Genomic DNA, 144,179 nt, shown 5'->3' with positions numbered 1-144,179 from the left:
TCTTTCGTAGCTTTTGCGACCCCTGGTCCCTATGTGATAACTGATCGTTATTTTATGCCCGACGTGCATTGTCAGTTTGTAAATATCTTACTGAATCACCCTGCATGCAGAACGTGACAGAAGTACAGACCCCTGGGGTCTTGTTGTGGACTGTTAAATCGTCAATAACTATTTCCAGAAGACGTGTTCCAAATTTCTGCAACATACGACAGCAGTATAGGCCTATAGGTTCATGCATCTGTTCGACGACTGTTACCGATATCGGCGAAGACCTGCGCTTTTTTTTTCAATTTTCTAGGGCTGCTTTGCTCTTCCAGCGACCAACAGTATGCGGCTACTAGAACAGAAACAAGTTTTTTCGCAAATGCTACTTGCCGGTTAATGAGGCCTTACTCTAATTTTTTTGTATCACGCTATAATATATTCTTGGGCCACGGTCTTGCCGCATTGGATTCACCGGTTCCCATCAGATCACCGAAGTTAAGCTCTGTCGGGTGTGGCCGGCACTTTGAGGGGTGACCATCCAGGCCGCCATGCGCTGTTGCCATTTTTCGGGGTGTACTCAACCTCGTGATGCCAACTGAGGAGCTACTCGACCGAACAGTAGCGGCTCCGGTAGCAGAAAACGATCTAACGACCTGGAGAGGGGTGTGCTGACCACACGTCCCTCCTATCCGCATGCTCAGCTGAGGATGACACGGCGGTCGGATGGTCCCGATGGGCCACTTGTGGCCTCAAGACGGAGTGCTTGCTTGCTTATAATACAGGGTGATACAAAAAGAATACCACAACTTTAGGAATTTAAAACTCTGCAACGACAAAAGGCAGAGCTAAGCACTATCTGTCGGCGAATTAAGGGAGCTATAAAGTTTCATTTAGTTGTACATTTGTTCGCTTGAGGCGCTGTTGACTAGGCGTCAGCGTCAGTTTATGCTAAGATGGCGACCGCTCAACAGAAAGCTTTTTGTGTTATTGAGTACGGCAGAAGTGAATCGACGACAGTTGTTCAGCGTGCATTTCGAACGAAGTATGGTGTTAAACCTCCTGATAGGTGGTGTATTAAACGTTGGTATAAACAGTTTACAGAGGATGGGTGTTTGTGCAAAGGGAAAAGTTCTGGACGGCCGAGAACGAGTGATGAAAATGTAGCACGCATCCAGCAAGCATTTGTTGGCTGTTCCCTCAGCTCGAACAAGAAGCACAACAATTCATATTTCAGCAGGATGGAGCGCCACCACATTGGCACTTACCTGTCCGTAACTACCTGAACGTCAACTATCCGAGGCGATGGATCGGCCGCCAGGCAGCCCATGACAGAGTACTTCATCACTGGCCTCCAAGAAGCCCTGATCTTACCCCCTGCGATTTTTTCTTATGGGGGTATGTTAAGGATATGGTGTTTCGGCCACCTCTCCCAGCCACCATTGATGATTTGAAACGAGAAATAACAGCAGCTATCCAAACTGTTACGCCTGATATGCTACAGAGAGTGTGGAACGAGTTGGAGTATCGGGTTGATATTGCTCGAGTGTCTGGAGGGGGCCATATTGAACATCTCTGAACTTGTTTTTGAGTGAAAAAAAACCTTTTTAAATACTCTTTATAATGATGTATAACAGAAGGTTATATTATGTTTCTTTCATTAAATACACATTTTTAAAGTTGTGGTATTCTTTTTGAATCACCCTGTATATTCTTGCCGGGTAAACGGAATTGATCTGTCTGAAGGGTCACAAATGGTTAATATGTGCGTCCTACCTGGGTAGATTGGACACTCGATCACCAGGTAGGACATTCAGACACGATTTGATGAAGCGTCCCTACAATGACGATAGCCACGTTCACCGTTCCGCCCTTTTCTTATCGGACAGAGCCCACGCACAACGACCTAACGCTTCAATCTCCGAGTGGGAACTAAGTGGTGTCTTCTAGCACTTTCTTCACCAGTTGGTAAAAATCAAACCAATCCTGGCTGCGGATATTTCTCAATTTATCAGCGAGATCTTGACTGTTCCGCTTTTAAGGGTTGTGTTTTTTGACACGAGAGGAAATTGGTGCGTGCGCCACGAGACTACTACATGCGCTGTTCCGGACACATTATGGCCACTGCTGAATGTGACGTCACGAACTACGGGGCTGCAATAAATCTCGTTGCTCTCTGCGTCACTGCGGCGAGAAACCGCTGCGTCGATGTGTTTGACTCTCTGTGGTCGTGAGTTTCGCAGGAAATGGAAAACGTGCACTGCGCAACGCTGGGATAGCGGGCAACGTGTGCTGCGGAAAGTATCTCAGCTACTGGCGGATGTAAAATACAAAGTAATTTAAAACAGCAGCATACATGCGTATAGCAATGAAGCGCAAGTTTCCTTGTTAATGAAATACGCGCACCTGCAGTCATGCACGTGGCCATCGTAGACAAACTAGTGAAGCAGGCTGTTGTACTCTATATCCCGTCTTTTCGAATTTTTTTTTCCGTCCACGTAATTTGTAACACAATTCTGAAGCACAACATTACAAAATTTATCAGTTTCGCTTCTTTTTTCGTGTCCATATTTCGCTTCGTAACAAGGGGGAGCGCCTCATCGTAGTCGGTATACATTGTGTAAATTTTAAGTTGACAAACCAGAATAAATCGAAAATTAAACTTCACACGATTAATGTGTAGAATCTAAAGTTGATTATTTTCGAGGGGGACATCTGCTGGTGCTAAAATTAGCCCGCCACACCAGGCCCATTGAGGTGGGGCGGGAGGCAACTTTAAAATTTCAAATGGGAACCCCCATTTTTTATTGCAGAATCTAATTCTACATAAAAAAACTACGTACTTCTGTCTTAAACATTTGTTTGGATTCTTGGTTGTTGGCGCTGTAATTCAAGAAAATCCATGTTCTCAATTTTGCGTGGAAAATTGTTACGGATGAATAAAAAATGCTTATTTAGTTCGTAAATTTTGATTCGCTAAAACTAAAACTCTCCCTCTCTCCCCATAGGGTGGGGTTTGAGAGAGAGGAATTACAGTTTTATAAATATTGACGCAAATATTAATTTTTTCCGCAGATTCGGATAAGTTTTGTTTCTTTCGTAGTCATGAGGCCACACAACTTTCAATTATCAATCAAATCATCTGATTAGCTAAGTAACTAACCAAACATCCCACTTACTAACGAGTGAACTCATTTTTTATTTATCTGTAACAATTTTCCACGCAAAAATGAGAACATGGATTTTCTTGAATTACAGCGCCAACTACGAAGAATCCAAAAAAAAAAAAAAATGTTTAAGACAAAATGTACGTAGTGTTTTATGAAGAACCTGATTCTGCGATAAAAAATGGGGGTTCCCACTCGAAATTTTAAAGTTGCATCCCGTACCAACCCCCCAGGGGCTGGGGTGGCGGGCTATTTTAGCACCAGCAGATGTCTCCCCTCAAAAATAATCAACTTTGCATTCTACACATTTTTTCGTGTGAAGCTTATTTTTCGAGTTATTCTTGTTTGTCATCTTAAAATTTACACCATGTATAACTGTGATGTAGCTATTTCGTCTAATATTCCTTACTAGCATAGTCTTCTTCCTCTGTTGTAACAATATTTCAAAAAATGGTTCAAATGGCTCTGAGCACTGTGGGACTTAACAGCTGAGGTCATCAGTCCCCTAGAACTTAGAACTACTTAAACCTAACTAACCTAGGGACATCACACACATCCATACCCGAGGCAGGATTCGAACCTGCGACCGTATCGCTCGCGCGGTTTCAGACTGTAGCGCCTAGAACCGCTCGGCCACTTCGACCGGCCTACCAATTTTTCCCAACATTTAAATTCAGTCTCGATATTCACAATATATCTGCTCTTTCTGTCTCTTTCACCTTCGCGTTGCGTATCCTCAGTACGAAATTTATGCTACGACGATGTTCGTTTCATTCTACAGTTCTTACGATTTGTTTTCAGATAAAACACTGAAGGTGACCTACAATATACTGTTACTTAACTTCATTTAATAGTACTATGAAGTCAGTGAACCTAGGTATGGGTATCCATTCAGCTTATATTTGTACTAAGATTCTGAAATTACGGAACAAGAAGGCGGTATGGTTACGACGCTTTTACTTTGGTCGACAGCGACGTTCAGATTCGCACCGCCACAACTTTATTTTAGTTTTGAACAGTGTTCCTAAGTTACTTTAAGTGAGCGTCCGTTTCCCACTGAGATTCTACTGAACCAAACTTCCTGATGAATGAATTACCAAGACGGAGTAAAATTGCCGGCCGCGGTGGTCTAGCGGTTCTGGCGCTGCAGTCCGGAACCGCGGGACTGCTACGGTCGCAGGTTCGAATCCTGCCTCGGGCATGGGTGTGTGTGATGTCCTTAGGTTAGTTAGGTTTAAGTAGTTCTAAGTTCTAGGGGACTTATGACCTAAGATGTTGAGTCCCATAGTGCTCAGAGCCATTTTTTTTGGAGTAAAATTATTTTCATGTTCTACGTTAAGGACCAAGTTCAATTAAATGCGATGGGGAAGTAGATGTTTGGATGAAAAATGCAGTCTACTTCGGATTGCTGAAATACGACAAACTACCGCGTTATGTCCCTATATGATCTAAAAGGGCCCAAATTAGGCATTTTTGGATGGTATGCGTGTCAAACGAAAGTAACAGAAGTTATGCAGCAGTAGTCTCCACACATCATTGGTGCGATAACCACAACTGCAACAGCACCTATGTCGAGTCAGTATAGTCGCGGCTGTTTATTGAGTATGTGACTCCGAAAAGGCCATCAAGCTCATTTTCTTCGGCTGCCTCTGGAGACACGATTACTCCAAAAATTACTGCAGGAAGTTGTGTGGCTGGGAAATGAATTTTCAACGAACGTGAAATCTTTATTAGCGGAAAACGATATAACAAAATATACAGACGCCTATACAACTTCACACTAGGCCGTCGCACAAAAATATAGACTCAGTTTCAGTTCCGTTAAACAGCAATTGTCATATAACAAAATCATCACACTAAATTATGACGCTTATACACAGTATAATAATTGCTTTGTGTGTAAGTATGTCGTGTTAGCTGCTCTGTATTCTACGCCTCCGGAGCCACATTACATGTGTTCTTGAATAAAGTACTGGTAACTGACTGTACAGGTTATGTTCAAAGAGCAATATTGTTTTAATAAATATTTCTGTTTCTCAACTTCCCATCAAATGTTAAAGTTGAACCACGCACAAATTATGATCGTAGTGGAATGAGATATATTCACTCTATTTCAGCACTACGCGATAGAACAGTTCTTCGCTTCAAAACGTAGTAACGGGAGGAAAAATTGCATATGAATAACAATAGCATCTTGAAGTAGTTAACAATATTTACGAAAAGTTATGTGTCTATCTCTGTGTCTAGAAATGGAAGCGTTCAGATCGGGTACGCCCTGCACATATTGTGTAAGCGTACCCAGAGATTTAAAGTGGGAGGCCACATAAAACGGATTGCGGGTGATGTACTGTTCCTCTGGAAACTAGAAACTGAAACGCGTATGTATTCAGCACCAGCGATGGCGAGGCATGACAGAATCTCTGACCAGAGAGTTGTTTATCGTTGCTAGTCTGCGCTTGACCGCGCGACAGTCCAGTTGCTTGTTGCACTCAGTCAGTGCTAGTAGCGAGTTGCGAGTTACGAGTCGGAGTTGTGTGTGAGGAGTCGGCGGGCGTCGACATGGGTCTCTGGTCAAGGTTCGGGACGAGGTATATTGTTAAATAAGGTAATGAAGCAGCAATGCGCACATCTGATAATGTAACATATCTCTCTATTTGCATTTTCATTCAATCCATATCATTTAAAAATTATTACGGGGAGGTTACGCTTAGCACGATGCCAATTACATTTAATTAAATATTATTTTAAAATTTTTGTGGGGAGGTTACACTTGGCGACATCCGGTCCAGGATCGTATTTCTTTGAGAATCTTCTGATAAGTAGCCAGATATCTGCTCTTATTTACTTAATATAATTAGCATTTTTGGCGCAACGCGTTTACTAATTTTGTCAATTCCTTTCAGAGGTCATCGGCAATTCGTTGCTCTTCGTTGTACTTGTATTTGTTGAATTTTGCATTGTCTTTGTTTCAATTGTGAATAAGTGTGATTTGTGTAAAAATGCCGCGAAAAACTATTAATAGTGCATCGCGAGGTATAATGAGTGAAATAACCGATTTAAATAACTTCACTGATAATAATTGTGACACGCAATGTAATGATGACAATCCTGCGTTCACTGACAATCAATGCGTTCCAACCAGTAATGATGATTTTTATCTTAATGATGAACAAACGAACTCAATTGTCTCCTCTGTTAATTTGACGACAACTGACGACGCGGGGCGTTCTGTTGCAATGAGCGCTGCCCAGCTTAACACACCCGGTTTGGAAAATTCAAGTAACGTACAGACAAATTGTTCTAATGAAAATGGACAGGGTACTGAAAGTACGACGGATCCATTTAATTCCGAAATAGTGACCGATAGTGTACATCCGATTAGCAAACATCTTCAAGAATCACAGAATGTCCAAATGGATACACAAAATGTGACAATTGCAGACACACCATCACACAGTACAGAGAATAGAGATGTTCATTTTAGATTTGATCAAATTATGGCAATATTGCTACAACAGGGTAAAAAACAAAACGAACTTAAAGAAGATCTCAAACAAGAGCTTAATGAAAAATTAGATAACAATTCCAAACAACAGAGGGAAGATAACAAACAACTTAGGGAAGATTTCAAACAACAGAATGAAAGACAAGACGACAATCTGAAACAACTTAGTGAAAAGTTAGACAACAATTCCAGACAGTTTAGTGAACAGATCAAACAGCTTAATGAAAAACATGACAGCCTTAATGAAAAATTAGACAACAATTCCAGACAGCTTAGCGAGCAGATTACAGCCGTTGCCGCGCAGTGTCATGATACTAAGGAACGATTACGTGAAGAAATTGAGACATGCGATAGGAAAAGTAGTGAAGAAATTAGATCTGTTGCTCAAGAATTAAGGGATATGCAAACAGCTACAACATAAACACTTAGAGAGGAAATTAGCGCAGTCGGTAAACAATGCTCTGAAAAAGCTACACAATTACGTGACGAGTTTAAACTAATGACAGCAGAACTTTCGCGCACAATGGATGCAAAGATAGACGCGAAATTCGACCAACAGAACACTCAAATTGACGAACGTTTTAATCACCACATACAAAACAGTGATACGCGTTTCCGTAAATTTATACAGGATCAAAATAAAGTAAAACGTCAAGTCATGGAAACAATCACTGCACAGAGACAGGAAGACAAACGTAAATTGTTTGCGAAAGCAAAAACGTACGTAGACAACAATATTGCTACAGTGTCCGAGGAAATTAATACCATTAAAAAGTCGAACACAGAATTACGTGACGAAATTTCTGATCTTAAATCGAAAACAGACACATACACAACAGATTTTCAAACAGTGACCGACAGAATCGAACAATTAGAACTAACACAGGATTCCGATGTCGTCAAAGCTGACGTTAAAAAACTGAATGAAACCACACGTAAAATACAAAAACAGATTAATGCTTCCGACAGTAAAAACGATGATCAGGCAAAAATACTCACTGAAAAATATGATGAATTGGCCAGTCGTATTGACGTTATTGAAAGTAATAATGACAGAAAATCAGACGATACTTCACCGGTTTCATTTAATCAGACACCGGAATTTCAAAATCTACAACAGACAATCAATGAGATCGATTCATCTAATAATACATTACGTAGAAAGTTGTCAAGTTTACAGCAAGAAGTAACACAGATGAAAAATATTTCAGTCACCAATACGTCACAGAATCCGCCACGTTGCGAGCATTTGTCACACTCACACAGCCAGTGTAATTTAAGCAATTTACAAAGACTACGCGACTTAAAATCCGAAAAGCTGCGCGACTTAAAATCCGAAAAGCTACGCAACTTGAAATCCGAAATGACACAGACGAACAGATTCTCACACAAACCTGAACGTGTTCTCAAATTCAGAGACGAGAACGTAGATTACGAGCAATTTTTATCTGTAAGAAATTCTAAGGAATTGAATACTGACAGAACACAGGTACACGTTTTGAACTGGGTACGTCGATTGATTTTTGTACTTTCACCAGCATTGCCTGTAATGCAGAAATTACAATTAGCATGGATACAGCAATTTATTTCTGAATTTTTACCGCCATTGCCTGTAACACAAAAGCTGAAATGTATTTGCAGCGCGTAATAGACCTCAGGGGATTCATTACGCTTTAATGAATATGTGCCGTAGCGTGCATAGGGCCCCGAGCTGTAGTAGTGCTGTTTCATCTTTAGTTTTCTGCACTGCTGCCTTTTCTTCTACTATCCTTTATATCTATCAAAACAGCTCTTTAACTATTGCTCTACCTAGAATTAAGAAAAATGAGTAAAGAAAACCCGATATGACAAGTTTTTACCGAAAGTGACAATTTTTCATTAGACGCTCCAGAAATGACAACTACGAGAACTTTAATGTCAGAAAAAATTGTAATCATCAGTATGTATAAAATTTTCAGCAGTCGCAACCACATTTTGGTAACAATGGATGTTTTTCACCGCAACAGCATGAAAGTCAGCCGCTTAGCATACCTAACCAACAATGCAGTCTACAAGGTCAACCAAACTTTAATGTTTCGCCGCGTGCACGTATAGTCTCAGCTCCAACAAATAGTAACGCACGGCAGCAAGGTAATAACTACGTGCAGAAAACACAGTATTTCAATTCCTATCGCAATGCATCGTATAGGAATGACTATCACGACAGACATAAAAACAATGAGCACAATTTTCAGCGTACGTATCATAACAGTCGATCTTATCAGCAGCAAGAACATCAGCAACAACATATTTTCATGAATGAACCAGACAATAGGTGTCATCCATAGCGTAATACGTCAGGAAGAAATAACAGAACCGTTCAAATAGTCGAAATGCCACAACATCCTCCAGATAATTATAACACGTCAGATAGGATTTGACTAGTTACAGTACAGGTTGCATATTCCAGTAACGCAAACAATACTTTTGACACGCAGAATTTTGTTCACGAGAATGTTATTTGAAACATGCTTTGTTAAATGCACCACTTTTATCGCACCCAGATCTTACAAAAAGATTTTCCATTGCCACCGATAGTTCCAACACTGCTTTAGGAGTACATATTTTCCAGGAAATTGAAGAAGATGGCTCTACAGTAATTAAAAACATCGCATTTGCAAGTCGCATTCTGTCACCTGCTGAACGAAATTATTCCGTTACAGAACTAGAAACATTATGTGTTGTATGGGCTTTTACGAGATTTCGGCACTTTCTTTATGGCAGACATACCACCGTTTACACAGACCGTAGAGCGATACAATTTTTACTTTCAGCTAAATTTACACACGACAGGTTAAGCAGGTGGAAACTTTATTTACAGGAATTTAATTTCACAATTGTTCACATTCCCGGCACACAAAATGTTGTAGCAGACGCACTATCTCGTTCTCTCAGCAACAATCAACAAGACGTCGCAACCAACTTCTGCAAAGCAAATTTCAGCGTGATCTACATTCAACAAGTTGCATTTGAAAATTTTATTTCATCGTCATTACAGGACATAGCACGAGAGCAAAGTAAAGACAACGTGTGGAAAGAAATGAAACACCTCTGACAAGATAGGAATAATGTTACGATTAGAAACCATTACACTGTACGCAATGACATTCTGTTTCGCCGCTCTCATCCTGACAGCAACAATTGGTTATTATGCATTCCTGATGAACTGGTTAAAAAATTAATCTGGTATACTCATTTAATTTACGCACATTACGGAGCCAGAAAATGTTTTCTTATAATGAGACAGAACTGTTATTTTACCAACATGGAAAAACGTATACGACGAGTTTTAGCGTCATGTAAAATCTGCCAGAAAGCTAAGTCAGACACAACTTCACATATTCCTCCATTACATCCAATTGTACCTGTTAAATTGAGACATATGGCCGCTGTAGACATTTTTGGTCCGATTCTCAGAACTAATAGACGTTTTTGCAACATCTTTGTCGCTGTTGAACTCACTTGAAAATTTGTTACCTTCACTCCGTTACGCAAAGCTACTGCTAAAACCGTTTCGAAAGCATTTGTAAAGCATTTTCTATTTCATGTAGGGCATGTGTTGAAAGTAATTTCTGACAATGGATCACAATTTCGTTCTGCTATATGGACACGTATGTTACGAATTAGAAACATTTCTCCGATCTATATATCCAGGTACCATGCTTCTTCGAACCCTTGTGAACGATTAATGAAAGAAATTGGTAAACTGTGCAGAATATACTGCCACAAGACATATTGATTGGGACACACGTATTCTCATTCCAAGATGTAATTAATTCTATACCAAATGAATCTACTATGCTATCTCCGTCTGTTATACTGAAAAATGTTGAACCGCCTAACAAAATTACAGAATTAGTAAACTTTCCTACATCTCGTCGACTACGACACCATGAAATAATTAACATTGCGCTGAACAACATCAAACGTGCAGCAGAGCGCCGGATAAGACAGCAAAAACAAGTTTGTATACGCCGTGACTTTCACATTGGACAGAAGATATTAGTACGTACACACTATTTATCCAGCAGAATAAAAGGTAAGTGCAGTAAATTTGAACTTCTATACGCAGGTCCATATCGGATTCGCAGCATTCCTCACCCCAATGTTGTACACGTCGAAACTCTGAGAACCAGAAAAAGTAAAGGCAACCACCATGTCTCCAATATTAAACCCTTTATTGAATGAAGACACTTTATGATTTAACATACTATGATGCCATTTACTAATTTTTATGATCACTTATGCAATTATATTCACATGACTAATTATTGATGATTATCGTATTTTTTCTTGGCAAGTGCCCGGCAAGGTAAGGTTAGCAGGTCGCTCTTCTTGTCGTTACACATCAGACCGTGCATATTTTTCCAGATGAATTTACACATTTATGACTATTTCTGCAATTATATTTATGTGACTACTTATTGATGATTATCGTATTTTTTCTTGGCAAGTGCCCGGCAAGGTAAGGTTAGCAGCTCGCTCTTCTTGTCGTTACATATCAGACTGTGCACATTTTTTTTCAGAGAAACTTACGTATCTTATGAATAATTATGCAATTTTATCTAGTGACATATTAATTTTATTAAATTCTCTCTCCATTAAAGTCTTTAATTCTCGCCTCTACTAACTACACAACATACAATGTGAACTCAAAGAAGGTCACATTTCTTGTCATCATTTTTTTATGTATGTACGATTGTTTTCATATTTTGTTTATATGCACTGTGAAAGAATTAAGATATAACACACACCAGTTGACTTTGACATTTTTGCCCTATGATATCTCAACATCGTGACTGTTTTACATTTTTTTGATGCTGCATTGTGATATTCTGTGTACATTTTTGCATTTGAACACTGTCTATTTATTTTCATATTATGTTTTCTGTCATGGTATGCTGTATGCTTAATCATGTTACCATAAACCAATCATTATTTAGTGAGTATATGATGTAAATGCAAGACATTAATCTTTATTCATCCATCTCAGAAAGAAATGATGCGTAAAAGAAATAAATTAAACAGAAATGGGAATTTCACCTTCGCAATAAACGAAAGAAGATGCAAACCTCGTGCCGGCCGCGGTGGTCTCGCGGTTCTAGGCGCGCAGTCCGGAACCGCGCGACTGCTACGGTCGCAGGTTCGAATCCTGCCTCGGGCATGGATGTGTGTGATGTCCTTAGGTTAGTTAGGTTTCAGTAGTTCTAAGTTCTAGGGGACTGATGACCTAAGATGTTAAGTCCCGTAGTGCTCAGAGCCATTTTGCAAGCCTCGTGATGAAGAGTAAATGGATCAGGATTAACAAGCATTAACAAGAATATACTATACACATCGTAGAATAGCAGTCTTAACTAATTTTTTCTTTCAGAATACAAGGCGATTGATGCAGGCTGTCAGACAGAACTACACATCTTAGTTTTAGTGATGGAATATGCTAGAGATAAGGAATAGTTATGTAATGAGTAATGAAATGATTTTTTGCAGATGATAATGAATGCTGATGAATAATGATGAAGAATATGCTACTATGGATAATGAAGTTTTTCTTTACAGGTGATGATAATAATGGAGTTATGATAATGAAGTGATGGATAATGAAGTTTTTTCTTTACAAAATGGCTCTGAGCACTATGGGACTTAACATCTAGGGTCATCAGTCCCGTTTTTCTTTACAGATGAGGATATTGTTGAAGTTATGTATTTATGCTATGTAGTTATTTAAGTATTTGTTGCAGTTTGCTTTGACAGCAGGTGTTATATTGCATAGTATAATGACGGAAGGTTTTGGAAAGGACAGCTATGGAACACATTTATATACACATTTCACTACCTGTTAATTCGAAATTCACTACCTTTCAGCATAAAATGCATTTCTTCTTTCAGCTTAATAATCCATTTTTTGTATATTTTTGCAGGAGAAATTATTTATGAAATTAATGTGCTATAAGCAATTGTTCATTAAATCTATGTCATTTATGAATGTGATTACATATACTCTACTTGTTTCATAATCTTGCCACAGCTGACTCATGACGAATGACGTTACACATTTTCATTTACACCAACAACCCAGAAGCAAAGTTTTTTCTTGCTTTCCCCTATAATTACCCAAAGCAATGCATTGCTAACAAAAAATGTATTACAAGTCCCAAATAATGATACCAGTTTAAGAGAGTTCTGAGTAATGCTGATCAGCTATGAATAATATTTCACTTGAATAATGAATGCTACTGATTATGCTTTGTAACTGGGAAAAGAATGCTACTGATTACTGTATTGAGATGATTACTGTATTTAAATGACCAATGATTAATTAGTAATGCTTTGTAACAAGGAAATGAATGCTACTGATTATGCTTTGTAACTGGGAAATGAATGCTACTGATTACGGTATTGAAATGACCAATGATTAATAATGCTTTGTAACTAGGAAATGATTGCTACTAATTATGCTTTGTAACAAGGAAATGAGTGCTACTGATTATGCTTTGTAACTGGGAAATGAACGCTACTGATTACGGTATTGAAATGACCAATGACAATGTTGTCTGTAAATCAATTAATGAACATTTTTCTGTAATACTACATACATGGTACAGAAATGTTCAATAACTGGGCTATGAATGCCGCAAACTACTAATGTAATTCCCAATGAAGACTAGTATGTGACTTAATGTCCTTCACTTTCTGACCTAACTACCCTGAATTACTGTAATATCCATTTGTCCTGTATATCCTCTTGATCATGGAGCACTATATTTGGTTTTTGCACTACGTTGGTGTGCCTTGTAAGAGCGTGGTGTTGACACGACATGCTGTCCACCACCGTGAGCGATGGAGATGTTATTATGGTCCCACTGTTTGGTTTCCACTGTTTGGTGTACCTGATGTACTGCCAAAATGATAACATGGAATATTACTACGACATTTCAGTGTCTTGGGTACGCTGATAAATACTTCTGGGAAAAGAACTTCAGATTGTCTGACTTGGTGTTCTACTTCTGTGGAAAGATATGGACTTTCAGTGCCGCTGCGTGCAACCTAAAGTGCTACAACCATGATTATTTGAAGAAACCAGAGTAATAGCCTACGCATCGAATTACTGGGACTCTGTGATCCGGGAAGCAGTCGAAATTAGACTCAGCGATAATAACTTTAGTAGAGACAACGGCTATGCACTTAGCAACACTTGGAAGAGTGCACTGGATAAAGAATAATCGCAGAGAAAAACTTCTCGCACTTTACCTCCTGATTCAAGGGATGGCGCTGCAAGCAACGCGGGATAGCAACTACATCTATGGAAGTAGAGGGCACCACTTCACTACACGCCATATCGCTGACGTATTCCAGCCAATCAGAAGCCGTCCTTTGCATATAAAAGTGGGAACCTCGCTAGTTCACGACAGTCAGTTTTAGCCCTGACGACGACCATGGAGGTAGTGGTCGAAAGCTTGGAGTTTTATCCTGAATTGACGCGGCATGTACACCGAGAGATTTTTACTCAATGAGGGTACAAATTGATCAGCAACACAATAAGCAGCGAGAAGTTGTTGATACAGTGGAATGCAAGCCCAGGCTTCAAGAATAAAGGTAATAAGTGTCTTTGGGGGCATGCAATAAGTGATTTTTTTGCAATTTCAATATTGCTTCTTGTTTATACTCAATTGGAAGTGCTGTTCAAATTCAAATGACTCGTAGCACTATGGGACTTAACATCTGAAGTCATCAGTCCCCTAGACTAAGAACTACTTAAGCCTAACTAACCTAAGGACATCACACACATCCATGCCAGAGGCAGGATTCTAACCTGCGACCATAGCAGCCGCGTGGTTCCGGGCTGAAGCGCCTAGGACTGTTTGGCCACCACGCCGGCGGCAGTGCCGTGTGGGAAAGTTACTTTTGTAGTCTATTATCATGGAGTAGGAAGTAATAGTGAGAGTGAGGTTTTTATTTAGATTTTCTGTTGTTTTCAGTGTGTAAATATTTCTTGTGTTTTGTATTTTTGCTTGTATGTAGTGCTTAGTGTACCTAGGTATTCAATATGGGTAGCCCTAAGAGGAAAGAAATATTAAAGGGAGATACTGCGGCAGAGCTAGAGAAAACTGATAACATTCGTGAGTTGGCTTGTACCGAAACAAAGGATAATTGCTCGGAATTCCAGGTTGTGGAAACCGAGGAACTCAAGGTAGGAAATCAAATGTCTGGTTCTAGTGTGGAAACACTGGAACAACAGACAAGCGTCATACCAGTTGACGCTACTACCAGTTCTGCACAAGCCGTAGCGAGAGAAGATGTGATGTTGCTCACGGCGACAGAAACAATTTGCTTTCTCTGCTGCTACATAACCTAGGCTTGAGAGGGAGGATGAAGAAAGGGGAAGAAAGAGTAAAAGAAATGGAACGGGAAGGAAGAGAAAGGGAAAGGGAAAAAGAGAGGAAATGACAAAGGAAATGGAACGAGAAGAAACAGAAAGACTTAAGGAGATGAATGAGGGGAAAGGCTAAGAATTTGCGAACTCGTAAGAGATAATAGGCTGACCTAACAACTAAACAAGATTATCGATGCTCGGGAAGAACTAGTTACTCAAAATAAGAATTTGTCTAGTAAAGTGAGTGAACTGGACTCTCAAGTAAACAGACTAGGAGAAGCTAACCAAACGCTTGAAGGCCAGGTAAAAAAGATTACTAGCAATTTGGACGATGTGTTCAGTAACAGAAACCGAAGTTACCACGACACTGCAATGTTTGAATATTGCAATAAGTCGCAAGAAAGATGACCGTGCTTGAAACACAGCAGTGCATGGTTACGGCAGGCCGTGAAGCTATCGAGAACAGGTTTAGGGAAACTAACGAAACACAAAGTACCAGTTATCGATGTGGTGTCAGCCCCATTAGCGCTGTATGTTGCGAGATTTTAAACCGCAATTAGGCTGGCAGATACTGTCCGGGCAGCGAAGAGCAGATTCTTGGCGCGACAGCCGCTAACGTTGCAGAAACAGAAACCTTGGCGAATATAAAGTACGAGGAGTCGCTTATAAAACACAGACCCAGACGTTCTTGGAAGAGAAAAAGACGGTACATTCCCTAATTTTCAAAAAAAAAAAAATGGTTCAAATGGCTCTGAGCACTATGGGACTCAACTGCTGTGGTCATAAGTCCCCTATAACTTAGAACTACTTAAACCTAACTAACCTAAGGACAGCACACAACACCCAGCCATCACGAGGCAGAGAAAATCCCTGACCCCGCCGGGAATCGAACCCGGGAACCCGGGCGTGGGAAGCGAGAACGCTACCGCACGACCACGAGATGCGGGCCCCTAATTTTCATTAAGAGTTTCAGGAATGTAGTGCCTGCTTCTTGGTTAGAGAGACAAAAGCTGTAGTTAGTGATTTCTTTCATATCTGGCGATGCAGCACTGTGGCCGATGGAAATCGCCGATACCTGTCAGAACTTTTCAGAAATCGAAAAGTTATTTCCATGACGCTTCTGGTCGAAGTGTATTCAAGAACGCTTAAGAAAGCAGGTTTACAATTCTGAACCATATAACCCTATACAGGGAAACCTGCGCAAATACTTTGAAAAGTACTGAAATAAGACTCGGTACTGGTATGAGCCAATGTCTCCAAGAGATGTACTGAGAATACGGAAAGGGAAACTACCAACTGCCATTAGGGAAAAACTTTTCCATGCCCCTGATTCGGACCTGGAACAATTTATCGTCACTATTGGCATACTTGGCCTCTAACAGGAGACTTCAAAGCAAAGTGAGACAGGGAGCAGTGGCATGGACTATAAAAATTTTAACAAAAATAGAAAGCAGAATGGAAACAGTCGAAGGTAAAACGGACACCAAACAGGTAATGATTTCTGTGCCTGGGCCAACTGCAGCCTCAAAAACTGGCACTGAACTCAAGGTAATTATGGACATAATAAAACAACAGTTCCAATGGGAATCCGTTTAAGAACGGGAGCAACATTTTTAATAGAAAGAGGAGAAATGAAGGGTGTTACAACGCCTGATTTCAACCTAACTGGGCGGAATAGCCGCACAATTTTGGTATATTGTCATTTCTGCCTTGTTTAATATTTTATTCGTGTTAACGAATTTCCAACTTCTATACACTGGAATGTATTCACAATTAAATTGCCATATTGTATCACATTGACAGATTTTATAAAAGATTTGATGTTATATTACATACCTCTTACAGCTTAAATCACTGGAATAGCCCCACTGTACCCTACTTGAAATGCATCAGCCAAATATTGGCCTAATAGTTTCATATTTCTCTTATATTCCACTGATTTAAAGATATTTGTATGATGATTTGTGGGTAATGATAATAACTGTGAGGATGAACCAGTAACACGCATTTCATATTTTCACATAAGTATTTAGTTTACGGATTTACAACATCCTGGGATGTTGAAGGGTCGGCTACTTGTGATATTATTTCAACATGACAAACAGATAAAGTTGCTAAATACCTCTTTTTAGTACTTGGTGATGGCTTAGAGAGGGGTAACATCCGCCGATACCCTTGGTTCGTTCTGGTTTATCTGCGAGAGTGTAGAAGTTTGCTGGCAACCGCTGCGGTATATTCACGGTGTTTAAAGAGAAGTGACAGCCGTGCGGGGTAGCCGCGTGGTCTCGGGCGCCTTGTCACGGTTCGCCCGGCTCTCCCCCCCCTCCCCCCCCCCCCCCCCCGTCGGAAGTTCGAGTCCCCCCTCGGGCACGGGAGTGTGGACACCGTGGCGTGGCGTGGCGTCTTCCTGATTGGGGACCTGGTGTTTGGCTGGGTCCGTGAAGCAGACGTGGTAGGTGGCGAGGGCTGTCCATGGTTTTAGCACCAGCCGCAGCCGGTCCGGTGTAGAGGCGGAGTTGCTGCGTTGCTGCGCTGTTCGAATTGATATAGGCTGGCCGCAAGATGAGACGCAGGTCCGTGAGGTGACGCAGGGTGACTCAAGGTGAGTTTTTGCGAACCACACAACTGAATGGTCCTGCGCACGTTAGAACGCAGCGTGACGTGACGCAGTTCCTGCGCCGGGTGACCCTGCGGACCGCAATCTCCTGTACACAGTTTAATGCGAGGCTCACGGTGGTTCCGGCTGTCGTTAGTTCGAAATGGAGGAAAAGCTAATTGAAGCCGTACGTGTTCGCAAAGTTCTGTATGATACAAGCCATGAAGATTACTTGAAAATGAAGCTGAAAGCTGAGAAGTGGAAGGAAGTGGCCAAGGAAACGGACATACGAAATGGTTAGTTGCATTGTAATTCGTTGTTAACATTCTAAATTGACATTGTTAAAACTCTGTAGCAAATTTTCGTGATGTGCTCTGTCCTGATTAAATGTTTATCAAAAAAGATGCCTAAGTTCCTTACAATATCATTCCTTACTAGCGTATAGCCCTCCATATCTACCAGTGAAAACGGAATAGATGGATTTAACCACGTCTTTGATATCAATATAGAATCGAAACTGTAAGAGAATGACACAAAGTTCTATGAGCACTGTTTAAATTGATTTGTTGTTGGATAGTCCTGAAGACTAATAGGACTCTGTTTCTGCTAATGGCTAAAAATGTCTCTGAGCACTATGCGACTTAACTTCTGAGGTCATTAGTTGCCTAGAACTTAGAACTAATTAAACCTAACTAACCTAAGAACAACACACACATCCATGCCCGAGAAAGGATTCGAACCTGCGACCGTAGCAGCTGTGTGGTTCCGGACTGAAGCGCCTAGAACCGCTCGACCACAACAGCCGGCGCCGTTGTATCCAGCATTAATAGTTATACCAACCCAGTGCTTCTCCCAAGCTCGTTGTTTGGTTCTGACTGTGCTCTGGCTGTTTTGAACGTAGTGTTAAGAACATTCAAAGGAAATGCTGAAGGCATTTATTTATTTCTGTGGGATTCCTACTGAGAGCTGCATTTTTTTTTTTTTTTTTTGCTAGTTGTTACTATTGTGAGACTGCCCTAGTTGACATGTTAAACAAATGCTGTGCAAGCAGACTTCAAAACTGTTTGGTGATTTATATTTCCAGTGGTTGTTTAAACCATGAACAAAAGGCGCTGTTATGACAATACTGTACTTCAAATTTACAGGTGTAAAATTTGTATTCGTTGGCACATTTAAGGTTATGCTTATCTGTTTCTTTTGCAAAATAATTTGCAGTACGAGCGCTAGGTATAATTGTGCTGTTAATTTTAGCCACTAATGTCACTTTTCACGACAGTGCTCAAGCTTTTAAACTGCCTGCTTACTGGCTGGATGTAGCAAGCTTTAGTTGCTGAAGCAACTCCTGTGTGTTCATAGTGTTTCCTTATTTTTTTAGATCTATTTGTCTGTAATCTGAATGTCCTGCCTAGGGTGCAGTGAAGTAGGCTAAGCGGCTTGTGCTGTCGTAACCCGCCACACGCGATAAGCCTGTGATCTCTTAATTATTTTTAGGACGTTTTTAGGAAGCTTCTTTGCTGCTGCTAGTAGTATTAGTAATTATAGTTTGTCGATAAGTCGAAAAGGGGGAAAGGCGTTTCTTGTTTTTAATTAACGCTAAGTGGTGGGAGTCATGTTTGGCTGTTCAGGTGTAACTTGCTTATGCCAATTTTTTTAATGTATGGTAATCAGAAAGTTTTTAAAAGTTAGTTTGTGCCTAGTTGTAAAATGATTGCTTTCCAGCTTCTTGATTCGAACTGGTTGAGATTGAGACCAGAGCAAGGCAATGTTTGTGTGAGGATTTTACTTTATTATTAGTGGTCATGCACGAATATCTCAGAACGAATGGCTCTTTAAATTGAGTGACCAACAGTAATCTTTGTTGTTCTTACCTAATAATTGGGTGCTAACAGAAGTCTGAAATTATTTTTACATAACTGAGCAACAATTGTATCTAGCTAAAGGATAGTGGAGCAGAGAAAAGGGAGAAAGAATAATATTGTTTTAGCTACTGTTTCTTTTATATTATTATAATTTTTGTAACGGAGAGGAAAAAATTTTAACAGTCCGGCCTCTTACACGGATGTCACCTTGACGCTTTGTTTTAATCTGATTTAGCTGTAATAAGTTCACCATGATGGATGTTTGTCAGTGTTTATGCTAGGAGCCGGCCGGGGTGGCTGAGCTACGGTCGCAGGTTCGTATCCTGCCTCGGGCATGGATGTGTGTGATGTCCGTAGGTTAGTTAGGTTTAAGTAATTCTAAGTTCTAGGGGATTGATGACCTCAGAAGTTAAGTTGCATAGTGCTCAGAGGCATTTGAACCATTTTATGCTAGTATCAGTGAAGCTAATTTTATGTCTTTTTGGAGTAAATTTGAAAATTAAAACATGTATCGTCTTAATGACTCAGTGTTTCCACTCCAACAGTCCCTGCGACCTGCTTTCCTATCTACCAACAACTTTCCGGTTTTTATTCATAACCCATTCCAAAATCATCAACCCATTCAGAGTAAATTCACTCCAGATAGAAAAAAAGGTCGCGATAATCGTTATCCAAAGTGTGCAGTCCTAAAGAATCGACTGCACAATGACCAGCGTAGCGCTGCGAAACGGCACCAAGGAGGCTCTGAGCCTCACGCCAATGGAAAAATTCAGCAGCGCCACACCGCCAGAAAGACAGATTTCAGCGCCCCCTGCCAACAATGAGTTGAGTTAATCAGCAGTCTATAGCTGGTTCGCCCAATTCGGTAGCTGACTTCGACAGTATCAGTACTGAGTAATAGGAAGCTACTTAGCCTGATTTCTGGAAGCAATAATAGATAGTAAGTGTAGCTGCATGTAGGGGGCAGCACAGGAAGCCACTTCATAATGAGAAGTTAAGTAACGTTCCTTTTACTTTTAGAAATAAATTGTTCTGTTAATCTGCAAGTGTTACGCACAGATCATTTGGGATTCCAGTCACTGGCCATTGCAACTTCTCTCCGTCCTTGTTTGTGTTTGCGCCGACTCCCACAGCAGTCAACACGACAGAAAGTACAATGCATGTCATCATGAAAATGCTTCTATCTGGTTTCATGATCACTTACAATGTACTCCACTGGTTGCCGACTACCACAATTTTTTTGATACATGGAGTAATATTTACTAATTTTAATAATTAACAGCCTCAGTTGCACTGTTTGCCTAGAATTTACCTAGGTGTCAGTCGGGATAACTCAGCCTTCTTCAGAATAACAGTTACTACCGTTTTCTTTAGTGGACATCTTCAAGCTAAAACTACAAATCCATAAATTATCAAAAAATGGTTCAAATGGCTCTGAGCAGTGTGGGAGTTAACATCTGAAGTCATCAGTCCCCTAGAACTTAGAACTACTTAAACCTAACTAACCTAAGGACATCACACACATCCATACCCGAGGCAGGATTCGAACCTGCGACCGTAGCGGTCGCGCGGTTCCAGACTGAAGCGCCTAAAACCGCTAGACCACCGCGGCCGGCACTTAAGTTTTGTTCGAACCTCCCGGTAACAAATCTAGCAGCCCTCCTGTGATTTGCTTCGATGTCTTTCTTCAATCCGGCATGCTACCGATTCGAGACACTCGAGAAGTACTCAAGAGTAGGTCGCACCAGCGTCCTATATGAGGTCTCCCTTATACGTGAACCACTCTTTCCTAAAATTCTTCCAAAAAACCGAAGTGGAACATTTGCCTTCCATACCACAGCATTCACATGCTCCTTCCATCTCATATCGCTTTGCAACGTTATGCCCAGATATTTAAACGACTAGACTGTGTCAAGTTGGTGACTAGTAATACTGTATCCGAACATTACAGGTTTGTTATTCCTACTCATTGGTGTAACTTACATTTTTCAACATTTAAGACTAGCTGCCACTCATCACATTAACTGGACGTTTTGTCTAAGTCGTCTTGTATCTTCCTATAGCCACTCAAATTCGACGCCTTACAATGCACCACATCACCAGCGAACAACCGCAGATTCCTGCCCACCGCGTCCGCCAAATCGTTTAAGTATGCAGAGAACCACAGCGCTCCTGTCACACTTCCCTGGGACACTCCTGACGATACCCTTGTCTCTGATGAACACTCGCCGTCGAGGACAACATACACTCCTGGAAATGGAAAAAAGAACACATTGACACCGGTGTGTCAGACCCACCATACTTGCTCCGGACACTGCGAGAGGGCTGTACAAGCAATGATCACACGCACGGCACAGCGGACACACCAGGAACCGCGGTGTTGGCCGTCGAATGGCGCTAGCTGCGCAGTATTTGTGCACCGTCGCCGTCAGTGTCAGCTAGTTTGCCGTGGCATACGGAGCTCCATCGCAGTCTTTAACACTGGTAGCATGCCGCGACAGCGTGGACGTGAACCGTATGTGCAGTTGACGGACTTTGAGCGAGGGCGTATAGTGGGCATGCGGGAGGCCGGGTGGACGTACCGCCGAATTGCTCAACACGTGGGGCGTGAGGTCTCCACAGTACATCGATGTTGTCGCCAGTGGTCGGCGGAAGGTGCACGTGCCCGTCGACCTGGGACCGGACCGCAGCGACGCACGGATGCACGCCAAGACCGTAGGATCCTACGCAGTGCCGTAGGGGACCGCACCGCCACTTCCCAGCAAATTAGGGACACTGTTGCTCCTGGGGTATCGGCGAGGACCATTCGCAACTGTCTCCATGAAGCTGGGCTACGGTCCCGCACACCGTTAGGCCGTCTTCCGCTCACGCCCCAACATCGTGCAGCCCGCCTCCAGTGGTGTCGCGACAGGCGTGAATGGAGGGACGAATGGAGACGTGTCGTCTTCAGCGATGAGAGTCGCTTCTGCCTTGGTGCCAATGATGGTCGTATGCGTGTTTGGCGCCGTGCAGGTGAGCGCCACAATCAGGACTGCATACGACCGAGGCACACAGGGCCAACACCCGGCCTCATGGTGTGGGGAGCGATCTCCTACACTGGCCGTACACCACTGGTGATCGTCGAGGGGACACTGAATAGTGCACGGTACATCCAAACCGTCATCGAACCCATCGTTCTACCATTCCTAGACCGGCAAGGGAACTTGCTGTTCCATCAGGACAATGCACGTCCGCACGTATCCCGTGCCACGCAACGTGCTCTAGAAGGTGAAAGTCAACTACCCTGGCCAGCAAGATCTCCGGATCTGTCCCCCATTGAGCATGTTTGGGACTGGATGAAGCGTCGTCTCACGCGGACTGCACGTCCAGCACGAACGCTGGTCCAACTGAGGCGCCAGGTGGAAATGGCATGGCAAGCCGTTCCACAGGACTACATCCAGCATCTCTACGATCGTCTCCATGGGAGAATAGCAGCCTGCATTGCTGCGAAAGGTGGATATACACTGTACTAGTGCCGACATTGCGCATGCTCTGTTGCCTGTGTCTATGTGCCTGTGGTTCTGTCAGTGTGATCATGTGATGTATCTGACCCCAGGAATGTGTCAATAAAGTTTCCCCTTCCTGGGACAATGAATTCACGGTGTTCTTATTTCAATTTCCAGGATTGTATTTTGTTGTATTATTTAAGAATTCTTCGAGACACTTACAAATCTGTGAACTTATTGCATATCCTCGTACCTTCGTTAACAGCTTGCAATGGGGCACCGTGTCAAATGCTTTCCAGAAATTTGGAAATATGGAATCTGCCTGTTGCCCTTCATCCATAGTTCTCAGTATATCACGTGGGAAAAGAGCAAGCTGAGTTTCGCACGAGCGCTGCTTTCTAAAACCATGCTGCTCAGCCTCAAGAAAGTTTATTATATTGGAACTGATAATATGTTCAAGGATTATGAAGCAAACGCAAGTTAGGAGTATTGGTCTGTACTTTTGCGGGTCCGTTCGTTTACTTTTCTTATATATTGGCGTCACCTGCGCTTTTTCCCAGTCGCTTGGGACTTTGTGCTGGGTGAGAGATTCACGAGAAATGCAAGCTAGGTAAGGGGCCAAAGCCGTCGAGTAGACTTTGTAAAACCGAACTGGGATTCCATCCGGACCTAGTAGCTTATTTATTTTCAAATCTTTAAGTTGCTTCTCTACGCCAGCTATAGTTATTTATATGTCGTCCATACGGGGGTCTGTACTATAGTCAAATGATGGTAAGTCTGTACGGTTCTCCTGCATGAACGATTTCTTGAACGTGAAATTTAAAACTTCGCCTTCCGTTTTGTTATCTTCAACTGCCAGACCAGACTGGTCAACGAGGGGACTGAATGGAAGCCTTAGACCCGCTTAACGATTTTGTATACGACCAGAATTTTTCTCCGTTTTCTGCCAGATCTTTGGCTAAGGTGTGACGGTGGTAGCTGTTGTATGATTCACACATAGATCTTTTCACTGACGTACGAATCTCTACTAACCTTCACTTGTCGTCGTTTGTGCGTCATCTTTTGAACCTAGAGTGCAATAGCCTTTGCCTCCACTGTATCTTACAAACTTGTTATTAAACCATCTTGGGTATTTTCCATCGTTTATCCACTTATTAGGCACATAAATCTCCAGACAACGATTTACAATCTGCTTAAACTTTGCCCATAATTCCTCTACATCCATGTTACTGGTACAAAATGATGCCAGTTCACTGTCTAGGTGAGTCTGGTGAGATAGTCCGCGCATTTGCGATTGTGTCCAGGTCATGGAGTGATTATCGTAACTGCCTAGTAAGTGCAAAGTATGTAACCTCCCCACAAAATTTCGAAAGACAATATTTAATACAAATGGAGCCAAGTGTAAGCTCCCCAGAGAAATTTGAAAGACAAAAATTTAAATGTTAACGAGAATAGTACCTAGTGTAACCTCCCAGCAATTATTTTTAAAGACAATGACAATTAAATGAAAAATAATAGCAATCTGACCCAAGTATAAGCTGCCCACAAAAAATGTAACACAATTCAATGACAATGAAAACGCAAATAGACCGAAATGTCGATCTTTAGGCCCTGTTCAATAATTAAACTCAAACTCTTACCTCAGTAAAACTGCATCTGCTCTTATTTTTAGCCATAGCTCGAAGGAAATAGATTGCAACAATTTTGAATTTAAGGGAAACTTTTCTTTAAGGAATACCAAGGGAAATATTTCTTTCAATAAAATTTTTCTTTTGTTAAAATGCTTAGTTTGAAAACAAATTGTTATTGGGGCGATTCTTGAATAAATTAGTTACAGTTAATTTACATTACATTATCAAATGTGCGCAATGCTGTTTCATTACCTTATTTAAAATATATACCTTGTCCCGAATCTTGACCAGAGTGCCATGTCGACGCCCGCCGCCTCCTCACACAACACCTAGCTCCCTACATGCAACTGAACTCTACTGCGACTCGACCGCAGCTGCCTCATCTCACACGCGCTACTTCTCTCCAACAGCTAACTCGCGACTGAACTGCACTCTCGCGCAGTCAAGCTCAGATTCGGCTCTTTGGTCAAAGATTTTATTATGCCTCGCCATCGCTGCTACCGAGTACATACGCGTTTCAAGTAGGAGATCTTGTGTTCGAGTCGCGATCCGCCACACAATTTCACTCGTCGCCGCTGATTCCACATAAAATCCTGATACAGCTGATCTTATCAGTTCCCTCCCTTTCCCTTGCTTTCTGCCCCCTCCTCCTTCAACTTACATAACCAAAGAAATTGTTTCACAAGCCATCATTTCTGTTGAAAGAAAATCTCAGTGGCGTGCTTTTCGCTGAAAGGCCTTCCATGAAAACTGGACCGAGTCTTGCACCATCAAAGATAGCCCGCTTGCGGTTTTGATTGTGAAGACCTGCGTGGCACTCACTGCTTACGTTTCTCTCCTTTTTGTGGTGGAGGAATAGTAACAACTGTGCATAAAACTGCATACAACATAACGCTCTCATCTAAGACATGGGAAAGCATCTCACTGAATGGCTTAAAAACATTGACTACAAGGAATGTTGACATTTCATTTCTTAGAAATTCATTGAGAGTACTCATTGTCATTGGCTTGTCTTTCCCGTTACGAAGGAATGTTTGCGAGGAGTTTTTGTAGGGAACTCAGCATTACAGTGCTGCCACAGTAGCTCGTGAGAGTTTGAGGAGAGACCAGTGCACAAACACTGAGAAGAGAAGCGCGGACCTACATCGGAGAGTCAGTCAGCCGCTTTTTGAACCCGCACATCCTGCTGTGCAGTCCAACATCGTGTCCACTCAACCACGACGCCGTGGTTCTTGGAATTAACTCGATGTTGCATATCTTGAGGTTGCAGCGTTTACTGTTTCTATTTTTCTTCTTTTTTCACAATTCACTACACCTTCTTCCTCTTTTCATGGTTGACAAACTATCCACTGCGCCATTATACTACTGAATCTGAGGGGCATCCGATGGGGAATTTCCCTTGTTAGAGGATGCAACAAATCTACTAAGGGTAATGACTACATTTTACTTACCCGTCCTCTTCTGCGCTGTTATTTCATTTCATCGGATCCGTACCTTGCAGGCTGCTCCTGTGGTCTAGAGGTAGCGTTGTTGATTGTTAGTCAAAATGACTTCGGTCCCGCGTTTGAAAGCCGCCATTGCTTAATTTTTGAAAAATGATAAGCGTTGGACGCCGAAGACTTCCGGCATGAAAAGTCACATTCATTCTCCCATCGGCCCTGTCTAAGAGGGAGGAGGAGTGAACAGACGTTCAGGGCACTCTCTTGTCCTTGGGGTGGGAAACTGCTCCTAAATTCGGAAGAAGAAGCAATGATCAAATGATCAACGGCATGGGGATGCAAAAGGCAATGGAAACCACTGCATTAAAGACAACGTGTATCCACAGGACATGTGGCCTGTAATTGAAGAAGTGTCATTATGATCTCTCCATTGTCAAAAGATTCCGGAATAGTCCCCCATTCGCATCTCCGGGAGGGGACTGCCAAAGTGGAGGTGATCATGAGGGAAAGATTGAATAACAAATGAAAGGATAGCATTACATACGAGTCGAGGCGTGGGATGTTACAAGCTGGAACGTGGTAGGGACGCTAGATAATCTGAAAACGGAAATGCAAAGGCGCAGTTTTGGTACAGTGGAGATCAGTGAAGTGAAACACAAAGGAGAGAAGGATTTCTGGTCAGATGAGTGTAGGGTAATACCAAACGCAGCAGAAAATGATATAACGGGAGTAGGATTCGTTATGAACGGGAAGTTAGGGCAGAGAGTATTACTGTGAACAGTTCAGTGACAGCAACCCAACACTGACAACGATAGTTCAAGTATACATGCCGACGTCGCAAGCTGAAGATCATGAGAGAGAGAGAGAGTATAAGAAGATATTGAAAGGATAACACAATAAGTAAAGGGAGATGAAAACCTAATACTCATGGGGTACTGGAATGCACTTGTAGGGGAAGGGGTAGAAGAAAGGGTTACAGGAGGATATGGGCTTGGGAAATAGAATGAAAGAGCAGAAAGATTAAATGACTTCTGTAATAAAATACAGCTACTAATAGTGAATATTTTGTTCAAGAATCACAAGAGGAGGAGTTACACTGGGAAAAGGCCAGGTAATACGAGAAGATTTTAGATTTAATGGCCAGATAGAGATGCCGAAATAAGATACTCTATAGTAAGACGTATTCAGGGGCAGATATAGACTCAGATCACAATGTAGTAATGATGAAGAGTAGTCAGAAGTTTAAGACATTAGTCAGGAAAAATGAATGCGCAAAGAAATGTGATACTGAAGTACAAAGGAATGTCAAGATAACCCTTAAAGCTCTCTAAGGCTAAAGATACAGCAATGAAGTCTAATTCCGTTGGCAGTACAGTTGAAGAGCAATGGCTATCTGTAAAAAGTGCAATCACAGAAGTTGGAAAGAAAAACATGGATACAAAGAAGGTAACTGCGAAGAAACCATGAGTAACAGAAGAAATACTTCAGTTGATCGATGAAAGAAGGAAGTACAAAATTTTCAGGGAAACTCAGAAGTAAATGAAATAGGGGAAGTGTGTAGAAGCTAAGACGAAATGGCCGCATAAAAATATGAAGATACGGAAAAACAAATGATTCTCAAAACGACTGACTCAGTATTTAGGAAAGTCAAAAAAACCTTCAGAGAAATTAAAAGCAAAGGTGGTAACATTAAGAGTGCAACGGCAATTCCACAGTTAAATAAAGAGGAAAGAGCGGATATGGGGAAAGAGTTCATTAAAGGCCTCTATGAGATATGTCTGATATGATAGAAGAAGAAACAGGAGTACGTTTAGAAGAGATATGGGTCCAGTATTAGAACCAGAATCTAAGAGATCGTTGGAGAACTTAAGATCAGATAGGGCAGAAAGGATAGGTAACATTCCATCAGAATATCTAAATACATTGGGGGAAATGGAAACATAACGACTATTCACGTTGGTGTGAAAAATGTATGAGTGTGGTGACATACCATCTAACTTTCGGAAAAATATCATCTACACTATTCCGAAGACTGCAAGAGCTGACAAGTTCGAGAATTATCGCTCAATCAGTTCAACAGCTGATGCATCCAAGTTACTGACAAGAATAATATACAGAAGAATGGAAAATAAAATTGAGAATGTGTTAGATGACGATCAGTAGGGCTTTAGGAAAGATAAAGGCACCAGACAAGCAATCCTGATTTTGTGTTTGATAATGAAAGCAAGACTAAAGAAAAATCAAGACACATTCATAGCGTTCGTCGACTAGGATGAAGCGTGAATGGTGCAAGATGTTCGAAATTCTGAGAAAAACAAGGGTAAGCTATAGGGAGAGTCGGGTATTATACAGTATATACAAGAGGCAAAAGTGATAATATGAGTGGACGACCACGAACGCAATGCTCGGATTAAAAAAGATGTAAGACAGGGGTGTAGTCGTTCCTGAGAATGTAAGTTTGGAGCACAGCGTTGTGTGGTAGTGAAACATGAACTGTGGGAAACCGAAAAAGAAGAGAATCGAAGCAGTTGAGATATGGTGCTACAGACAAATGTTGAATATTAGGCGGACTGATAAGATAAGGAATGTGGAGTTTCTGCGCAGAATCGGAGAGATAGGAATGTGTGGAAAAACTGACAAGGAGAAAGATGAGGATGACAGGTAAGGGAATGAATTCAATGGTACTAGAGGCAGCTGTAGAGTTCAAAAACTGTAGAGGAAGGCAGAGACTGGAATACATCCAACAAATAATAGAATACGTAGGTTGCAAGTGCTACTCTGAGGTGAAGCAGTTGGCACGGAAGAGGGATCAAAAATGTCGGAAGACCAATAACTCAAAAAAAAAAAAAAAATAATAAAATAAAATTAAAAAAAATCTTATATAGAATTGGAGGAAAACATCGTAGAAGTTCAAAGAAGGACAGCCCGTTCAAATGGTTCAAATGGCTCTGAGCACTATGGGACTTAACATCTGTGATCATCAGTCCCCTAGAACTTAGAACTGCTTAAACCTAACTAACCTAAGGACATCACACACATCCATGCCCGAGGCAGGATTCGAACCTGCGACCGTAGCAGTCGCGCGGTTCCGGACTGAGCACCTAGATCCGCTCGGCCGCCTCGGCCGGCGGGCAGCACGTTTTCTATAATCGTGAAACAGGGGAGAGTGTGCCCCGTACATTATGCGCAAGTTGGGATGGCAATCTGTACAACAAAGGCGTTTCTCGTTCCGCTGAGATCTTTTCCCTACATTTCAAGCACGAGCTTTCCCTCCCATCACGAAAATATTTTGTTGTCTGTGAGCTATGTAGGGAGAAATGACCATCGTAGTAAAATAAGGGAAATCAGAGCTCGCAAAGCAATATTTAAGTGCTTGCATTACGCAGGTGCTACTCGAGTGTGGAAAGGTAGAGAAATACTCTAAAGGTGGTTTCATCATCCATCTGCCAAGCACTGAAATGCGAGTCGTGGAGTAGTAGTGTAGAGATATAGATGTAGATGAAAGACATAACTCTCAAACAAGTCCCATTGTGGAAGGGGGGGGGGGGGGGGGGACGAATATAGCCTCCTCTGAGGTCTATCTCTAGGTGTACCAGTCAACAGTGCCAAACCACACGTTCAGTGTTTTCTGTAGTAATGAAAAAAAAAATATAAAATGTTCACGTGATGTATAAGAAAGCCTGACGTCATAACTGTACGAGTAGTTTATCTCAACTGTCTTGTGGCCAGCATGAAACGTGTTTTTGTATAAACTCAGTCTCCTTGTTATTCCTCGAATAACCTCGTACTATTGGCCATTACACATCTCTCACTTTGAAGTCATTCTGTTCGAACAATGATTCCTTTCTCGCTTAATGTTTCAGAGTTCAAATCATGTCTCAGTTACGAGTGTTAACGAAATGGTTATTGCCATCCAAAAAAATTAAAATTTTATATTTAGGTAGTTGGTTAGAGGTTCTGTTTACAAAGGAAATGCATCTTCTTTTTGTCTTCCCGTTTGCTTCTTAATTCTATCAGTGGAAGAAGTAGAGGGCACTAAAGCTTAACAGTGGATTTTGTCATGATTGTGGGTTGGTTTTACTTATTCTCTGAAAGATGAAACGCATACGTGCATGATCCACTATTAGATACGTGTGATCCTAATAACAGTGCTGTGGAGCACCTATGACCCCGTACTGTTATCATCATCTATGGTTCGACATTACCTGCGAGACTGATTCAGAGCTCTCCCTAAAGTACTGCCGGCCGCTGGTGGCCGAGCGGTTCTGGCGCTACAGTCTGGAACCGCGCGACCGCTACGGTCGCAGGTTCGAATCCTGCCTCGGGCATGGATGTGTGTGTTGTCCTTAGGTTAGTTAGGTTTAAGTAGTTCTAAGTTCTAGGGGACTTATGACCTCAGCAGTTGAGTCCCATAGTGCTCAGAGCCATTTTTGAACCTAAAGTACTCATATTGTGCAGATACACTCCTGGAAATTGAAATAAGAACACCGTGAATTCATTGTCCCAGGAAGGGGAAACTTTATTGACACATTCCTGGGGTCAGATACATCACATGATCACACTGACAGAACCACAGGCACATAGACACAGGCCACAGAGCATGCACAATGTCGGCACTAGTGCAGTGTATATCCACCTTTCGCAGCAATGCAGGCTGCTATTCTCCCATGGAGACGATCGTAGAGATGCTGGATGTAGTCCTGTGGAACGGCTTGCCATGCCATTTCGACCTGGCGCCTCAGTTGGACCAGCGTTCGTGCTGGACGTGCAGACCGCGTGAGACGACGCTTCATTCAGTCCCAAACATGCTCAATGGGGGACAGATCCGGAGATCTTGCTGGCCAGGGTAGTTGACTTACACATTCTAGAGCACGTTGGGTGGCACGGGATACATGCGGACGTGCATTGTCCTGTTGGAACAGCAAGTTCCCTTGCCGGTCTAGGAATGGTAGAACGATGGGTTCGATGACGGTTTGGATGTACCGTGCACTATTCAGTGTCCCCTCGACGATCACCAGTGGTGTACGGCCAGTGTAGGAGATCGCTCCCCACACCATGATGCCGGGTGTTGGCCCTGTGTGCCTCGGTCGTATGCAGTCCTGATTGTGGCGCTCACCTGCACGGCGCCAAACACGCATACGACCATCATTGGCACCAAGGCAGAAGCGACTCTCATCGCTGAAGACGACACGTCTCCATTCGTCCCTCCATTCACGCCTGTCGCGACACCACTGGAGGCGGGCTGCACGATGTTGGGGCGTGAGCGGAAGACGGCCTAACGGTGTGCGGGACCGTAGCCCAGCTTCATGGAGACGGTTGCGAATGGTCATCGCCGATACCCCAGGAGCAACAGTGTCCCTAATTTGCTGGGAAGTGGCGGTGCGGTCCCCTACGGCACTGCGTAGGATCCTACGGTCTTGGCGTGCATCCGTGCGTCGCTGCGGTCCGGTCCCAGGTCGACGGGCACGTGCACCTTCCGCCGACCACTGGCGACAACATCGATGTACTGTGGAGACCTCACGCCCCACGTGTTGAGCAATTCGGCGGTACGTCCACCCGGCCTCCCGCATGCCCACTATACGCCCTCGCTCAAAGTCCGTCAACTGCACATACGGTTCACGTCCACGCTGTCGCGGCATGCTACCAGTGTTAAAGACTGCGATGGAGCTCCGTATGCCACGGCAAACTGGCTGACACTGACGGCGGCGGTGCACAAATGCTGCGCAGCTAGCGCCATTCGACGGCCAACACCGCGGTTCCTGGTGTGTCCGCTGTGCCGTGCGTGTGATCATTGCTTGTACAGCCCTCTCCCAGTGTCCGGAGCAAGTATGGTGGGTCTGACACACCGGTGTCAATGTGTTCTTTTTTCCATTTCCAGGAGTGTACATTTGATTAGCTTGAAAGAGAATAAAGATATATAAACATTCATCACAATGCAGATAAAAGAAATTTCATCTTCTTTATCTTATCCAAAATGTTCTACGTACAACAGCGAGATTTCGGAACTAAAGCAGCTTTGTTAGAGGGTTTAACGTTGGGGCTCTAACCCGTGCTCTGACGTGGAAGCAATATCTGCGTAAAGTGTGCTGTTGTTTCTGGGCCACTGGTGCGGAATATGAACATCCTCGGCACTTGCTCCCGTTCTTCATGCGACACACCTCATGAAATTAGTGCACAGCCATGTGCATCCCCGCGCCGCTAGGATTCGGGTTGCGGGCCCTCGGTGTAGCACCAACTACAGCAGCTATGTATAATAGCTCATTTCTTAGATCCCAGAAGTAATTACATGCGTCGCACACCGCACAAAGAATGGGTGCTTACAGTATTCCATACTATATATAGACAGCACATTACTCAAGAACAAACAGAAAGCAAGCTTCTTCTCACATAACATTTTCGCATTAAAACAAATAATAAAAACAAACGACAGTAAAATTCTTAAAACCTACATAGTGGTTATAGACCATGGCGAAGCTCCTGATAATATTCACAGAGGAAAACTGTGGAGTATAGTCGCTAAAAGGGGGAATAACGCCACGTCTGATGGAAGTTACCCGAAGTATAAACACGGATAAATGTAACATTAAAATCTGGAATATCGTCCAAGAAAATATTCATATAATGGTCAGAGAAGGGCCTTGTTTTTACCGATACTTTTTAATTCATATGTAGATGATGCTGTAAGAGAGTGGAAACAACAGTTTATAAAATTTAAAACAGAAGACGCCTTCAAAAGAAGAAATTTTATTAAAGCCTATATTTGCTGGAGACCAGATTGTGGTTCCCCTTAAGGAAGGTAACAGAAAGTGCGCTGTATGAACTGTATAAAATAGCGAAGTAACAATTTACGCATATCTAAATGGAAGCCTTTCAAATGCAAACTCGTATTAGAAAACGGAAACAACGAATACGTTAACAAACTTTCAAACTCGTTGACTGTGACATATCATATCTCGGCGAAGTTGATACTGAAAAAAAATTGAGAAAATGAATATGTTGTGTGGAAGCATTAAAAGAAAACTCATGGCAAAAGTGCGAAAGGACATGACGCTAATATTTTGTCAAGATATGACAGTTTTCTGTGGAGTTATAGAAGCGAAAACTGAACTGTGAACTCTAGAATACATAACAGACCCCAAGAAGCAGATGAGATTTTCGAAAAAAGCGTAGGGAGTTACAGAAGTAGAGAGATTAAAGAAAAAAGAGAGAGACCTTCATCCCTAAGAATGTAGGTATTCACGGCTTACATGAAAGATTAAGGACTACTCGAGAATGGGAACAACATATAGAAAGAAAGGACGATAAACGCACATCCCATAAGAGAGAAGAAACACTGGAAGTCTAACGAGAAGATGAATGGACAAGAAGCCGCAACGGACAAACTGGTGTAATGCTTGAGGCATAATAATAATAACAATAATAATAATAATAGTTGTAATCGCAGGTACCATATATCAGACGGGACAACGTCATGATGATGTGCCATTTTATTAATCTGCTATTTTTTCGTTTGGGATTCTTCCGATTTTTTTTTTAATCCGTGCACGAATCCAAGGAGCAGGGGAGGGGAGCGGCGGGATTTATGGGAGACATGATCCCAGACATTTTTCTACCGGACGTGTTTATATTTTCACGCATGTCGATATCCAGATTTCACAGCTAACTTCACGAGACTTGACTCGAACGAAAACATGGAGTCTCAAAAATGGCGAGGAATTCTGGAACTCACAAGCTACAGCTTCAGTCGCTTGCGCTACCGCCTGCTCACTTGGTACTGCTCGCTGTGTGTCAGGTGACACTCCAGCCAAGAAGAGGCGTCCATTCAGGATATGACAGTGCCTCTTGTCAGCAAAAAATCTGACCCAAATTGGTGATTCAGTAGGTAGAACAGGAAAAGCACAAGAAGCTGACTACGGAAAGGCAGAAAGGGAAAAATCCTCCGCGAAGAAAATAATTTACTAGAAAAAAATGTGACTCCCCGAAAGCAGGTGGAAACGCTTAGGAAAAAGACAATTCTTTCATTGGCTCGCAGGTACATTTATACCTCGTAGACCAGTGTTCACAATTCTTGTGCTTAGTGGAGTACCGATAATTACGTGGTGTACACTTCGATTTTACACTGTGTAAATGACGATGGTATCAAAGTTGTGAGAGTTTATAGTTGTTAAATTACTGTGTTAAACATACACTTCTCAAATTTTCGGACTGATGCTTTTTAAAAGTTTATTCTTTCTGAACTGTAATTCATTGGACATCATGCCAAGGAAATGTTCTCTACATTTATGTATAGAGATTTTTGCTTCATTGAAATATTTAATATATTCTATGGAACTTACTGAATTATTATTGTACTAATACATTTCGGACATTTTATCTTTCTTATTACTAAAATAGTACATTCTGTGGCGTATTAAATGGGACTGATGGCAAGCTGTAGTGATCGGTATTGATTGGTGGAGGGAAACGGGGGAGGGGGGTGGGGGGGGGGGGTAAGAGGACAGAAGAACAGAGAGATGATGAAAGTCAAAGTCTTCTGCTGTTAGACACGTTTGCTGCTGAGGGAGGTGGGGGGGGGGGATGTGGAAGAGAGAGAGAGGATTAAAGCCTTGTGCTGTCAGACACGTTTCTTGCTGAAGCAGGGGGAGAGGGTGAGGGAAGAGAGAGGGAGAGAGAGAGAGGGGGAGAGAGAGAGACTAAGAAAGTCTTCAGATATTAGAAAAATTTCATGTCGAGGGGTGGAGAGAGGGAAGAGAGAAAGAGAGAGGGAGATGATGAAAGTCTTCTGCTTTCTGCTGGGGGAGGGGGGACGGGGTGGGAGGGAAGTCAATACACAGATAGATAGAGAGAAGGAGAGAGTGACTATGAAAGTCTTCTGCCGTTCGTTCAACACATTTCATGCTGAGGGTGGAGGGGGGGGTCGGAAGTGAGTACATAGATAGAGAGAGGAAGAAAATCTTTTGATGTCAGACACTACTGTTTGGCTGTTTGTTAATGGGTACTTAGGTAGGTACCTATCCCTGTCAAAGAATCTGTGGTCATCTACCTATCTGCTGGGGTGGTGTATTGCTTGGTGGAGACCGTCAGGCATGCCTTAGTAAGCTGTCTACAGTTTGCTGTGACCCATCCAAAAGCATAGCTTGGCGGGCCGAATCGTATAGCAAGGGTTGGACCGTCGGCAGGCAAAGGATCACTCTCGTCTGGTCAGTCTCTTCTTCCATCTTGTAACGACACAGGCCACAGTACGTGCCTCGTGTCGTATCTAGGACACAGGTAGAACCCGACTGCCACCTGTCAGTGCAACACACTCCGCTGCTAGGCCACTGCCGCGGCGTTTTCCATCAGCCGCCCGCCCTTTTGGGAAACGTAAATGCCAGCCAAAGGGATCAACAATATTGAGGAACATGTCTTCTACGTGGTCAGCTCCAGGCAATTGTATTTAAACCTTCAGGGATAGACCATCATGGATCTGCGTCTCAGAGTTATGCTACGATGTCCACGAAGCTAGAGTCGCCGCCTGCAGATCGACAACATACTAACGATGCGTTCATCGTCGATGCAGCTGGACTATTCTGTGAGGCTCTGCATGTACAACTCGCCGCCGTAGTTAAGATGGAGCCGCCCATGGCATCACTGGGATTCAAACCTCCAACTGCTGCCTGATCGCTGCGACATTACTGTTCTTTACTTAGACGGTGTACGTACTGTGCCACCTCCCTACTTGGTCACCTAATTAATTCCCCTGCAGCTATATTTATTCAATGCCTGCTATTGAGGAAGAACAACTTCTCTGACAAATGTATTCATCCGTATTATCTGTATGGGACCCTCATGGATAATTGTTCACCACCTTTCCACAGTAAGGACAGCTACGTGGATTAATCTTAACTCGGTATTCTCGGCAGATTGTTTACGAAGTAGACTTACGGACGAGATGTTAGTCGCCCATCCAAAATAATTTTCACATGTGCAGGTCCTCTCTTTTGTGTATTAGGGACACAAACTCTACGATTAATGTTGATAGGCGTAATTTAGATCAGGTCTCAGCAATTTGCCGGAATTGAGTCCTAATGTACCTCAGTTGCTACAATATTCACAGATACTGCTAATACACAAGCCTGTTAAAGACGTCCTAAAGAGCTCAACTCTCATTCTTGTTAAAATTGGCGTCTTCCGTCATCTATTTAACTTCAGTGACAGATCAAACTATCTTTTACTGTCCTTTAGCAATTAGTCCACCTCAAGCTAATTTCACGTCAGAATAAAGTATTCTCCCTTATCACAATTCAGTTATCTAACTAATCTAACTAGTCAATTTCAACGATACAATCTTCTGACTGTACGTCGTAATGAAACCCGCCATTAGTTATTGAGGCGTAATAATCTTCTCGTCGTTTAAATAAAGTCACCTTCCTTCTAATAGGTGAAGTTCTCTGTTGTACAACGTTCTTACGTTGATAACTGGTTTAAAATATTTGGAATAACAGTAACAGTTAACTTAGAAAACCAACAGGAGTTAGTAAGAAGCATAAAATTTTCCAATTCGTTCGTTGTGCATATTGATGGTAATGTGAAATGGAAGAAACATATTAATGAGCTTCTGACACAACCGCCCGCATCTCGTGGTCGTGCGGTAGCGTTCTCGCTTCCCACGCCCGGGTTCCCGGGTTCGATTCCCGGCTGGGTCAGGGATTTTCTCTGCCTCGTGATGGCTGGGTGTTGTGTGCTGTCCTTAGGTTAGTTAGGTTTAAGTAGTTCTAAGTTCTAGGGGACTGATGACCATAGCTGTTAAGTCCCATAGTGCTCAGAGCCATTTGAACCATTTTGACACAACTAAGTCCATTAATGTTTTCCCATCATATAATTACCAGTTTCAGAGACAAAGAAATCTTGACTTATTTTGTACATTTCTCCACATTAACGTCTTAGGGCATATTTTTCTGATGTCGCTTATGACTTAGAAAAGCACTGAGAATAATACTAGTACGTGGTGTTCATCCACAGTCTTGCTGCAGACGGCTCCTCGAAGAGGTAGGCATTTTAATCGGTTATTGCCGGTATATACGAATACATTCAGTATTGAAATGTTCATAAATTTCTATCGCAATTTGAGGAGACTGGTGATGACTACAGCTACAAGAGTTGAGTATTTTATACATTACTAAGTGGCTCAGAAAGAAATTGAACACAAAACCACAAAAATAATTGTACATTTGAGCAACAGCACAAGATCAGTGATTTTGTAAAGAATCCAGTTCGCATATAGGAAATTGGTTCAATAGTCTGGTAATTTACTAATTAGCTACTGTGTTCAGTATTTCACTTTAACTGTGTAAGACCTTTAAGGTTAAGGAGATGAAACACTAATTATGTCGGTCTCTTTAGGGTCGGATTATTTATGCAGAGTCTGATAGAAAAAGTCGAAGATAAATCTGGTAAACGAAACACGTAATAACCCATGCACTCCGTAATAAATAAAGGTAGTTCAGCTTGACTATGAGTCGCACAATGATATAATTTTGCAGGTAAATTCAATTTCATGTGTGCCTACAGTCAGAAAAATTTATTTATAGTAAAACAGTAATAAATTACGATACTGAAGTTCTACTGTATGAACAGTGAAAGCCTAGTAAGTGGCAAACTTTCTTCCTTTCACTATTTTGTGTTGAGTGTAAGCGAGAAAATGTTTCGAAAACTTTCCGAATTGTGTGCAAGTTTGATTGAATTCGCCAAGTGCTCGCATTCTCAAATACTGGATGAATAGATTCAAATGGTTCAAATGGTTCTGAGCACTATGGGACTCAACTGCTGTGGTCATAAGTCCCCTAGAACTTAGAACTACTTAAACCTAACTAACCTAAGGACAGCACACAACACCCAGCCATCACGAGGCAGAGAAAATCCCTGACCCCGCCGGGAATCGAACCCGGGAACCCGGGCGTGGGAAGCGAGAACGCTACCGCACGACCACGAGATGCGGGCTGGATGAATAGAGTCAGAGTAATTCCACAGAAGAAAATTTATTGTTAACGGTTAATGTGTTCACTTATGAAAAAATAAGTACATCACAAGTCATACTGCTGCAGAGTAAAACTCTCCAGTGAGACAGTGACACTACGGAGTAATTCAGGCTACTGCTCTTCATGTGTTGTAACTGTGGGCATCACTCTTCTGAATTCATTAGCGATTAAACGTTCTGTGAAGAACTGGTTAAAGTGAGTAACTCCTTGGTGGGATGTCTGCGAGATGACTGCGATTGCCGACCACACTGTAGGCTCTCAAACTCCGCTCCTGAAGTAACGCTACCCGGTAACCTGGTCTGCATACACAGCGAACAGAATGACGTCCCTATTCGGAATATAAATGAACATGACGTACGGAACTTCGCTACGCATTAAGGCAATGCTGCTGACTGAGTTGGTTGTGGTGATATTCAGACCAAAAGCTAACTTGATGCCACTGTCCCCGTTAGTCTGTCGTGTGCGAGACTCTCCATCTTTGCCTCTGTTGTAACCTACGTCCATCTGCTTACTGTAGAAAACCCTTGATTCCCTCACTTCTCACACTTACCTCCAATACAGGATTAGTTATTCCTTGATGCCTCTGTAGGCATCCTATCAACAGATCCGCCTCTTTAGACACATTTTCTCATAAATTTCTTTTCCCCCTATTTCCATTTTGTTCTTCACCGTTTCTTTATACGTATGATACGTTCATAAAGCTTTGAGCATTACCATGAAACATGGTACCAAGTTTCAGAACTTTCTGTCTCTTCTCGTCTGTAAAATTTATCGTCCATGCTTCACTTCTGCACAAAGGTTGCACTCCACAATAATACACTGAGAGAACTCGTAACACTTAAGTTTACATTGGTTGTTGAAACAGCCCTCTTTTCTTTCTGTTAACAGTCAGCGTTTTATAACCTACTTCCCCCATCTCAATTATTTTGCTGTCCAAACAACACCTGCAACGTTTATTGTCTCATTTCATAAACTTTTTGGTTCATTTGACAAAGTCCATTACTGCTATTAAACTATATTGATGTTCATGTGATAACCTGTTTCGTAGACACTATCCATTCCGTTCAACTGTCCTTACAACTCTTTTGCCATCTCTCACAGAGTTACAATGCCGTCGGGAAACGTCAAAGTTTATATTAGCTGTACCTGAACTTCAACTCCCTCTGCAGATCTCTCCTTTCTTTCCCTTTCTACTTATTTGACGTACACACTGAACAACATGGAGGACAGGAAGGAACTCCGTATCTGTTGCTTTTCAACTATCACCTCCCTCTCTGGCTCTTACACCCTTATAACTGCAGTCTGGTTTTTCTGTGAGTTGTATTTAACATAACACACTCTGTACTGTCACCTGATACCTTAAGAATTTCAAGAAATGCTTTGTGAAAGGCTTTCTCTGAAGCTATAAATGACATAAATATTCGTGTCCATTTTTGGACTTGTTTGCCTGAACGAATGTGAAGAGTGTCAATAATAAAAGCCTGTCTTAATAATTACGATGAAGCAGAGGCTGCAACAGTGCCGATGAGAATGGGAATAAATACAGCCCACTGTAAAGATAAATCCGTCTGCAACGGCCACAGGAGTCGCCACAGACAGAGCGTAACGGAATAAACATCTCTCATGCAGACCCAGACCACAGGCAGCACGCGGGTCATCCGTTTTCTCAACCGCGAACCTCCTGTGGTCTGCCACTGTGCGGTCACTGGGATGACACTTCCGCCGCTTAAGCGGCTTGAGTGCAAAATACCACACTGAGCTAACGTGACAGTTCGCGGTTAGGGCATCAGTATGTAATATATTTATCTCTAATTGAATAAGATGTAGAGTAACACTTCAAATTTTAGAATTGTTACTGTGTATACCGTGTAATTTCTCTGCATCTGAAACCGATAGATGTATTTAACGCCTGTTCAAAAAGAATAATAATATCAAGAAAGGTTATATCGCTATTTGAAGAACAACGTAGAACTAATTGTAAAATTATACAGGAATTAGGTTACTAGACCTAACATCCAAAACTTGTTACACTACGATCCTGAACAACAGATTAAAAGTAATATCAGACCGTATATTAAGTGAAGAGGAAATGAGTTTCCGTCGAGGAATATCGATAAGGAACACAGTATTTGTGATGAGACAGGTCACAGAAAAACATGAAGAATTAAGTCGGTAAACCCATCTGGCGATTGATAATTTGGAAAAAGCCACCATAAAGTTGACAGAGAAAATCAGTGGACTATAATGAAGAACATAGAGTACCCACTCCATCTGATAAACGTCTTAAGATGCCTATACGAAAACATAACACTCGCGCTAGATTGATATGGAGGGCTTGTAGTACAGCTTATTATTAAGAGGGGGCATAACTAGAAAGGACAAAATCAAGCATTAGGTGAACAGAAAAGTAGCTGATATTAAGGTAACTGTCATAAAGAAACGCAGGCTTCAGTGGTATGGGCACATAAAGAGAATAAACAGCGAGAGCCCTTCCAAAAGGTATTTCAACCTGAGCCTCGTAGGAAAAAGACCACGGGGAAGACCAACAAAACGCTGGATAGAGACTGTAAGATTATATGCTGAGGGCAAAGGACACAAATGGGAAGTTGTCCTGAAACAGAAGCTGTACGAAGATAGAAGCAGATAGCGAGAGCTTGTACAACACACCCGGGAAATTGGAACTGGAGTATTATGATGATAATGACGATGATGATGAGGGGGGGAAAATTGCGTATCATTACGCTCACGATTGTGTACGTATGACTTTCCATTCCAACAGTGAGTTGTGTGTGTATGTACGATTTAATGTGTGAATGGAAAGGCAGAAAGTCAAATTACAAGCACGTATTAGAACAGACAGACATCCTATCGTGAATTGTGCTTTATGTGCAAATGATGTCACGTTTTTATCAGAGAAAGAGCATGACCTGTGGAAACAAAATAGCCGAGGACTATGGTATTACTTTACCCACATAGAAAACTAAAATAAAGATTCAATCATTTTTATTGTATTTGTTGTGACAGTACATACGAGTATGACGGAGACATAGACAAGAAAGCAGCAAAGTGTGGAAATGATTGTATAAACAGTAAACAAATCCTTGTGAAACAAGACACGAATTGTAAAACGAATGACGTTTTATCAAATAATGCCCACCCCCAGCGGAAGTACGTCGTGGGTCATTTACAAGTAGCAAGAGAGTAAGATCCAGACACCTGAAAAGAGATTTCTTACGGCTGTAAAATGCTGTACCAGAATGGACAGAATAAGAAACGCCGACTTTGTCAGTGAATAAAATATGTTTAACGTAATTAAAGATAATAGAACAAATTGTTGAAACTTCCTGGCAGATTAAAACTGTGTGCCGGACCGAGCTCGAACTCGGGACCTCTCCCTTTCGCGAGCAAGTGCTCTACCACCTGAGCTATCCAAGCACGACCCACGCCCCGTCGTCATACCTTTACTTCTGCCAGTACTCGTCTCCTAACTTCCAAACTTTACAGAAGCTCTCCTGCGAAACTTGCAGAACTAGCACTCCTGAAAGAAAGTATATTGCGGAGACATGGCTTAGCCACAGCCTGGGGTATGTTTCCAGAATGAGATTTTCACTCTGCAGCGGAGTGTGTGCTGATATGAAACTTCCTGGCAGGTTAAAAGTGTGTGCCGGACCGAGACTCGAACTCGAGACCTTTGCCTTTCGCGGGCAAGTGCTCTAGCATCTACCATTCATATCAGCGCACACTCCGCTGCAGAGTGAAAATCTCATTCTGGAAACATACCCCAGGCTGTGGCTAAGCCTCGTATCCGCAATATCCTTTCTTTCAGGAGTGCTAGTTCTGCAAGTTTCTCAGGAGAGATTCTGTAGAGTTTGGAAGGTAGGAGACGAGGTACTGGCAGAAGTAAAGCTCTGAGGACGGGGCGTGAGTCGTGCTTGGGTAGTGCAGTTGGTAGAGCACTTCCCCGCGAAAGGCAAAGGTCCCGAGTTCGAGCCTCGGTCCGGGACACAGTTTTAATCTGCCAGGAAGTTTCATATCAGCGCACACTCCGCTGCAGAGTGAAAATCTCATTCTGAGAACAAATTGTTGTCAATACCTCGACAGATTTTACTGCACCAGACTAATTTTGAAAGCCAGAAATTGTAAGCTGGTAGGCGGAGGAAGTCTGGGACGGCCAAGCAATAGGTTGGCGCCGCAACAGGCAACGGCATGATACTAAATGTGCAGAATAAAAGTAACAAGAATAAGAAGAAGAAGGTAATTTTCTGTAGGGATAGTTTACCCTTAAAGATTGAATGGATTTTCTGAGATGAACACCAGGCCACCTATTACAAGTTAGACGAACATTACGCAAATTGTCAGCCCTAAAAGAATGACACTGGGCATGTTATACAGAAATGTGGGGTATCACATTGTGCAACACACTGACTGAAAAAATCCCAACACAAAAAAAAAAAAATAGCTAAATCAAAGGAAATTTTGTAAAGTCTTTGTCTATGCAACATATTTAAGTGCATAACACTGCAAGATCATAGGTTAACTATGCGCAAGATAAGCCATTGCAAATGTGAAATACTGGTATATTAATAACCGATGTAAACGGCAGGATGTTGAATATAAGCATGTAAACGTGCATGCATTGTGCTGTACACTTGCCATATGTCGCTTCGTGGGCGGAATTCTATGCCCTTTGTACTTGATCGAGCAATACAGGGGCGGTTAACGCTGATGGTGGATGATGCTGGGATTATCGCCCGATGATGTCCCATATGGGCTCGACTGGAGGTAGGTCTGGTGATCGAGCAGGCCAAGGCAACATGTCGACGTTCTGCAGAGCATTTCGGTTACAACAGCGATATGTGGGCTAGCGTTATCCTGTTGGAAACATCCACAGGAACGCTGTTCATGAATGGCGGCATAACAGGTCGAATCACTAGACTGACATGTAGATTTGAAGTCAGAGAGCGTGGGATAGCCACGAAAGTGCTCCTGCTCTCAGCCTAAATCGCATCCCAGACCAGGTGTAGGTCCAGTGTGTCTAACACGCAGACAGGTTGGTTTCAGGCTCTCGACTGGCCTCCTTCTAACCAACACACAGCCATCACCGGCACCGAGGCAGAACCAGCTTTATCAGAAAACACAACAGACCTCCGCCCTGCCCTCCAATGAGCTCTCACTTCACACAGATGAATTCGCAAATGGCGGTGGTTTGTGGTCAGTGGAACGCACGCTACAGGACGTCTGTTAAGAGCTATTCTGTAAGTAACAGTTCGTTGTGTCACTGTGGTGCAAACTGCGCTCGAATTGCTGCTGCAGACGTTTTGCGATGTGCCAGAGGCGTACGCCGAACACGATTGTCGTCGCTCTTGGTAGGCCACGTGACCGCCCGGTGTCCGGTCCTCTTGCAGTTGCACGTTCTCTTGACTACCCCTGCCACCAGTCACGTAGAGTGGCTGCATTGCTGCAAAGTCTTCCTGCAATTCGCAGAAGAAATATTGAGCTTCTCGAAGCCCTATCACACGATCGCGTTCAAACACAGAGAGATGTTGACAACGGCATCTTGTCGCCTCAAAGGCATTCCTGACTAACACCAACTCACCACGTCAAGCTTCAAACGTAACTCACCCTCACGATGGTTGCACCGTGTATTTAACGCATACCTGATCTGTATCGTCTTAGTGGCGTTCCTAGCGCCACTCTTATGTGACTGGCGCGAAATTTGAATGGACATCATCTTCCAGATGTAGAAACACGACTACCAAGTTTCGTCTACGTTGGACAGTTCCTTCCTAGTCCAACGATTTTTTTTTCAACAGTGTATTAACGATTGTGCGAGAATGTAACGATTTTCATCCTCGGAAAAAATAATTATCATTTTAATAAACGAATGAAAATCAGCAGTTTGCTTTTGTTCTACAATATTACAACAAAACAAAACAAGTTAATGAATACATTAAGTTGTTTTGTTTTGTTGAAGTTGCCTTTGTATTCCATATAGACTGTAGTTTCAATAGTTACGGCTTTCTTTCAGCTGGTACTTGTATTACTGTCCATGTTTAACACCCCTTGTAGTTGTCTCATCAAATACTGTTCATATTTTACTTTGCTCATTTATTTAATGGAAACTGTTACACAGCCACTGCTTTGATTGCAATGTTAATGTTAAAATGCAGTACCACCACACTCTCAAACTGTAGGTTTCCTCAAACACCTCCATTCTCCTGCATTTATTTATTTCTGTTTATCTTATTGATATTGCTTAAGTTCCTTATGTAGTCTGTAGTTACACTGATAATTGTCTCTTCTTTTAATTGGTTTGTGTACCCCTCTCCACGTTTCACACCTCCTGATACAGCCTTGTCTAGTACTAGTTTTATTTTATTTTATTAGTTTTGTTTATTAATAGAAACTGTTATGTAGGCATGCTATTCCTATTTTGTGCTAAAGGTTTTCCTGTCTACTCCATTATTATTTATGTACTGTTCAATTTTTACTTTTTCATTGCAAAGATGTTACTTACTGTATGTTTCTACTTCAGTCTAGGCGTGTTACTTCTCTTCCGATGTTGTTTGCAAACATTTTAACTTCTTTGGTCGTAATACTCAGTAAATGTCTAAGGATGGCCTTGTAAGCCGAAAACCGGTTAACAATAAAAGTAATATTGTAGAACAAAAGCAAACTGGTGCTTTTCATTCATTTACTATAATGTCGTTCTACCAAGAACCGACGGAATATTTTGTTAACATAATTATCATTTTGTTTACGACATATTTAAATACTCCCGCGTCATCTCATATATTTCCGGTGACTCCCGGTAGATGGCAGCGCTATAATCAGTTTTTAAAACTGCCTCTGGAACTGAGGTTCGTTGCAAGCAAAGACCGATTATTGAGGTTCATTTGCTTTTTTGCGGAGGATTAGAAAATCAAAAATACTCGCAAGCGTTTGCAATATGGGTACCGATACCCTGCATGGACAAACTCGCGGTAAGCCAGTTTCCTACGCGGAGCCCAGCCCCACACAGTTGTGAAGCCTGCAATGTGGCAACGTGTGGACCTCTGATTCGAGGTGATCTAAGAAAAACACTTACGCAACTCAGTACTCCATCCAACATATGTGTCGATAGCGCTGACACACTTGCCCACGAGTCACGGTATTCAAAGGTCTTTACCAGCTTAGTTCCTCGAAGCGTAAATTAAAAACATAAATAGGACAGAAGGAACATCTGTACTGAACTGTTCGCTCATTATGTGGCTTACGGCGACGATTTCCTCTCGAACATTGTCACAAGTGATGAAATATGAATTGACCACTTCGAGCCTGAAACAAATTGGCGAGCCAAGGAGTGGCACAACACATCTACTACCCAGAGGAAGTTCAGAACCCTTAGCTGATAAAGTCATGGCTGCAGTCTTCTGGGACTCTGAAGAGGGTATTCTGTACTCTGTCCCCCTCCCCCCTTATGGCCAAACGTTCAGGTTCTAAGTTTACTGTGAAACTCTTTGGAAACAGAAGAAATGATTTCAACGTCTTCGTGACCACAAAAATGCGAATGCACTTGTCGTTTTCGAGGTCACACACAAGAGGAGCTCACAAAACGTATGTAAAGGATAGTGTAGTGTGGATCTCAGAAGCTGAGAATAACGGTCTATTACAGCACTAGAGCTATCACACTATAACTAAACTTTCAGTTATAGAAACATTCCGTCAAACGAAACACTTCCTGTATGTTCAAATTGTAATGTAGTTGTATCTGAGATATTTTCTATCAAAATGGTTCAAATGGCTCTGAGCACTATGGCACTTAACATCTGAGGTCATCAGCCCTCTAGAATTTAGAACTACTTAAACATAACTAAGGACATCACACACATCCATGGCCGAGGCAGGATTCGAACCTGCGACCATAGCGGTCGCGCGGTTCCAGGCTGAAGCGTCTAGAACCGCTCGGCCACACCGGCCGGCTATTTACTATAAAAACTTACTGTCGCAGCATAACACACACATTTTAGAATCAAATTCAACTTCGAGGAGAGGTGATGGTAAAACTTTCATTTACTTTCATGTATTGTGTCAGATCTTGGTGTACTCTGACACTTGGACCGGCGCCAGCCAAGAAGAAGGAAGGCCACGAAAAAAAGGCACTTTTTCCGGCCTGCTCTGAACAAAGAGCTCAGACCACTATTACTGACGCGTCCTGTTCGGTGTTATCGTGGTGATGTTTCGACGTTTCAGCACGTTTTTTGGGTAAAACAGTTACTTGGTACAGTGCATATTCCTCATGTTTCAAGCATGCACTGTGCGTGGACCAAGGTATGCGAACATCACAAATACGTTACCCTGACTAATACGATGCAGGAAAACCTTGGCATCCACAACAGCTTCCTGTGGTCTCAGAATGGATAAACACAGGTTCTGTGTGGTTCTCAGGGGAAATAGATATCATTATTACTACAAAACTGTGGGTACTTATGGTAACGATGATGGAGCGTTTAGCGATCACTCATCTATGTCTCCAACTTAGATCACAATAGCTCAATGATATTGGCATCTGGTGACTCTGGTGGCTGTGGTGAATGCGACACTTCATCCTCGTGCTGACACAACCAGTTCAGGACGACGCGAGCTGTGGGAGCTGTCGTCTTGAACACAGTATCACCACTGGCGAACAAACAATGGGCTTCATCGGCAAAAATGTTCACCTTGCGTAGTAACCATAGTGACCATGGAATAGCACAATACAGTTACCGAAATCATCATCAAACCCCTGCCAGGTTTCACTCGGCCATCCCTTGCTGCATAGTCCAGGTTTTATGGCTTCTGCATCACGTTTTCCTTTTATGGTCATTTGCACCACTGACAAGTGATTTTGAAATTCTAGCTTGTCTTGCCACTCCGAGCCTACGGAGCTCCGTTCGAGTAGTTTTGGTGCTGAGAAGGCTCGCAACTGCAACATCCTCAGTGATTTTTGAACCTGTCGATCTCTTATTTTCCGTCACAATCGTCTTCAATGTCTGTCCGTCACGAACACATCGAGAAACCATTTTTATCCTTGCGACTTAGTGGATCCAGTTTTTCCGCTCTCCCTGTATGAGGTATAAATCTTCGGCACAGTGCCTCTTGAATCACCAAACGCTTCGGCTACCTCGGTTACAGGAGGAGGCACCATACTGGCATCGTCAATTTTCTCATTTTCGAATTCACTTAGCTCCGGAATAATTCACTCACATGTATACGGAAGGCTCTTCTAGCCACGACTGACACAACGTACTGAGGACGTACCACAGGCGTCGCTCGTGGTCAAATACAACAGCGCAACATGCAGGCTTCCCATTCAGCTTCATACTAACATAGAGATGACGTGGTAGAAGATAAATGTTTACTCGTTAATATCATTCAAGCACAGAATGAGCAGCCGGCCGGGGTGGCCGAGCGATTCTAGGCGCTACAGTCTGGAACCGCGCGACCGCTACGGTCGCAGGTTCGAATCCTGCCTCGGGCATGGATGTGTGTGATGTCCTTAGGTTAGTTACACCTCAGAAGACGTCAGAAGTTAAGTCCCATAGTCCTCAGAGCCATTTTTTGACCAGAAACAAAAAGTTAATCTGAAGTAATGACAATGGAAAGAAGTGTCAACGGAAAAGCTCTTCATCAGATGTACATTATTTGCACTGACAGTAATAAAGGTTTGTTCAAGTAATCTGATTCCATCGTCGACTGCACGTTGAAGCAAAAGATCCCTTTTCTCTTTTTTATACTGTAATTACGAGTTCACCTCACTATGATATGTGCTAATAATGAAGCAGGACGGATTACTAACGATGTAGACGGATTTGCAACTCTATGGACTCTCCTGTGACGCCGCTTTTTAATTAACAGAATTTCGCGGAAGCTCTCGTAAATTAACGTCACTGATAAGCTGACAGCCACGCTGAAGGACATCTCACGCGCCCCGCACGCCAGGAACTTACCGCCCTTCATTGTACCGACGTACACTGTAACCTGCCCTTTGTTCTACACTTTTCCAATACATCAAAAAGCCTTCGACAGGCCGAAGCAGCAGCCCCGACAGTGTTATTAATAAATGCTGATTACAGTTGCGAGCCGTTCAGTGGACTGGAGACACAAGCTACATAACCGAAATTCAAATGGACACAATCTTTACTTACCTTTTCTTGCATTTTCGGTTTTTGACATTGGCTTGTAGAACAAGTCATTGTCTATGCCGATAATCTCACGCTTTGTCTTTATTTCTGTAATTATATGCGACATTACTCCAGGAATGTCAGGTGTTAAATGGCTACACAGGATAATTGAAATGGCCTGGGAGTCGGGACATGTTCCATCAGACTGGACAAAAGCAGTAATCACACCATTCTTTAAACATGGAAACAGAAAAGATTGTAACAACTACAGAGATATCTCTTTAATCAGCGTTGTGGGTAAAATCTTCTCAGGTATTGTTGAAAGAAAAGTGCGAGTATTAGTTGAGGAGCAATTGGATGAAAATCAGTGTGGGTTTAGGCCTCTTAGAGGTTGTCAGGACCAGATCTTTAGCTTATGGCAAATAATGGAGACGTGTTATGAGTGGAACAGGGAATTGTATCTATGCTTTATAGATCTAGAAAAGGCATATGACCGGGTTCCTAGGAGGAAGTTATTGTCTGTTCTACGAGATTATGGAATAGGAGGCAAACTATTGCAAGCAATTAAAGGACTTTACATGGATAGTCAGGCAGCAGTTAGAGTTGACGGTAAATTGAGTTCATGGTTCAGAGTAGTTTCAGGGGTAAGACAAGGCTGCAACCTGTCTCCACTGTTGGTCATATTATTTGTGGATCATATGTTGAAAACAATAGACTGGCTGGGTGAGATTAAGATATGTGAACACAAAATAAGCAGTCTTGCATATGCGGATGACTTAGTTGTGATGGCAGATTCGATTGAAAGTTTGCAGAGTAATATTTCAGAGCTAGATCAGAAATGTAAGGACTATGGTATGAAGATTAGCATCTCCAAACCGAAAGTAATGTCAGTGGGAATGAAATATAAACTGGCTGAGTGCCAAATAGGAAGAACAAAGTTAGAACAGGTGGACGGTTTCAAGTACTTAGGATGCATATTCTCACAGGATGGCAACATAGTGAAAGAACTGGAAGCGAGGTGTAGCAAAGCTAATGCAGTGAGCGCTCAGCTACGATCTATTCACTTCTGCAAGAAGGAAGTCAGTACCAAGACTAAGTTATCTGTGCACCGTTCAATCTTTCGACCAACTTTGTTGTATGGGAGCGAAAGCTGGGTGGATTCAGGTTACCTTATCAACAAGGTTGAGGTTACAGATATGAAAGTAGCTAGGATGATTGCAGGTACTAGTAAATGGGAACAATGGCAGGAGGGTGTCCACAATGAGGAAATCAAAGAAAAACTGGGAATGAACTCTATAGATGTAGCAGTCGGGGCGAACAGGCTTAGATGGTGGGGTCATGTTACACGCATGGGAGAAGCAAGGTTACCCAAGAGACTCATGCGTTCAGCAGTAGAGGGTAGGAGGAGTCGGGGCAGACCAAGGAGGAGGTACCTGGATTCGGTTAAGAATGATTTTGAAGTAATAGGTGTAACATCAGAAGAGGCACCAATGTTAGCACTGAATAGGGGATCATGGAGGAATTTTATAAGGGGAGCTATGCTCCAGACTGAACGCTGAAAGGCATAATCAGTCTTAAATGATGATGATGATGATGATTACTTCAGGAGGGAAGGGGGAAGTAGCGTAGTGGATATGGATGAACAGCGAGCGGTACAGCTGCTATATGATGGTAGAGCGGAAGGCTTGGGAGTTGTAGATGTGTAAGTATCTTTTGCTAAGTAACACAGTTTTATGATGGAAACAAAATTGAAATAAGGCCACAATTTTTTTATACACACGAAGTGTGACTGGTGTTAAGACACGGCCGGCCGGGGTGGCCGAGCGGTTCTAGGCGCTACAGTCTGGAACCGCGCGACCGCTACGGTCGCAGGTTCGAATCCTGCCTCGGGCACTGATGTGTGTGCTGTCCTTAGGTTAGTTAGGTTTAAGTAGATCTAAGTTCTAGGGGACTGATGACGTCAGATGTTAAGTCCCATAGTGCTCAGAGCCTTTTGAACCATTTGTTAAGACACGACACTAAGGAAAACAGAATGAGATCCAAAGCAAAAATTGAGTCAACGACAAAATTTAAATAAAAGTAAATGCAGGCAAAAACATTTACTTCAAAAGGAAAACAGATCCACAATTAATATAAGAAGTAGTAGTATACTAACAAGGGCAGGCCATGACGTTCGGATTTTCGATTTAGTTCAAACATTGTATACTTCTAATATCCATCATGAGAACATGAAGTGCAAGTAATAATGCGCACTGCTCGAGCGATTTAAACAAAATCGCAAGAGAAGTTTCAAGCGCCGCTAATGTACTTGTACGTTGTGACCTCGACCACAAGATGGCAGCGATCATGTGCTTAGCTTTTAAGCTATATATATATATATATATATATATATATATATATATATATAGTTTTTCAACACTAAGCGTATATTACTTACACATTACATTTGAAAGCTAATATGATGAGAACACACCTGCATGTGCATGAACTTTTACTGAGTTTCCAATGTTATTTGCTTGTCAACAAATTTTTACTATCGCAACAAATATTATGCGACTTTTATTTGTATAGGCTAGCTAAAAACTTTATCAAGGCAATCCCTCTTGCCTTGTCTTCCCTCTTCATCTCCTGCCCCACCAGACTCCTGCCTCTTAGTTTACCTGCTGACGCCCCTACTCTTTTCATCCCACCCCCTTCCCTGCTGCCCCTTGCTCTCCCCTCCTTTTCCATGCTTTCCGGCCTCTCCCTCGGCAGGTCCCACCTGGCAGTTTTATTCTTCATCGTATGTGCTCCAAGTGGGTTTAAGGTGTGTTGTTCTGGGGTGTTTTTAATACTGTGGCCAACTTTTAAGCTGTGTGTGTGACTTCAGTGTGTTTTTTGTGTTCTATGAATCGCCAACTGTGTTTTTTTAACTTTATGTCGACTTTTTTACTTGTCCCCCCCATGAAAGTCTCCATGTCTGTGTATTTTTACCTCCATTATCTCCCCTCACTATGTCCTCCTTTTTTTCGCCTTATATGTAACGTTTTATTCTTGTATTAGTTGTCATGTCACTCGGCTGAAGAGCGGCGGATAATGTCGCTGACAGCCCTCCCCTGCCCATATGGGGCAGGGGGATGAAATCACAATAAAAAAAGGAAAAAAACTTTATCAAACGCCTTCAAGTCCGTTCATATTTGGTTGACAACAAACGAGAAATTGCTTCTCGTGAAGATGTTATTAAAATACAGTCAATCGGATATCTCCAGTTTTCGTAACTGACATTTAAGAAAATGTTGCTTTTCAAAATCTCAACAGGCTTTGTTTTTCATTAGAAACTCTGAAGATACCTTGTCCATGCGGATAAACTCCAGTCATTGACTGTAGTAGATCTACATCTACATCTACATGATTACTCCGCAATTCACATTTAAGTGCCTGGCAGAGGGTTCATCGAACCACAATCATACTATCTCCCTACCATTCCACTCCCGAACAGCGCGCGGGAAAAACAAACACCTAAACCTTTCTGTTCGAGCTCTGATTTTTCTTATTTTATTTTGATGATCATTCCTATCTATGTAGGTTGAGCTCAACAAAATATTTTCGCATTCGGAAGAGAAAGTTGCTGACTGAAATTTCGTAAATAGATCTCGCCGCGACGAAATACGTCTTTGCTTTAATGACTTCCATCCCAACTCGCGTATCATATCTGCCACACTATCTCCCCTGTTACGGGATAATACAAAACGAGCTGCCCTTTTTTGCACCCTATCGATGTCCTCCGTCAATCCCACCTGGTAAGGATCCCACACCGCGCAGCAACATTCTAACAGAGGACGAACGAGTGTAGTGTAAGCTGTCTCTTTAGTGGTCTTGTTGCATCTTCTAAGTGTCCTGCCAATGAAACGCAACCTTTGGCTCGCCTTCCCCACAATATTATCTATGTGGTCTTTCCAACTGAAGTTGTTCGTAATTTTTACACCCAGGTACTTAGTTGAACTGACAGCCTTGAGAATTGTACTATTTATCGAGTAATCGAATTCCAACGGATTTCTTTTGGAACTCATGTGGATCACCTCACACTTTTCGTTATTTAGCGTCAACTGCCACCTGCCACACCATACAGCAATCTTTTCTAAATCGCTTTGCAACTGATACTGGTCTTCGGTAAAGTACAGCATCATCTGCAAACAACCTAAGAGAACTGCTCAGATTGTCACCCAGGTCATTTATATAGATCAGTAACAGCAGAGGTCCCAGGACGCTTCCCTGGGGAACACCTGATATCACTTCAGTTTTACTCGAATGCTGTTTTAATTTATGTTTTTTGTGTCTGTATGAAAAATTTCGTCCTGCAACTTTTTATCTCGAAAGCACATCCCACGACAAATCGTACGTTACCCTCCCAGTGCAGGTTCTAGGCGCTTCAGTCTGGAACCGCGCGACCGCTACGGTCGCAGGTTCTAATCCTGCCTCGGGCATGGATGTGTGTGATGTCCTTAGGTTAGTTAGGTTTAAGTAGTTCTAAGTTCTAGGGGAGTGATGACCTCACATGTTAAGTCCCATAATGCTCAGAGCCATTTGAACCCTCCCATTTCAACTCCTTCCGTTGTTGAATAAACTTATCTACACCTTTATTTATCGATGTCTGACTTGGTATTTCCAAGCCGGTATCTCTTCCTCGACCTCGTTTGTTGTCTAGAGATCTGAGCGTCCAGATGCAAAGCAATGCTCGCTACCTTACCCGATTGCAGGTATAAGGGATTTCGGAAATCACGATAGGCCACATTTTCAGGATAACTGCACGTGTCTGGTCGTTCATTTGTCGATAGTTATAAATATAATATTTGCTGCGAAAGTAACAATTGGGAATCAAACAAATAACGATTGGAAATTCAATTAAAGTTCACAAAAAGCATGAGTCTTTACATCAAATTACCTTCCAAATGAAAAGACGTCTGAAATCGTATGAATAGTATTGAAAAATATAAATAGAAATAGAAACCACAGCGGGACTCGATCCAGCGGAACACTGACTACGGAGTGTGAACGCTAGCAACATGACCGCCGCCAGCTCAAACTGATTGCGTAATGCAACGTTACATCATTGACGCCTTGGGCGTATCTTACTACATGCGCATTACAAACCTGTGATACGAACGTCATGGCCTCTCCTTGTAAGATACTGAGAGTTGGCAATACTCTATTAGGATGTAAAGGTTGGCTACAGCGCGCATGCACAAGCTCTGGAATCTAAGATATTGTTGTCGCGCCTCGCAGCGCACGGATTAACTAGTGGCAGTTTGGAAGCCAGTGTAGGAGCCCGCCTGCTGTGGTGCGCACGTGTGTTGCGCGAGGGGTCGTCGCCGAGCTGCCGTACTGCTGTGTCCGCCAGCAGCGACACAGGATTTGGTATTGAGTTGATATTTTTTATAATTTGCAGCGCGCTTATTAATTTAAAGAAAAGGGTTTGTGTATGTGCGTGGCGGCAGACGGTAATTTTGATAATGATAGGAGTTGAATTCTTAAGGGGAAACCATTGTTAGATTAGGTGTTAATTTTTGTCATTGACTTCTGTTGTAATTGTCAGGGAATTGTTTCACTATGTATTCAATTGAGAAGTATTTCAGTCTGTCTCAAGAGTTTGATTAATTTGTAATATTGCTTAAATGCCACTGGAGGCAGATTTACAAGCGATGCGATTGTTCAAACAGTTTCTAGCGTTTTGTTAATTGAAAGAGAAAGAATCGCTTTCAGAGTATAGTTTTTTGTTTGCGTTATCATTTATCGAGTTTAGATTTGACCAAATCCTTTCTCTTGAATTGTATGTAGTTGTAGTAAGAAGCAGCAGCCGCAGCTACAGCAGGAGCCGCCATACAGAACATGCATTGCATTCAGCACGAATAATAGGTTTTTTTAAAGATTTTGTTAAATAATGGAATGCAGCAGATCAAGCAGTGGCAGCAGAAAGACCAAGTAAGTTATTTGTTGCACACTGGACCAATAAAAAAAGAATAAAGTTTTGGCGATCTGTGTTATAGTGAAGTTAACAAGAGTACAAGCACGAGATTGTCAGTAGAAAACACGAGATAAGAAGATAGAGCTCGCGACTTTCAATACGAAATCATTTAACATTAAGCACTGTCGGAAGGAATACTTAACTGACTCAAAGTCACCTTTGACACAGCAGATACCTGTCAATTAAACAGGAGTACTTCACGCAGCGGAATCTAGTGGAGGCACACAGCAGAAAGACACAGGCACCGCTCGGGCACTGTAATCATAAGAATGTTGCTGGCAACAGGCTGCCATCACGGCTGCATTTTGCAGTCGGCTCGGCTTCCTCTGTCTTGTGCTCACAACTCGACGTCTAGCGCGCTGCCCCGTTGTTCGCTCGACGTCAAGATACACCGCCAGCTTCCAAGAGTCTCCCTTGCGCCACTGCCTCCACGGCGACGCCTCTCACTGGCCCGGTGTTCCTTTTGTTCCGCTGCTTTCTGCAAGAGTCACTACGGTCACTCCAGCTGTTACCTCCTGGACACGGCTGGGACCATAAGATATGGCGTTTCAGTCTTCGATCGCTATTCTTTGTTTTCAATTACCGGTTTCGGGCTAGCTGCCCGTCTTCAGATCATATATTATAGTTACAGAGAAACTTGTCCGTACAGAACACTCGGTTCGCTGTCATAAGTAAAGTAATTTACTTTACTTATGACAGCGAACCGAGTGTTCTATACGGAAAAGTTACTCTGTAACTACAATATATGATCTGAAGACGGGCAGCTAGCCCGAAACCGGTAATTGAAAACAAAGAATAGCGATCGAAGGCTGAAACGCCATATCTTATTTAATGAACGATCGCAGAATATCCATTGAGATAATCATGTCTAGTTTTGATAAACGGGTTGGACCAGCCAGTGCCCCTCTGACGTCTCTGCGGTCCTCACTGCCGCAGTGAGAAAAATGGCTGCTGATACTGACACCTCCTGCAGTGATAACATAGTACGAGTATATACCAAATATTGATTGATTTGTTGGATTGAGGGATAAAGGGACCAAACTGCAGGGTCATCAGTCCCTTGTTCCAGACGCAAACATGGCTCAGGGTAAAGCAACTACCAAAGTACGTTTGGTAAAGGAAAAGGGAAAATGAATGTGGAACTACACCTAAAAACAAAAATGAATGGCACAAACAGAAACCGTGGAAAACATACAACATAAGGAAAAGTGGAAGATTGTATTAAAACTATAGAGCAGATGATCTACGCTGGATGATCACAAGAATAAAAGAGGATGGGCCAGCCACTCTGCGGCATATTAAAATGACCACCCCGAAAAGACAAGGCGAGATGAACTCATGTAGGGAAAAGAGCAACACCAGGACAAATAAATGGCGACAGAGTTAAAATGGAGGGAGATTGTGTGGAGGCCCCAGAGAGAATGCCAAACGCCCAGCCTTTGACAGTACGAGAAAATCCCCCTTCACGAAAAAAATGTAAAACTGAAACATCCCCTTAGAAAAATTATAAATGACTGTGCTGAAACTGTGTAAGGGGTCCGCAGGCCCTTACTACTAAGTTTGCATCAGCACAGGTCGACAGGGCAACTATCGATAGTGTGTTGGGTCGCGAGAGCGAGAGTTCAGTGAGGCAGTGTGTGTTGTAGGTTCCCGCAAGGCGGGCTGAGCTGTGCAGAAGCCAGCAGTTGATTCATGAATTACCGACAAAGGGAGTGGCCATCGCCGCGGTTTAACCCCTTTGTGTTAGTATTATACAGGAAAGTGAAGAAGTTTAATTACAAGCGTAATCAGTGATATTTGTGTGCCGTTATTGAGATTCCGCGTCTACCGCGCCGGCATTATTTGGATTGCAGTGTTGGATTACAGTGATTGGATTTTGCGTGTGACGACGATGAATAACGAAGAAACCTGTGCTGAGATTAGCCGTTATTAACAGTGTATTGACGAAGGCAGTGGCTGTCTCCTTATTTTTCTGCTTTTGCTAAGAATATAGGTCTTATTTGTGAAGCTGTGTTTGTTGTCCTCCTTACCACCAAACAGTACATTATTACCGTATTTGCGAAGGACAATATGGAATGTAACATCTCCTGAGCAGTCCAATCCGATTGCCAGCCCCATTAGGTACACGGTCACATTAATTAATTACTTAATTTGGGCTGCTATTCAGATCCGCGAACGAGCGGATACACCAAATTATAAGGGAGTGTTACACCCTTGGCTTACCGTGAAAGGACTAGTGCAATTTTCGGACGAATCATAAAGAACAATAGGTAATTTTACTTTGCTTAACGCAAGAAAATATTTTTTCAATTGGATCAGGACAGAGCATAAACTTTAAAATCGCGACGAGAACAGTGCATTTTTGAACAATACGAAGTAATAATATCTTACGATTGTGACTAAACTGTTTTTTATTGCCATATTAAATAGGAATATAGTGTCAATAAACTGTGTTATAATGTGCAAATGCGTAAATCCGCGCGAAAAACTGTGAAAAGTGAACACTAAAGAAAGACACGTGTGAACATTAAAATAGCAAAACGAGCCAAGAATTCGTCAAGAAAGTTTCTTAAGAAGTGGTTAGTGGTAATATTTTGACTGAAATTGCCTTTTGAACAGTGAAAATCGGACAGCTTCATGTGGACCTATAAACTGTTATGCAGACGACAATGTATTGTGGCGACGCAATTATTGAGTGACGTCACGCAGACCCGTGTAGCAGTGGCGCCAAAGAGCTTCGATCTGCGAGGTGATTCCACACGTCGTCCCAACTACCTGTGCAAGGAGTAGTTCAAGCACAGACGCACTACACCGAGCGCCGTCCTGGCATCTAGCGGCCGAACTACAAACTACGCCCGCCTGCAGCGCCACGGAGCGGCCGACGGAGAACTACGTCGTCTTGTAGCAGATCTTCGACTTCACGCGAGCTTCGACAGCAGTGCAGCGCCACGCCCACCTCAAACGTCAAAACATCGCGACTAGCGGTAACGTCGGTTGGTGAGTGAAGACGACTGGTTGACATAACATTAAATTGCAGTGTGCAATCTTCGCGATAATTAAACAATTTTAACTGATATTTACATTAGGAAAAGTGCCCAATGGTAGTAATTTCCGAAAAATTTGCGAAACATACTCTGAAATATAGCATGCTTATTTATGCACACTACACTGTCTAAATGGTAATTGTTTGGTGATTTTACATTTATAGATTGTGTGAGTGTTGTGATTATCTTGTTTAAAACATTTTTACATAAACTGTGTATGTGGAAATTGTTATTGGAAATTAATAGGTTTTTGAGAGTTGTGATGTTCGGTACTCATGCATGTAGTATCATTTTGGGGATTAACTGAAAGGATTGCAGGTACTGTTTGATTAGTTTCATGGTAATTAGGAGTGTTTTGGGTTATTAGAGGTTATTTTTGTATTACTTGCCTGTGCATTAAAAATAAACCAAACATGTCTACTGAAGATAAGCAGTTTTGTGAGGCAGTAGTTGAAAGGAAAGGGATAGGACAGGAGGACAGAGATGATTCAGGAATCAGTGATTGTGGATTGTCATTAGGAAGCCCAACAGCACATTCAACGAATTATCCCGATACACCGGGACAAACGACGAGAGCTAGGTTAGTTTCAGAGGATGCTGATAGGTGGTCGATGTTGGTAGACTTGATAAAGAAGAGTTCGCAAGAAGCTAGAGAAAGGGAAGAAATATTTCGCAAATCATTAAAGGAAGATTTGCAAGAAACTAGAGAAGAGGGAAGAATATCCCGAGAATTATTAGAGAAAAGTCTCAGAGAATCATTAGAGAAGAGTTCACAAGAAACAAGAGAATCACTAAAGGAAGATTTACAAGAGATCAAAACATCACAAATGAAGATGGAATATAATTTGAAGAAGGAAATGCAGGAGTTACAAGAACGACTGAAGATGGACATCGACGAAAGAGAGAGGAAGCTACAGAAGAGCATAGACCAAGTCCAGGGAGACGTGGAAAAGGTGGAAGGAAAGTTAACAAGAAAGATAGAAGACGATATTGAAGAAACGAAAGCCAAATTGGGAGAAAGAATCAACGAAGTGGAAACAAATTGCAATCATCGAATCGCAGAGGTGACGCAGATGCAGAAACAATGCAACGATGCTGTTAAGGGGATAGGAGATAGGCAAAACCAACTGGCTATCAATCTGAGAAATGCTATAGCCTTGCAACGAGAAGAGGATAACAAGAGAGTGCAGCAATTGGAGAGCAAGACAGAAGTAATTGATAAACGAATTAGCAATGCCACCTTAGCCATTGGGGGAGGTAAGGTCGTTACATTGATGAGCAGTGATAATCGGTGCATCCAAAGTAATACAGGGCAGAAATTTAGACCGAAAGGAGGGTTGCACCCAATGATATTTATGAAATGGCTAAAAGGAGTTTTCCCAGCACATCTTAAGGACTCAGACAAGATTCAATTTGCAATAGATAGAATGGAAGGTGAGGCCTTCACTTGGGGAGTCAGAAAGAAGGAAGGGACTACTAGTTATGACCAGTTTGAAGAGGAATTCTTGAAGAAATACTGGTCCAAAAGCCATCAATGTGCAGCAATTGAGGACCTACTACACCGCAAGTCACTTAGTACATGGAGAGGAACGTTGAGAGAGTTTGCCGAACATTTGTGGGAATTGAACGAGACCTTGGAACAACCCCTGAGTGATGACGTAATGATATCAGCGATAAAAAGAAGAATGAGCCAGAGAATGCAAGAAACTGTATCTGGGAGCCTAATTGAAGATAGGGAGGCCTTGATGAAAATACTGGAACAGTTGGAATCTGTTCGATCACAGGGACACAATCAACCTAATGATCAAAACCGAGGGGGAAATAATGACCCAAGAAATCATTTTGGTAATTCGTCTAATTATAGAGGAAGAGGTGGTGGTCATAGGTACAGGAACCATGGTGGTGAACGTCAATGGAGAAATGATTGGAGAAGAAGTGAAGAACCAAGAGATCATGAGAGAAGATGGGATAGGCGAATGAATGACACAGTGCATATAGAAGAGGTGGAGAGACCGGAAAACTGAATGACACTCCAGATGAGGTCCGATCGGGAGTGAGAGCTACGAGGACCAGGGTAAACCTACTAAGGCACGACAATGGTGGAGACCTAAGAGAAGATCTACTGGAGGAAAGAAGTGGGATTCCCAAAGAACCCAGGCTACCCATGATAGGGGTCAAGTTATGTGGACTGAATATCGAGGCATTAGTCGATACAGGAAGTGAAGCGTGTGCAATATCCAAAAGGTTATATGAACAGATACTAAAAGCAAATGTTAGCTTGCCTAGTTTCCCAGTGAGTGGAGTGAGAATTGTGAACGCGTTGGGTGCAAGGAGTAAACCTATTAAAGAACAAGTGTTGATTACCTTCGAGATAGAGGGAGAAGAATACGAAGCAACATTTTTGGTGGTGGCCGGATTGAACACATCAATTATTTTAGGGATAGATTGGTTGAATGAAGTTGATGCAATAGTGAGTTTTGATGAAGGTACTATCAAGGTCAAAGGAAGAAAGGGAGAAGAGAAGAGGTTAAAGTTTGCTGAGGGGAATGCAATCGAAGAAGAGGAAGAATTCAGAAGAGTAAATTTGTGTCATGAAGAGGAATCCACCATGGGATACGAGGAAGAGGAACTAGGAGAAGAAGTGTTGATATACCTTGAGGGACTAGCACGAGAGGATAGACATAAAGAGGATAAGATCAGTAAAAAGTTGGAGGAGATGACACACCTAGATGAGAGGACTAAGAAGCAGTTAGCCACAGTATTATACAGGCGTTGTAAAGTATTTTCTCAACGGCCAGGTATCATGAAAGGGGTGGAGTGTAAGCTAAAGATAAGGAACCATAAACCGTTCAATATAAAACAGTATTCCATTCCCCAGGCGAAACGAAGAGCAGAAGAAATACAGAGGATGATGGACCTTGGTGTTATAGAAAGGGCCAATAGTCAATACAACAACCCCCTGTTTGTCGTTGATAAGAAGGATGGAAAGGTGAGGATAGTTTTGGATGCACGAACAGTGAACAAAATCATCGAACCGGAGAGGGACAAACCAGAGACTATAGAAGAACTGATTCAAAAATTCCGAGGAGCAAAGGTGCTTAGTAGTATCGACTTGACTGCTGGTTACTGGCAGATACCATTGGCCACAGAGTCTCGCCAGTATACGGCAGTTACTTATGGAGGAAGGTGCTATCAATTTAGAGTGTTGCCATTTGGGCTAAATGTGTCAGTGTCTGAATTTATAAGAGCGATGGATAAAATACTAGGTGAGGAGTTACTTAAGAGGGTCACCGTATACGTGGATGACCTCTTGATAGCAAGCGAATCATGGGAAGAACATTTAAATAGACTGGATGCAATCTTGGCAGCTTTTGAAACCGCAGGGGTAACTGTAAACCTGGACAAGTCGGAATTTGGCAAATCAAAGATAAATTTTCTGGGCCATATAATATCCGATGAGGGTATCTATCCTGATCCTAGTAAAATGGAGGCTATTAGAAATTTTCCGACTCCTCATAGTAAGAAGCAGTTGCGAGCATTCTTTGGGGTTTGTGAGTTTTATAGAAAATTTGTCAAAGGGTCTGTACTTAATGCCCCGAGTATGAGGGAATTGACCAAGGCGAGGATGCCGTGGCATTGGAGTGCAGAGTGCCAAACCGAGTTTGAGAATATCAAGCAAGCACTATATAATGCAGATATATTGTACCACCCGGATTTTTCCAAGGATTTTTATTTAGGAGCAGACAGCTCTGACTATGGACTAGGAATACATTTATACCAAGTAGAGAGGGGCGGAAATGGTGAGAGTGTAAGAACAATAGCGTTCGGTAGCAGAAGTTTAAATGCTTGGGAGAGAAAATATTCGATTACTGAAAGGGAAGCATTGGCAACTGTGTGGGGGTTTAAGCGTTTCCGGTATTATTTGGCCGGGAGGCATGTGAAAGTCGTGACTGACCATAAGGCCCTTACATTTCTGACTACAAGCAAATTGAGGCATAGCAGACTAACGCAGTGGGCCCTAGCATTACAAGACTATGACTTCGAGATACTTTATGAACCAGGAGCAACACATATAATACCTGATGCTTTGTCAAGATTACCAGATGACTCAAGAGGAATGTTGGTGGACAGGCCAGAAGGAGAAGGAGTTAGAATTAACCTGATGAGGGGAGTACAATATGAAGAATTCATAAGGAAGTTCCTAAAGAATGTGCAGAGGGAACAGAACGAGGACGAGAAATTAAAGACAATTAAAAACAAATATAGGTGTGCAGGAGAGGAAAGAATTCGCACATTTTATTATATTCACAATGGGATACTTTATAAAAGAAACAGGGAGAGTGAGGAGAACTGGAAACTCTGTGTGCCTGAGCATGTGGTAGAAAAATTAGTTTGGTATACACACTATAGTAATGCGCATTATGGACCGAAGAAGTGTCTGGAAAAGTTGAAGTTGGATTGTGCTTTCAACAACATGGGAAGGCGTATACGTAAAATACTGAGTACATGTGACACCTGTCAAAAATCTAAAACGACTACAGTACAGCACAAAGGATATATGCATCCAATTGCACCAACAGCAATTAAGGACATAGTTGCAGTGGATCTCTTTGGGCCACTTCCTGCCTCACGAGGGAATTACACACAAATCTTAGTAGTGGAAGAACTGGTTTCCAAGTACATAAAATTTTACCCATTGAAGAAAGCTACTAGTAGAGCCATCATTAACCATTTTGAGAAAAACTAGTTTCAAAAGGTATGTATTCCTAAGCGAATTTTGAGTGATAATGGGTCACAGTTCAGGTCAAAGGAATGGACAGAGATGCTAAGTGAGCACGGAATAGAGCAAATTGCCATTTCTAGGTATAGGCCAGCTTCTAACCCAGCGGAACGAACAATGAAGGAATTGAACCGTTTATGCCGAACATACTGTCATAGGAAGCATGGTTCATGGAAAGAATATCTGGAAGAATTCGAGCGGGTCAGGAATCACCTCCCACATGATTCTACAGGGTTTGCACCATGTGAAGTATTGCTCAATCAAGAACCCGATAGCATTTTTCGTGAGTTGGTAGTCTACCCACCAGGAAGTTCATTGACCTGGGAATGGAAATTGGAGCTAGTGGAATTAAGTATGAAGGAGAAGGCTAGGAAAAGACGGGAAAGACACGACAAGCTAGTGAAACCGATAACTTACCGAGTGGGAGACCTGGTATTAGTAAAGGTTCATGCTAGATCAAAGAAAATAAACTCTGAAATACATAAGTTTAACCACGTTTATAAGGGACCGTACAGGATCATAAAAATTGGTCATCCTAACACGGTGGAGTTGGAATATGCACGGACAAAGAGAGTGCATGGTAAGGAGCATATGGAAAACATAAAAAGATACTACTCACACGAGAGCAGAAATAACCCAGATGGGGAAGAGGAACTCGATTAGGGCCGATGTCTGAACTGAGAGTGTTCAAGCTCCTTGGAGTAGTGGCGTAGGACATGGTTAGAACATTTAGTTGCAAAACGGACATTTAAAAAGGGAAATGTTTATTTACATCTGAGAATAGGTATAAAATCTGTAACAACTATTTTGTAGTATAGTAATTCACATGTCATGTGTTTAGGTAATAATTTTTGAGTGTATGTTGTGTGTTTCATTCGATATTGGACTAGAGAGGACTATTGCTGGTTGATATAAAAAATTGTAATTTGGACAATGCGATGTTTATGAGATGTATAACCTTTTTGTAAAAATTGTTGTGGAGGCAGCCCACTACCGGAGTCGAGGGATTATTTGATGAATTGTAATTCCATTAATTATTTGTATTGTATGTTCTGTTCAAATGTAGCAATGTTTAATTCCCTTGCCGATTCTTTTTCGCCTGCGGCTCTAAAGAAGTTTTCGAGGGCGGGGATGTAAGGGGTCCGCAGGCCCTTACTACTAAGTTTGCATCAGCACAGGTCGACAGGGCAACTATCGATAGTGTGTTGGGTCGCGAGAGCGAGAGTTCAGTGAGGCAGTGTGTGTTGTAGGTTCCCGCGAGGCGGGCTGAGCTGTGCAGAAGCCAGCAGTTGATTCATGAATTACCGACAAAGGGAGTGGCCATCGCCGCGGTTTAACCCCTTTGTGTTAGTATTATACAGGAAAGTGAAGAAGTTTAATTACAAGTGTAATCAGTGATATTTGTGTGCCGTTATTGAGATTCCGCGTCTACCGCGCCGGCATTATTTGGATTGCAGTGTTGGATTACAGTGATTGGATTTTGCGTGTGACGACGATGAATAACGAAGAAACCTGTGCTGAGATTAGCCGTTATTAACAGTGTATTGACGAAGGCAGTGGCTGTCTCCTTATTTTTCTGCTTTTGCTAAGAATATAGGTCTTCTTTGTGAAGCTGTGTTTGTTGTCCTCCTTACCACCAAAAAGTACATTATTACCGTATTTGCGAAGGACAATATGGAATGTAACATCTCCTGAGCAGTCCAATCCGATTGCCAGCCCCATTAGGTACACGGTCACATTAATTAATTACTTAATTTGGGCTGCTATTCAGATCCGCGAACGAGCGGATACACCAAATTATAAGGGAGTGTTACAACTGACACACAATATTTTTAGCGCAACGCAATCTGCCTTTCAATAATCCCTACAAAAGAATGGCCCTGACTAACATTAACCTATACCTTTCACAAATCACTTACCTCAAAAAAATCTTCGTTACTCGAACTACTGCAATACAGCGAGCGCCAATACTGCTAGCTAAATAAAAGATTCAAACTGCTGAAGGCACTAACTACTGATAGGCATAGTTAGCAAATGAAAGATTTTGATAGAGAACAAACAATGTATTTACCTTAAAAGTGTAATATACACTCCTGGAAATGGAAAAAAGAACACATTGACACCAGTGTGTCAGACCCACCATACTTGCTCCGGACACTGCGAGAGGGCTGTACCAGCAATGATCCCACGCACGGCACAGCGGACACACCAGGAACCGCGGTGTTGGCCGTCGAATGGCGCTAGCTGCGCAGCATTTGTGCACCGCCGCCGTCAGTGTCAGCCAGTTTGCCGTGGCATACGGAGCTCCATCGCAGTCTTTAACACTGGTAGCATGCCGCGACAGCGTGGACGTGAACCGTATGTGCAGTTGACGGACTTTGAGCGAGGGCGTATAGTGGGCATGCGGGAGGCCAGGTGGACGTACCGCCGAATTGCTCAACACGTGGGGCGTGAGGTCTCCGCAGTACATCGATGCTGTCGCCAGTGGTCGGCGGAAGGTGCACGTGCCCGTCGACCTGGGACCGGACCGCAGCGACGCACGGATGCACGCCAAGACCGTAGGATCCTACGCAGTGCTGTAGGGGACCGCACCGCCACTTCCCAGCAAATTAGGGACACTGTTGCTCCTGGGGTATCGGCGAGGACCATTCGCAACCGTCTCCATGAAGCTGGGCTACGGTCCCGCACACCGTTAGGCCATCTTCCGCTCACGCCCCAACATCGTGCAGCCCGCCTCCAGTGGTGTCGCGACAGGCGTGAATGGAGGGACGAATGGAGACGTGTCGTCTTCAGCGATGAGAGTCGCTTCTGCCTTGGTGCCAATGATGGTCGTATGCGTGTTTGGCGCCGTGCAGGTGAGCGCCACAATCAGGACTGCATACGACCGAGGCACACAGGGCCAACACCCGGCATCATGGTGTGGGGAGCGATCTCCTACACTGGCCGTACACCACTGGTGATCGTCGAGGGGACACTGAATAGCGCACGGTACATCCAAACCGTCATCGAACCCATCGTTCTACCATTCCTAGACCGGCAAGGGAACTTGCTGTTCCAACAGGACAATGCACGTCCGCATGTATCCCGTGCCACCCAACGTGCTCTAGAAGGTGTAAGTCAACTACCCTGGCCAGCAAGATCTCCGGATCTGTCCCCCATTGAGCATGTTTGGGACTGGATGAAGCGTCGTCTCACGCGGTCTGCACGTCCGGCACGAACGCTGGTCCAACTGAGGCGCCAGGTGGAAATGGCATGGCAAGCCGTTCCACAGGACTACATCCAGCATCTCTACGATCGTCTCCATGGTAGAATAGCAGCCTGCATTGCTGTGAAAAGTGGATATACACTGTACTAGTGCCGACATTGTGCATGCTCTGTTGCCTGTGTCTATGTGCCTGTGGTTCTGTCAGTATGATCATGTGATGTATCTGACCCCAGGAATGTGTCAATAAAGTTTCCCCTTCCTGGGACAATGAATTCACGGTGTTCTTATTTCAATTTCCAGGAGTGTATATAGCAGTTCATGACATCCATTCTTACAAATGTACTGTTTCTGATAGACACACGTCCAGATCATCCGCTCTCAAAATTCCGCCATTTCTCTCCCCACATACACCACTGCTGGCGGCTCACCTCCAACTGCGCAACGCTACGCGCTGTTAACATCCAGCTGGCCAACACTACAATGGCAGACAACAATGGAAACTAGCCACAGACTGCACACAACACAGCCAGTGATTTTCATACAGAGCGCTACGTGGCGTTATCAATAAGAAAACCTAAACAGCCTACTTACAAAACTAAATCTGCCCCTGAGGCATTGTCGCCCAACATCGAAGGTAGAGTGCTGGGAAGATTAAAAGTCCGCCGCAGAGCAACTAAAAGTGGTCAAGCAACATGTGCACGACAGTCAGAAGGGAGCCACAGCGACTCCGAGGTGGGTCCTCGTGACGGAGAAGATAGCCATGTGTTAGCCACGTATGTCCAATGCGGTGCCGGCAAAGGATGACAGATTCCCTGCGAGTGGCTCGCATGGATGACCGCCACACATGCGTCGACTCCTTAATAGAACGGAGTTTATTTGGTGTACTCAGAGTGCGCCATTCAGTATCCCAGATCGCGAAAATTTTGCGGCGGAAGACGGCTCGCAAATCCGTCTCCGGGAGCTCAATCTCCAGGTATGGTGTACTGGCGGCCTGTTTCGCCAGGTGGTCAGCAAGCTCATTGCCTGGTATCCCGACATGGCCTGGGGTCCAAATGAAGGTCACTGATCGTCCACTGCTGTAGAGGGCATAATGAGATTTCTGGATTAACAGTACCAAATGATGCCTAGGGAAGCACTGGCTCAAAACTGGCTCTGAGCACTATGGGACTTATCTTCTGAGGTCATCAGTCCCCTAGAACTTAGAACTACTTAAACCTAACCAACCTAAGGACATCACACACATCCATGCCCGAGGCAGGATTCGAACCTGCGACCGTAGCGGTCGCGCGGTTCCAGACTGTAGTGCCTAGAAGCGCTCGGCCACACCGGCTGGCTTTCAGTATGGCCATCGTGAGCATAAGCGTAGCCGACAAGACCGTCAACCAGTGATCCATCGGTGCAGACTACTTCTGACTCATCAAACAGGCCAAGAAGAGAGATAAAATTCCGACGGAAGGCCTCAGGTGGAACTGAGCCTTTGGGTCCTTGCAATAGGTCCAGCGCCGGCCGAAGTGGCCGTGCGGTTAAAGGCGCTGCAGTCTGGAACCGCAAGACCGCTCCGGTCGCAGGTTCGAATCCTGCCTCGGGCATGGATGTTTGTGATGTCCTTAGGTTAGTTAGGTTTAACTAGTTCTAAGTTCTAGGGGACTAATGACCTCAGCAGTTGAGTCCCATAGTGCTCAGAGCCATTTGAACCAATAAGTCCAGCCGAAACAGTGGCCGAGGTGTGGACCATGGAGGGGTACGGATGTATATACCTAATATTATTCACTGGTGTCCACCTCTGTTCTACATTCAGGGGATGCGGAACAAGAAGCACACATCGTGTAGCTCCATGCGACGCAGAGACCACTGCGACCTATGTCACAACTTCAGTTCACTTCGTCAGCAGGAGAGTAGTCACACCTGATTCAGTTCCATTAAGTTCTGCAGAAAAAAAACACTAAACGGGAATAAAAAATGCATTGAATGTCTTGGATAACAGATATTCCACTCACTCGCACAGCGCTGCGTAAACCTTTCCAACAATAATAGTTCAGGTGACGCTGGCGACGGCTGGTGTGGAAATGTTCATGCCAAAGCAAGAACGTTGACTCAATGTTCCGATGAAACATAGTCTTGAACGAGTCGATCAAATTTGCAGTTCCCTGGATGATTCCGTTCTATTTATCACACTTGTTTTCGATTTTGTGGCAGGAAAGCACAAAATTCAGAGATCACTTTCTGTCTGGTTGCAGTTTATGGTCACTGAATGAAGCACTTACCACAGTTCGCACGCAGTAATGTATGGGGAAATGTCACCAATTGTCACATCTTGGAGAAAAATTTTTATGACGGCGTTCGTAGCGACAAACACCACCACACTTTTAGTAGCGGGCCGACCGGTCCGCTGGAACAGTGAACAGAAAGATGAAACCCCAAACACTCGGATTGAATGGAAGTCGGTACTTAGCTTTATTACGAAGATACAGAAACACAGTGGTGAACATTGTCTCTACAGAAATCTGTCTAGTTCGAGTCGGGGCAGCTAGGTCAGCGTCGGCTGACGACAAACAACAACTCTGCTGCGATGAACACACAACTGACTAGCAAGTACACAATTCGGTGGCGAGTCTACAACTGAGCGGCGAACCCAGAACTGTCCTAGCGCTCGCGACTCCAGCGCTTAAGAAGCCAGAAGCCAGCGGTGGCGCGCGCAGACTTGCGGCGATTTCCTGTATCGCTGGCGCTGCTTATGCGGACGGCGTCCGTACTTTGATGCTGCCAACCTTTTGGCAGCGGGCTCGGGTGGCATTACTGGCTAGGATATAACAAAAATCGCCACACAAAACTTGACGTGGTACCACTGTTCATTAAATAGCATCATTTTTATGCACAGTCCGTTGTGACAACCTTTGCTTTTATATATTGTCCAGTAAATCACAACACTGTTCAGTGAAAAATACGCTGACGCTTTATTTTAAAAGTCTCAATTAACGTATTCACTTTGGGCAAATTTTATTGTTACAATATATTTCTTTGAGACGCAGGTCTGTGAGAGTTAACTGTTCTGTTCATTTAGCTATACTCGCGTGGGAGGTTCATATATTGGATTCCACAGTAACAGTCACGGATCAGAAGATCATCATTACTGTCCATACAGAATTACAATGAAACTAGAAATATACACTACTCAAAATTCAGTTACTCGAAACCATTTACATATTCATAGGAAAGAAAGGAAAGAAAGCATAACTTCCTTTCTCATTCCAATGCTACTCGTTGCTCGGTCAAGTGAAGGAAATCTCCTTTCTACTTACGAAATTAAAATTGCAACGAAAATTAGCCAAGAGGCTACCACGTATACATCAGAAGGATGTATAATCTAATGGTCTAAATAAGGTAACACCTTTGATTCTCTAGAGGTTGACTATTTTAGGGTTTTATGTACATACATTGCAAATAACACTTTAGCACAAAAATCGAAATTATTTCATAAATAATTGGAAAAATGAAATTTACTATTTATCAAGTGATTCAAAGTTTGAGTTTACTCATTCACTTTGTAAAGAAAGTTTAAAAGGTTTCTTTAACTTTATTCCCATCATGACTAATTATTCATATCCATTAAAGCAATAACATTTGAAAAAGTTCTTTTTTGAAAAAGTTACTTTAATTATTAAATGAAGTTATTTACTTAACTATTTCAAAAGGAAAAAAAAACTTACGAGCTAAATACTTAAAGAAAGAGATTTACATTAGTTATACATACATCATGAAATCTATATACAAGTTAGACACATAGTACAGTCATTTACATACAAATATTGGTGCACATGTAATAAAGGTCATTACGTCAAGTGGGTAAGTAGCACCTTGTCTACTAACATTTGATCATTCATATTACTTTTTTAAAGCTATGTGGGTGTAAAGTTCCTTGACTTTGTCGCTGAATGGTATCTTCCATAAATAGCTTCCTTCATGAGGAATTTCTGCTATTACAAAAGGTCCGATGTACAGTCTCTGCCATTTTTTATTTAGTTTCTTGAGGAGTGATGATTTACGATGATTCTTAACAAAGACTTTCTCGCCAGTTCGAAATTCGACAACATTGTGCACACACGAATCGTGATATTTCTTACGTTGTGTGGCATGGTTTTGTAAGTTTTTCAAAGCTTCAGTAATTCTGTCTTCATGAGATCCCCAGGGATGGTGAATTACCGGTAACGGTTTAATCCAGTTCTCATCCGAAGGGTCAGTAAACATTAATTCATGTGGCGTGCAATGTGTCGATGAGTGTGATAAGTGATTATATATTTGCTCAAATGGTTTTACGTAATCTACCCCCTTTGTCTGTTGCTGTGGGATGTAGGTTCTTATATATCTGTTGAATTCTCGAAATATTCGTACTACCGCGTTGGATTGTAAGTGATAAAAGGATATAAGGGTATGGTTAATTCCGTTTTCCTGTAAGAAATTTTTGCAGTAGAAAGACGTAAAATATGTGGCATTATCAGGAACTATGGTGTCGGGTTTGCCAGCACTGGGAATGTAATTATTTGCTAGTTTTTTGTTGATAGTTCGAACAGGATATAGTTTTAAATATCTCGAAAAAATATCATATATAGCAATGAGATATTTAACACCTCCTCTGCTGGTAGGTAGAGGGCCTGAGACGTCCAGTGAGACATTCTGAAATGGTTTAGTTGGCACGATAGGTTTCAATAACATCTGATTGCTAATGTTGGTTGGTTTGCACTTTTGACATTTCGTACAGTTTTTTCAAAACGTCCAAGGCAACACGATGTAAATTTGGGTAATAACAATAAGTTTGGAGCTTTCTGGCACACTTTTCGGCTCCATAATGTCCCTAGATGCTGTGAGTATACCAAATTAGATCTACAATATGGCTGTCCGTTACACAGATACACCAGTTTTGAGAATTTGCGTCATTGCGGTGATAAAGTAAATCATTTTGTACTGAGAAATGTTTATTAAAACCATTATTTGGAGTTTGTTTTAATGTTCGTAGCATCTCTCCCCACTTGGGGTCGGAATTCTGTAATGTTCTTATATATTTACAGATATGGAGAAACCGGATGCGATAATGTTTCGTGTCTATTTTTAAAATTCTTTATTGCTCAGCTTTTTCAATCCAGTTGGAAAATTCAGTGAGGCCTTGTGGGAGTCTTGATAAAGCATCTGCAATTACGTTGTCGTTTCCTTTAACATGCACTATTTCCAGACGATACTCTTGTAACACTAGTGCCCACCGGGTAAGACGCGTGTGTAACAATTTAAATGATGGCAGAAAGCTGAGAGCTTGAGGTCACAGTATACACGTATACATTTCCGGTATACGTAATAGTGAAACTTCTTTAAGGCCCATACAACAGCAAGAGTTTCGAGTTCAGTTACCGTGTATGCCCTTTCGCATGCTGACGAAGTTCTGCTCGCAAAAGCTATTATTTTTATCTCGGGTTTTTCTTCGGTTTTAACGGTTTGGAACAGACACGCCACCAAACCGCAAAAGGAAGCATCAGCTGCAATGCAAAAATCCTGCAGCATGTCCGGATGATACAATAACTTTGCCTTCACAAGTGCTGCTTTTATCTTGTCGAATGCAGTATGACATTGATCATTCCAGATCCAAGGATTATTCTTTCTTAGAAGTGATGAAAGATTTTCGTCATTCAATAATTGATTGGGCACGAAACGTCGGAAAAACGAAACGGCCCCGAGAAAAGACTTCAGCTGTTTTCTGGTTGTTGGTACAGCGAAATGTTCAATACCTTCTAGTTTTCCTGGTTCAGGAACGATTCCTTCGGGCGATATATAGTGTGCCCGATAAATTTTGTCTCTGACCTCCCAAATTTGGGTTTGGCTAGATTGACAGTTATTCCCGCTTCTTAGAATTTCCCGAAAATCGTCTGCAGTATCTCAACGTGTTCATCCCACGTAGCAGTGGCTATTAGCAAATCGTCTACGTATGCTGTGACTTTGTCGAGTAGTGCGGGACCCAGAACTTTGTCCAATGCTGCAATGAAAACTCCCGCGCTTACGTTCAAACCAAAGGGTAGTACGCGAAATTGATAACTGCGTCCGGCAAAAACGAATGCAGTGTATTTTCTTGATTTTTCACTTAGTAGGATTTGCCAGTACGAAGATCGAAGGTCTAGGCTTGAAAGGAAACGAGCACCATGAAAACGTTGCAAAAGTTATTCTAAGTTTTCCGGTCTGGTTTGGACTGGCATGATAATTTTGTTTATGTTCCGAGGATCAAGCACTTACCTTATCTTGCCCCCCGGTTTTGATACCGCCAAAAGGGGACTAGAATATGGGGAGTCCGATGATTCGATTATTCCCCAGTCTAGTATCTTACGTATTTCTGCCTTTACAGATTCTCTTTTACTCCACGGCAAGGCATAAGATGTTCTACAAAAATTTTTGTGTGGCGCAGCCTCCATGTTATACACAAAGTTCTTTATGATGCCAGGTTTACTATCAAATATAGGTATATAATCTTCAATGAGATTTGTGAGTTCTTCCTTCTGTGTTCGGTTCAGATAGGTCGACTCTCATACTTTTGCTACAGTTGATGCTGAATTGTTAGATACTGCTGCGTCATTAACATTCGAGTGCAGAAATTCTGACGTCTCGAAATCTTTAGAAATGTGGAGTGTTCTTGGGCCTACTAATTTCACAATAACAAATGGTTCAAATGGCTCTGAGCACTATGGGACTCAACTGTTGAGGTCATAAGTTGGTTGGTTTGTGGGATTAAAGGGACCAGACTGCGATGGTCATCGGTCCCTGAGGTCATAAGTCCCCTAGAACTTACAACTACTTAAACCTAACTAACCTAAGGACAACAAACACATCCATGCCCGAGGCAGGATTCGAACCTGCGACCGTAGCGGTCGCGTGGTTCCAGACTGTAGCGCCAGAACCGCTCGGCCACCATCGGCCGGCTCACAATAACATTACGACAGTATCTGTTATGTGCATTTGGAATCCTAACTAACCGTAGTTCAATTCTTTTGCCTTTGTTTGTAACCACGCTTTTTCCCTCAGGTAGATCAATCTTTGCATTTCTACCACGTAGAAAATCCCATCCCAGGATGTAATGAACCGATAAATTTTTAATTAGTAAGAAGTGGCACTTAAGTTGCTCGTGTTCTTATAGAGATCAGACTGCACCTGTTGCTTAACTATCTGTGTGGCAGCGCCTAATGCGCCAGAAACTCGGCAATTTTGCACGGGCAGTATAGGTACTCCCTTTATGCGATTAATTTGGTCGAACAAGGTCTGATTTATGACACTTGCAGTGGCACCAGTATCAATGATTGCTTCCACACTAACACCGTTAATAGTGACAATAATTGCAGCTTGGACCATGTATTCATTGTCATGCTTACAGATATTAGTTTCTTCTAATAAATCGTTTCTGATTTCGGCACCGTCGTTGTAACGTAGTGCTTTCAGGTTGATTGTGGGTTTGCCTCCACTTACGAGGTGCATTCAAGTTCTAAGGCCTCCGATTTTTTTTCTCCGGACTGGAAAGAGATAGAAACATGCACATTGTTTTAAAATGAGGCCGCGTTTATTGTCGATACGTCCCAGAGATGGCAGTACCGTATGGCAGATGGAATTTTACCGCCAGCGGCGAGAATGAGGACTGTTTTAAATACTTAAAATGGCGACGTTTTCCTTACTTGAACAGCATGCAATCATTCGTTTTCTGAATTTGCGTGCTGTGAAACCAATTGAAATTCATCGACAGTTGAAGGAGACATGTGGTGACGGAGTTATGGATGTGTCGAAAGTGCGTTCGTGGGTGCGACAGCTTAATGAAGGCAGGTCATCGTGTGACAACAAACCGCAACAACCTCGGGATCGTACAAGCCGGTCTGACGACATGATCGAGAAAGTGGAGAGAATTGTTTTGGGGGATCGCCGAATGACTGTTGAACAGATCGCCTCCAGAGTTGGCATTTCTGCGGGTTCTGTGCACACAATCCTGCATTACGACCTGAAAATGCGGAAAGTGTCATCCAGGTGGGTGCCACGAATGCTGACGGACGACCACACGGCTGCCCGTGTGGCATGTTGCCAAGCAATGTTGACTTTCTTTTCGTCGGTTGTGACAATGGATGAGACGTGGATGCCATTTTTCAATCCAGAAACAAATCGCCAGTCAGCTCAATGGAAGCACACAGATTCACCGCAACGAAAAAAATTTCGGGTAACCGCCAGTGCTGAAAAAATGATGGTGTCCATGTTCTGGGACAGCGAGTGCGTAATCCTTACCCATTGCGTTCCAAAGGGCACTACGGTGACAGGTGCATCCTACGAAAATGTTTTGAAGAACAAATTCCTTCCTGCACTGCAACAAAAATGTCCGGGAAGGACTGCGCGTGTGCTGTTTCACATCACCAAGGTGCGCACCTGCACATCGAGCTAACGTTACGCAACATTTTCTTCGTGATAACAACTTTGAAGTGATTTCTCATGCTCCCTACTCACCTGACCTGGCTCCTAGTGACTTTTGGCTTTTTCCAACAATGAAAGACACTCTCCGTGGCCGCACATTCACCAGCCGTGCTGCTATTCCCTCAGCGATTTTCCAGTGGTCAGAACAGACTCCCAAAGAAGCCTTCGCCGCTGTCATGGAATCATTGCGTCATCGTTGTGAAAAATGTGTACGTCTGCAGGGCGATTACGTCGAGAAGTAACGCCAGTTTCATCGATTTCGGGTGAGTAGTTAATTAGAAAAAAATCGGAGGCCTTAGAACTTGAATGCACCTCGTACCTCCGCGACAGGTTCAAAATACTGTTGGCCCCAGGATAGAACCTGTAAGTGCAACAAACAAGCGACATCACACTCAGGATGGTGAGGATTTGCTTGTGCATTCTGCGCCAACCTCCGCATCGATTGTGTCGCCTGCTCCTCCCGATGCTACGATAGTCCCGTCCGTGGTACGGTGAATGGCGGAGTAGTTACCTCCAGCGTCCCTCCTGCTCCCGAAGTGGCTCCTTCTGAGCTGCCTGTGTATGGAGAGGGAGCGGAGCCCCCCCCCCCCCCCCCCTTCGTCTTTGTGTCCTTCGTTGCATTCTGTGACGATGCAATGTCCTCCTGCTGCTTTGTCTTCAGCCGCCGACGGTTTCTGCATTTGCCGACTACAGCAACTCCCGAGAAGAATAAAATTATGGACCAAGTATCACCTGTTGCATTGGCAGTTCCACAGAATGCTTCCGTCTTAGTGACTGGAACTGCATTACATGACCCTGGTTTGAGGGGCAGGAAGTTCTGCCTATGACTCCTCTCACACCTCCGTCTGCAGAGGCCGCCGTACTACGTAGCCGACAGAAACAGCGTATACAACCTGACCGTGGGATGGCACGTACGAAATCTAAGAAAGAAGGTTGCGAAGACGGGGTTCTGGTCCTCCGATGTCTGATTCCTCTGTCGATTCCCCAATGGACCTTGACTGTCTACCTAATTCTACCCTAACGTTCCGTATATCCCTGAATAGTTGTGATCAATGACCCAGGCCTAGACGTTCCTTTCCCTAAATGTTAATCGTGTGGAATCAGAACTGCGTTCGACTTTACTGCGTCAGTTCATTTATGATTCAAGTGCGGACATAGTCTTCTTACAGGAGGGATTATTTAGGTATTTCTCGTTATCTGGTTTTCGTGTGATATTTAATGTAGGCCCCGAATATTCTACGGAGACTGCTTTACTTTTTCGCGAAGGCATTCCTGTTGCTGAGGTAGAAATGTTGGATTCTGGCAGGGGTATAGATTGTCAACTTTTTAATCTTACGTTGGTACTTTTATATGCTCCTTCCGGCACTGGTCGCACAGTAGATCGTTCACGTTTTCATAAAGAGGATATTGCTTATCTGTTGTGTAAGAGTTCTCCGGGTATTCTGTTTGATGGTGATTTTAACTGTGTGTTGCGTCCTGCAGATCAATCTCCAAATTTTAATTTCTGTATCGAATTACCTGAATTTGTCCACTCCTTACGCCTGAAAGACGTCTAAATGTTGAAGTCATCCAAGCTTCCTTTACTGATCACTGTGCTGTGACTACAACAATTAATCTAGAATGCGAACCATTCGAATTATTTCGCTCTCCGTGGATGTTAAACGTCGCTCACGTAGCTGACCCCTCTCTCGATGACGTGATGCGATCCGTGTTGGAGCGTACTCTACGGTCCACTGGCAAGTACTCTTTCACCCTTTACTGGTGGACACAGCTGGCAAAACCGAAGCTCAGGCAAACTTGGATTCTTTTCTGTGCTGACAAAGCTCGAGGCTTTCGGAGAAACGAATATTACTATTCCATCCTGCGTGCACTTTACGAGGTGCATTCAAGTTCTAAGGCCTCCGATTTTTTTTCTCCGGACTGGAAAGAGAGAGAAACATGCGCAATGTTTTAAAATGAGGCCGCGTTCATTGTCAATACGTCCCAGAGATGGCAGCACCGTACGCCAGATGGAATTTTACCGCCAGCGGCGAGAATGAGAACTGTTTTAAATACTTAAAATGGCGACGTTTTCCTTACTTGAACAGCGTGCAATCATTCGATTTCTGAATTTGCGTGGTGTGAAAACAATTGAAATTCATCGACAGTTGAAGGAGACATGTGGTAATGGACTTATGGATGTGTCGAAAGTGCGTTCGTGGGTGCGACAGTTTAATGAAGGCAGAACATCGTGTGACAACAAACCGAAACAACCTCAGGCTTGCACAAGCCGGTCTGACGACATGATCGAGAAAGTGGAGAGAAATGTTTTGGGGGATCGCCGGATGACTGTTGAACAGATCGCCTCCAGAGTTGGCATTTCTGTGGGTTCTGTGCACACAATCCTGCATGACGACCTGAAAATGCGAAAAGTGTCATCCAGGTGGGTGCCACGAATGCTGACGGACGACCACATGGCTGCCTGTGTGGCATGTTGCCAAGCAATGTTGATGTGCAATGACAGCATGAATGGGACTTTCTTTTCGTCGGTTGTGACAATTGATGACACGTGGATCCCATTTTTCAATCCAGAAACAAAACGCCAGTCAGCTCAATGGAAGCACAGAGATTCACCGTCACCAAAAAAAGTTCGGGTAACCGCCAGTGCTGAAAAGAAGATGGTGTCCATGTTCTGGGACAGCGAGGGCGTAATCCTTACCCATTACGTTCCAAAGAGCACTACGGTAACAGGTGCATCCTACGAAAATGTTTTGAAGAACAAATGCCTCCCTGCACTGCAACAAAAACGTCCGGGAAGGGCTGCGCGTGTGCTGTTTCACCAAGACAACGCACCCGCACATCGAGCTAACGTTACGCAACAGTTTCTTCGTGATAACAACTTTGAAGTGATTCCTCATGCTCCCTACTCACCTGACCTGGCTCCTAGTGACTTTTGGCTTTTTCCAAGAATGAAAGACACTCTCCGTGGCCGCACATTCACCAGCCGTGCTGCTATTGCCTCAGCGATTTTCCAGTGGTCAAAACAGACTCCCAAAGAAGCCTTCGCCGCTGTCATGGAATCATGGCGTCAGCATTGTGAAAAATGTGTACGTCTGCAGGGCGATTACGTGGAGAAGTAACGCCAGTTTCATCGATTGCAGGTGAGTAGTTAATTAGAAAAAAAATCGGAGGCCTTAGAACTTGAATGCACCTCGTATGATGCTGCGGATCACGCCTCTCTGCGAATAGTGGATGTTAGGCGTGTAAAGGCAAAATTGTTGACCTTGAAAGGAATACAAATGGAAGGGTTGAAAATGCGATCCCAGCCACGATCATTGGTGACGAAAGAACTTCCTTACATAATTTGCTTCGGCATCAGACCCGTCACCGACGAGCTTATATTTATTCTCTCACGACAAATAATGGACGTATCGTATTGGAGCATGCTGGTACCGTGCGTGTCTTACACCAATACTATGAAGACATCTACGATATCGTTGAGTCCAGCGCAACGCCTTACGACCCACTAGTCAGCATCTTGGATATGATAATCACACCTTAACATAATGAAACGTTCTTAGCTGCATTTCAGCCTGAGGAAGTTTACAAACGTATTGTGGGATCGCCTTCTCAAAAATCTCCGGGTCTGGATGGACTTCCCAAGGAATTTTACGTGCACTTTTGGCCGCTGTTTGGTGCTACCTTTAAGTCTCTTTTGAATGAAGTGTTACAGAGTAGAGTAGTGCAGACCTCGTTCAAGGTGGGAAAAATTGTTTTAATCGCAAAACGCCCCTGATCTGTTTCCCCTGACAGCTTTCCCCCTATCACTTTGTTAAACTTTGATTGTAAGACTGTGGCCAGGGCAGTTAATAGTAGGATGTCAGTTCTGATGATTGTTGCCAAACATCAAAGCTGCGTACCTGGTCGTACCATTCTTACTCCTATAGCCGAGTGCCGTGACGTGGTTTCGGTTGTTGCTGTAACGTCTGCCCCTTGTTCCCTTCCTTTCCTAGATTTTGACAAGGCATTTGGTCGTGTTAATCACGACTTCTTGCTTCGAATTCTGCAAGCAGTTGGTTTTACTGCTGACACCCGGCGAGTGCTCTCAAATCTGTGTACGGGTACTTCAGCTTCGGTGGTTGTTAATGGGCAACTGACGCCCCCGATAAATATCCTTCGGGGAGTGCCTCAAGGAAGCCCGTTGTCAGTGACTTTCTTTGTCTGTCTCTGGAGCCCCTACTTTGGACGCTAGCATCGCGGCTGAAAGGTTGGACGCTTTCCGGAGAGACTATAGCTGTTCGAGCACAAGGGAATGATGTGATGGTTCTACTCCGCAATTCTGCGGAGATACCTCGACTGAAGGCTGTAACCGATGATTATTGTCGGAGTTCAGTTGCAATTCTTCATGAAAGTAAATGTAGACTTCTTAGTTCGCGAGGTTTTTATGACGCTCTTGCTACATGCGCTACTGTGGTGGATCGGCATACGTCTCTTGGTATCATCACTTATCGTTGTCCATTCAAAGTGGCGACGCACAACTGGAAATCTGTTACGGAAAAAATTTAGGGTGCGGTACTTGAACATGAAAGGCGTTCTCTTACTGTGCTCCAGAGAGTCCGAGTACTGGATGCATATGTTTTATGCAAAGCTTATTATTTGGCCCAAGTTTATCCGCTTCCCTCGATGATAGCTAAGAAACTACAGTAAGTGTCTGGTCGTTTCTTGTGGAAAAGATGTATCTTTCACTTACAGTATGAGGTGGTTACAAAGCCTCGTTCCTTTGGCGGGTTGGGCCTGGCTGACATACGAAGGAAGACGGAGATGCTATATGTGCGACGTACTATTTCGATAATAACTCAAGAAACTCGCACATTGTCTCGTTTATTTCTCTGTGTCCGTCCTGCTAGTCTTGAACCGCCTATTGATGTTGGTCGCATACATTATAAGTTAAAACACATCCGTAACTTCTATCTTGAGGTGAGCTATTTAGGGGCTGACATTTTACAGAGACCCGTCCTTATCATGAAATTCCTACAGAGTCGTTGGAAACAGTTCCTTGCCCGAAACTCATTGAAAGAGGATCGCGGCAAACAAACTGGGCGACAGTTTGGTGCGTAGCGTTCTCTTGGTATAAGATAGTAAATAACTTGATTCCAACGAACGAGCGACTTCTCCCTATTGGGCTTAGCGACACGGATTTATGTAATCGTTGTAAGTCTACAGATACGACATCGCTTCACTTGTGGACGTCATATGACAAATTGGTCTCGGATTAGGACGCAAATGGCCTTCCTTACTCGATCTTTTGAGACTACACTACGGACATCATACTGTGACCTGATTCTTCCTTCTTTCCACGGTCGAAAACCCAAACGCTTATGTGGTTTCTGGGACACTTCGTTCATTATGTAGTATGAGGCGAGGGGTAAGATCACAAGAACTTCATGGAGTGCATGATCACGGCCTATTGTACATGTGTGTGAATGCCTCGATTTTTGAGACCTTTTCACCAACATGTTGAATCTTGTTTTCTGTCGGCAAGATGTCGGTTAATTTCATTTTTCTAATGATAGGTGTTTTCCTTGTTATGTATGTTTCCCATCTGATTTGCTTCCGTTTGTTCTCTCCTAGTTTCCCTGCTCGTTTCGTTTTAGTGTTTGACTCAGTATCGCTTTATTTCTATTACAAAATGTGTGTAGATAAATTATATATACACATGAGCGTTTACAATCCTTGAAATAATATTGAAATTATTCTTAGTTTGCTATTTAGAATATGATCTGATTGGTTGTCTTTCTGCTTTTAGATTCTATATAATACAAAATAAAAGTTAAAAGAACTAAAGAAATATAAAAAATTATAAAAAATTGTGTATACCTATCACGAGAGCTTAGTGGTGGCTTTCGGCTATATTATCGGTTTTTTTTCCTTTCTCATTTTGTTATTGTTTTGTTGTCATCATTAATTTGTTCTCCCATTTGCAGCTTATATTACATGATGATCTGACTATGGCCTACCGAAGTTTCATGATAGTAGCAAGTCACTCTGGCAAATAAAAGGAGGAAAGTGGTCGGTTTAGCCAGCGCGAGATGTCGGGATTGAATCTCGTTGTCTGCTCTCCCATTTCTTTTTAATATCACATGATTCTGCCAAAGAGCAGTATTAAAGTAATTCCTGCAAAATGTACTCCGCTGGCCGCTGGTTCGCGGTGGTCTCGCGGTTCTAGGCGCGCAGTCCGGAACCGTGCGACTGCTGCGGTCGCAGGTTCGAATCCTGCCTCGGGCATGGATGTGTTTGATGTCCTTAGGTTAGTTAGGTTTAAGTAGTTCTAAGTTCTAGGGGACTGATGACCACAGCAGTTGAGTCCCATAGTGCTCAGAGCCATTTGAACCATTTTTTGGCCGCTGGTTCAGCCTTGCGAATTTTATTTTTACGGGCAGGTGAAGAATCTAAAACGACGAAAAATTGCGCCTACGTCATCGAACAAATTACGAAGATAGCTTATACAGACACCAGCAGAAAAAATTAAGCACTCGTGCAACCATCCGTTTTATGGACCAATATTCGGTGGTACGATTCGATATGCGTGGTACACCACTAATATCAGTGATGAACGAGAACCTCTTGTAAGTATAAACCAAGTTTGTTTTACAATACACAGACTGAAAAAACAGGACACATGTATGTCGTAATAATTGTTTGTTTTTCAGGTTTCTGCGATGAGTATCATCCAGTTTCATGCGGTTTACGATAGGCAACGTGTTAGAATTATCACGATTATAGATATGGTAATATAAATAAAATGATTCTATACTGATTTTATTGAAACTCCTGGCGTATCCTGTTCTTTATTTACAGTCTCCCTACGAGAAATGATTTCTCCTTTCTTCGGGTTAAAAAGTATGAAAATATTGAACGAATCATTAAGTACTAATAATTTTGACATTCATAATGAGTATGTTTTAGAATTAAGTGGGAATGAAAAAAAGAAACAATAGCGTGATTCGATCTAGAGACCTCGCACTTACGAAACCAAGCGCTTACTCGCGCAGCTGAGGACTCTTGAATACTAGCGACCACTCGGAGTATAAAGGGTAAGCATTAATAAAAGCGGCATCCGCCTCTATAGCTGAATGGTCATTCGCTGCTCGGCCGCCGAGCTGGACGGACGTGTGGCGGCAGAGCTAGGAGGGCTGACGTAAACAGCGGCTGTGTGGCTGTTAAGAAGGTCAGTAGAGCGCTTTGTTTACTTTGCATCTTTCAGTGATTTAAAATGACAAAATGAACGAAATTAACTGTGAAAGAAGAGATACGGTTAGATCACTTTTGATTGGACCTGCAAAAGACCAAAGGCTTTTGAGATCACAAGGTGGCTTTCAGAAACAGTTAAGATCATAGGAGACGAAATTATTGGCGTTCATCTTTCTTTCGTTTCCAATTCTGTCTTTTTGAAATTGAATTCCTCTGATTTTTGCTCCTCGATAGTTGAAAAGTGTGGTGGCAAAATGAAATTTAATCGTGCAGACGGATCGGTTAGTGACGTTCTTGTTTCCCATGCTGGGCTAGGCATTCGAACAGTGAGAGTTTTCGAACTGCCGTTCGAGGTCCCTGCCGGAGCAAATCAATGCTGTTCTTCAGCCCTATGGTAGGGTTATGTCTAATATTGCAGAAAAATGGTCGGAGCAATATACGTTTCCGGTTTTGAATGGAGTTAGACAGATTAAGATTGAGCTCTTACGACATATCCCTTCTTACTTGAATATCTGTGGTCATCGCGCTCTCATAATTTACGATGGGCAGCCACGGACTTGTGCGTTATGTAACGCCACAGGGCACGTCACAAGTGAGTGCAGTAGAAGGCGTGTTCCTCAGTTACCGACTAACGAGGCGGCTGTCCCAGGACAAGTTGTTAGCATGCAAGTGACGTACGCTGCCGCGGCAGCTAGCCGGGCCCCCTATCAACAGAATATGGCCGAGCAGGCGGGACCTTCCGACGCGCGCACGCAAACGGGAAGCACCGCGGAGTTGACTAACGATGACAGAATCAGGCCAGTAATGACGTCACTGAGGGCGCACTGCGCTTGTCCTCTGAGTCTGACAACTCTTCCAACGAACGACAAGCTTCATCGATAATACCTGATGTAGACATGGTAGAGTACGAAGCGGTAGTTACACACGAAGGGGCCAACATCCCAGAGGGAACTACAGTGGATGGACATAAAGAGGAAGTGATGCAACAAATAACTGACAACCACACAGATGATAGGACACCACAGACAGGTTCAGGAAATGTCAAAGGAAAAGGGGGGGGGGGCGCAAGAAGACGAACCAGTGACACCACCCATCTCACGCGTCGTAGAAACAGCAGCAACGGCCGACTGCGAAATTAACGGAGCTCAAAAATCTTCCGCCACGAAGGCGGGACAGGTGACTTCGCTTCGACCTTCCATGGAGTCGCCAGGGAGTTCACCAAAGGTTTCACCGACGATTTCACCGAAATCATCAAAAAAAAATTTTTAAAAAAACTGGTCAGCGAGGCAGAATGTTGTGTGAAGGGGCGTGGGTTCGATTCCCGGCTGGTTCTGAGAATTTTGTCCCCTCAGGGACTGGGTGTTGTGTTGTCTTCACCATCATATCATCCCCATCAACACGCAAGTCGTCGAATTGGCGTCAACTCAAAAGATTTGCACCGGATGACCGGTCTACCTGAAGGGAAGCCCTAGCCACAAGACATCGTTTTTTTTTTTTAACTAAACAGACAAGCTGCAGGGATGGATTCCCCGTTGGAAAGGGAGGGAGAAAGGTCCTATGAACATGGACGGTATGCGTGCAATGGCAACAAATCGTCAAGCTGCATCGCATCCACGTCGGAGCAGATATTCAAAGCGGCCTCCATGAGAATAACGGCGATAGGCACAGTAACAGTTGTAATGCAAGATACACATAATCCTACTTTGGCTCAGACCATGTTGGCGAGCCACTTTCCAGGAGCCTGTATAACGGTTCGTCTGAACATCCTGCAGAACCCAGTCCTCCAAATCTGGTGTACGCGCAGTCCACCTTCTCCCTGCTCGTTCATGTGTCGCGGCGCGGCTCCTCCCGTCGGAGGTTCTAGTGCTCCCTAGGGCATGGGTGTGTGAGTCGTCCTTTGCGTTAAGTCAGTTTAATTTAGAGTAAGCAGTGCGTAAGCCTAGGGACCGATGACCTCAGCAGTTTGGTCCCATAGTCCTTACCAAAAATTTCCAATTTTTTCGTTCGTGAGGCTGAAAGTGTGGTGTCACCGCCAGACACCACACTTGCTAGGTGGTAGCTTTAAATCGGCCGCGGTCCATTAGTACATGTCGGACTCGCGTGTCGCCACTGGCAGTGATCGCAGACCGAGCGCCACCACACGGCAGGTCTCGAGAGACTTACTAGAACTCGCCCCAGTTGTACGACGACTTTGCTAGCGACTACACTGACGAAGCCTTTCTCTCATTTGCCGAGAGACAGTTAGAATAGCCTTCAGCTAAGTCCATGGCTACGACCTAGCAAGGCGCATTAACCATATCTGGAGAGAGTCTCACTTGTATTATCAAGAGAAATGTACCACAATGAATTAAAGTTAAGTATACGAGAAGTTAAGTATACGAGAAGCTCCGTAGCTTATAGCTTTCATCACGTATCCTGTTTCAGACTTAACGCCAGTCGGCGTGTGTGTACGCGTGCCTTTCGGTTACCCGTCACTGTGGACTGGCTGCCTTGTCAGTCCACTACAGAAAGGACCTATGATCACACAAACGCCCTAAAAGGGCTTCATACTATAACGGTACTTTGCGGGCAGGCGTGTCAATTATCATCATATTAATTAAAATCGGGGATAAATAGACTTTATTTTGGAAGAATTAAAAAGGGGAAAGTAATACTAAACTTTAATAACTTCACAGTATTACTAAGAAGCAATATAATGAAAAGTAATAAAAAGCAAAGTAGCAAACACCAAGCGGGACAGAAAGATATAGGGGCGCGTTTGCTTTTTAATACATATAAAAGAACATGTAACACATTATTGAGCTCTCTACCTTCAGTTATCGCAATCGGGCTAGTCGATGAAAATGTGGTACGCGACTGCGAAATTCGTTAAGGAGATTATTTAAAGACTCTTCAAGCACGTTTAAAATACATTACGTGTGACGAAGTGATCAGAGACGTTTATTGTCGGGTGAAGTGAAAATGAATCCGGCAACATAATTCGAACTTTGTGTTAGCTGGGAAAAATACTCTTGGGAAACTATTATGGTTGTGGAACCCACGAAAGTTGGGCGCAACGGAAAGCTATAGTTTACGTAATTCTGCATTTTATAAAATGGTGAAACGCGTGTGCGCGGAACATTAATAGAATCTTATCCTTGGACGGTTGCGAGGATAACTGATACAAACAACGCGTCAGCATAAAAAATAGTTCGCTTATTAACTACCAGATATTAATTAACGGGGACCTAAAATACTAAAAAAGAAGGATAGGATCATCACCTCCAATCCCAATTCATATTTCATATTTAATTAGTGAAAAGTGTTAATAAACAAACTAAATTTCAATTTTATCCACGATTTTGGCTTCATTACGTAGTCTTGACTACATGGTAAACAATATCTGTGGAAGTTGTATGCAACGTATCGTCATAATATTTAGCCAACCAATTTTGTGGGACACCAAAAATGTAAATGCATGAAATTGTTCTTACAGCGGATGTATAATGTGTGAGTGCGACGAACTATACTGAGAAACTGAACATCCATTACGTACTTGCATGTTTATCTGCGAAATTGGTCCTTGTCGGTACATCAGCATAGAGTTCGAATAGAATCTCTGGAACATTGCAAACCATTCAGATTAATCGAACATCTAAATACGCATAATGCTGGTACCACCAGGATGTGTTCTTTCTCCTCACCCCCGTGGCAGTAATTGAATTAAGAGTCAGCCGGGGAATACATTTAAATCCATTGACGACCATTGAGCTAACGTTACGAATTTTCAAACGTCCACTGCCATGTATGAAAGCGAGTGACACCACGAGTGTTAACGTCGATCGAGGGGTGTCGTCGTGATCGTATTGAATGACATTGAGCGGTTACAATACGTTTTGTGATGTGGTTGGTATATGTGAGGGTACTTGTTTTGGTAAAGCCGTGCTGCCTCTAGACTGTTTTCCTCTGCTTGGCCACACATAAAGACCATCTCGGCTTGGTCTCCATACGAATACCGGACCATTCTGCTGCTTACAGTACGCTGCGTCAATCACACAGCCCGCAACATACAAGGAACACACGACAAGTGGTCAGAGTTACTTTCATCACTCAGTGGCATCTACTGTAGCAATGATGCATTTCTGGACACATGTTCATAGAACAGTTTTTCCTCCATTTTCAGTCAGGAATCCGTCCCTGCACTTTGCCTTTTTTATTATTGTTCGCCTTTTATAAGCACGCCTAAAATTTCCAAACCGGTTTTTCTTGAAAACTGAGACTTCCGTTTTCCTATTCACTCATGTTGAGGTCTCAGCTGTTACCAACACACCCTGTCAGTACGAGGTCCATTCAAGTTCTAAGGCCTCCGATTTTTTTTCTAATTAACTACTCACCCGAAATCGATGAAACTGGCGTTACTTCTCGACGTAATCGCCCTGCAGACGTACACATTTTTCACAATGCTGACGCCATGATTCCATGGCAGCGGCGAAGGCTTATTTGGGAATCTGTTTTGACCACTGGAAAATCGCTGAGGCAATAGCAGCATGGCTGGTGAATGTGCGGCCACGGAGAGTCTCTTTCATTGTTGGAAAAAGCAAAAAGTCGCTAGGCGCCAGGTCAGGTGAGTTGGGAGCATGAGGAATCACTTCAAAGTTGTTATCACGAAGAAACTATTGCGTAACGTTAGCTCGATGTGCGGGTGCGTTGTCTCGGTGAAACAGCACACGCGCAGCCCTTCCCGGACGTTTTTGTTGTAGTGCAGGAAGGAATTTGTTCTTCAAAACATTTTCGTAGGGTGCACCTGTTACTGTAGTGCCATTTGAAACGCAATGGGTAAGGATTACGCCCTCGCTGTCCCAGAACATGGACATCATCATTTTTTCAGCACTGGCGGTTACTCGAAATTTTTTTGGTGGCCGTGAATCTGTGTGCTTCCATTGAGCTGACTGGCGCTTTGTTTCTGGATTGAAAAATGGCATCCACGTCTCATGCACTGTCACAACTGACGAAGAGAAAGTCCCATTCATTCATGCTGCCGTTGCGCGTCAACATTGCTCGGCAACATGCCACACGGGCATCCGTGTGGTCGTCCGTCAGCATTCGTGGCACCCACCTGGATGACACTTTTCGCATTTTCAGGTCGTCATACAGGATTGTGTGCACAGAACCCACAGAAAGGCCAACTCTGGAGGCGATCTGTTCAGCAGTCATTCGGCGATCCCCCAAAACAATTCTCTCCACTTTCTCGATCATGTCGTCAGACCGGCTTGTGCGAGCCCGAGGTTGTTTCGGTTTGTTGTCACACGATATTCTGCCTTCATTAAACTGTCGCACCCACGAACTCAGTTTCGACACATCCATAAGTCCATTACCACATGTCTCCTTCAACTGTCGATGAATTTCAATTGTTTTCACACCACGCAAATTCAGAAAACGAATGATTGCACGCTGTTCAAGTAAGGAAAACGTCGCCATTTTAAGTATTTAAAACAGTTCTCATTCTCGCCGCTGGCGGTAAAATTCCATCTGCCGTACGGTGCTGCCATCTCTGGGACGTATTGACAATGAACGCGGCCTCATTTTAAAACAATGCGCATGTTTCTATCTCTTTCCAGTCCGGAGAATTAAAATCGGAGGCCTTAGAACTTGAATGCACCTCGCATGATTTAAATGTGCGGGCGGAGGGTAATATGGTATCCTTCTGAGCTGGATAGGATATGTTGGAGCAGTGTCCGCCGTGTCGCGTCACGTCTACCTTTAGCCGTGCTGTGCTGGGCCGCAGCCCGCTGCTCGCTACCCGCGTGACCGCCGCTGGAGCTGGCAAAGACGCCGCGAGTCGTCCAATGCTGGGTCGCCGGGTCGCTGCTTGACGAGGCCCATGATGTTCACCGAGGACTGCAACCGCCGCTCCGACTCCCTGTCGCTCGGCCGTTCCCGCAACCCCCACCTTGTCATGTAGAAGGTTAGGCAGGCTGCTGTGGCCGCGTCTCCCTTCATCCGGCGTCGGACTCCCGCTTCTTTCTTCTGCTCCTCTCGCTCCGTGTGTTCTCACTGCAGCGCTGTTTCTCGAAAGACTCTCAGAGTCGTCAGTCCAGTTATGAAGTCGTGGCGAGTACCTACGAAGTACTTCTCTCAAAAGTGATTACACAACCCCACACATGGTTTCAAAATTTGTTTGCCTATGTCGCGTCAAAACACAGGACCGAGGGAAGACACGGGTTTACAGCTCACTCTACAGTTCTCGAGCAGTTAAGAACTGGAAGCAAACAAACTTCCAGTGATGGCAGGTTTTTTTTCCAATAGTGTTTCGTACAAGGTTCACACAATTCTTATGTTACCAATTGACATATTATCAGTATCATAGAACAGTCTGGTCTAGTGATGCCTAGAAGGCCAACGTCAAACCTTGGGTATTGTCAAGTTTAGGGTGGTTTGAAAGTCCGAGCAACAAAGATCCAGGGGTAAACTCAGGCAATTCCTGGACGAGGTGCCTTAGTCAACCCGGAACACCTTTTGATAACCATGAACCATTGCAACTTTCAAAAATCGTGCAAAGGTAATGGTACATTTCTGGTCAGATTCCGCCAGGCGATGCTGGCTCCACAGATAGTCCATGAAAGAGACAGCATCTTTTTAATTGGGCCTCCTTCCTCCCCTATAGCCCTTCCTTTTCCTCTCCAAAATTGCCGCCATCCTCTAGTGTCGACGCAGAACGTAAAGCAGGGTGCTGCTAGTAGAAACCAAAAATAAAAGCGGAGGCATACTCTGCTATGCCTCAGGGGGCGACGACACACTACCCCGAATACACCTCTCTGTGCAGGTGTGAAGTAGTGATGAGTTTAGAAACTAAAAAGGAAGAAATAAATAAAGACATAAATGAAGGCAAATTAAAAACAGGGACGGCAGCACACAAAATGAAAACGTACTGGCGAGATAATCCCATCGCCCATTGAATTAACGAAGTAATAATCCTCTAAGATACTCCTGGAAATGGAAAAAAGAACACATTGACACCGGTGTGACAGACCCACCATACTTGCTCCGGACACTGCGAGAGGGCTGTACAAGCAATGATCACACGCACGGCACAGCGGACACACCAGGAACCGCGGTGTTGGCCGTCGAATGGCGCTAGCTGCGCAGCATTTGTGCACCGCCGCCGTCAGTGTCAGCCAGTTTGCCGTGGCATACGGAGCTCCATCGCAGTCTTTAACACTGGTAGCATGCCGCGACAGCGTGGACGTGAACCGTATGTGCAGTTGACGGACTTTGAGCGAGGGCGTATAGTGGGCATGCGGGAGGCCGGGTGGACGTACCGCCGAATTGCTCAACACGTGGGGCGTGAGGTCTCCACAGTACATCGATGTTGTCGCCAGTGGTCGACGGAAGGTGCATGTGCCCGTCGACCTGGGACCGGACCGCAGCGACGCACGGATGCACGCCAAGACCGTAGGATCTTACGCAGTGCCGTAGGGGACCGCACCGCCACTTCCCAGCAAATTAGGGACACTGTTGCTCCTGGGGTATCGGTGAGGACCATTCGCAACCGTCTCCATGAAGCTGGGCTACGGTCCCGCACACCGTTAGGCCGTCTTCCGCTCACGCCCCAACATCGTGCAGCCCGCCTCCAGTGGTGTCGCGACAGGCGTGAATGGAGGGACGAATGGAGACGTGTCGTCTTCAGCGATGAGAGTCGCTTCTGCCTTGGTGCCAATGATGGTCGTATGCGTGTTTGGCGCCGTGCAGGTGAGCGCCACAATCAGGACTGCATACGACCGAGGCACACAGGGCCAACACCCGGCATCATGGTGTGGGGAGCGATCTCCTACACTGGCCGTACACCACTGGTGATCGTCGAGGGGACACTGAATAGTGCACGGTACATCCAAACCGTCATCGAACCCATCGTTCTACCATTCCTAGACCGGCAAGGGAACTTGCTGTTCCAACAGGACAATGCACGTCCGCATGTATCCCGTGCCACCCAACGTGCTCTAGAAGGTGTAAGTCAACTTCCCTGGCCAGCAAGATCTCCGGATCTGTCCCCCATTGAGCATGTTTGGGACTGGATGAAGCGTCGTCTCACGCGGTCTGCACGTCCAGCACGAACGCTGGTCCAACTGAGGCGCCAGGTGGAAATGGCATGGCAAGCCGTTCCACAGGACTACATCCAGCATCTCTACGATCGTCTCCATGGGAGAATAGCAGCCTGCATTGCTGCGAAAGGTGGATATACACTGTACTAGTGCCGACATTGTGCATGCTCTGTTGCCTGTGTCTATGTGCCTGTGGTTCTGTCAGTGTGATCATGTGATGTATCTGACCCCAGGAATGTGTCAATAAAGTTTCCCCTTCCTGGGACAATGAATTCACGGTGTTCTTATTTCAATTTTCAGGAGTGTATATTACGGGTTGATTGCTTGCTTTGGCCCCAAACACTGTCACGAGGAACTGGATGCTCGCAGCAGAATATTCAAGGAACACAGGGGTCTGATTCACACTGTTTATTTGCAGTCAGAGTAAATATTATACTGAGTTCCAATCTAAGACATGAAAAAAAGCAAAAAGTACAGCTGGTTGCAAAACAGAAGTCAGTGTTTGGGTCCATGGGGTGAGAGGTAACAGAATTAGCAAACTGTGACAGCGTTGTAAATTATGAACGTTGAGAGCAGCACTCGAGGTGAGAAAAACAGACTTGTCAGAGGTTACCCGAGGATGATACCGAGCGACACGGAGTTGGCGCGCCAACCGTCTGACCGAGAAAGCTGAAAAAAAAAGCAAAAAAGAAAGAAAACATGGGCTATTAAAGCGTTGCAGCGGAGCACTATTTCTCCATATGTACCCTATCTATAGTAGGCCCGCCGATCTGCTTGCACTTTACAGGCATCGGCCAATCTGACGTGAGGTTCAAATGGTTCAAATGGCTCTGAGCACTATGGGACTCAACTGCTGTGGTCATAAGTCCCTTAGAACTTAGAACTACTTAAACCTAACTAACCTAAGGACATCACATACATCCATGCCCGAGGCAGGATTCGAACCTGCGACGGTAGGGGTCGTGCGGTTCCAGACTGTAGCGCCTAGAACCGATGGGCCACTCCGGCCGGCTGACGTGAGGCTCTGCACCTCCCTGATGCCACTTTTATGGAGTTACCCTCTTCCTAGTCTGTAAATTGGGTTGTTTCAGGTCATTACATTAACAAACTCCGGTAGCAACAGCATTCAGCCGGGAGCTAAACGTGACTGCCAATCTACATCTACATCTACATCTATACTCCGCGAGCCACCTTACGGTGTGTGGCGGAGGGTACTTATTGTACCACTATCTGATCCCCCCTTCCCTGTTCCATTCACGAATTGTGCGTGGGAAGAACGACTGCTTGTAAGTCTCCGTATTTGCTCTAATTTCTCGGATCTTTTCGTTGTGATCATTACGCGAGATATATGTGGGCGGTAGTAATATGTTGCCCATCTCTTCCCGGAATGTGCTCTCTCGTAATTTCGATAATAAACCTCTCCGTATTGCGTAACGCCTTTCTTGAAGTGTCCGCCACTGGAGCTTGTTCAGCATCTCCGTAACGCTCTCGCGATGACTAAATGTCCCCATGACGAATCGCGCTGCTTTTCACTGGATCATGTCTATCTCTTCTATTAATCCAACCTGGTAAGGGTCCCATACTGATGAGCAATACTCAAGAATCGGACGAACAAGCGTTTTGTAAGCTACTTCTTTCGTCGATGAGTCACATTTTCTTAGAATTCTTCCTATGAATCTCAACCTGGCGCCTGCTTTTCCCACTATTTGTTTTATGTGATCATTCCACTTCAGATCGCTCCGGATAGTAACTCCTAAGTATTTTACGGTTGTTACCGCTTCCAATGATTTACCACCTATGGCATAATCGTACTGGAATGGATTTCTGCCCCTATGTATGCGCATTATATTACATTTATCTACGTTTAGGGAAAGCTGCCAGCTGTCGCACCATTCATTAATCCTCTGCAGGTCTTCCTGGAGTACGTACGAGTCTTCTGATGTTGCTACTTTCTTGTAGACAACCGTGTCATCTGCAAATAGCCTCACGGAGCTACCGATGTTGTCAACTAAGTCATTTATGTATATTGTAAACAATAAAGGTCCTATCACGCTTCCTTGCGGTACTCCCGAAATTACCTCTACATCTGCAGATTTTGAACCGTTAAGAATGACATGTTGTGTTCTTTCTTCTAGGAAATCCTGAATCCAATCACAAACCTGGTCCGATATTCCGTAAGCTCGTATTTTTTTTCACTAAACGTAAGTGCGGAACCGTATCAAATGCCTTCCTGAAGTCCAGGAATACGGCATCAATCTGCTCGCCAGTGTCTACGGCACTGTGAATTTCTTGGACAAATAGGGCGAGCTGAATTTCACATGATCTCTGTTTGCGGAATCCATGTTGGTTATGATGAAGGAGATTTGTATTATCTAAGAACGTCATAATACGAGAACATAAAACATGTTCCATTATTCTACAACAGATTGACGTAAGCGAAATAGGCCTATAATTATTCGCATCTGATTTATGACCCTTCTTGAAAATGGGAACGACCTGCGCTTTCTTCCAGTCGCTAGGTACTTTACGTTCTTCCAGAGATCTACGATAAATTGCTGATAGAAAGGGGGCAAGTTCTTTAGCATAATCACTGTAGAATCTTACGGGTATCTCGTCTGGTCCGGATGCTTTTCCGCTACTAAGTGATAGCAGTTGTTTTTCAATTCCGATATCGTTTATTTCAATATTTTCCATTTTGGCGTCCGTGCGACGGCTGAAGTCAGGGACCGTGTTACGATTTTCCGCAGTGAAACAGTTTCGGAACACTGAATTCAGTATTTCTGCAGTTCTTCGGTCGTCCTCTGTTTCGGTGCCATCGTGGTCAACGAGTGACTGAATAGGGGATTTAGATCCGCTTACCGATTTTACATATGACCAAAACTTTTTAGGGTTCTTGTTTAGATTGTTTGCCAATGTTTTATGTTCGAATTCGTTGAATGCTTCTCTCATTGCTCTCTTTACGCTCTTTTTCGCTTCGTTCAGCTTTTCCTTATCAGCTATGATTCGACTACTCTTAAACCTATGATGAAGCTTTCTTTGTTTCCGTAGTACCTTTCGTACATGATTGTTATACCACGGTGGATCTTTCCCCTCGCTTTGGACCTTAGTCGGTACGAACTTATCTAAGGCGTACTGGACGATGTTTCTGAATTTTTTCCATTTTTGTTCCACATCCTCTTCCTCAGAAATGAACGTTTGATGGTGCTCACTCAGATATTCTGCGATTTGTGCCCTATCACTCTTGTTAAGCAAATATATTTTCCTTCCTTTCTTGGCATTTCTTATTACACTTGTAGTCATTGATGCAACCACTGTCTTATGATCACTGATACCCTCTTCTACATTCACGGAGTCGAAAAGTTCCGGTCTATTTGTTGCTATGAGGTCTAAAACGTTAGCTTCACGAGTTGGTTCTCTAACTATCTGCTCGAAGTAATTCTCTGACAAGGCAGTCAGGATAATGTCACAAGAGTCTCTGTCCCTGGCTCCAGTTCTGATTGTGTGACTATCCCATTCTATACCTGGTAGATTGAAGTCTCCCCCTATTACAATAGTATGATCACGAAACTTCTTCACGACGTTCTGCAGGTTCTCTCTGAGGCGCTCAACTACTACGGTTGCTGATGCAGGTGGTCTATAGAAGCATCCGACTATCATATCTGACCCACCTTTGATACTTAACTTAACCCAGATTATTTCACATTCGCATTCGCTAATAACTTCACTGGATATTATTGAATTCTTTACTGCTATAAATACTCCTCCACCATTGGCGTTTATCCTATCCTTGCGGTATATATTCCATTCTGTGTCTAGGATTTCGTTACTGTTCACTTCCGGTTTTAACCAACTTTCCGTTCCTAATACTATATGCGCACTATTTCCTTCAATAAGCGATACTAATTCAGGAACCTTGCCCTGGATACTCCTGCAGTTTACCAATATTACGTTAACTTTTCCTGTTTTTGGTCTCTGAGGACGGACGTTCTTTATCAACGATGCTGATGTCCTCTCTGGTAAGCCGTCAGGTATTTTATCGTTTCGCCCAAGGGGGGGGGGGGGGTCCCTCTAACCTAAAAAACCCCCGTGTGCACGCCACACGTACTCTGCTACCCTAGTAGCTGCTTCCGGTGTGTAGTGCACGCCTGACCTGTCTAGGGGGGCCCTACAGTTCTCCACCCAATAACGGAGGTCGATGAATTTGCAACCATTATAGTCGCAGAGTCGTCTGAGCCTCTGGTTTAGACCCTCCACACGGCTCCAAACCAGAGGACCGCGATCGACTCTGGGCACTATGCTGCAGATATTAAGCTCAGCTTGCACTCCGCGTGCGATGCTGGTTGTCTTCACCAAATCAGCCAGCCGCCGGAAGGAACCAAGGATGGCCTCAGAACCCAAGCGGCAGGCGTCATTCGTTCCGACATGTGCTACTATCTGCAGCCGGTCACACCCAGTGCGTTCAATAGCTGCCGGAAGGGCCTCCTCTACATTACGGACGAGACCCCCCGGCAAGCACACCGAGTGGACACTGGCATTCTTCCCCGACCTACCCGCTATTTTCCTGAGGGGCTCCATAACCCGCCTAACGTTGGAGCTCCCTATAACTAATAGGCCCGCCCTCTGTGACTGTCGGGACCTTGCCGGAGAATCGGCCACTGGCCCAACAGGCGAGGCATCCTGTGGTGGCTCGGAAACGATGTCATCACCACTAGGAAGCACCCCGTACCTGTTGGAAAGGGGTAAGGCAGCTGCCACGCGGCCAGATCCCACCTTCGCCTTTCGGCCAGGCACGCGCGAGCCCACCACTGTCCGCCATTCACCCTGGAGTGATGGCTGACCGGTAAGATGCTCACTGCCGGAAGACGCAGCGACATCAGGGGTTCCATGTGATTACAAGGCCACCGAAGTAGGCATAGGTCTCACCACAGTTGCCCCAACGCCACTACGAGCCGACGCCTGCGCCTCGAGCTCGATGAGCCTAACAGACAAAGCCTCCACCTGCCCCCGAAGAGTGGCCAATTCTCCTTGCGTCCGCTCACAACAACCACAGTCCCTACACATGACTATGTTTACCCTACTCTATACGGTGACAAATTCCCAAGATAATCTTCTGATGAGCTACTCTGATAATCAAGAAACACTCACTGAAATACGAGACGCGAAAACTACGCTAGGTTTTCCCAGAAAAACTATTTAAAAGCTAAGCGCAGCAAATAAGTACAAAATAAATTTCTCTCCTAACGATCAAGAACTGTTAGTTTCTATGCAGAGCAGATAAACACAAATAGAATCCCTTCCTTAGTGGAAGGTCGTAAACAAAATGCAAAATAAACGCTTTATACAAACAGTACTCGCTGCTGCTGGTGCTCTCGCTCTGGCTGTCACAAGTCAGCAACAACAGTGTTTTACGTTGATTGACCCAGCCCGGAGGCCTCTCGTGAGTGGAGACGGCTGTTGCAGCATTTTTAGCCATTTCGAATTTCACTCTAACTTGTGTAAACCTAATAACGTTGTGGTTTCCAGAGTCAAGTATTAAGCATGCTGTCTCTGGGCAGACGCGCTAGTTTGTGATCATCCTCTGCTGTGACACCTTACAACATCGTCTAGGCGGTGGATGGAGTTGCCAGTTAATTCTTTGAAGTGAAACGTCTCCTCTTGTGACAGCTGCACAGGTTCTAGCATTACCATTTACCTTTCTTGCAGTGAACACACAGTCCATAGTGGGGCGATCACTCTGTTGTAGAAATAATTCAAAAGCCCGGATCGCTTAAAGACTGTTTACTGGATAACCGGTTACAACACACTAGCCGGCCGCTGGTGGCCGAGCGGTTCTGGCGCTACAGTCTGGAACCGCGCGGCCGCTACGGTCGCAGGTTCGAATCCTGCCTCGGGCATGGATGTGTGTGTTGTCCTTAGGTTAGTTAGGTTTAAGTAGTTCTAAGTTCTAGGGGACTTATGACCTCAGCAGTTGAGTCCCATAGTGCTCAGAGCCATTTGAGCCAACATCACACTAAAGTTGCCATCACCGAACCTGAATGCCGATTAGCATTTATGTTAAACCACATTCAGATCCGATGATGGCACTTTTAGTGTGTTGAAACCGGTTATCCAGTAAACAATATTTAAGCGATCCGGGCTTTTGAATTATTTCTACATTTACGTTTCATTGCACGACGTTGGACATGGGGCTGTGCAGCATACCACCCCTACTTGTTCACATGTTGAACCAACGACATCGTCATTTACGATTGCATTGGGCACGGGACCATCGGGATTCGACTGTCGATCAATGGAAACGTGTCGGCTGTTAGGGTGAATGACATTTTTGTCACGATAGTTCGATGACCGTCTCCAAAAACGCCGTCATCGATGTGAACGGCGGTTCGAAACGTGCAGCGCGCCACGGATTCAGACTGGTGGCAGCAATGTTACGCTGTGGGAGACATTCTCGTGCGCTTACATGGGACCTGCGGCAGTAATAGAAGACACGTTGACATCTGTGAACCACGTGCAGTTCTTCATACTTGCCCTCCCAGACGGAGGATATAATAGTCCGTGTCTCGGAGCCAGAACCGTGCTACACTGGTTTCAGGACCATTATAGTGAACTCACGTTGATTACTCGGCCACCAGATTCGCGTGATGTAAACCTTATGGAACCGATCTGGGTTGCTATCGGGCGCCATCGTTACGTATGCAAATCGGCAGCCCGTTATTTACGCGAATTACGTCACTTGTGCCAGCCATCTGTTAAATACCACCGCAAACGTAATAACAAACTGTCGGATCCCTGATGCGCAGAATAGTGATGTATTTCGTTCTAAAGACGAAAAAAACAAGCCATTAAGCTGGTGGTCATAATGTTTTGGCTCATCAGTGCAGTTGTGCTACGGTAGATTGTATTCTGTACTTTCGTGCCGGCCGAAGTGCCCGAGCGGTTCTAGGCGCTACAGTCTGGAACCGCGCGACCGCTACGGTAGCAGGTTCGAATCCTGCCTTGGGCATGGATGTGTGTGATGTCCTTAGGTTAGTTAGGTTTAATTAGTTCTGTTCTAGGGGACTGATGACCTCAGCAGTTAAGTCCCATAGTGCTCAGAGCCATTTGAACTATTTTTTGTACTTTCGTAATTGAAATTACAAGAAATTTCTTAATGAATTAATTACTTTTTTAGTCAGCTAGGAAGTGTGTACTTTCTAGTATAAGCCGCGCAAGGTAGCCGCGTGGTCTCGGACGCCTTGCCACGGTTCATGTGGTTTCCCCCGTCGGAGGTTCGAGTCCTCCGTCGTGTGTGTTGTCCTTAGTATAAGTTAGTTTAAGTTAGATCAAGTAGTGTGTAAGCCTAGGCGCCCATGACCTCAGCAGTTTGATCCCATAGGAAATTACCACCGCAAATAGGAGTCTTGAAGTGTAAATTGTCATTGGCACGAAAAAGTCACGTTTTGCTGCTCTGGCTTAAACATAATTTCTACTTACTTTCATTGTGAATGACATAGTAATTATTAACTTACTTAGCTAAATACAGAATAATCCCCCAACAAACAGGTGTTGTTATTTTTCTGCTTATTTATTTGCAACATGGTCCATTACAATATTTTTAACACTACATTCATGTACTGTATGTGTGTGTGTGTGTGTGTGTGTGTGTGTGTGTGTGTGTGTGTGTGTGTGTGTGTGGAGTGGAGTGTAGCGTAATGTTTGTATTATATGATGATGAGAGAAAGGATAGGGTGGAACCCAGTGACGGCACTAAACCTATTCCTCGTGAATAGCACCAAAAGGGCCGTCGTGCTTAACACCCTAATCCAGGGCTTCACAACATACGTGCTCGCGGAGCAAGCTGTGAGCAGCAAGACGCGAGCACGGAGCAGCGCGAGCACGCTACCCCCACTACCAGACCAGAGCGGAGAGTGGGGAAAGTCACGTGGGGCACACAACAGCTGCCGCCAGTCAATGTAAATCCGTGGCCACCTGCAGGGATATCACTCACGAATTATTACTGTGGTGGGGCACACAACAGTTGCCGCCAGTCAATGTAAATCCGCGGCCACCTGCAGGGATATCACTCACGAATTATTACTGTGACAGGTCGGCCGCTGGTGGCCGAGCGGTTCTGGCGCTACAGTCTGGAACCGCGCGACCGCTACGGTGGCAGGTTCGAATCCTGCCTCGGGCATGGATGTGTGTGTTGTCCTTAGGTTGGTTAGGTTTAAGTAGTTCTAAGTTCTAGGGGACTTATGACCTCAGCAGTTGAGTCCCATAGTGCTCAGAGCCATTTGAAACATTTTACTGTGACAAATGAAACAAATAAAGGAGAATGTACACGTGCCACATAATTTTATTAGCTTAGTGTATGCCTCTACATTCGTTTTAATTTTTGAACTGTTACACAATAAAATGTGTCACTGAAGTGTGGGATTCTCGGTTATCTTGTACTTTTTGCCCTTTACAATTGCGTCTATATTCGGAGTAATTGTTCTTGTGCATTTTAGACGCAGCGTGCAGTTTAAATTTCGATAAGACAATGCGTTTCTCAGGCGCATCTTGTTACATTTCATTGCAGAGAACAGTTGTTCACAAACATACGTGGAACCGAACATTGATTTTATTGTAGCCGCCAGTTTGTGCAAACGAGGAAACCTATCCTGAGGGAAGTGTCTGTTGATTCCCAGAATGTTTTTCTTGTTCTGAAATTTATCTCTGTATTCTCTGTCATACTGTAGGTCAATAATTTCTAGTTGTGGCTCAGGACGAATCTCTTCAATGTTCGCTGAATATGGAGAGGAGAACAGATCAAAATCACTGTCTAGTGCTGTCAGATCTTGAAAGCGTTGATCAAATTCTTCCTTAAGGGCAACTAAACTATGTGAATAACGTTCACAGTCTTTGTGAACATCTTGCATGGATAATTTACGAAAGTGAGCTAGATTTTCTGTTTCCAGCTGACTCACCCAAAGTGTCAATTTCATTTTAAAAGCTCGTATTCGAACTATGAAATGAGTAATTAGCAGATCTTTACCTTGTAGTGAAATGTTCAAAGCATTCAGATGGCTGGTTAAATCTGCTAAGAACGCGAGATCACATATCCATGAAGGCTCTTTCAATTCAGGAACACACATGTTATTTATTTCCACGAACATATTTACCTCATCTAATAGGCATCACCACGACTAAGCCAGCGGACCTCGCTGTAATAAGGCGGGCTACCATACTGGCTTTCTACATCCTCAAGAAAGCTTTTAAATTGCCTGTGTTGTAGCCCATGCTTCCTTATATAATTGGTTGTATGAACAACAACATTCATCACATTTTTTAGAGTGATACTCTTTGCACATACGTTTTCCTGGCGGGTCACACAGTGAACGCCCCTTATTTCATTCGGCACGGTCAGTTTTTGCATTTTCTCCTTCAACAGCGCAACGAAACCTGATTTTTTCCCTGTCATCGCTGGTGCACCGTCTGTAGACACTGAAACTAAAGAATTCCACGACAATCCTATATTTTCAACACTTTCTTCAACACTACTTAAAATATCACCTCCGGTTGTAGTGTTCTTCATGGCTACTACATCGAGGAGCTTCTCCCTCACCTGAAGATCTCTATTAACACCGCTAATAAATATGGCAAGCTGCGCTGTTCCAGTCATATCAACACTTTCGTCCAGAGCTAGAGAATACGCCAAAAAATCTTTACGGATATTTGCAAGCTGTTGACGTCGCCTGTTATGTCCTGTATGCGACGCATAATGGTCATGTTAGATAATGGCACAATCCGAAACTGTTCAACTTGAAACGGACACAAATGTTCCGTGGCAACTACCAAACATTCTTTTATTAAATTGCCATCAGTGAAGGGGCACAGGGATTTTGCTAAAAGCAAAGCAATTTTGTAACTCACTCTGAGAGCTGCCTCAGTTGATTTTTCTTCGTCGTCCAGATTTTCTTCGGATAGCTTCCTTTTAGGTTTAATAACTTCCTGTGCACGATCTGGTCCATCACATTTTCCACTTCCGTAGTCTTTCGCGTGGAATGACATATAATGTCGCTGCAAATTAAATTTCCTAAAAGAATTGAGCGTTTTGTACATACTAAACATTTTGCAACACCATCTTCTTCTGTAAACAGATACAATTCCTCCCAATGGGGATTGAACTGCGAAAGCATGGTTGGGGTTACACAACGACGACTTGACATGATTCTTAACCAGCGAAGTGACTGTTAGAGCTGATCGAAGTACTTTAAACGTTACAAAGTCGGCGCGAATTCAATAGGCACGCTGCGGCCCTATTCAAACGTGTGCGCGCATTTCCCCTTCCTCCCCTCCCACCCTTCTCCGCGAACTTGCACCTGCTCACGAGCACGTGCCTGAGCAGACACGAGTACTCGCGCAAAAAAATCCGGCCAGTTGTTAAGCCCTGCCCTAATCCGACGGACGGGTCACCCTCAGCAGTGTTACAAGCCCTCACTAAGGTCGAAAAAAAAATCGATTTTCAGTTTTCATTGTATTTCGATAGATTAAGGTTTTATTTATGTACTCTGAAATGGATTTTGCTGAAAAAAACTTTTTTCGAGCATGTAAAGAGCACTTTTCCTATCACCTGTGTTTATGTGTCACTCCCACTTTTGTGTCACCCATTTTTCTGCGTATATTTCAGATATTTATACCCCCTACGTTCTACGTTAGGGATTCTTTTTTTTACTCCCTAGTGTGTTGGCTATCCTTGGAAAGCAACGGTCGTTATTCTTTTGTTTCTGCTGTTTGTAAACAACTCGCTTTCAAACACGCAGTCAGTTTTATTCAAGTGTGATTGCTAGTAGTTGTTACAGAAAACTTGCGGGTATAGTATGAGCAGGCAATTAGGAGAAATAAAGAAAATCTGGAGGCAATGAAGAGAGATGTTTGGGCCATATTCTTCCATAAGTCCTCCACTGGTGATAAGCCATGTCAGGAGAACATCTGTGGTGCAAATACGATAGGGCTCAGGCAAGTGGAGAATCTTATTCTCAACAACATTCTCATCCTGCTGCTATTATTACAGCAATTAAACCTATTTTCAGAGACCTGGCTCATCCTGAACTTCTAAGGAAATGTCTGCATGGGCAGACACAGAACCCAAACGAATGTTTCAACAGTATAATCTGGAACCGCCTTCGTAAAACTGTATTTGTAGGCATGCATACAATGAAACTAGGAGTTCATGATGTTGTTATTACATTCCGTTGTGGTAATATTTTGAAAGTGTTCCGTACCGAAAAAGCTGGGAATTAATCCTGGTGAAAATATGATCACTGGGCTGCAACACTGCGATAAAATGAGGATAGGCGATGCAGACAGGTCTGCATCTAATATGGCCAAGAAAGCAAGACAAACATCCAGGAAGGTGAAAAAGAATCTGGAAGGCCTGCTAGAGGCAAAAGAAGGGCCATCACATGCAGCAGGACAGTTTTAATTAACTGTAAGTAACAAATTTCAAAAGTTTTTTCTTTAAAGTCAATTTCCCTCAAACTAAAATTTTCAGTGCATATGCCCCATTATTTCAGAAAATATCATAGATAAATGAATGAAATTTTCAGAGACTCTGCATAACATAAAAATCCACCTCTGGTACTTCATTCATTAATATCCCCCACTAGGAAGTTCACAAAAAAAATTTTCTGCAGAAAAAACTTAATATTTTTGTTAATAAATTTTAAAAAGTATTTCTTAAAAACTATAGAATGGATAAAATAGATTTTAGTACTGTTGACTCTATTGGCATCATGTAACATATACCGAGCGAGGTGGCGCAGTGGTTAGCACACTGGACTCGCATTCGGGAGGACGACGGTTCAATCCCGTCTCTGGCCATCCTGATTTAGGTTTTCCGTGATTTCCCTAAATCGCTTCAGGCAAATGCCGGGATTGTTCCTTTGAAAGGGCACGGCCGATTTCCTTCCCCATCCTTCCCTCACCCGAGCTTGCGCTCCGTCTCTAATGACCTCGTTGTCGACGGGACGTTAACCACTAATCTCCTCCTCATGTAACATACAGTAAAAATATTGAGGTCCTGCATCAAATAGTTTTTTCAGAAATGGGTCAAATACTTGCCTAAATTAATATGGGTTGGATAGGCAGGGTGAGACACTGCCAAGAGGTTTGGTATTTAAGCCAGAAAACTGGCGCGAAGTCTTATGATGTGGACCCTTGCACCACTCCCTCTCCTCTTCTTGCTGGCCAAATATTGCTAGTGAAATTTTTTCCACCAATAAGATAACATCTTGGACCTACCGATAACAAACAGACCCGAACTTTCCGACTCTGTAAACACAGAACAGGGAATCAGTGATCATAAGGCCGTCGCAGCATCCCTGAATGTGAAAGTAAATAGGAATATAAAAAAAGGGAGGAAGGTTTATCTGTTTAGCAAGAATAATAGGACGCTGATTTCGGACTACCTCACAGATCAAGACGAAAATTTCTCTTCCGACACTCACAATGCTGAGTGTTTATGGAAAAAGTTCAAGGCAATCGTAAAATGCGTTTTAGACAGGTACGTGCCGAGTAAAACTGCGAGGGACGGGAAAAACCCACCTCGGTTGAACAACAAAGTTAGGAAACTATTGCGAAAGCAAAGAGAGCTTCACTGCAAATTTAAACGCAGCCAAAACCTCTCAGACAAACAGAAGCTAAACGATGTCAAAGTTAGCGTAAGGAGGGCTATGCGTGAAGCGTTCAGTGAATTCGAAACTAAAATTCTATGTACCGACTTGAAAGAAAATCCTAGAAACTTCTGGTCTTACGTTAAATCAGTAAGTGGATCGAAACAGCGTATCCAGACACCCTGGGATGATAATGGCATTGAAACAGAGGATGACACACGTAAAGCTGAAATACTAAACACCTTTCTCCAAAGCTGTTTCACAGAGGAAGACCGCACTGCATTTCCCTCTCTAAATCCTCACACGAACGAAAAAATGGCTGACATCGAAATATGAAATCACTCAACAGAGGAAAGTCCACTGGACCTGACGGGATACCACTTCGATTCTACACAGAGTACGCGAAAGAACTTGCCCCCCTTCTAACAGTCATGTACCGCAAGTCTCTAGAGGAACGGAAGGTCCGAATGATTGGAAAAGAGCACAGACAGCCCCAGTTTTCAAGAAGGGTCGTAGAGCAGATGCGCAAAACTATAGACCTATATCTCTGACGTCGATCTTTTGTAGAATTTTAGAACATGTTTTTTGCTCGTGTGTCACGTCGTTTCTGGAAACCCAGAATCTACTCTGTAGGAATCAACATGGATTCCGGAAACAGCGCTCGTGTGAGACCCAACTCGGTTTATTTGTTCATGAGACCAAGAAAATATTAGATACAGGCTCCCAGGTAGTTGCCATTTTCCTTGACTTCCGGAAGGGGTTCGACACAGTTCCGCACTGTCGCCTCATGAACAAAGTAAGAGCCTACGGAATATCAGACCAGCTGTGTGGCTGGATTGAAGAGTTTTTAGCAAACAGAACACAGCATGTTGTTCTCAATGGAGAGACGTCTACAGACGTTAAAGTAACCTCAGGCGTGACACAGAGGAGTGTTATGGGACCATTGCTTTTCACAATATATATAAATGACCTAGTAGATAGTGTCGGAAGTTCCATGCGGCTTTTCGCGGATGATGCTGTAGTATACAGAGAAGTTGCAGGATTAGGAAATTGTAGCGAAATGCAGGAAGATCTGCAGCGGATAGGCACTTGGTGCAGGGATTGGCAACTGACCCTTAACATAGACAAATGTAATCTATTGCGAATACATAGAAAGAAGGATCCTTTATTGTATGATTATATGATAGCGGAACAAACACTGGTAGCAGTTACTTCTGTAAAATATCTGGGAGTATGCGTGCGGAACAATTTGAAGTGGAATGATCATATAAAATTAATTGTTGGTAAGTCGGGTACCAGGTTGAGATTCATTGGGAGAGTCCTTAGAAAATGTAGTCCATCAACAAAGGAGGTGGCTTACAAAACACTCGTTCCACCTATACTTGAGTAGTGCTCATCAGTGTGGGATCCGTACCAGAGCGGGTTGACGGAGGAGATAGAGAAGATCCAAAGAAGAGCGGCGCGTTTCGTCACAGAGTTATTTGGTAAGCGTGACAGCGTTACGGAGATGTTTAGCAAACTCAAGTGGCAGACTCTGCAAGAGAGGCGCTCTGCATCGCGGTGTAGCTTACTGTCCAGGTTTCGAGAGGGTACGTTTCTGGATGAGGTATCGAATATATTGCTTCCCCCTACTTATACCCCCCGAGGAGATCAGGAATGTAAAATTAGAGAGATTCGAGCGCGCACGGAGGCTTTCCGGCAGTCGTTCTTCCCGCGAACCGTACGCGACTGGAACAGGAAAGGGAGGTAATGACAGTGGCACGTAAAGTGCCCTCCGGCACACACCGTTGGGTGGCTTGCGGAGTATAAGTGTAGATGTAGATGTAGATTTATTTTTATTCGTTTGTTTGCATGTATTTCATTTTTTGGTCAAGCGCCCCCGCACAAGCGTCAGCTACCTCGTCGACGCGGGCGCCTACAGATGTTGTCTGAGGGCCAAATATTCTTCACCTTCACTGACGTGGAAAAGCACTGAATGAAGCATCGACTGCAAGGTCGCAGATTTGGATACAGCGAAGAATGACAAGAGACAGGAAGGACGTTGATTGTGAGAAGGCCATTTGGGCACTTTTTTAGACATCCTGCGGTTGGGACGCGTCCGCCGCCGCCGACATTTCGCGCGCGTCTGGAGATGGGAGGCGACACTCTGCGAAGCAGCACTGGGCGGCAGTCACGTAACCCAGCATGCTGGCACCGCTGCTGCTCCTCGTGGCGCTCAGCACTACGCCGGCAGCCGCGTCGACCGCCGTCACCGTGCTAGACTGCATCTGCGACAGGTTCTTCGACCGCGGAATGAAAGTCAAAACGAATGGAATGCTCGACCCATATTGCCTCGGTAAGTACGTGCATTCGACTACATTTTCTAAATACACTACTGGCTATTAAAATTGCTACACCACGAAGATTACGTGCTACAGACGCGAAATTTAACCGACAGGAAGAAGATGCTGTGATATGCAAATGATTAGCTTTTCAGACATTCACACAAGGTTGGCGCCGGTGGCGACACCTACATCGTGCTGACACGAGGAAAGTTTCCAACCGATTTCTCATACACAAACAGTAGTTGACCGGCGTTATCTGGTGAAACGTTGTTGTGATGCCTCGTGTAAGGAGCAGAAATGCGTACCATCACGTCCGATAAAGGGCGGATTGTGGCCTATCGCGATTGCGGTTTATCGTATCGCGACATTGCTGCTCGCGTTGGTGGAGACCCAATGACTGTTAGCACAATATGGAATCGGTGGGTGCTGGATCACACCGGTCTCGTATCACTAGCAGTCGAGATGACTGGCATCTTACCCGCATGGCTGCAACGGATAGTCCAGCCACGTCTCGGTCCATGAGTCAACAGATGGGGATGTTTGCAAGACAAAAACCATCTGCACGAACAGTTGGACGACGTTTGCAGCAGCATGGACTATCAGCTCGGAGACAGTGGCTGCGGTTACCCTTGACGCTGCATCACAGACAGGAGCGCCTGCGATGGTGTACTCAACGACGAACCTGGGTGCACGAATGGGAAAACGTTATTTTTTCGGATGAATCCAGGTTCTGGCTACAGCATCATGAGAGTCGCATCCGTGTTTGGCGACATCGCGGTGAACGCACATTGGACGCGTGTGTTCGTCATCGCCATACTGGCGTATCACGTGGGGTGATGGTATAGGGTGCCACTGGTTACACATCTCGGTCACCTCTTGTTCGCATTGGCGGTACTTTGAACAGTGGACGTTACACTTCAGATGTGTTACGACCCGCGGCTCTACCCTTCATTCGATCCCTGCGAAACCCTACATTTCAGCAGGATAATGCACGACTGCATGTTGCAGGTCCTGTACGGGCCTTCTGGACACAAAAAATGTTCGACTGCTGCCCTGGCCAGCACATTCTCCAGATCTTTCACCAACTGAAAATGCCTGGTCAATGGTGGCCGAGCAACTGGCTCGACACAATACGCCAGTCACTACTCTTGATGAACTGTGGTATCGTGTTGAAGCTGCATGGGCAGCTGTGCCTGTACACGCCATCCAAGCTCTGTTTGACTCAATGCCCAGGCGTATCAAGGCCGTTATTACGGCGAGAGGTGGTTGTTCTGGGTACTCATTTCTCAGGATCTATGCACCCAAATTGCGTGAAAATGTAATCACATGTCATTTCTACTATAATATATTTGTCCAATGAATACCTGTCTGACATGTGCATTTCGTCTTGGTGCAGCAACTGTAATGGCCAGTGGTGTAGTACGCCCGACTTTACGTCTGGCAGAATGTGAACAAAATTACACATTGCTCAGTTGCTTGCATTCGCTGTGAAACTGCCATCTCCTCATCATACGAACTCTCAGGAAATGTAATCGCCGCTTTAGAAATATTACTCTAATTCGCCAGGACATTAAGGGTCGTAACGCGTTGCTCCATCTTCGGAATAGAACACGGCATTGAAGTTTTGTGGTGTGCATTCGGAAAACCCTTGGTGGGTGGCACTAGCTGTTTACTCTCAGACCACTCACTTCCCCTAATTTACCGGACGGTGCTTTCTGGCCGCAGACCTGGTATGCGATAGCAGTTCCAGATGAATTCCGAGGTTCAGATGAGACAAATTTCCCTGACAGGATATCAATCTGAGTTGAGAACAAAGTTCTCCAAACCACTGTAGTACAATTCTGGCCACTGCTCATTGAACCGTCACCCTGCTGGAAGACGACCCTGTCTTCGGAGAAACATCAAGCTTGAAGCGATGCAGGTGTTATGCTGTAAGTTTCAGTTATTCCACAGCCGTCACGGTGCCTTGCATTAAGCCGTCGGCATACGGACCGCGAATCCGAACGTTGGGCGTTGAGCGAGTCGAGTTTCTGACGTCATAGCGTGGAATAGCACGTTCGGGAGTCTTTCCGAACGTGCAGGGCAATCTAGCATGTAAGATATTCCGAGCGTGCGTGTGAGCGTTGGCCAAAGAGATAGCACAAAGCCACCTACGTCACACGCACGCCGTCTCCCTTCAGTACAGAGTTGTGGGGCGGCATATTGGCCATTCCAATCGTATACGTATATATGCCGTTTCTGAGCACCTGCAAATTGAGAATCACTGGAAAACCCGTTGTCAACTGTGGTGATTCGTTCCAATAAAATAATGAGAAACATCAAATTCGTGGCAAAATAATTATTGTAACTTGCTTATTATGAGAGTATGCTATTCGAAGCAGCGACACACTGAAGATCCACCCAAAACGCATTGTTCTTGGTACAACTTGTTATAATTAAATTTCTATTAGTAACATATCTACGATTAAGGTTTTCAGCCAGATGTAGCATGCTATGACTGGACGTGAAACATGTGTGGTTGGCGTAGCGTAGTGAGGAGTGTCACTATTCCTTACTAAGCCGCATGTGAGGCCTGTGGTTCGCGTCTCGCCACTTTCAATTTTTTTCTAACATTTGCGTTTTTATTAAGGTCTGATACCTTATTATTAGTTTAATATAAGTATATACTACAATATTGGATGTTAGGTAAATAGAAGTTCACCTTTTTTTGAAGGGTGACTGTTCGATTGGCTTAATCTGCAGGACAGCTTGTGCTACTAGTATAAAGATATTTTGCTCCTTTTTCTTTTACGCTTCGTAATTCACATGTTGCAAGGACTTTGCCACTGGGAAAGAACAGTGATCAAGTAAAACTGGCCTTGAAGTTTCACTAAAATGTGGCAATGATGACATAATGTTTATCTTTTGTGGAAAAGTATTGCAAATCTGTATCGCACTGTTTGTAATGGAACTTTTATAAGCCTGTGTCCTTATTGATTGGACATGGTACTTTCCTTTTCGTGGACGATGGAGGAAATATGCGTTTTAATAGAGCTAACTTGGGAATTTTACGGGCGCCCGTTTAGTAAACAGTGTGATTTACGAACTAGAAAGATACCGCAACCGCCGCTGGAGTGCGTTGTGATCGCGTGTACCACATTGGGGCCCACGTACCGTATGCACAAGTCGCATCATTTCAGAGCGTTCATCAGCACACTGAACTTAGTACACTCAACGTTGACGTTCGACAGCACTGTCCGTGTGCCGACGGCTTTACGATCGGAGGTACGGTAGAAGCCCAACTGAACGTCCCCCGTAGCATAAATCTGCTCCCACTGGCCTCCATACGTGGTAAGGTGCTTATTTAGAGCAGTCGCTCGCATCCAGTCTCGGAGTTCGATCTGTTGTGACAAGAAAAGCGACTCATCGCAGCAGGACAAACCTTACCATTGTCCACTCTCTACACTGGATGATGCTGCGTCCACTGCAGTCGTAATGATGACTTTGACTCAAGTCGGGAGACGTGGAGGTCGTCGGCTTCAGAGCGCCATTTTCAATATAGTGCGCTGTACAATCAGAGACATCTTTCAATACATCAGCTGATGTGTCGACAGAAGTGCCGACACAGTGTGGTTAGAGGGGACCGCAATGCACGCTATAAGCTCACGAAGGATGGCGTGAGGTCTGAAACAGGATACTTAATGAATGCTATAAAGAAAAGTACGTAGCTTCTGGAATACTTAACTTTAATCCATCCTTGTGGTACATCTGGAGATTGTGGCGATACAAGTGAGACTCTTTAGATACAAGCTATGTAAGGCTAATGGCGCCTTGCTAGGTCGTAGCCATGGACTTAGCTGAAGGCTATTCTATCTGCTCTGCAAAGGAGCGAGGCTTCGTCAGTGTGCATCGCTAGCTACTGGGGCGAGTGCTCGTAAGTCTCTCGAGACCTGCCGTGTGGTGGCGCTCGGTCTGCGATCACTGACAGTGGCGACACGCGGGTCCGACATGTACTAATGGACCGCGGCCGATTTAAAGCTACCACCTAGCAAGTGTGGTGTCTGGCGGTGACACCACATCTGCAGTGCTGTTTGTCGCCAGGTATACCACAACCACGTATACTCATAAACACGTATTTTCAATACGGAGATGATATAGAACTACACCTGGAACATCTGACAAGAGTTACTGCGGCGTTGCGGGGACGAAAAATAATAATAACTGCTGACATCAATGCAAAATCCCCCCTATGGTACAGCGGCACCAGAGACGCGAATGGAGATAAAGTAGAGGACTTTTTAATGGCTTCACAGCTCGTGGTGGCCAACAAGCCGGGTAATCCTCCCACCTACACAGCAGGAGGAGGACAAGGCACGAACATTGACGTTACCCTTACACAACGCAGCCAACCTAATTAAGAATTGGACAGTTATAAGCAATGCCACCACGAGTGATCACAATTTAATAACCTTCACCTTAAGCGAAAGAGAGTGCCGCTGGGCCATGGGGTGGGAGGTGCAATATAATTATAATAAAGCAAATTGGGAACTTTTAGCGAGGGAGTGCGACATCCCTGCATTACCAGAAGGTGACATACACGAAGACCTAGACATAGACAAAAGAGCTGAGGAACTGGTGGGCGCAGTACATAGAGCAGTGAGGGCCGCCGTACCAACCAGGAGGAAGGCCGTGGCGGCCTCGCCATCACCATGGTCGCCTGAATTAGAGGAGTTACATGGGTGACTGGAATTCGTCAGTAGGAAAAGGGAGAGAAGGAAACATAGTAGGTGAATATGGATTGGGGGGAAGGAATGAAAGAGGAAGCCGCCTTGTAGAATTTTGCACAGAGCATAACTTAATCATAGCTAACACTTGGTTCAAGAATCATGAAAGGAGGCTGTATACATGGAAGAAGCCAGGAGATACTGACAGGTTTCAGATAGATTATATAATGGTAAGACAGAGATTTAGGAACCAGGTTTTAAATTGTAAGACATTTCCTGGGGCAGATGTGGATTCTGACCACAATCTATTGGTTATGAACTGCAGATTGAAACTGAAGAAACTGCAAAAAGGTGGGAATTTAAGGAGATGGGACCTGGATAAACTGAAAGAACCAGAGGTTGTAGAGAGTTTCAGGGAGAGCATAAGGGGACAATTGACAGGAATGGGGGAAAGAAATACAGTAGAAGAAGAATGGGTAGCTCTGAGGGATGAAGTGGTGAAGGCAGCAGACGATCAAGTAGGTAAAAAGACGAGGGCTAATAGAAATCCTTGGGTAACAGAAGAAATATTGAATTTAATTGATGAAAGGAGAAAATATAAAAATGCAGTAAATGAAGCAGGCAAAAAGGAATACAAACGTCTCAAAAATGAAATCGACAGGAAGTGCAAAATGGCTAAGCAGGGATGGCTAGAGGACAAATGTAAGGATGTAGAGGCTTGTCTCACTAGGGGTAAGATAGATACTGCCTACAGGAAAATTAAAGAGACCTTTGGAGAGAAGAGAACCACTTGTATGAATATCAAGAGCTCAGATGGAAACCCAGTTCTAAGCAAAGAAGGGAAGGCAGAAAGGTGGAAGGAGTATATAGAGGGTTTATACAAGGGAGATGTACTCGAGGACAATATTATGGAAATGGAAGAGGATGTAGATGAAGACGAAATGGGAGATAAGATACTGCGTGAAGAGTTTGACAGAGCACTGAAATACCTGAGTCGAAACAAGGCCCCGGGAGTAGACAACATTCCATTAGAACTACTGATGGCCTCGGGAGAGCCAGTCATGACAAAACTCTACCGTCTAGTGAGCACGATGTATGAGACAGGTGAAATACCCTCAGACTTCAAGAAGAATATAATAATTCCAATCCCAAAGAAAGCAGGTGTTGACAGATGTGAAAATTACCGAACTATCAGTTTAATAAGTCACAGCTGCAAAATACTTACGCGAATTCTTTACAGACGAATGGAAAGACTGGTAGAAGCCGACCTCGGGGAAGATCAGTTTGGATTCCGTAGAAATGTTGGAACACGTGAGGCAATACTGACCTTACGACTTATCTTGGAAGAAAGATTAAGAAAAGGCAAACCTACGTTTCTAGCATTTGTAGACTTAGAGAAAGCTTTTGACAATGTTGACTGGAATACTCTCTTTCAAATTCTGAAGGTGGCAGGGGTAAAATACAGGGAGCGAAAGGCTATTTACAATTTGTACAGAAACCAGATGGTAGTTATAAGAGTAGAGGGGCATGAAAGGGAAGCAGTGGTTGGGAAAGGAGTGAGACAGGGTTGTAGCCTCTCCCCGATGTTATTCAATCTGTATATTGAGCAAGCAGTAAAGGAAACAAAAGAAAAATTCGGAGTAGGTATTAAAATTCATGGAGAAGAAGTAAAAACTTTGAGGTTCGCCGATGACATTGTAATTCTGTCAGAGACAGCAAAGGACTTGGAAGAGCAGTTGAACGGAATGGACAATGTCTTGAAAGGAGGATATAAGATGAACATCAACAAAAGCAAAACGAGGATAATGGAATGTAGTCAAATTAAATCGGGTGATGCTGAGGGAATTAGATTAGGAAATGAGACACTTAAAGTAGTAAAGGAGTTTTGCTATTTAGGGAGTAAAATAACCGATGATGGTCGAAGTAGAGAGGATATAAAATGTAGACTGGCAATGGCAAGGAAATCGTTTCTGAAGAAGAGAAATTTGTTAACATCGAGTATAGATTTAGGTGTCAGGAAGTCGTTTCAGAAAGTATTTGTATGGAGTGTAGCCATGTATGGAAGTGAGACATGGACGATAACTAGTTTGGACAAGAAGAGAATAGAAGCTTTCGAAATGTGGTGCTACAGAAGAATGCTGAAGATAAGGTGGGTAGATCACGTAACTAATGAGGAGGTATTGAATAGGATTGGGGAGAAGAGAAGTTTGTGGCACAACTTGACTAAAAGAAGGGATCGGTTGGTAGGACATGTTTTGAGGCATCAAGGGATCACAAATTTAGCATTGGAGGGCAGCGTGGAGGGTAAAAATCGTAGAGGGAGACCAAGAGATCAATACACTAAGCAGATTCAGAAGGATGTAGGTTGCAGTAGGTACTGGGAGATGAAGAAGCTTGCACAGGATAGAGTAGCATGGAGAGCTGCATCAAACCAGTCTCAGGACTGACGACCACAACAACAACAACAACGTCGGTCTGTTAGAAGGCTAAGGAGGAACTACCAGCGCAGTGTCGTCTGGCTGGAAAGACAAAGATGGCAGTTGCGATACAGGGAGGCAAAGCAAAATTTTCAAAAGGAATTACGCGAAGTGAGACTGCGTAGCTGGGAAAGCTATGTGCTGAACCAGTTGGCCTTATACCCGTGGGGTCTCCCTTATAAATTGGTACGGGAAAAAATCCGCTCTCCCCTGGAGTTATCCACTGTCAGGCGAGGGGATGGGATGACGGAGTCTTGGCAGGAAACTGCCGAGGTCCTTCTCCAGTCCCTGCTGCCTGACGACAATGCGGATGGGGAAACTGAAAACCAGAAGCAACTGCGGGATGCATATCTAATGGATTACAACAACAACACGGCAGTCTACCCATTCTCGGAAGAGGAGGTAGCTGTACAGATAAAATCCCTAAAGAGAGGGAAAGCTCCAGGACCAGACGGCATTGTGGCTGAGGTGGTGCAATTTCTGGCACCCCAGTTAGTCGCGCCGTTAACTCACTTATACAACGAATGCCTCCGACAAAGAAGGTTTCCCAAGAAGTGGAAAACCGCGAATGTAATAATAATTAAAAAAGGACCGGAGAAGGATCCAACTGAAGTAAAATCTTACAGGCCAATCTGTCTCTTAGACCTGTTTGGGAAGCTCTTGGAAAAATTGCTAGCTGACAGATTGACGGCTCACCGGATACTGCGTGGGATGAGCAGCAGGCAGTTCGGCTTCAGGCCGGGGCGGTCGGCATCCGATGCCATCGCTCTGGCGGCTGAGGTCTGCGGCTTGACCCCACATAAGTATGTCGTTGGCATCATGGTGGATATCAGTGGCGCCTTCGACAACCTGTGGTGGCCTTCGCTCTTCTCCTGCTTACGGGAGAAAGAGTGCCCAGGGCCGCTATATGGGTGTCTGAGGAGCTATTGTAAAGATAGGGAGGTCTGGCTATCATCCCCTAGCAGGAGAATTGGAAAAGCAATCACTAAGGGGTGTCCCCAAGGCTCCGTTCTGGGGCCCCTGTTTTGGGACATGCATATGGAACCATTATTAGATGAACTGCAACAAAGTGAAGAAGTGCTAGAGGTGATAGCCTACGCAGATGACCTCCTCCTGCTGGTCGGCGGTCGTAGCCGAGAGGACATAGAGCCAAAAATCGAAAGGGCCATTGAAAGATTGCACCTATGGTGCCTTAAAACGAAAATGAAAGTATCCCCTAGTAAATCAACTTATTTACTACTAAAAGGTCAGCTCATTAGAAATCCCACTGTGAGAATCGATGGCTCACCAGTTCTTCGGCGACGTGAAGCGCGATATCTGGGAGTCATAATTGACGAGAGATGGAACTTCGGAAAGCACATAGAAACCGTAACACAGAAAGCATTGCAGTTACTAAATAATCTCATTTCCATCGGACATAAACGATTTCATCTCCCTCCTCATCTCATCAAACTCTATCACAATAGCATCCTGACATCAGTAGTGGGTTACGGCTCGGGAGTCTGGGCGCACAGGCTCACGCGGGTCGTGCCCGCCATGATAGTGAGAAGAGTCCTGAGAAATATGATATTAAGATCAGTAGGGGCCTACAGGACATCACCAGGGGGAGCTCTGTTAGTCATAATGGGGCTCTGCCCGCTAGATATTAAAATAAGAGAACAAGCGGCATGGTATTGGGCGAAAAGAGGGAACGGGGAAAAAATAACAGAGATCATGGGTGTGAGAGTGGAGGATAAGAGGGAGATAAGAAACAGAGGGGAGGAACTGTGGCAGAGGAATTGGGATGAAGATGAAACGGGGAGAAGAACATTCCAGTTCTTACCTAATGTTAAAGAACGTGGGACTATGAAATATTTCGAACCCACACGAGGACTCATCCACTTTCTCACTGGTCATGGACCCTATCCGACATACTTATGTCGGTTTGGGGAAAGGGCAACCCCCGAGTGTGACTGTGGCGCGGCGGAAGGAACTCCCGAACATGTGGTTTTCGAGTGCCCTCTCTTCAATGACGTGGCGACAACATATAGAGACAGACTTCAACACAACGAGACATACGACCTTCTAAGACAAGAAGACACCTTCCATACCTTGAATGCTCTGGCAGAAGAGGTATCGCGAAAAGTTTTAATAGAGTACTTGAGAGATCAAGAGTAAATACCAGATTCTTAACCAACCACCCGATTGAGACCTGATCCCAATCCCATACCGCCTGTGCGTGGAATGGCCGACCCTCATCAGTTGGAAACCGCCACGTGTGGGAACAGGGGGATGGGATCATTTACACCGATTATGACATGCACCAATTATGACATAGGTTAAGTTAGTAGAGTAGGACTTAGATTAGAATACTAACATAGGGAACTGCAGCGATTACTAACCTTGGCCGGCCCAGTGCCAGGGGCACGCTCCTCGGGATTAGCTCGAGGAGCCTGGCCACTCCAAGTAGGTTTGTATTTACTGGCACACCTGTGACGCTGCAGTTAGTAGTCACTTCTAGGTTAGACGTAGGTAACATTAAACTGCCCATTGCACCGTAGGAAATTAGCACCATCTTAGGAACTTAAAAAGTAGTAGTCACTAATACAAATTGTAGGTAAATTAAAGTGTCCATTGTACTGTAGGAATTCAACACCAGCTAAAAACTTAAAAGTAGCTCACTAATACAAATTGTAAAATTAGCTGCAAATTTTTAGACTTATGTAATAATTATGGCCCACTAATCATGTTAGGAGGTGGGCTAAATATGTATAATTAATATTGTTGTTAATAAAGAATTTAAAAAAAAACCGCCACCTGTCCTGATTTACAGAACGGTCAGACCCACCACCTTCACCAGTGTGCTCAGTGATAAAGCGTGGAAATCCAGCACCTCGTCGCCAGCGGCTGATTTCACTGGCCTTTAACAAATTTCTGTGGGTGGTAACCACGTTTGCACGAAAGAGCCATAGAGCTTCGCAGTTTCCAGTACAAACAGCAAGACGGATCTACATGTATACGCAAATGAACAACAGTCCCTGAAAGCCGGTACATCCATTAAAAATGTGTGAGTATGCGTACAGAGAAACAGAAGATGGAACGACCAGACCAAACTATTAACAGGTTATGAGGCTGCCGGACCGAAGTTCACTGATAGGAACGTCAGAAAGTGAAGTCCATCCAGAAAGGAGGTAGCTTACAAAATCCGACCAATGTTTGAATACTGATCCTCAGGCTGCGTTCCGTATCAGATAACACTAGTAAATCCCCGATTCTGTGAAAAATTCGACTCACATCTATTAAGAAGCTTCAAACGTCTGATTTCTTTACAGATGCCTTAAGCATGTACGAGGGTTGTTCTACAAGTAATGCAATAAATGTTTTTTTATGGAAGCAGGTAGGTTCTATGCAGTATTCCAGTACACCATTGTATGTATTGTATCTTAACCGGGGACCTAGAAACGACGGAGAGGCTCCGTCCCCGCCGCAGCCGCAGTGGTCCACAACCCCACGACGACTACCGCAGTCCACTTCACCCCTCCGCCGCCCCACACCGAACCCAGGGTTATTGTGCGGTTCGGCCCCCGGTGGACCCACCAGGGAACATCTCACACCAGACGACTGTAACCCCTCTGTTTGCGTGGTAGAGTGATGGAGCTGTACGCGTACGTGGAGAACTTGTTTGCGCAGCAATCGCCGACATATTGTAGCCGAAGCGGAATAAAGAGAACCAGCCCGCATTCGCCGAGGAAGATGGAAAACCGCCTAAAAACCATCCACAGACTGGCCGGTTCAACGGACCTCGACACAAGTCCGCCGGGCGGATTCGTGCCGGGGACTAGGCGCTCCTTCCCGCCCGGAAAGCCGTGCGTTAAACAGCTCGGCCAACCGGGCGGCCTTCAAATACACCATACTATTCCCTGCTCTTTAGGCTGCAAAACACTGCTTTTCAAAATATCCCCGTACAAAGTGACGGACGTACGCCACGTTACTGAGAGGGCCTGTATGCCCGCATGATACCGCTCTGCTGGTCGACGTCGGAACCAAAGTTTTCCTTCACCAATAACGTCCTCATCATCCCGTACTCCTTCCAGCGAAGTGCAGCCTTCTTTGGGCCAAAGTGACGGAAGTAACCCGCGGTCTAGGGAACGCCGGCACGGTAGCTCAGCGTGTTCGGTCAGAGAGCCGGTTGGACTCTGTAATAAAAAAACTGAGTGGAAATATCAACCACCGAACTTGAACAGGATGTCTTGCGACGTCCGCAACGACCAAACACAACGATCAATAACAAAAAAAAAGGGGCTAGCGTCTTTGATTCATAATCAAAACGTCTTCGGTCCCGGGTTGGATCCCCGCCGCTGCCTAAATTTTGATAAATAATCAGCATTGGCGGCCGAAGACTTCCGGCATAAGAAGTCAGCCTCATTCTGCCAACGGCCTTGTCAAAGAGGGCGGAGGAGCGGATAGAGGTTCAGGGCACTCTCTTGTCCTAGGGGTGGGAAATTGCCCCTAAAGGAGGAAGAATCAGCGATGATCAACGACATGAGGATGCAGAAGGCAATGGAAACCACTGCATTAAAGACACGTAACGTGTATCCACAGGACATGTGACTGAAGAAGTGTCATGATGATCTCTCCATTGGCAAAAGATTCCGGAATAGTCCCCCATTCGGATCTCCGGGATGGGACTGCCAAGGGGGAGGTTACCATGAGAAAAAGATTGAATAATCAACGAAAGGATAACGTTCTACGAGTCGCGGCGTGGAATGTCAGAATCTTGAACGTGGTAGGGAAACTACAAAATCTGAAAAGGGAAATGCAAAGGCTCAATATAGATATAGTAGGGGTCAGTGAAGTGAAGTCGAAGGAAGACAAGGATTTCTGGTCAGATGAGTATCGGGTAATATTAACAGCAGCAGAAAATGGTATAACATGTGTAGGATTCGTTATGAATAGGAAGGTAGGGCAGAGGGTGTGTTACTGTGAACAGTTCAGTGACCGGGTTGTTCTAATCAGAATCGACAGCAGACCAACACCGACAACGATAGTTCAGGTATACATGCCGACGTCGCAAGCTGAACAGAGAGAGAAAGTGTATGAGGATATTGAAAGGGTAATGCAGTATGTAAAGGGGGACGAAAATCTAATAGTCATGGGCGACTGGAATGCAGTTGTAGGGGAAGGAGTAGAAGAAAAGGTTACAGGAGAATATGGGCTTGGGACAAGGAATGAAAGAGGAGAAAGACTAATTGAGTTCTGTAACAAGTTTCAGCTAGTAATAGCGAGTACCCTGTTCATGAATCACAAGAGGAGGAGGTATACTTGGAAAAGGCCGGGGGATACGGGAAGTTTTCAATTAGATTACATCATGGTCAGACAGAGATTCCGAAATCAGATACTGGATATTAAGGCGTACCCAGGAGCAGATATAGACTCAGATCACAGTATAGTAGTGATTAAGAGTAGGTTGAAGTTCAAGACATTAGTCAGGAAGAATCCATACGCAAAGAAGTGGGATACGGAAGTACTAAGGAATGACGAGATACGTTTGAAGTTCTCTAACGATATAGATACAGCAATAAGGAATAGCACAGTAGGCAGAACAGCTGAAGAGGGATGGACATCTCTAAAAAGGGCCATCACAGAAGTTGGGAAGGAAAACATAGGTACAAAGAAGGTAGCTGCGAAGAAACCATGAGTAACAGAAGAAATACTTCAGTTGATTGATGAAAGGAGGAAGTACAAACATGTTCCGGGAAAATCAGGAATACAGAAATACAAGTCGCTGAGGAATGAAATAAATAGGAAGTGCAGGGAAGCTAAGACGAAATGGCTGCAGGAAAAATGTGAAGACATCGAAAAAGATATGATTGTCGGAAGGACAGACTCAGCATACAGGAAAGTCAAAACAACCTTTGGTGACATTGAAAGCAACAGTGGTAACATTAAGAGTGCAACGGGAATTCCACTGTTAAATGCAGAGGAGAGAGCAGATAGGTGGAAAGAATACATTGAAAGCCTCTATGAGGGTGAAGATTTGTCTGATGTGATAGAAGAAGAAACAGGAGTCGATTTAGAAGAGATAGGGGATCCAGTATTAGAATCGGAATTTAAAAGAGCTTTGGAGGACTTACGGTCAAATAAGGCAGAAGGGATTGATAACATTCCATCAGAATTTCTAAAATCATTGGGGGAAGGGGCAACAAAGCGACTATTTACGTTGGTGTGTAGAATATATGAGTCTGGCGATATACCATCTGACTTTCGGAAAAGCATCATCCACACAATTCCGAAGACGGCAAGAGCTGACGAGTGCGAGAATTATCGCACAATCAGCTTAACAGCTCATGCATCGAAGCTGCTTACAAGAATAATATACAGAAGAATGGAAAAGAAAATTGAGAATGCGCTAGGTGACGATCAGTTTGGCTTTAGGAAAAGTAAAGGGCCGAGAGAGGTAATTCTGACGTTACGGCTAATAATGGAAGCAAGGCTAAAGAAAAATCAAGACACTTTCATAGGATTTGTCGACCTGGAAAAAGCGTTCGACAATATAAAATGGTGCAAGCTGTTCGAGATTCTGAAAAAAGTAGGGGTAAGCTATAGGGAGAGACGGGTCATATACAATAAGTACAAGAGCCAAGAGGGAATAATAAGAGTGGACGATCAAGAACGAAGTGCTCGTATTAAGAAGGGTGTAAGACAAGGGTGTAGCCTTTCGCCCCTACTCTTCAATCTGTACATCGAGGAAGCAATGATGGAAATAAAAGAAAGGTTCAGGAGTGGAATTAAAATACAAGGTGAAAGGATATCAATGATACGATTCACTGATGACATTGCTATCCTGAGTGAACGTGAAGAAGAATTAAATGATCTGCTGAACGTAATGAACAGTCTAATGAGTACACAGTATGGTTTGAGAGTAAATCGGAGAAAGACGAAGGTAATGAGAAGTAGTAGAAATGAGAACAGCGAGAAACTTAACATCAGAATTGATGGTCACGAAGTCAATGAAGTTAAGGAATTCTGCTACCTAGGCAGTAAAATAACCAATGACGGACGGAGCAAGGAGGACATCAAAAGCAGACTCGCTATGGCAAAAAAGGCATTTCTGGCCAAGAGAAGTCTACTAATATCAAATACCGGCCTTAATTTGAGGAAGAAATTTCTGAGGATGTACGTCTAGAGTACAGCATTGTATGGTAGTGAAACATGGACTGTGGGAAAACCGGAACAGAAGAGAATCGAAGCATTTGAGATGTGGTGCTATAGACGAATGTTGAAAATTAGGTGGACTGATAAGGAATGAGGAGGTTCTACGCAGAATCGGAGAGGAAAGGAATATGTGGAAAACACTGATAAGGAGAAGGGACAGGATGATAAGACATCTACTAAGACATGAGGGAATGACTTCCATGGTACTAGAGGGAGCTGTAGAGGGCAAAAACTGTAGAGGAAGACAGAGATTGGAATACGTCAAGCAAATAATTGAGGACGTAGGTTGCAAGTGCTACTCTGAGATGAAGAGGTTAGCACAGGAAAGTGCGACATCTGGGCTGTAGTGTGCGTGAGGAAGAACAATCCAACGAAGTCTCGAGCAGACTTGTGTTTGACCTTGCGTTGTCATGGAGGAGGAGAAGTCAATTTGTATTTTTATTGCGTTTCTTCAGTTCCATTAGAAAACCCTGAAGTCGTTTCTTCAGTTTCCTTATAATAGCACAATACACTTCCTAGTAGATCTTTGACCAAGCGACGTGGCGCAGTGGTTAGACACTGGACTCGCATTCGGGAGGACGGCGGTTCAATCCCGCGTCCGGCCATCCTGGTTTAGGTTTTCCATGATTCCCTAAATCACTTCAGGCAAATGCCGGGATGGTTCCTTTGAAAGGGCACGGCCGACTTCCTTCCCTAATCCGATGAGACCGATGACCTCACTGTTTGGTCTCCTCCCCAAAATCAACACAGTAGATCGTTGCATCATGAGGTAGGACACCGGTGAACGAGTGAGCGATCACTACCAACAGAGACGTCCAGGTATGCAGCGAGATGTTTCATTGTACTACCCCCCCCCCCACCCCTACACCCCACCCTCGCGTCGCATTCGGGAGGACGACGGTTCAATCCCGCGTCCGGCCATCCTAATTTAGGTTTTCCGTGATTTCCCTAAATCGCTCCAGGCAAATGCCGGGATGGTTCCTTTCAAAGGGCACGGCCGACTTCCTTCCCCGTCCTTCCCTAATCCGATGAGACCGATGACCTCGTTGTCTGGTCTCCTTCCCCAAAACAACCCAACAAACCCATTGTACTAGGCCTATCACCTCGAATGAGAGTGTCCGCACTTTGCAACATTGCAGTCTGTGAGCGGCCGGCCTGCTCGCGGGAGAACGGACAGGTTGGCGTGACCTTGGTGCGATGATGACAGACACCTCGACCAACGAATCACAGTGCTTTTGTTCCGTTGCTGGTCAGAGTAAACATTCTGCAAGCGCGTTTGAATATCTGCGACGCTCTGGATTTCCGCCAAAAGAAACTCCGTGACAGCTTTCTGCCTTGAACGCACCTCCTTTACAGACGCCATTTTGAAGCCTACGTATAGAATATGGCTCAAACGGCTCTGAGCACTATGGGACTTAACATCTGAGGTCATAAGTCCCCTAGAACTTAGAACTACTTAAACCTAACCTAAGGACATCACACACATTAATGTCCGAGGGAGGATTCGAACCTGCGACCGTAGAACTTAGAACTACTTAAACCTAACCTAAGGACATCACACACATTAATGTCCGAGGGAGGATTCGAACCTGCGACCGTACCGACCGCGCGGTTCCAGACTGAAGCGCCTACAACCGCTCAGCCACACTGGCCGGCGTCTACGTATAGAGCCGCCACCTATCGGAACTTCGTGGAACTATAGGCCCCGAAGCGGGAATATTCCGCACTTTTTCAAGCGAAATTTGCCGAGAAAAAAAACATCTTTTGTATTTCTTGTTAAAGGCCTTTCTTACGTAAGTAAGCCAAAGTTTAGGAAAAGTTTCAGATTATGCTTAAAGTTTATTGGAAATAGCCAAGTGCTCTATTATGAAGTATTATGTGAACGTGAACTGGCTAATTTGCTCTCCATTTCAAACAAAAGCCACATTTCACGCGTATCAAAGTTTATGGCGTTATGCCACCAGAACTATGTGTCACTCACTGATATAATTTTTAGGAAGGTTCTCGTGAGCCCCTACCACCACGGCACGGCGCGTCCCCAGGTTGCGAATAGGGGATATGGCCTTCAGATATGAACGGTAGCTGCGAATACAAAAAGTAAGCAGTCGCACAGAGCCGGTGGGGAGCAGGCGATGGCGTGATGAACCATCCCTTTTTCTTCTTCTCTTACTATCAAATCTATTTGTAGTGTCGGCAGACTTGCCAACACTACGCACACTAATTGAACGAGGCGGCCAAGATGCACGCGCTAACTAACGAAAGATGGAGTGAGGTCTGAAACAGGAGACTTAATGAATGCTATAAAGAAAAGTACGTAGCTTCTGGACTACTTAACATTTAATTCATCCTTTGTATACATCGTTCTTGATGAGACATCTGGAGATTGTGGCGATACAAGTGAGACTCTTTAGATACAAGCTATCTAAGGCTAATGGCGCCTTGCTAGGTCGTAGACATGGACTTAGCTGAAGGCTATTCTAACTGTCTCTCGGCAAATGAGAGCAAAGGCTTCGTCAGTGTAGTCGCTAGCAACGTCGTCATACAACTGGGGCGAGTGCTAGTACGTCTCTCGAGACCTGCCGTGTGGTGGTGCTCGGTCTGCGATCACTCAGTGGCGACACGCGGGTCCGACATGTACTAATGGACCGCGGCCGATTTAAGCTACCACCTAGCAAGTGTGGTGTCTGGCGGTGACACCACACTATTCACAAGAATCAGCAACATTAATGAGCATGGGTCCCTTTGAAGTAAAATATTCCGGAGGTAAACTAGGTTCCCATTCGGATCTCCGGGCGGAACCTACTTCGAAGAGATTCCGGCCGAAAGGAACTTTCAGGTTGGGAACATGGAACGTTAAAAGTTTGAACAGGCCAGGAACGTGCCAGACAATATTAGACTAATTAGATAGATACGATGTAGACATTACAGCTATTCAAGAAACTCGGTGGCAGGGGGAGGATAGCATAAAGAGGGGTAACTATACATTTTTCTATGGAGGTGCGGAAGCTCACAGTTTCGGAACAGGTTTCGCAGTACAGAGAAAAGTGATTCACGCAATCAGAGATATAAGGTCCATTAGTGACCGACTATCAGTTATAGTGTTGTCCGGCAGGTGTAATAGACTAGTAGTAATTAATGTACACGCACCAACTGAGGACACTGAAGAGGTTGTTAAAGATGGCTTTTATGAAGAACTAGATCCACTGTGGGATGAGTTCTCCTCGTACGACACAAAATTAATCGTAGGTGGTTTTAATGCGAAGATAGGGAAGGAGAAAGCAGTCCGGCCTACAATTGGGAAAGAAAGTTTGCATAACATTTCGAATGATAATGGCACAATGGTGGTTAATTTAGCTGTTTCAAAAGACATGATTATTGAGAGCACATATTTCAAAAGGAAGGACATTCATAAAGCAACTTGGGTTTCTCCGGATGGACACACCCGAAACCAAACTGATCATGTTCTTGTAGATTGGAGATGGCACACTAGTATAGAAAATGTTACGACTTTCAGGGGAGCAGACTGCGATTCTGATCATTTTCTTGTAGTTGCCAAAGTTCACCAACGGCTATTTACAGCAACATCAAGGTGTCACAATGCAGAACTTGTTAGGTTCGACACTGACAAGCTAAACGGTGAAAACTTTAGAGAAGGTACATGATAGAAATTTCAAAGAGGTTTGATGCTCTCAGGACGCACGAAGATCAAGACGAGGATGTAAATAAACAGTAGATCACTGTGAGGAGTTATATCAAAGAGGCAGCGTAGGTCACAATAGTTACAATTAAGAAGAACAGGAGGAAACCGTGGTTTGATGAGGAATGCAAGAAATTGGTAGAGGAAAGGAGAAAAGCGCGATTAGATTGGGATAGAATGCGAGACAGAAAACGAGAGGAGTCCTTGAATCTGAGGAGGGAAGTTGGTCGTAGGCTACGGGCAAATAAGAGAGATTATTTGAACAATCAAATTAAAAAATGGAAACAAACAGTAAAACAAAAAACATTAGGGAACTTCACCTAGACATAAATGGGTATAGAGAGGGGTTCAAGGCTAGGACAAATGCACTTCGAGGGGGTACCGGGGGAATACTGACAGACCCCAGTGCTATATTAAATAAATGGAGGGCGTATTTTGAGCATCGCCGGCCGCAGTCCGGAACCGCGCGACTGCTACGGTCGCAGGTTCGAATCCGGCCTCGGGCATGGATGTGTGTGATGTCCTTAGGTTAGTTAGGTTTAAGTAGTTCTAAGTTCTAGGGGACTGATGACCACAGATGTTAAGCCCCATAGTGCTCAGAACCATTTGAACCATTTTTTTTGAGCATCTATTAAATGTACACCAGGAAGCAGGAAATGAGCAGGCGTACGATATACATACAGCAGAACCCCAGATACCTGAGCCAACGTTAAAGGAAGTAAGAGATGCAATCAACAAATTGAAAAACCATAAAGCACCTGGATCAGACTGCATAACTGCAGAATTAGTTAAAAATGGGGGACAGAAATTGGTGGAAGTAGTTCACAAAGTGATAACTAAAGTATGGAACTCAGCGATGATACCTGAAGAGTGGCAGGAGTCGATTCTGATCCCAATTTTTAAGAAGGGCGACAAAATGGATTGTACTAAATATAGACGGATATCGCTGTTACCAGTGTGTTCCAAACTTTTCTCGAATATTCTGCAAAGCAGGCTTACACCATATGCAGATGAATTTGTGGGGGATTACCAAGCTGGCTTTGGGAGGAACAGATCAACTATAGACCAAATATTCACCCTGCCTCAAATTTTGGAAAAGAAATGCGAATACAATAAACCAGTTCATAATCTTTTCATAGATTTTACAAAAGCATATGATTCAGTATTGCAATCAAAATTGTACAGAATTCTTTTGGAACTTGGAATACCAAAGAAGTATGTTAGACTTATAGAAGCGGGTTTGAAAAACACAAAAGGTAGAGTACGCGTGGGGAAATTGGAGTCAGAATAATTTGTAATAAAGAACGGACTTAAGCAGGGAGATGCCCTGTCTCCACTACTTTTTAATTTAGTCCAACAATATATTGTACGAATGGTAGCAGATAATTCAGAGGGTGTGGAGTTAAATGGAAATATTAAGATATTAGGGTATGCAGATGATCTAAAGAACATTTGCGGTAGGGAAGAATCTGTAACAGCAAATGCGAATGCGTTAATCAAGGCTAGTGAAGATGTAGGTCTAAGGATAAGTAAAGACAAAACTAAATACCTGGTTACTACTAGAATGCGAACAGCAGTAGATCAGGAAATGTTAAGAGTTGGAGACATGCAGTTTGAAATAGTGAACACATTTAAGTATCTAGGCGTGGACATCACTTCGAGAAATGAGATTGAATCCGAACTGAAGAAGAGATTACGGGCGGGAAACGCGTGCTACTTCTCACTGAATAGATTACTTTGATCACGGATATTGTCTAGGAATTTAAAGATTAGAATATACAAAATTATTATTCTACCAGTTATGCTGTATGGGTGTGAGACTTGGTCTCTCACTGTGCAAAATGAAAAGCCGTTTCGAGTATTTGAAAACAAAATTTTGAGGAAAATTTACAGAGAAAAAAGGGATCACATTAGCGGAGAGTGGCGAAAACTGCATAACGAAGAGGTTCACGAACTCTATTCAAGCCCTGACATAATCAGTATTATTAAATCACGTAGGCTGCGATGGGCGGGTCACGTAGCTCGACTGGATGAGGGCAGGGCAGCGCGCAGAGTACTGGTAGGGCAGTTAGAGGGAAAACGTCCTGTGGGGAGACCGAGGCGTAGGTGGGAGGACAATGTGAAGGCTGATTTGAGGAGCCTAGGTATTGAAGGTGAATGGAAGGACATAGTGCAAGACAGGGACAGATTGCGAAAATACGTTGCTGCGGTAATGGACTGTCGAGTCCGGTATGACCAGTGTGTGTGTGTGTGTGTGTGTGTGTAGGTACATTCAGTGGCATGTGTACAGACTAGCTTCAAGCAAACGGAATTAGGAACAAAGAAGCAATCACGGCTGATGATGATGTTTGCTGCATGAACAGAGAAAATGTAGCGAGCGAGAAACTTTTTGCGTTTCATCATTTTGTGGAGGATATGAGCAAGAAAATGTTTCGTCCGTGTAAAGTTTGTTGCAAGTCGCTAAGCGTCCTTATTTTCAAATGCTGGATGGATGACGTCCGCGTATCTTCACGCCATCAGTTGCACTGCCTCAAGACAAACACACGTTTGTAACTGTAATACTTGTCTTAATGTGGAAAACTTTTGAAGTAAGATTACACATCTTAATGAATAGACTCTGAGAGCACTTCAGATTTTTAAATTCTATCAACCTTTACACGAAATATTGAAAATCGAATTTTTGTTGCCCCTCCGCTGCAAACTTTATCGGGTTCCTGGTTCCGCGTCAGAGTTTTAGTAATGTAGATTGGGGACGAAAATAGAAGACCTAAAGGAAAGCAGAGCTTCCGTTAAAGTTTCATTCAGTAAGCGTGGAAGCGTCAGCCACTCAAGTTTCAGGTGCTGTAAGAGATCCACATCACCTTTTTGTTTACTGTTAGAATTTCGATACCATTCGATCCTAGAGGAATCAGTCATTATACTGGTTGGATGTATACCTCGCGAAAAAGCAGTGAAGATAAAATTATGGCTTGCCAACAATCGTTCTTCTCGCGGACTGTTCCCAACTGGACCAGGAAAGGCCCGCATCTCGTGGTCGTGCGGTAGCGTTCTCGCTTCCCACGCCCGGGTTCCCGGGTTCGATTCCCGGCGGGGTCAGGGATTTTCTCTGCCTCGTGATGGCTGGGTGTTGTGTGATGTCCTTAGGTTAGTTAGGTTTAAGTAGTTCTAAGTTCTAGGGGACTGATGACCATAGCTGTTAAGTCCCATAGTGCTCAGAGCCATTTGAACCATTTGAATCAGGAAAGGTAGAAGTGACACGGGTCCTGGAAGCACCCTCCGTTACGCACCATAAGGTGGCTTGCGGAGTACAGACATAGGTGTTGATTTAGATGCTCGTTCCCAGGCACTGGGGCATAAAAATCTGCCCTTTGTCAAGCTGACTTATGTCAGTGTATTTCGCGAGCTGCGGCTTGTTCGACGGTGGAATGGTCCCCCGTTCGTCTGTGCACCAATTACATACTTTCCTTACCGCGTCACGAAACCGCAACGCGACAAGGCGGTATCCAGTGTCGTGGTGGGCAGTGACCATGAGTGTATCTCATTGGACTCAGTCGCTGAATTGGCGTGGGTGCCTGTAAATCTAAATGGGCTCAGAGTGATGAGAATACCTAGATACTTGGCTGGTCGAGAGGTAGTTGGTAGATCAAGCACCCAAACAACAGTTTCCTGGAGTTGCGCACTGCCACATGGACTCATTGTATGGAACTCTACCACAACTGGTTTCTGATGATTGCAACAGACGTCCGCAGTGCCCTCTCTCCTATACGCATATGTTTGAGGAAAATCAAATCTGGTAACTATTTATCGCAGTAGCCAAATAAGATCAGAACTACTATTCCTACATGACGTAATTTTTAATTCATCTAATAGCCACTTACGTAATTACATTTGTGCCGGGCACCAAATTAGAGACAGCCAAACTGACCAAATTAACGCCAAGCATGTACAGGGTGGGCGAGAAGTTGCCGTATCCAGTAGTTCCGAATGCTGGCTGACTAGGTTTGTTTTAGCACAGGCACTTACTTAAGTATTTAGTGTTCAGTAAATCGGTACGTTCCCCACTATGCTGTAAAACACTTTCATACACCTCTATATTCATCTTCACCTATTTTTCAGCAAGTCTGGTTTTATAGTGCGAAATGCCTCCTCCACGGCATTGCGAATTTCTTACAAGGGGAGGCCGCCAATTGTGAAATTTAGATTCGATTCATACTGCGCATAATAAAAGCTCATGGCCAGAGGTGTAATGTGGCAAAGCATCAAGATGCACTTCTCAGCCGTTGTCGAGAAAATCGACAGTTAAAAGAAACCGTTGCGGTGAAATACTCTCTACAATTAGCAATTTTCCACAGCGTCGTGGCGCAGAGGTAAGCGCTCGGGTTTGTAAGCCGAAGGTCGCCGGATCGAATCTCGCACCATGCAATTTTTTTTTTTTAGTATTTGTTATTTGTAATTCAAATGTGTATATACACACACACACACACACATATATATATATATATATATATATATATATATATATATATATATATATATATATATAAAAGTGGCCCTAAAGCGTGCATGCAGCTTGCATGAAGACGCGGGCCGCAGAGCTGTATATATTTTTAACCGGCAATCAGTTGCAACAATTATGCATATAATAACTTGTTGAAAGTCGTTTGTCGTGGAAAAACTGGCGACTTCGAACATCATTATGTTTTCCGCAAACAAAGTTGTATTTCACAAATGTTATTAATTGTCTTCATAATGTTAACCACGTATAGTTAACGGAAGACGTAGAAACGATATTCCGAAACGAATACGTACAGCGTAAGTCAAACGTTCGAATTAGAATAGAGACCCCACGAACACAAATTCGCTGTGGCAGGTATGAAATATAAACTCCGTTACTCGCTCGTTACACTTGAAGGACAGATGTTGAATGGGCCAAAACGAACCGCCGCATAACAGCGTAGTTGCCTGCTAACTTCGAAAGAAGGTAGATGCGGTCCCTAGCGCAACTTATAACTTCGTCGAAAATCAGTGCGGACGGGAGAGCTTCGGTACACCCTGTTAAAAAAACGGAAAAATGGAGGCGGTACAGTTGGAGAGCGATCCGCCTTCACCAACATGCATAAGCAATTCATTAATATAAATATATATATATATATATATATATATATATATATATATATATATATATATATATGTTTGAATTACAAAAAACTAATAATAAAAAAAATTGCATGGCGCGAGATTTGATCCGGCGACCTTCGGTTTACAAACCCGAGCGCTTACCGTTGCGCCAAGACGCTGTAGAAAACTATCAATCGTAGAGAGTATTTCACCGCAACGGTTTCTTTTAACTGTCGATTTTCTCGACAACGGCTGAGAAGTGCATCTTGGTGCTTTGCCACATTACACCTCTGGCCATGAGCTTTTATTATGCGCAGTGTGAATCGAATCTGAATTTCACAATTGGCGGCCTCCCCTTGTTAGTTCGAACCATTTCGACGTGCAGGTAGATGTGCATTAATGACCCATAAACGAGTTGTCAGGTGTGGTGAGGTTAGGACGTATTGGTATCATTTCAAGGAAGCCAGTGTTGTTGGCGAACCACGACGCATCTACTGTCCTGGAAAATATTTATTTAGGAACTCGTCCACTGCTAGAGTGTAGTTAGGAGGTGCTCTCACTTAGAGGCTCAGTATTCGTTTGCTGGGTATAATCTTGGCGACTCCAGGGTTCCTGAGAAGGGGACCAGAGGTTGAGCATTCGTTTGCTGGGTACAATCTTGGCGACCCCAGGGTTCCTGAGAAGGGGACCAGAGGTTGAGTGTTCGTTTGCTGGGTACAATCTTGGCGACCCCAGGTTTCCTGAAAAGGGCACCAGAGGTTCGTTTGCTGGGTATAATCTTGGCGACTCCAGGGTTCCTGAGAAGGGGACCAGAGGTTGAGTGTTCGTTTGCTGGGTACAATCTTGGCGACCCCAGGGTTCCTGAGAGGGGAACTGGTAAGAGCCGCCCGTCCTCTGTCACCATAAGCACGGGACATGCTTCGGCGACGGTGGAACGTTGTGTGTCACAGGGATGGGGATCATGGCTTGACCGCCTGGATCGCGAGGATGATAAAAGACTCTACAAAAAAAAAAAAAACTTTGACGGGGAGCAACTCTTAATAGGCAACCTCTGGGGAACCTGCCGCACCTCAGTTGTATAAGGCTTAGGCAAGTGGGGCTCTGTCTAGGTGGGCTTTCATTCCGTAGCTGCTCGTCGGACCGGGTTGGATGCTTCAAAATTTTCTATTTTTTCTCCTCCTAGCGGTAAAGGTGGGCCGCTGGTAGGTGCCAATATCCAGTGAAATGAGAGGACTTGTGTAGCCAGCCACGAGATTTGGGGATTACACAGAGTCTTTCACTTTCGTGTAACAGAATTCAGGCTGGTGATCAGAATACGTTTCTTATAGTTAAACGAAAAGAGGGGACCTTTGAGAAAGTATTACCCTTTCACATACAAAAATGTTTCGAGCGAATAGTTGGAAATTTAATATCCATCAAGCATTTGCGAAATGGGTCTCTGCTGGTAGGAAAATGTAATTCTCAATAAGAACATCTAGAAACCTCAATGCCTCAGGGAGTAAGCAGCAGGTAGTGAATGGCTCAACACCTTGAACTATAGCAAAGGTGTTGTGATTTCCAAGCATCTGGTTGACATTCTCTGAGAAGAACTGAAAGCTGTGTTGTTCCAGGAAGGAATCGTTGGTGTGCAAAAGATAGTGAAAAGGGTGCATGGTAATCTCGTGAAATGGGACTCATTCATACTGATTTTCAGCAGGACAGAACTTAGAGACCACATTAAGACTGATTTCCTTCGTCTCAGCTTGTGGCCTTATCTCCCTAACCCAGTGCCCTGTTTCAGATGCCAGCTCCTTGGGGACAAAACGTTTGGTTGTAGGGGAGAAGCCACTGGTGGAAAATGTGGTAAGATTACCCGTGAAGGTGTTGGTTGCTCATCCGCCCCAAAGTGTGGGAACTGCTTTGGGGATAATCCTGCCTGGAGCAGGGTTTGCAGTGTCTTCCTTGAAGAAAGGAAGAACCAGAAGGTCAAACAACTAAACGTATCTCGTACGGTGAGGTATGCAGCCCCAGGAGTTTGCTACCTCTGTAACTAAGCAGTCAGTTCAGAATACCTATGCTGCTACACAAACAGAGGTTGCTAGTTTGGCACTAGTACCTGAGTTTGTCAATGTACTTGTGCTGCTGCAGTTACTTCAGATCCTGCACTTCCTCCGAGAATATCAGAAAAGACCGTGGCGCTAACGTTGTGGAGCTCCCTCCCTGCTTCTCCAAAGGTGCAGACTGGTCCACTGTCCATTGCTGTCCCTGTCACTGCTGCGGCTGTGGCTCCAAAGCCAACCCAGGGCAAAAAATGAAAGTCAGAGCGGAGAAGGGAAGTAAACAGCCCGGCGACGTCGACATCATCCTGTCTGATGTCTGTACAGCTAATGGAATTTGAGGCAATCATCTCGTCCCAACACTGAGCCTCTGCTCGTTATAGGATCCCCCCTAGCGGAAAGACAGGGTGACAGTGCAACCACCGAGCTTGATGGCTTCCATATTACAGCGGAACATTAATGGGTTCAGGACACGTGTGGGGGAACTGAAACTGGCTGCACAGGAACGCCTCCTCTGTCTGTGTCTACAAGCAACACATTTTAAAGCTACTGAAGCCCCTGAGTATGGGGCTACACCCATAACCGAAAGGATGACGTGACTGGGGTCAGAGCCAAGGGACAGGTTCCTGTGTTTGTCAACAATGGGTATCACTTCTCTGCTCTCCCCCTGGCTACTAACCTGTAAACAGTTGCCATTGAAATTAATGTGTGTCAGAGGAAACTGTTTTCTCACTGTGTATACCTCAGCAAGATGCAGTAGACTCTGAGGCTCACACAGATCTTACAGAACAACTCCGGCGACCACTTCTCTTGCTTGGAGACTTCAATGACCATTACATCTTATGGGGCTTTACCTTTACTTGCCCTCGAGGTCGGGTTTGTAGAACCACATGACCTCTCACGAGCTGTGCGTGCTCAACACAGATGCTCACACTCATTTCTGTCTTGCTACTGGCTCATTCTCAGCCATTAATCTCCGTTTTTGCTTTTCAGCGCTCGCAACTTCTGTTCAGTGGGAAGTCATTGACAGACTTCATTCCAGTGACCACTTCCTACTCCCCATTCATCTTCTGAATGGAGCGTTCCCTCAAGAGAAGCCACCAAAACGGACTGTCGGCAGGGCTAACAGGACGCTATTCTAGCAGCTGACTGTGTCTGGGCAGCACGACAGTGTCCAAGAATAGGTGGACCACGTCATACTAGTGATCCAACTTGCCCTTGACTTAGCCATCCCAAAGTCCCCAGGTTCTGTTAGGGGGCACTTTGGAACCTTGATGATCTGGTGAATGCCACTGACAAATCCACGTCAGGCATTTGGCTTTTTGATGGGTTAAGTACTGTCCAACAGCAGAGAACCTCAGAGCATTTTGGGTTGCAAGAGCCAAGGCTCGATACGTAATTAAGGAGAGCAATAATAGGTCATGGCAAGCGTTTCTGGACTCCATCAATGGTTTCACTTCTTCTGCAAAAATTTGGCAAGCCATCAGGACTACCTCTGGTAATCGCAGTCGTTTGCTAATAGCAGCAGTACTGAATCAGGGATGCCTCTAAACAACAGCCAAAGACATCACACAGATGTTGGCACAGCATTTTGCAAAAACTACTGTGAATAACAGGCAGCATCTGGCGACTCATCACTATCTTGCAACTGTAGAGTGGGGCATGTTGGATTTCAGGTCCAACAATGCTGAGTCTTACTACTGCCCTTTTCCGTGTGAGAGCTGGAAACTCTTGATACTGCACCTAATCACGACCAAATCTGATAAAGCATGCTTCGACATGTGCCAGCAGCGTCAAAGGAAATCCTCGTCGACAGTTTTAAAGTGATATGGCAGACAAGTCACTTCCTCAACTTGTGGAGAGAGGCAATTTTGGTACCTCTCCTCAAACTACGAAAGGACATACACCAGTAGTTATCTGAGTCTCGCCCTAATGAGCTTTATAAGAAAGACCTGGCATGAATGGTTAATTATTGTCTGGTCTGGTTGTTAGGGCCAGGCTACTCCTCAGACCCTCTCAGTGTGGATTCTGGAGATTTCATTCCACTGTCGACTCCCTGACCCTTCTACAGGCAGCTGTTCAGCAGGCTTTCCTATATAAACGTCACTGTACCGGCATATTATTTGATGTAAGTTAGGCATATGAACTACTTGGAGATGCAGTATTCTCTCACAACTGCATCACTGGGATTTTTGTGGCCACCTCCTTATCTTCATACGGTCTTTCCTGTCTCAGCGGTTTTTTCGGTCCTGACTTGAAGATAAAATGTGTGATCGTTTTGAGAAGGAGAATGGTGTACCCCAGGGCAGTGTTTTAAGTATTACCCTCTTTGCCATAGTCATCAACAGTTTCACGGCTTCTGTATGGAGTTCCATACAATGGTAATTATTTGTGGATGGTTTTGCTGCTTTCCGTTCCTCCTCTAGTACTGAAACAGTGACCCATCAGCTGCAGCTTCCAATGCAGAGGTTAGAAGAGTGGGCTATACATATGGGTTTTCGGTTTTCTACATCTATGTATGTGTGTGTTTGTTTGTGTGTGTGTGTGTGTGTGTGTGTGTGTGTGTGTGTTCATTTTAATCGTTTGTGATGATTTTTAATTTCCCTGACTTGAATATCAAGGACACCATTTAACATTTAAAAGAGTCAGTGTGGTTTCTTGGCCCGATTTTTGACTCCAAACTGTCGTGGTTACCACACCTGAGAGACCTGAAAGCCAGAACACAGAAGGCGCTGGATATTATAAAATATGCTAGCAACAAATCTTGGGGAGCGGAGATGGCGCGTCTGCTCCAGTTTTATAAGGCTTTTGTGCGTTTACAGCTAGGCTGTGGATGCGGAGTGTACAGGTCAGCGAGGCCTTCTTACCTGACCTACCAGGCAACAAATGTGACGCCCTCAAAAAGAAAGTGATTTTATTGACATGTGATGTGAGACTTACAGTAGTTCATCTTCGCAGAAGTGCACGATAATAAGTTCAGACAAAATGAAACACGCATGTCACAGTAAAGGATGCCCAGACAGTCTCATTATTACACAGCGTGCCCTATTACGGTGGCAACGCAGACGTGAACTGTCACAAGCAGACGATCATAAAGATATCGAATGCCATCATGCAATGAATTGTCCCGAGCATCTTGCTGCACCTTCTGCTGCAACTCGACAGTGGTTCTGGAAGGCTCTGGAGAACTTCATCATGTCCTACACGCTTTAATTAGGCTCAGGTCTGGTAATCTTACTGGTAGGGTAGTTGTACACCATGAAGAGAAAGCTGTCTCGTAGCTGCCATACATGGACGTGATATGTCCTGCCGAAAAGCACATCTTCCTCCTGACGAAGAAAAGTCAATGGCGTGGAGAATACAACCTGTGCAATGAGGTGGGCACTAGTTACTTTATCCTGCGAAAACACCAAATGTGACCACGAACTTTAATTGGTGCCACCCCCCCCCCGTACTCCTCCCCGCATTTAATGAAGACTTTGGCGACCTTGTATCATGGGCGATTGTTCCTGTTCTCCAAAATAGGCCAACCATCAGGTCTAGGGATGCAGTCGGAACTTACTCTCATCACTAAAGACAACAGAGTGCCATTCTATTCTCCACTTGATTCTTTCATGACACCAGAGCCTTCAGTGGTAACCTGGCCATAGGCACACGTGAAATTACTCCTGCTGCAAGCAGACGGTACCAACTAGTCGTTGGAGACACGAAAGGTACAACATGTGCCCAGATTTCTTCCCTGGATGATGTTCGATCGCCCGACACTGCTGGCACAATATACAGACCTGGACGTGCCACATGGACGTCCAGAACCTGGTATGGGAATGTTCGACAGAGGACAACTAAAAGCGACACACCAACGATAATTTGTGTCAAACTTTTGCAGCACTCTGTCGACACGTCCATCCAGCTTCTTGTAAACCCAAAGTGCAACCGCATTCAAATGGATGAAGTTGTTCAACAGGAGTAGGTACGCGTCCGCAGGGCCTGGTTGTACCCTGTTCACCTCTAAGTTCAGCACCGTAATTACCAGCAGAGTCAGGAAAGAGGATGCGCAGAGAGGCCACCTGATGAGGTGTTTCAGGAGGAACAATGAATAATTTGGGTGTGGTAGTACAGACTAATTAAAAAAAGTTCTACCCTGGTGTCTAGTCGTAATTGAATACACAGATACTGCTCTTAGAATGTAACAAAAATAAATACACGCAGAGGGTATTATTAAATGGGAAATGATTTTCAGGGCGCTGTGGCCGAGCAGTTCTAGGCGCTTCAGTCTCGAACCGCGCGACCGCTACGGTCGCAGGTTCGAATACTGCCTAGGCCATGGACATGTGTGATGTCCCTGGATTAGTTAGGTTTTAGTGGTTCATAGTTCTAACTAACGCGAATTCTTTACAGACGAATGGAAAAACTGATAAAATCCGACCTCGGGGAACATCAGTTTGGATTCCGTAGAAATGTTGGAACACGTGAGGCAATACTGACCCTACGACTTATCTTAGAAGAAAGATTAAGGAAAGGCAAACCTACGTTTCTAGCATTTGTTGACTTAGAGAAAGCTTTTGACAATGTTGACTGGAATACTCTCTTTTAGATTCTGAAGGTGGCGTAAGATACAGGGAGCGAAAGACTATTTATTGGTTCAACTGGCTCTGAGCACTATGGGACTTAACATCTATGGTCATCAGTCCCCTAGAACTTAGAACTACTTAAACCTAACTAACCTAAGGACAGCACACAACACCCAGCCATCACGAGGCAGAGAAAATCCCTGACCCCGCCGGGAATCGAACCCGGGAACCCGGGCGTGGGAAGCGAGAACGCTACCGCACGACCACGAGATGCGGGCGGCTATTTACAATTTGTACAGAAACCATATGGCAGTTATAAGAGTCGAGGGGCATGAAAGGGAAGAAAAGGGAGTGAGACAGGGTTGTAGCCTCTCCCCGATGTTATTAAAACTGTGCCGGCCGCGGTGGTCTAGCGGTTCTAGGCGCTCAGTCAGGAACCGCGCGACTGCTACGGTCGCAGGTTCGAATCCTGCCTTGGGCATGGATGTGTGTGCTGTCCTTAGGTTAGTTAGGTTTAAGTAGTTCTAAGTTCTAGGGGACTTATGACCACAGATGTTGAGTCCCACAGTGCTCAGAGCCATTTGAACCATTAAAACTGTATATTGAGCAAGCAGTAAAGGAGACAAAAGAAAAGTTCGGAGTAGATGACATTGTAATTCTGTCAGAGACAGCAAAGGACTTGAAAAAGCAGTTGAACGGAATGGACAGTCTCTTGAAAGGAGGGTATAAGATGAACATCAACAAAAGCAAAACGAGGATAATGGAATGTAGTCGAATTAAGTCGGGTGATGCTGAGGAAATTAGATTAGGAAATGAGACACTTAAAGTAGTGAAGGAGTTTTGCTATTTGGGGAGCAAAATAACTGATGATGGTCGAAGTTGAGAGGATGTAAAATGTAGACTGGCAATGGCAAGGAAAGCGTTTCTGAAGAAGAAAAATTTGTTAACATCGAGTATAGATTTAAATGACAGGAAGTCGTTTCTGAAAATATTTGTATGTAGTGTAGCCATGTATGGAAGTGAAACGTGAACGATAAACAGTTTAGACAAGAAGAGAAGGGAAGCTTTCGAAATGTAGTGCTACAGAAGAATGCTGAAGATTAGGTGGGTAGATCACATAACTAATGAGGTATTGAATAGAATTGGGGAGAAGAGGAGCTTGTGGCACAACTTGACTAGAAGAAGGGATCGGTTGGTAGGACATGTTCTGAGACATCGAGAAATCACCAATTTAGTATTGGATGGCAGCGTGGAGGGTAAAAATCGTAGAGGGAGACCAAGAGATGAATACACTAAGCAGATTCAGAAGGATGTAGGCTCCATCAAACCAGTCTCAGGACTGAAGACCATAACAACAAGTTCTATGGGACCGATGGCCACAGATGTTACGTCCCATAGCGCTCAGAGCCATTTGAACCATTTGGAAATCATTTAGCTCAACGTTGATTTTCATAAATTCAACTTCTCCATCGCGTATCTTTTCCATATTTTTCTCTTGATAGACTTCCCATGTCAACCAGTCCCCAAGGGGAAGAAATGTAACTTGTTAATATCCCAGAACGTTGATGGACAAGAAATGTATCTATACCTGTCGATTCACATTCAGGGGAACGTTAGGTTCGACTGACACGTCACTTGACAACTAGAATGTGCAGTGCCTTGTTCACGCTTGGAGAACATGCCCATAATTGAAGCCAAAAGAATCTCTTCTAATAGTACTAGAAGCTTGTAACAGGCTACGGCAACACCACCGGCCAAGTCAGCTGAATGTCAGTAATACAACAAGCACGTATATACAGAGAAGTAATCTCCAAAACGTGTCTCCACAAAGGCGTGTGGGGTTTTGTTGAACGTCGGTGTGAGTTCGAGTGTTATTGATACCGTCACGGATGAAAGTTGCTTCATCTGTGAACAGTACTACTGATGTTACCGGCGACAAAATTATAATCATCTACCTTCATAGCCTCTCGATGTTGTTGAATACCTTGTAAATTGTAAGGACAGACAGCACACATACACAATGTTCGCCATATTCTTGTAGGTTATGTGGAGCACCGAAGCGTGTGGAAATTCTACACGTGTTTGCTGAAGGGTAACATTCCGCTGTGTGAACGATATCGTATCAGCCACACGATGTTCATTTCCGTGTTCAAATGAAATACAACTGCCAGATGCTCCACCAGTCTCATACAACTTAAAGAAACATGCAGAACACCCTTGAATCTGGTACGCTGCGGTAAGGAAATCGTATACGGTGTTCTCTGCAAGCAGTAACTGTGTTTCCACTATAGAGCACGTATTCATATACTATAACGGCGTACTCAGCACTTGCAAATATGTGAGACATTCTTGAACGATATAGAAAAAGTCTGCAACGGACTACAGTCATAGCTACAGTTGATAAATTTGCTACCTAAACGCAAGCACATCTTCGTACCTTGAACTTCAGGACAATAATGGCTATTGATTAATAAACCCATACAACCTGCTGTACCAAGGTACCAAGACGCAAAATGAAAACTTTTCTCTGTTAACAAGCTGTACCTCAGAAATATTGGATGCACATTATATGGAATATTTTATTCGAATTACTCTGTACTAACACCCACTGCAATACGCTGTGTGTGTGTGTGTGTGTGTGTGTGTGTGTGTGTGTGTGTGTGTGTGTGTGTGTGTGTGCATGCGTGCGTGCACACATGCGTTCTGATAAATAATAGTAAAATTAATTTCATAGGTGTTTACTCAATCGTCGCTAGAGCCAGATCCTCGTGCCGTGGTGCCCTGTCGGATGACGCCTTCAGAAGCTCGCTCGCGATGCTTCCTCAGATGGTTCCACGTCACAACAGCTCAGCACCACTGCCTTCCGAGGAGGGCGACAGATGTCGTATAGTAGAGGGGATGCGTCGCATGGAAGCCGACTCAGCCAAAGACTTACTGTGCCAAGTAGCTCCAGAGGTCCTGGACTCTGAACCAGACAAATGGTATGTAACATAGCGAGAGCGTAAGGCTTTATAAGACACTGCCATTCTTCACTCTTCCCTCCATAAAAAAGTGAAATTCCAAAATGAGTCACCGATAACAGATAAACCAAGTATGGTGAGCTCGACACTCACTTAACATCACTCCCAGCCTAAACTGTCCCAGATTGCAGATGCGGTAAGGATTAACAGGCTGCTAGGATTTGAAAACCAACTATCTATCCAGTCTTCGCCTGTGTGAGGTGACTGCAGCATGCCGACTGGCAATGGGTCTCTGACCAACCTGGAGACAGGAACGTGAGAGTAGATCAGACATTGAAAACGAGATGTTGAAGAGTTTCAAAACAAGAGTATTCTGAAATTATACAGAATATTCAACTAGACAGCCTTAACTGATGTTAAGCAATGCTGATGGACACACAGACCCTGTATGGATGCCTTCGTTTAGGAGGATTCGTATATGACAGAGAGAGAGAATGCTGAATCGTAAGATACCGACGATGGTGAGAAAGAGAGTGACCACAGTGAAATCTTACCAATGGCTAGCGCAGTCAGTATTACGAGGGCAGTTCAATAAGTAATGCAACACATTTTTTTTCTCGGCCAATTTTGGTTGAAAAAACCGGAAATTTCTTGTGGAATATTTTCAAACATTCCCGCTTCGTCTCGTATAGTTTCATTGACTTCTGACAGGTGGCAGCGCTGTACGGAGCTGTTAAAATGGCGTCTGTAACGGATGTGCGTTGCAAACAACGGGCAGTGATCGAGTTTCTTTTGGAGGAAAACCAGGGCATCTCAGATATTCATAGGCGCTTGCAGAATGTCTACGGTGATCTGGCAGTGGACAAAAGTACGGTGAGTCGTTGGGCAAAGCGTGTGTCATCATCGCCGCAAGGTCAAGCAAGACTGTCTGATCTCCCGCGTGCGGGCCGGCCGTGCACAGCTGTGACTCCTGCAATGGCGGAGCGTGCGAACACACTCGTTCGAGATGATCGACGGATCACCATCAAACAACTCAGTGCTCAACTTGACATCTCTGTTGGTAGTGCTGTCACAATTGTTCACCAGTTGGGATATTCAAAGGTTTGTTCCCGCTGGGTCCCTCGTTGTCTAACCGATCACCATAAAGGGCAAAGGAGAACCATCTGTGCGGAATTGCTTGCTCGTCATGTGGCTGAGGGTGACAATTTCTTGTCAAAGATTGTTACATGCGATGAAACATGGGTTCATAACTTCGAACCTGAAACAAAACGGCAATCAATGGAGTGGCGCCACACCCACTCCCCTACCAAGAAAAAGTTTAAAGCCATACCCTCAGCCGGTAAAGTCATGGTTACAGTCTTCTGGGACGCTGAAGGGGTTATTCTGTTCGATGTCCTTCCCCATGGTCAAACGATCAACTCTGAAGTGTATTGTGCTACTCTTCAGAAATTGAAGAAACGACTTCAGCGTGTTCGTAGGCACAAAAATCAGAACGAACTTCTCCTTCTTCATGACAACGCAAGACCTCACACGTCTTCGCACCCGAGAGGAGCTCACAAAACTTCAGTGGACTGTTCTTCCTCATGCACCCTACAGCCCCGATCTCGCACCGTCGGATTTCCATATGTTTGGCCCAATGAAGGACGCAATCCGTGGGACGCACTACGCGGATGATGAAGAAGTTATTGATGCAGTACGACGTTGGCTCCGACATCGACCAGTGGAATGGTACCGTGCAGGCATACAGGCCCTCATTTCAAGGTGGCGTAAGACCGTAGCATTGAATGGAGATTACGTTGAAAAATAGTGTTGTGTAGCTAAAAGATTGGGGAATAACCTGGTGTATTTCAATGCTAAATAAAACAACCCCTGTTTCAGAAAAAAAAGTGTTGCATTACTTATTGAACTGCCCTCGTAGATGGTCGCACTCGTCAAGCGAATGAGGCGGAATATGTACTCGAGCTACATTACTTTGCTTATTTCAGGGTGATGAATACTGTGACGGAGACGAATCTGTGTCGGTCGAGGTCGATCCGCACCGAAGCTTAAAAAATGATTGGCTTTGGAGGAGGCAACGGCCTTGCCGCAGTGGATACATCGCTTCCCGTGAGCTCACCGAAGATAAGCGGTATCGGGCGTGGCCGGCACATGGATGGGTGACCATCCAGGCCACCATGCGCTGTTGCCTTTTTTGGGGTGTATTCAGCCTCGTGATGCCAATTGAGGAGCTACTCGACCGAATAGTAGCGGCTCCGGTCAAAGAAAACCATCGTAACGACCGGGAGAGCGGTGTGCTGACAAGACGCCCCTCCAATCCGCATCCTCAACTGAGGATGACACGACTGTCGTATGGTCTCGATGGGCCACGTGTGGCCTGAACACGGAGTGCTTTGTGCTTTGCAGGAGCCGGTGCCCTGACCCTTTATGTCTTCGGGGGTGCCATACTCCAGTGCGGGTCTGGCGGCAAAAACATCGAGTTGATGCCAACTATGTGGAGGAACACGAGCCAAAGCTTACCCGTTGTCACACAGTGAACTGACCATGTATTTTGTCAACAGAAGTTTCTACATGAACGTTCTGTCAGTAGTGTGTGTATGCTGCTCGAGGCAGCGAATTCCAAGTCACATTGTAACCTGATACCCTGCCCGCAATTCTTGGGCAGTTGTGCATGGTGTATTCAACCAGATACCAATCATGTATCAAGGTACTGACCTCTTCCCACGCCTCTAGGACAATTAGTGTCTCACTAAAAATGGCGGGAAAACGGTCGTCATGCGTCTAATGTTGGGCATGTGAAGACCAAAACCAAGATCGTGCCATTGATCTAAGTTAATTTAAAGATTTAAAACTCGCTATCTCCTCATCAGACTACGAGTACAGGATGACTTAGAAATAATGGACTGGCCGCTGTGGCCGAGCGGTTCTAGGCTCTTGAGTCCGGAACCGCGCTGCTGCTGCGGTCGCAGGTTCGAATCCTGCCTCGGGCATGGATGTCTGTGATGTCCTTAGGTTAGTTAGGTTTGGGTAGTTCTACGTCTAGGTGACTGATGACCTCTGATGTTAAGTCCCATAGTGCTCAGAGTCATTTGAACCATTTGAACAAATAATGAGGAATCAAATTCTATTTCTCCTCTCCCATTGATATAGGTCATCACTTAAAATTATTTGAAAATAAAGTCCCTCCTGCCCTCTCCCACTTTTCTTACTGGTTCAGCTGTGTGAACTCAGTAGTGATAAGATCATCATGAAGTGCAGGCAGCAGATTTACAGCACTTAAAAATGGTGTGTAGTATTATCACAATGTATGATGTAAGACACTTTGACATAACAGTGTGATGAGGAAATTCGAAGGGGTGCAATTCAATTGCAATTATTTACTGATGTCACGACATTTTCTGTAACAACTCCAATACATGACCACTTCTTCTTGTTATCTATCATTTCGACAAGCGTGTACATACACATAGAAGACATAATCAAATTTGCACTGTAAACAATTACCTCTAAACAACCACCAATGTATGACCACTTCCTATTGCTATCTACCATTTCTAAAGTAGAGTATGTACTCACACAAATTAAGTTTTCACTGCAAACCTCCAAATAACCAGCAGCTACATAAAAATGACTTCATACTGGGTTAAAACCAATGATGTCACTATAAGACTACATTGAGAATGTGTACAACATAGGATTGTAGTAGACTTGTAAATAATGGTAGGGGTATTCGAGTTGGAGCGTTTCTACAGCCAAGTATTTAATGATGAAAAACACAGACACTGCATCATTAAACTACACTGTAAGTAATATTGTCGTTGTTACCACCACCACTAGCATAGGATAGAAATGGCATAGAAGTGTGCACTTTATTTAAAATAAACAAAAAGCACCCCATGGACCCAAACACTGACCTCTGTGGTGCAAACAGTTGCACTTTTTGCTTTTTTTCATGTCTGATATTAGACCTTAGTGTAATAGTTACTCTGACTGCAAAAAACAGTGTGAATCAGACCCCCGTATTCCTTGAATCACTGCAGCCGCCTAAAGCCCGACCGCTGAGTACCGTATGGAGGAGTGAGTACGAGGTCGTGTTCATAATGTCGCTGAACCAAAAAGAGAGACTGCTTTGTTCAGTACGTCAAAGTGCGCAGTATCATACCTGTAGTTGGTGCTAGGGGTCTCTTTCCTTTGAACACTTCTATGTTGCGATTCACAAATATTATGTGTAATAATGAAAGGAATGAACACGTCACTAAGAAGTGGCGAACCGCTATTTAATTATTAACATCGCTATTATGCGTCATTATCTTTGAGGTAAAAAGCTGTCACTGTTAACGTGAAAGAGTCTGCTTATTCTTCAAGGTGATTGGAATGATTAAATTATAAATCGAAATCCATTGACTCCGTTCCATAATTATTCTTCAGTATCTTACATTTCTCTGTGATTTTGAGGCACGATATTGAACATTATGTATATGAGGCTGACCTATTACGTACTCTATTAGCGTAAAACAACGAGTTCTCGAACAAGATTTCAAAATATGTTTCGCAGACGTGGCCCCATCGCCTCTCCTCTTCCCTCAACATCAACATTCCTCGAAGAGGTGGTCTCTGGTTGTCACTCTGCTGAACCGTACTTGGCGCTCAGGCATTAGGCGGTTGCAGAGGGGTGGAGCGAGTGATAACCAAGCGGCGTGCGTGAAGTTTAAAGGCTGTACGTTCAGAAGATCATAAGAGAGTAGTGTCAGAACTGTGGCCCAAATTTTCGCGCGGGTTCGATTGCTGTCGCTGATACCTTGTTGTCGTGATTTCTTTTCCGCAAAATACACGGTGAAGTTGATGTTTCCTTGTGAGGGTATTTCGCCTGTCCCATATACGCATCGTGCACACCAGATGGCAAGGTTTTGTAGTGCCTGGCCATCCCTAGGCTATCAGTAGTTGAGACATAATATAGTCTACCCCTGGGGCCCTTCTCTACTTAGACCTTTCACTGCTCTATCAAATTTTGCCGCATTATCGTATATCCTATCTTCATCCACATCCTCTCCCAGTTCTATAATATTGTCTTCAAGTTCAGCTTCCTTGTATAGACCCTGCATAAACTCCCTCCACGTATTAGCATGTCTTCGTTTAGGAATCGTTTATCATCCGGGCTGTTGGTATTAATACAGATGCTTCTCTTTTCTCCAAAGGCCCTTTCAGTCTTCCTGTAGGTTGTATCCATAATTTTCCTAGTGGCATGTGTGCTTCTAAGCTTACTTACACTACTGGGCATTAAAATTGCTACACCAAGAAGAAATGCAGATGATAAACGAGTATTCATTGGACAAATATATTATACTAGAACTGACATGTGATTACATTTTCATGCAATATGGGTGCATAGATCCTGAGAAATCAATACCCAGAACAACCACCTCACGCCTGGGCACTGAGTCAAACAGAGCTTCAATGGCGTTTACAGGTACAGCTGCCCATGCGGCGTCAACATGATACCACAGTTGATCAAGAGTAGACTGGCGTATTGTGACGAGCCAGTTGCTTGGCCACCATTGACCAGACGTTTTCAATTGGTGAGAGATCTGGAGAATGTGCTGGCGAGGTCAGCAGTCGCACATTTTCTGTATCCAGAAACGCCCGTACATGACCTGCAACATGCGGTCGTGCATTATCCTGCTGAAATGTAGGGTTTCGCTGGGATCGAATGAAGGGTAGAGCCACGGGTGGTAACACATCTGAAATGTAACGTCCAATGTTCAAAGTGCCGTCAATGCGAACAAGAGGTGATCGAGACGTATAACCAATGGCACCCCATATCATGACCCCGGGAGATACGTCAGATTAGAATGTGGGTTCACCGCGATGTCGCCAAACACTGATGCGACCATCATGATGCTGTAAACAGAACCTGGATTCATCCGAAAAAATGACGTTTTGCCATTCTTACACCCAGGTTCGTCGTTGAGTACACCATTGCAGGCGCTGCTGTCTGTGATGCAGCGTCAAGGGTAGCCGCAGCCATTGTCTCCGAGCTGATAGTCCATGCTGCTGCAAACGTCGTCGAACTGTTCGTGCAGATGGTTGTTGTCTTGCAAACGTTCCCATCTGTTGACTCAGGGATCGAGACGTGGCTGCACGATCCGTTACAGCCATGAGGATAAGGTGCCTGTCATCTCGACTGCTAGTGATACGAGGCCGTTGGGATCCAGCACGGCGTTCCGTATTACCCTCCTGAACCCATCGATTCCATATTCTGCTAACAGTCATTGGATTTCGACCAACGCGAGCAGCAATGTCGCGATACGATAAACCGCAATCGCGATAGGCTACAATGCGACCTTTAGTAAAGTCGGAAACGTGATGGTACGCATTTCTCCTCCTTACACGAAGCATCACAACAACGTTTCACCAGGCAACGCCGGTCAGCTGCTAATTGTGTATGAGAAATCGGTTGGAAACTTTCCTCGTGTCAGCACGTTGTAGGTGTCGCCACCGGCGCCAACCTTTTGTGAATGTCTGAAAAGCTAATCATTTCCATATCACAGCATCTTCTTCCTGTAGGTTGAATTTCGCGTCTGTAGCACGTCATCTTCGTGGTGTAGCAACTTTAATGGCCAGTAGTGTATAATCATAATGCTTTAGTATCAGTAAAGAAGTCGTCGTGGCTACTGTAACGTTCAGGGTGAGAGTGAGAGAAGACAGTGGATGAGATTAGAGCAACGGGTGATCTTCCACGGGTCGCCAGCCGCTCGGGTGCAGCCTGGCCTGACAGCTGCCCTGCATTTCGATTAAGCTGTATCGCCTACAGAAGTACAGCGCTCGCGGTGGGCAGCCACTGTGCAGGACGCTGGCCGGACAGGCCGTCATGGGTGTGGCTCCACTGCTCTGCCCCCCTGGCTGTCGGCAATGCCCCGAGATTGCAGACATCAGCTGCTCGATCTCCGTTACTTGCCGCTGCGGGCGTCACCCACCTAGCGGGCTGCCGTGTGTGCTTGACTTCCCCAGCCTTCTGCTGCATCACTAGAGGAAGAAGAACAAAAGGTGCCATGCGGCACACTGACCTACTCAAGGCCAATCAATGGCGCCCCTCCTACCACTGTTGTGCCCCGCAGAATCCTGGTTCTTAACGGGCGTCAAGACACGAGTTGCGAGTCATGCCGCACTACGCCGGTAGTGAGACACGTCGGTTCAAGAATGGATCTCACATTACAGCCTGTCATTGAGAAAAGGCGTATCTGATACCTGGTATGATGTATCATGCAGCGTAACGTGCTGTGACAGTGCGAGAGAGAGAGAGGGAGAGAGACAAAGATATTGTTTATTACTCTGTGGCGGTCAGCGCTCACATAATTATTCTTAGGAGATAGAGCTTTTGTTCTTCCTCAGAGTAGAAAATTATAGGAGAGGAGAGCCATTCTTGT

At 44.1% G+C, this 144,179-nt stretch overlaps 1 protein-coding gene across 1 annotated transcript; it reads left to right on the top strand.

The window, feature by feature from the left end:
- Nucleotides 1-57,889: 57,889 nt before the first annotated feature.
- Nucleotides 57,890-86,906, top strand: LOC126263522 (DNA ligase 1-like). The gene is made up of 3 exons (XM_049960615.1): nucleotides 57,890-58,535; nucleotides 59,717-60,036; nucleotides 86,730-86,906. Exons 1-3 carry the CDS (start codon nucleotides 57,890-57,892, stop codon nucleotides 86,904-86,906), a joined length of 1,143 nt encoding a protein of 380 aa, XP_049816572.1.
- The last annotated feature ends 57,273 nt before the right edge of the window (nucleotides 86,907-144,179 follow it).

Source organism: Schistocerca nitens, chromosome 6 (assembly GCF_023898315.1).
Source record: "Schistocerca nitens isolate TAMUIC-IGC-003100 chromosome 6, iqSchNite1.1, whole genome shotgun sequence".
NCBI classification, from domain to species: domain Eukaryota; kingdom Metazoa; phylum Arthropoda; class Insecta; order Orthoptera; family Acrididae; genus Schistocerca; species Schistocerca nitens.
This window is presented reverse-complemented; position numbering and strand designations above follow the sequence as displayed.

Bases quoted from the DNA above. Each gene is read 5' to 3' on its own strand.
- LOC126263522 (XM_049960615.1), top strand. From the start codon at position 57,890: ATGTTGGTAGACTTGATAAAGAAGAGTTCGCAAGAAGCTAGAGAAAGG. The intron at 58,536-59,716 runs GTAAGGTCGTTA...CAATTATTTTAG, and splicing joins CACCTTAGCCATTGGGGGAG to GGATAGATTGGTTGAATGAA. The intron at 60,037-86,729 runs GTATTATACAGG...GCTGGGCCGCAG, and splicing joins CTAAGAAGCAGTTAGCCACA to CCCGCTGCTCGCTACCCGCG.